Below are 144179 nucleotides of genomic sequence, written 5' to 3'. Positions count from 1 at the left end.
GGACCGGTTAGTTGCGAGTGACCGATCTCGTGCCACAGAATAGGCGAACGACATCTTCTTCCATATAAGGCTTCGAATGGTGCCATTTGTATGCTGGCATGATAGCTGTTGTTGTACGAAAATTCGACTAACGGTAGGTATTTGTTCCAACTACCACCGAAGTCTATGACACACGCACGGAGCATGTCTTCAAGAGTACGGATCGTTCTTTCAGTCTGTCCCTCGGTTTGAGGATGGAATGCGGTACTCAGGTTAAGCGATGTACCAAGAGCTGCTTGAAACGTTTCCCACAATCGTGAACTAAACCAAGCATCACGATCTGAAATGATGTCACGAGGCGTACCATGATTACAAATGATCTCGTCGGTGTAGATTCGGGCTAGTCGTTCTACCTTGTAGTCTTCCCGTATTGGCAAAAAGTGGGCTGATTTGGTCAGACGATTAACTATAACCCAAATGCTGTCGTGACCTGATGGCGTGGGCGGAAGTTTGGTTATGAAATCCATAGCTATACTCTCCCACTTCCATATAGGGATTGGAGGTTGTTCGAGTAAGCCAGAAGGTCGTTGATGTTCAGCCTTAATTCTCGCACAAGTCAGGCAACTTCCAACATAGAGGGCGATATCCCGCTTCATACCCGACCACCAGTACTTGTAACGAAGGTCCTGGTACATTTTATCGGCACCGGGATGAATAGAGTATCGGGATTTGTGGGCTTCGTTCATTATAATCTTTCGCAAATCGGTTCGCTTAGGAATCCAAATTCGGTCCAGATAATAGAAAATCCCATTTGCTTTGCTTACAAGCTGAGCTCCATCGTGATAGATTCTCTCTTTCTTCAAGGTGCGCTCGTTAAAACAAGCATGCTGGGCTTCGCGGATGAGGGTTTTGAGATCATGTTGGGCTTGGGTATTGCGAATACTGAGCAAATAACTTCGTCTGCTGAGCGCGTCGGCGACAACATTTGCCTTGCCTGGGTGATAACGAATCTCACAATCGTAATCGTTAAGAAGTTCTACCCATCGGCGTTGACACATGTTAAATTCTTTCTGATTAAAGATGTGTTGTAAACTCCTGTGATCGGTGAAGATCGTACACTTGGTACCATACAGGTAGTGTCGCCAAATCTTCAATGCAAAAACAACTGCGCCTAGCTCGAGATCATGGGTTGTATAGTTCTTCTCGTGGATTTTGAGCTGACGAGATGCGTAAGCTATAACCTTGTCCCGTTGCATGAGAACACAGCCAAGACCAAGGTTGGAAGCATCACAATAGACAATGAAATCGTTGTTTCCGTCGGGCAACGTGAGGACAGGAGCATTGCAGAGCATATGCTTGAGGGTTTGAAAAGCAGACTCTTGTTCAGTTCCCCAAACAAAAGGCTTGTCTTTATGGGTAAGGGCGGTAAGCGGCACATCGATCTTAGAGAACCCTTCGATGAATCGTCGATAATAGCCCGCTAGTCCGAGAAAAGAACGAACTTCAGACGGGTTTTTAGGCGTAATCCAGCTCTTAACTGCTTCAATCTTCGCGGGATCGACGTGAATACCTTGACTATTAACGATGTGACCCAGAAACTGAACCTCCTCCAGCCAAAATTCGCACTTGGAGAACTTGGCATAGAGTTGATTCCCATGGAGTAGCTCGAGAACCAAACGTAGATGTTGCGCGTGTTCGGCTTTCGATTTGGAATAGATCAGGACATCGTCGATGAACACGATGACGAAACGGTCTAGAAATGGCTTACACACGCGATTCATCAGATCCATGAAAACCGCGGGTGCGTTGGTTAAACCAAAAGGCATAACAACGAATTCATAATGGCCGTATCGAGTTCGAAAAGCGGTTTTGGGGATGTCTTCCTCTTGAATACGCAATTGATGATAGCCTGAACGTAGATCGATCTTCGAGAAACATTTGGCACCTTGCAGCTGATCAAATAAGTCATTGATTCGAGGCAAAGGGTATCGGTTCTTGATGGTTAACTTATTCAATTCCCGATAGTCGATGCACATCCTGAATGACCCATCCTTCTTTTTAACGAAAAGGACTGGTGCGCCCCAAGGAGAGGTGCTCGGGCGAATAAAGCCTTTTTCAAGCAATTCCTGAAGTTGGTTTGAGAGTTCCCTCATTTCGGATGGAGCGAGTCGATAAGGAGCTTTGGCAACAGGGTTAGCTCCAGGAATAAGGTCGATACGAAAGTCGATATCACGACTTGGCGGTAGTCCGGGAAGATCATCAGGGAACATCTGAGGAAATTCACGAACCACTGAAACGTCTTTGACTTCAACCTTCTTTTTCTTTTCCTTCTCCGCTACTACAATGTTGGCCAAGAAAGCTCTGTATTCCTTGCGGAGATACTTGCTAGCTTGGATACATGACATGAGCTTGAGACCCTTCGAAGCAGTTTCACCGTACACACATAATAAATCACCATTCGCGAGCGAGAATCGAATCATTTTATCAAAGCAAACAACTTCAGCATGGTTTTTGCGAAGAAAGTCCATGCCTACTATGATGTCGAAACTTTCGAGTTGCATCGGAATGAGGTCGATTGGGAAGACATGATTGTTGAGCTCGAGAGTACAATCGCGGAGTACAGAATTAACGGCGACAGTTCTTCCAGTAGCGACTTCGACTTCGAATGACGAGGGGAGATAAGAGCGCTTACGACTAAGGAGCTTCTCGAATTCAAACGACACAAAGCAGTTATCGGCTCCAGTATCAAACAACATGATGCATAAATACCATTCACAAGGAACGTACCATTAACCACGTTGTTGTCGGCCTGAGCCTGACGGGCGTTGATGTTGAAGGTTCTGGCACGGGCTGCTTGTTGTTGCTGCTGAGGCTGTTGCTGCTGCTGCTGGGGCTCTTGTTTCACAACCCTGTTTGGGCACATGTTGGCAAAATGGTTAGGATCACCACATGCAAAGCAGACTCGAGCATTGACCGCGGGTGCTTGAGCTGCGGGTTGACCTTGAGGGGCTGGGAGTAGAGCTTGATGAGCGGCGGCAGGAGCTGCAGTGTTACGGGGACCATAGCGACAGTTCGCAATGAAATTGTCACACCCCGATTTCCACGTGTCTCACCGGTGGGCCCGGTGGGGGATTACCGTGACGTAGTTGGCAACAATATAGTCAAACAACACAATTATATGAATACACAGCGGAAGCAAAAGGTAAATATATTACAATCCGAATATAAGTAATATCCAGTATTACAACGGAGAGTAAAAAGATCCACAGGCGGATCGATAATAAAACAGAAACAATAGTTCAACAGACTTTGACATCTAGAGCTTGCGAGACTTGAGTAATGATGTCTGGAGTAGCCAGCCTATTACGTCTAGCACCTGCACTTAACCTTTTTGGAAAATACGTCAGTTTACACTGGTAAATACAACTCAACTGACTCGTTTTGAAAAGAGTTTGTAAATTGATTTTTGAATGCACTTCGGCACAAAATATCTTTATAACTTGGGACAATTATTTGTATATAATCTTGTATACAGATTTACTTATTTGTCGTCCATTAGTACCGATTAGAAGAGCCGGTTTAAGTTATCTGACACGCCACCGGTATAATGCCCACAAGGTAGATTCCTTTAGTGGATTACCAGTTTTTACATAATGCATCTGTCAGGTGTACGCCTACACCCCGTGCTTAGGTCGTGGCCATTTCGTAAAATGATGCCAAGGATATCCGGGACATGGTCATTTAACCCCAAGGGCCATACATCAAATAATACAGAACAAAGCGGGTTATGTATAAATACATTAATCACAATCCGATTTAAATGACTACATACCCGACCAAGCGGTACTTTTATAGTACCGTATCCCAAGCCCGTATAGGGTAAATAAGTTAAGAGTATTTACCTGAGCAAAGTATCAATCAAATACAGCAAATGCAAGTACTTTTACTGGGCTCCTAATCTGGAACGAAGGTTTATAATAACCTATTAAAATCCTAACGGGTCTTTAATTTAGCCTTAGCTTAGACCGGTCAGTTTCAAAGGATAACTATGGTTTAATCGCGTGAAAGGCAAAAACCGGGAATGGAATGTGCTTTGGACCCAACAAGTTTTAAGATTTGTTTTATATGGGTAATATGACCACACTCTGGATTTTGAGGTCAAAACAATAAGGTTTGACCCGTTTCGGCTAGTTTATGTAAACTAGTTACATAAGCCGAACCGTGCGCGCAAAAGGCGTAACGGTTAATCTAAAGGAGTACTACACAAGTTTCCTAAGTCAATATGCCTTAAAGAGGTTGTGGTATCAGTAGGATACCTTTCATAATGCCCGTAACGAGTTTAGATTCATTTTATGCCCCGTAGGGGTATTTCGGTCTTTTTAAAGATTATAAAAGAGGTTTCTGAGTTCTACATGAAATCTGAGTTTCCCGAACATTTTATAAAGTTCAAATTACTCTATTTAATGTTTAAAATCAGTAGCAATTGGAATCGGGTCAAAAGACCTTGTAGAACTCAAGTTATGGCCGAAAAGGGTATATTCGGTAATTACCGAACCGATGCCATAACCGCAGGTTATGAGCAGGTTAAAAATAATTAAAAATCTTTAAAAATCCCAAAATATTATTTTACATCAGTGTGTAAAAGGTTTGGTGTCGAAATCTGGGTTTAGATAGGCGTTATGCTAATTGCGCTATTTAATTACTAAAGTTTCCGTAATTTGCGCTATTTAGCATAACTCCTATTCTGGACCTCGGATTGACGTGAAATTTTAGGGACATGTTTAGAAATCAGTAACCAAGGTTATGGTCCTTTCACATGTCCGAAATTCTCGTTTTAAATTAAAAAGGGCGTTACGGTCAACTTTTAAGCATTTAACGGAAATGTGTAAAAGACTCGGACAAACAGCGAACCGGTTACAGAGGGTTATACCATCATGTAACCTGGTCCTAAGAGAGTCCTAAGGCATATCTAAATCATACTTTAACGGGTCAGAACTGAAGTCAAAGCAAAAGTCAAAGTTTTGCGACTTTCGGCTCCGAACCGGGTCAAAACAGTAAATGGTCGGATCAAACAAGTTTAGACTAGTTAATATACTTATTATCATGTTTTATGAGTGTTAAAACAGGTTACACACCATCTACATTACTGATTATGCGTGAAATTGCAAAATGGCATTTCTGTTGACTTTTTCTAAGCACATTTGACTCGACATTTGGACTAGTTAGATTGGGAATCAGAGGGTGCCCTTTTAGGGGTTTAAAGCCCACATGATTACCAACATATAACTATCTTTGATTCGACAAACCACTGGACCATTTGTGATTTATCATAAAGTCAATCGTTAATTACGACGGATTGACTTTTAAGCTAAACTAAGCAAAAACTAAGCCACAAAAGGGTAGGCATACTTACAGAAGCTTGGTGCACGATTAGAGATGTTAGAAGAATGCTTTAGAGCTCCAGAGATGAACTAGAATGCAGGTTTGAGGTTTGTTTCAATTGTGTGCAATGTATTTCCTTTTATAGTGAAGTTTCATGCACAAGATCATTACAACTCACCCTACAATGGTTCATGGATGATCAGCAGGTGTCCCTGGGTGCTAGGGGGCATGTAGAGGGCGCCCATGCTTCAATTAATGCATCAATGATCGTTCACAAGCTCAAACATTGAATCTGTCCAAGTTTACTGCATCTGGGGTCCTTACGCGGCCCGCATTAGAGATCATGCAACATGGACGCGGGCCGCCTGAATCCCCATGTCAGTAAACGGATCTTCATAAGGCGCGCGGCCCGCATTGGATTGCTGGTTTCACCCACGCGGCCCGCCTGAAGTCTGATTTCCAAGATTTTCAAATCTTTTGTAATCATTAACCTGACCTTTCGGTTTCAAAGGGGTAATTTTGCGATTTGGCCCTCGATTATTTACAATTAAGGGCCTCGTGACTTTTACCCGCATTGTTAAGTCCCCGGTTAGTTTAACTACTATCCGAAAAGCCTTAACTTTTATTGTTGACGCTTTTAACCCCTCGCATACGAATTTGATCATAACTTTCTCGTTTTAAAACGGAACTTCGCGAAATTTATATCGTATATTCTAGTGAGCGTATTTTACTGTTACAAAGCCTCGGGTTCGTCAAAGGGTCATTCAGAGGTATAAATTAAACATGTTGACACAATTAACCCCTGTAGCTTGTAATCTCTCACTTTCTCCCGCGTTTCGCTCCGTACGATCCATGATTTATTCGTTTGAAGGTACGAGCATCATTTAGGGTTACTATACAGTATATTTACCCCTCGTTGACATTTTTAACCTTCGAACTTACATACTTTCAAGGTTTGTGAACCTTAGTCCTTTATTTAATATTTAATGCCACGTGTAAACTCATGACACGTGTCAACACATTATTGGACACAAAATTTCGAGGTGTTACAGAAATGACCATAGAGGTTGCAGTGAGCGCAGAAACGACAGGCAATTCCCACCGGATGATGATATGAGCATGTCGGGCAGAGCGGGTGGGGTCCTGTGTAAGAACTCTTTGTTGGCGGTGCATTGGTCACAGGAGCTGGTCAGTGATGAGACTGCTGCTAAGCCGGTACGGCTTGCAGAGGGGCAGCAATTGTTGTGACAGCACAGTTCTTGTTGCTGGAGCTGCTGTTGTTGTGCTTCTTCTTGCGGCGTGATGACTTGGAGGGTTGAGTAGTGGGGTCGGTGGTTGGTGCAGTTGTAGCTTGATGCAGAGACTTGGATGGCTTATCCCAGAAACCAGACTTTACTCGCTTGTCATTGATCTCGGCGGCAAGCAAGTAGGTCTCCTTGATTGATGATGTCTTGGCGACGTGAACAAAGTCGGCAACACAATCAGGTAGAGCTCGAATGTACTTCTTGATGGCCATGTCTGGCGTCTTGACTTGATCGGGACAGATAATGCTAAGCTGCTTGAAGCGAGCAGTTAAAGCAGCGTTGTCTCCGTCCTTCTGCTTAATGTTCCAAAACTCGTCCTCCAGCTTTTGGCGTTCATGGGGAGGGCAGAATTCGTCCATCATGATGGCCTTCAGCTCTTCCCAAGTCAGCTCATAAGCTGCATCATTCCCGCGTTTGTTTCGTTCGGCCGTCCACCAGTCTAGAGCTCGGGACTGGAAAACGCCGGTTGCATTTAGAGTACGGAGATTTTCAGGACAGCCGCTTTGGCGCAGAGTGACTTCAACTGAATCAAACCATTGAAACATGGCGGTAGGGCCATCTTCTCCGGTAAACTCTTTTGGTCCGCATGCCTTAAACTGTTTGAAGCTGAAAACGGTCTTGTTGGCATCTTTAGGAGCATCGGTTCGCGACTCTTCAGACGATTTGCTGACGTTTTCATACACCTCTCCCACAGCTTTTGCCACTTGCTTGGCGATGATAGCAGCGAGACGCTTGTCTCTCTTTTCTTGGCGAGTTAGAGGGGTTCGGTGTCCAGATGACGACATGGTCTGCAACAGACATCGTCATAGGTCTCAAGCACATCAAAATCGAATCTCACCTCACACGTCCACTACTTACTAAAGCTTAGGAACACGTCAAAACACGTATCACGTAAACACTTAGGCTCATAACCACAGATTCACGTAATCATAGAAGCACAGAAGCACATAGAGCACAGAATCACAGAAGCACATAAACACATAGGCATTTAACCACAGAGGCAGTCAGAATACAGAAACCTTTCTTTCAAAGCTCGCGTGTCGTTCGTATATATTGGTCGCGTATAGTATATCGAGTAGCATCGTATAGTCGTATAGCGTGTCGAACAGTATAGTATAATCGTAACACAATATTATCTAAAATTGCAGCGACTTGTTAGCGTCTTGAGATAGAAGAGCAATACGAGTCGTGTGTGTTGTTCGGAGTGATAGCAAAAATCGAGCGAGCATCAAAACTAAACACATAAATAAGCATATACACACATAAAATCGACGAATTATCAGAGTCAGCAGTTGCGGGCTCAGAATCGAAACACATAAAATCGAGAAATAGATTGTCTGCGGCTAATAGACGTCGACTTCCCAAAGCGATTCAACTATTCGCAGTAGACTTGTCGTCACTTTTCGACTTTCGGGATCGCGTTTCTGCCTCAATTCTTGGGCATTCAACACGCATTCCCTAGGTCTTACTCATGAGTTCAGGTCGTTGGAGTCCGTCGAGGCTTTGGTGAGAAAAATAAAGTCCGGAACAAGTTGTCAAGGTTAGGGTTTCACCCTTAGCTTAGCAACTTCTTCCTTGTTTTTGTAAAATATGAGGAGATTATTCATCAAAATATGGATTTCACTCCTGATTTGGTATAATTCTCCTCGTTTGTTATTGAAAATAATGAGGAAATCATTGATAAATTGATAGAATTAGCATTGACCAAGCAATTTAGCCGAGAGTTTGCGGCTTTCACACCTATTCCTGACTAAATTGCTTGACCCTATTGGAAAATTAGAGTGCAATGATGGTGTAGAATAAGCGAGAGGTAGCACATAAACTTGGTCTGTTGGTTCCTAACTATAGTCTAGGTCTCTAAGACAGCGACCCGGACTAGGTCGTGTCTAGCCTAATTCCCTATAGTTATGGCTCTGATACCAATCTGTCACACCCCAACCGATGGCGGAATCATCGGGGCATGGCACTGAGCGAAACAGATTGTCCAGAAGTTTCCACAACAACTATCATTACTATTTAGTTTAAATAATATGTCCCATACTGTATCCCAAATAATAAACCAAGTTATTACAGATAAACATCTAGTCAAATATACTGTTCTGACAACTCAGATTTAAATTAATAATGTAAATATTGTTCAAATGCTTCTAGAGACTCGATCTGCAAGATCTACAAACAACTATGCTCTAGACGCTTATTCCTAACTCGCCTTCCTAGCAGATAAGCATCCTAATTTCCTGTCACATACGTTAAAATAAAGTCAATACATAAAATGTAAAGGTGATCATACAAGTTTGATAATAGCATATAGAGTTCGAAATAATTTATGCATAACTAGCACGTACACAGAGGAAAACGAAGCATGTTAATTATCGACATGGATCTATCGATACCAATGACTGCGGGTTGACTGTCCGAGACAGTTCACAATACATGATTACCACCGTAATCCATGCAAGTAATTGTCCTTAATAACCCCGTGTGAACGAGTGCTGAGTCCAAACTATAGTACTACGTCGTTAAGGCAGGTAGACAACATTCCACGTGTAAACATAACAATAAGCATTCATTTAGTCACGTAATACATGCATATCGGTTAGCGTATAAAGTAATTGAGTAGTGTGTTCGATTGTGATTTAGATAAGTAACGTATGTAACACCCAAAAGTGCTAAATCAAAAAGGGTTCGAGTATACTCACAGCGATTGATTGGTGGATTGAAGGGAGCGCTTGAGAGTAGGGTTAGCCTGAATAGTTCGATAGCATAACGACGAGCAATGCGTAAAATGGAAACAAGTGATGATTAGTCGAACAGCCTGGTCGATCGAACGGTAGGTTCGATCGAACGGGTTGTTCGTTCGGTTAGACAGTCCGTTCGGACAGTCTGTTCGATCGGTCGGTAGGCTCGATCGGCTGGACTGTTCGAGTGGATTGTTTCTTCCTTTGAGTAGGATGTGTTTGTGTATGATGGTTTGACCTTTTGAAGTTTTCGTTGTAGTATTTGAGAACATTGAAGTGTTCTTACCTTTCAGGTCGATCGATCAAACGGGTCGTTCGATCGGCCGGCTCAACCGATCAGTTAGACACTTCAGTAGTAGTCCTCAGTAGGATGTCACCTGATCGAACAACATGTTCGATCGGGTGGCACTCCCATACGTCGAACGAGTTGCAAAATCGATTAAGGGTTGAAGCATAGTATCTCATGAAACGATGAGTAATGTTATCGAACAGCTCGTTCGATCGAACATCACCTCGTTCAACACTATACTTCATGAAATTGTCAAAGTGTGGGGCCACTTGTTAGCCGATCGGTTGGCCTGGTCGATCTGCTGACATGTCCGATCGGTTGGGCTGTTCGTTCGAACAGCCTGTTCGATCGGTCAGCATCCTGACCTGGTCGGCCTGTTCCTCTAACACTTGGCTGTTCTGATTGTTTGACGTTATATCGAGGTATTTTGACAACGAGTTGAACCATGACACTTTCGTTCTTACTTGTTTCCTCTGCTCGGACAGGAATCACCCAAGTCCGGCCGGTGAACGGTTCGGAACGGTAGTTTAACGTTTAACCCGAAATCGGTGAACCTCGTAGATAGAATCCTAATCTTGAACCACACAACCATTAGAATGATTAATGAGTTGGCTCAAGCTCCGTTTCTATCGGTTTGAAGGCATTGAGTGTAAAAGAGTTGAAAGAAAGTTGGGAATCATTCTTTCAATCCTTCACATCTTGTATATGTTTAGATCGGTGATAGATCTTAGTTTGTTTATGTGGAAATTGGCTAGATCCAAGTGATTCTTGATGGATTGAGGCCAAAACATGATGTTCTTGAAGAACACCATGATGTCATCATCCTAGAATGCTTAGATCTTGATGATTTCACGGTTAGAAATCAAGATTTGAAAGATAGAAAGGTGTAGGAGCATGTATTGATCAAGAAAGTACAAGATTTAGGATGAAACTTACCGAAATCGGAAGAAATCTGAGAAAAGAATGGGAGCACGAGCTGGTCGGTCAGAGGGTTTCCAAAAGTGGAAAGAATGATAATGACAGGCCTATTTATAGGCTTCTAAAAGAGGAAAAGGCTAGCCGATCGGCCAGGCTTCCCGATCGGACATCCTGCTCGATCGAACAGCCTGTTTGATCGGCTGGGCTGTTCGATCGGCTAAGAGCCTGATCGATCCACAGCCTGTTTTGAGCGTTCGGTGCGACGATTTCTGATATTTCGATTTCGATTGAAGACGATACGAATACGATAGAGTTTCCTATTCAAATTACTTTTAATCCCAACCACTATATCTACATACAAGCATCTATATTCCATATTCGATTTCGATTTCGATTGAGTTCGATTGAGTTTCGAGTTTCGATTCGATTGATTACCACACATAACATAAAGTAAACACGCACAAGTAACACATAAGGCACACACACACGTATAATAATACCAATTTCGCATAATTCGAGTTTCGCGTCGATTAAACATTCGATTACTTCGATTCTTTTGATTGACAACACTTACTCCACATAATACAAAACATAAAAGAGACTATTTACAGTCAAAGAAGTCAAACTTGACTTGGACTTTGACTTTGACATTCGAAAACACGGGGTGTTACACAGCCAATCAAGTACCAAGAGGCACTGAAAGACTACAACTGGGTAGAAGCCATGCAAGAGGAGCTCCAACAGTTTAGAAGACAACAAGTATGGGAGCTTGTTCCATTGCCAGAGGGTGTAAGTCCTATTGGCACAAAATGGGTCTTCAAAAATAAAACTGATGAAAGGGGTATTGTTGTCAAGAATAAAGCCAGGCTTGTGGTTCAAGGTTTCAGACAAGAAAAGGGCATTGACTATGATGAAACTTTTGCCCCTGTTGCAAGACTTGAAGCAATCAGACTATTTCTGGCCTTTGCTGTCAACCACAACATCAAGGTGTACCAAATGGATATTAAATGTGCATTCCTCTATGGTATGATTCAAGAAGAGGTATATGTTTGTCAACCTCCAGGTTTTGAGGATCCATTTAATCCAGATCATGTCTACAAGCTAAATAAAGCTTTGTATGGCCTGAAACAAGCACCAAGAGACTGGTATGAAACTCTGTCCACCTTTCTACTTTCCATTGGGTTCACAAGAGGAAGAATAGATAAAACATTGTTTTTAAAATGGAGAGGAAAGGATTTGATGATTGTCCAAATTTATGTAGATGACATCATTTTTGGAAGTACATGTAATAAAATGTGTGAAGAGTTCAGGCAACTCATGACAGCTGAGTTTGAAATGAGTGCATGGGTGAACTCCAGTGCTTTCTTGGTCTCCAAGTAAGGCAGCTGCAAAATGGCACTTTCATCCATCAAGGCAAATATGCCAAAGAACTTTTAAATAAATTTGACATGGATGACTGTAAGCCATGCAGAACACCCATTGCAACCAATAAATTAGTCATGTCTGATGAAAAGGATGATTTGGTTGATCAGACCTTATATAGAAGCATGATTGGGTCTTTATTGTACCTAACTGCATCTAGGCCAGATATCATGTTTACAACATGTGTCTGTGCAAGATCCCAATCAGCCCCTAGAAAGTCAAACCTTATTGCTGTAAAAAGGATATTCAGATACCTAAAAGGTGCTCCCACACTTGGTATCTGGTATCCAGCTGATGGTAAAATTGAGCTTTCAGGTTTCTCAGATAATGACTTTGCTGGATGTGACAAGACAAGGAAGTCCACTTCAGGAGGGTGCCAATTCCTAGGCAATTGCTTAGTGTCTTGGCAAAGCAAAAAGCAAGCAGCTGTTTCCACATGCACTGCTGAGGCAGAATATATAGCTGCTGCAATCTGTATAGCCCAACTGCTCTGGCTTCAAAATCAGTTGCTGGATTTTGGTATCACTGCCTTGAAAACACCACTCATGTTGGACAGCCAGGCAGCAGAAAATATCATCAAAAATCCAGTTTCTTATTCAACCACCAAACACATCGACATCAGATATCACTTTGTGAGGGATTGCTATGAAAAAGGTTTGATTTCTCTGCATCATGTTCCAACTAAGGATCAGCTGGCAGATGTGCTGACCAAAGCATTAGACACATCCACCTTTGAAAGCTTGATCTCTAGGATTGGCATGCTAAACATGGAATAACAGGCAAAATCTTGTTTTTCTATGAATAAAAGCATTAAAATGTTTTCAGAAAATCAAAAATCCATCCTTAAAAATAGCTAAAAATGAATTTTTCATTAACTCCTTAAAAGTCTGCCATAACCACTGATGAGTTCAAAAGTCTGTTCTACTTCAAAAGTCTGTCCACTGCTGAAAGTCATCCCATGTTCCCATATTCCTTTGATAAGCATTGTTGTTCAAAATCAGTGTTGTATCCACTGGTATGCTATCCACTGATAGTAAAAATCATCCACTGTCTTCATTACTATTGCAACCACTGCCTTCATCAGTAGTTTTCACAAAAGTACTATCCTTCGCTTCATCAGGGGATGGCACGTCGACAGTACATAGTGGTCAGACCTTTTATAACCGCTGCCACGTCAGCATTCACTTTTTCTCCATAAAACCCCCTTTCTAAAACCCAAACAGGGTTTTACTGTCAAATTGAATTCTTAAAAATTCTCTTCTCAAAGCAGTTTTCTTCACATTTCATCAAATTCCTTCACAAATTTCTTCGATTGTCTTCTCCAAAAATGACTAAATCGAAGTCTTCCGCAAAATCCACCACAAAATCATCTTCCAAAGACGCCTCTCAAAAGGCCAAAACCACATAAATTCCACACAAACCTTCTCATAATCTTCTGGGTCTTCTCACAAAACACGGCACCACTGATGCTTTCGACTCCATCCTTGATATGATGACTGCTTCAAAGTACAAAACTTTGTTGACAGCAGATGCACCAATTTATTTGACGACCCAAAGAGAGTTTTGGAAAAATGCAACCCTTGACAAACAAGGTGAGACTGTCACTGCCATTAACTCTTCTTTAAAGGGTAAACCTGTCAAAATTACACCACAATCCATCTCGGAAGTCTTTCAACTCAATGATCAGGAAGGTAAAAATTCTTTTCCAAAAAATGAGTTAAAAATTGACTTCATTGAAAGAGGGTATGCAGATATAATGATGAAAAGGGTACCTTACAAAAAGGTTACTTCCCTCCTGCAACAAGATTTTTATTCCATACCCTGTTAATGTGCGTTTCAAACAAAACAACTTCTTTTAATGAAATACCATTAAAAATTCAAAATCTGGGATATGCTATTCTTCAAAATGAAGATTTCAATTATTCTCAGGAAATTTTTAATGATTTGGTTAAAAATATTGAAAAGAAGTCATTCTTACTGTTTCCAATATTTCTAAGTTACTACTTTGAAAAGAAATTTAGTAAGGATGATATTTCTGAAATAAACCAAGGTGAATCTTTTCAAATGCACAGCTTAACTGCTGAAACTTTTACAAGAATGTCAACACCTTGAAAAACACAAGCCGAGGTGTCTGAGCAGAATTTAGCAGCAAACACTGCTCCTCAGGTATCTGCTGCTGAGCCCACTGCTCAAGGTGATCAAAGCAGCAGACCAACTGCTTTGAAACCCACACCTACAATTCCCAAAAAGCCAAAACAAAAGAAAATTCAAAAACCCCCCAAACCTACCCAAAAAGGCAACTCTGGAGGATGAGATACCAGAGCAATTGCCTGTGACAACACAAAAGTCACAAGAAACCACTGCTGCTACTTCCTCACAGCAGTTGGTAGACATATCTCAACCCATGGCTGAAACTCCTCCTACTTCTTCTCAAACAGAACAGGTTGTACACATAGGGACACCACAATATGATGCTCTGGAATCACTTGCTTCCATCATCCACAGCCCAATGCCCGGGGCAAATTCTCTTTCTACACCCAACCTCACATCCACAATTCCACCAAATACAAAGATTCTGTTGGATGCAATTGATTTGAACCAGGCACAAACCAGTCCTTCTCAATCACCTGTCCATGAGATTATGCCTCAACAATAGACTGGGCCTGCTGCATCAATCCTTGCTAACCCACCAACACAACCTGAGGAGGTTACACCCCTTGAGTTACAAGTAACTCTTGGTGGTATTCCAAGTGAAGCAGCCACTACAAGTGTTGAACTGGTTTACATTTGGACAGTGGTTACATCAATAAGACTTCCTTGGAGGCAATTCCATCTATAGCACCTCTGCTAACCACTGGTGAGTTTGTTTTAACCACTGGTACTATCAAAAGGTTATCAAGTGCTGAAGGAAGAAGTCCCAGTACCAAGAAAAAGGGGCATCAGTAGATAATGCTTGGAGTACACTCCCTGTATCAACCATTGATACAATCACTGTTAGTGGGAAATCAGATGATCCCATTCAGTTGGGTGATGGTTTAAAGTACCAGGAATTGACGGCAAGAGTTGAAAAACTAGATACTTCTGTTGCAGAAATCAAAGAAATGCTGCATCAGTTGTTGAAAGAACCAAAGCCTGTAATCCCCTGCTGTTCCATCTCAAGCACCTGCTCCATCACAAGCATCTGCTGCAAATGAGATATGGAACTTATTTCAACCTTTTCTCCAACAACAACAACAAATGGCTGATCAGCAACATGCTATACATGTACAAGAGCTGAGAAACATGATGGAGTCCAGGTTTGGAAACACTCAAGCTGATATCAAGGCTATCAAGGCCCACATATTGGAAACCTCTGGCACTGCTCCTCCCACAGTCCTCTTCATCGATCAACTGCCCTTAGATAATGCCAAAAAGGGGGAGAAAATTCAGGAGTGGAAAAAGAAGGGTATAGATGATGGGTTGTATGTTGAACCTGAAAAGGATGCTATGACCAGAAACATTCCCTTGCCAGATGGTAGTAAAAAGGTTGATGTTACCCAAAATGCACTTGATGAAGCTGTAGCAAGTGTAAAAAGGGACAGATCGGCAAAGGATATGTCAAGGTGGAATGAGGAGAAAAGAGCTTACATGGAGCTGAATGCGCAGGGTTGTTCTGGGCTAAAGGATGTTCAAAATCCTGTGCCAAAAAGAAATCCTACTAGAAAAGTAAGGGAACCCAAGTCCACACCATCCAGACTCACAAAGCATACTCCAAAACCACCGTCCAAAAGCCCCCAACATCAAACCTCCACTCAAACAGCTGTTGTAACTCCTGCTGTATCAACATCTGCTGGTACTTCAGTTGTTTCAACATCTGCTATCACTTCAACACACACCACTACCACTGCCTTACCACCACCACCACCACCATCACCACCAAAGACAACATCACCACCATCTCCTCCTGCCAAAAAGCAGAAGACATCAGATGTTACAACATCTGTGACAACAGTGGTTGAAACACCAGTTGTTTCAACAACTGTTAGTCAATCACAAAACACTGCCACTCAAATCATCACCAATGATCCACCCAAAACATCGTTAGTCTCTCCTCAACCAAAAAGGAGAAGGCTAATCTTGAAAGATGATGACATCTCACCACCACCAACATCCTCAAAACCTCTATCACTTGTCACAATTCCAAAACCCATTCCTCTCTCTTCAGCTCAAATCCAAAAGCCATTACCTCCTGCTGGTATTCAATTTCTTCTGGAACTCATAGCAGTTAGAGAAGAAATCAAATCTTTCTATTATGAGGATGACCCTGCTAAAAGGAGTTTGCCATCAGTTAAAGGATATCCTAGGCCTAACAATATTGATGAATATTTGGAAATCAAGGCTAAGCAAGCAGAGGATATCTCAAAAAGAAATACACAAGGGAAATCTGATAGAGAAATTCAGCAGAACTATCAATACTTGCTTACACAAGTCAGATCCCTAGAGCAATTTGCAAAAAATGTGTGTCAACAAATCTCAGAGAGAGCAGATGAAACTCTGAGAAAATACTACATTGAAAGCATCATGGCTACCAAGAAGTACAAGGGGGAGAAACATATGTACAAAGACTGGACCATTCCTGAGCTTGAAAGTGAGGCAGCCAGGATTCAAGATATGATCAAGAATAAGGTCAAGCATACTCCTCCTGAAAAATTCAAAAAGAATATTGCTGACAAAGCTTTAGAGTTGAATAGAATGAAAGAGGAGCTGGTAGCAGCTGACTATGGGTCAAAGAATTCTGTGGCAAAGTGGAGAGAAGACAGGGTCAGGACCACCTACAAAAGGTTGGAGGAACTTAGAAAGAAAGATCCAAAAGTTCCACAGAAACCTGACTATTCCAAAGTAGAGGTCTCAACAAGACCACCAAAGCTGCAAGTCAAAAGAACCACTGCTCCAGCTGGTGCTGCCATCTACAAAAGAAGGAATCAAAACCAGTTGGGCGCTGAAACAATCCAAGAATTAATGGCTGGTGATGACCTTGTAAAAGAGGGCATTAAGATAATGATTAAAGAAGATTCTGGATTGGAACAATCTGCAAGTACTGCTCAGACAGTCATAAATAGGCCTGCATCACCAAACACCTCATCCAATAAAAATCTCCCAAGAAACTCACCAGGCTCAAAAGTACTAAAGTGGAAAACTGATAAACAGACCCACGTACTGACAGTGTTCAAGTCTAGTGGAGAACTGAAGAAATTAACAAGGGAACAAGCTCTTGGCCTGAGTCTTGAAGATTTGCAGGATCTCCTTGATCTTCCACTTAGCAGGGATGTTGATGACACAGATGCCTTAACTTTTGAGTTACAACTCAAAGGGCAAATAAGGGAACTGTTGATGAGGCAATAAAGATCTACCAATAATGAAGAGTTTTGGCATTATCTGTTCCAGGGGGAGATTGTTGGGATTGAACCCTACCAAAGGAATAGATAATTAAAGCCAAAACTGGATCAGAGCAGTTGGATCCAGAATAAGCAGTTGTTATGCATACAAGTCTCTTCCCTTGAAAGTGGTTTCAACATCTGCTGACCTCCTATCTACTGATCATACAAACTGCTGACCTACAACTGCTGATCAAGTCAAAGACTGATGAAGAACTAAAGCCCTGCTGCCCAATCTACTGCCTTGAGTCAAGCACTGTTGATCATGACAAGTACTGCTGGGTTCACAGCAGTAGAAGGATGCAGCAGTAGTTTTGTTTACTTTATGTAATGAATTGTAATATCAGTAGTTAGCACAACAGAGGTTGTATAGATCAGAGGTTAGAGTTTGTTAGGAGGTTAGATGTCACTTTCATGGTGACGTCAGCTTAGATGCTTCAGTGGTTTGTTCGTGCCTATAAATAGAACAGTGCTCTGTACTGTTCTATTAGCTCTTTCATTATCTTCTTCCTGCACGAACAAATACTGTGAGCTCAGGCTTGGGGGGGGGGAGTTTGTTGCATACTTGCAAAATTGTAATCCTTGTTTGAAAATAAATTCAATCATTCGGTTCAATGTTAAACTTGTATGTTAAAAGCATTTCTCCTGTTTGATTGTGAAAAGTTTGCTTCCATCTAAACTCCGCTGCACAACTCATTCATCTTCATCTTTATTCAAACGTAAAACACAGTCAAAACCAAACTCAGATCCTAACAGTATAGTAGCAAAGTTACTAAAACTCTTTTGAATTGGTGCAAAGACAAATTAGGTGTCGTCTGAGTTGGACTTAATAGAATGAAGAAATGACTTAATGTGATAAGTCATAAAATCTGTATTTGTTTTTTACATTATTTCATAAAGCATGACTCAGGCTGCTTTAAAGGCTGCTTCGGGTAAAGTGATCAAACATGAGAAAGCGTACCTTGACAACCAGCACGTGTTTATCTCATTTGCTTTTGATACTTTTGGTTTTCTGACGTCAGAGGCTGTGGACCTACTTAATCGAGTTCAAAGGGTCATGCATAGTAATGTTATGATCCCGGGATCTATGAACGTAGTTTTTATTAAGGCTTAGTTTTGCTATTAAAAAAGGGGTAGCGGCGCAGCTTGTTGGCCGTCTACCAACTATCTCGATGTAAATTCATAAACAAGTTTATGTGAAATAATTAAGCTCAAAAGTCAAAACTAAAAAAAATTGAAATCTTTGATTTTTATTTTTATATATTATATTAAGATATATACGTCTTATCACCTATTTTCAAAGGCTATCAATTTATTTAAGTTGCAAATTTCTAATATAAAAAAAAATATTTTATTAGATATAATATTATTATAAAGTTCAGTTATTAAGTTTGACCTTTGTTCCTTCTATTGAACTTCTTTTCTTCTGTTTTCATTTTTATCTTGACCTTTGTTACTTTTATTGAATTTCTTTTCTTCTTTTGTTTTTATTTTTATGTTTGTAATTTACCAATTTTACATAGAGCATTACTATCATATGTTATTCTTAAATATTTTTATAGCAAGTTCATAAAACTTACAATTAAATATATTTATTATTATACAAGTTTCACTCTTTTCTCTTTAACTAAGTTTTGTTTTATTGGGTTTTCTTCGTAAGGTTTTAATGAGGCAACGTATCTGTTCAAAATTATTAATGGGAAACAATACGTGCTACACTCTTTTCCCATTAGCTGAGATTTTTTCCCATTATATTTTCCTGACAAAGTTTTTTTAACGAGGCAACATTTCCAAGCGTATGAAGTTGATAACCAAAGGGGGATGTTATAAATATATTGATATTATGATTATTAACGCTTAAACTAGATTAGGCTTATTCTGCAAGTTTCTTTACCATATATGTGCTCCATTGTATGAACACACTTATCAATGAAATTTCAAAGGTGTTAATACTCTCCCACCCCTTTCTTCAACCTCTTATATATATATATATATATATATATATATATATATATATATATATATATATATATATATATAGGGGAAGATTCTATGCAGAACACTAAATATTGCGAGAACACGCAGAACAAAATGAATCACTCATTTTTCAATACTAAAAACCTAAAAAGTAAATGAAAATGATATAAATGTTATTGTTTCTCACACTAGAATTTAAAACAAAAAAATGAAAAATCTTCAGTTTTTAAATAACCTACACACATGTAGGTTATGTTTAGGCTAAATTACCTACATGTATGTAGACTATGTGTAAGGAAAAATATATGATTTTAATGTATATATAATACACATATGAATGTAAAAAACATAAAATTTAAGAAATATGAACCTTAAATCACAAAATTTAGTGATTTAGAGTTATTCTTTTTGTTCTCGCAATAATTAGTGTTCTGTAATGATCGTTATCCTATATATATATATATATAGGGAGAAGATCATGCGAGAACCACCTCTTATCGCGAGAACCAATGTGAACACACCAAAAATAGCTAAAAATCACACAAATTTTTTTTAATATATTTATATAAAAATCGCTACTTTTCGAAGCCAAAAAAAAAATTTTGGCCACTAAAAGTAGCGATTTGAGCATAAAAAATATTAAAAAAAAATTAGATTTTTTTTTTATTTTTTTAGATTTTTTTAGGTTTTTTGGGGGTTTAGTTTTTAGCATTTTAGCTTGGGGGGGGGGGGGGTTAGGTTTTGGGGGGTGGGGGAGGGGGGTTTAGTTTTTTTTTTTTTTGGGGGGGGGGGGGGGTAAGGCTTTTTTTAGGTTTTAGTTTTTAGCATTTAGCTTGGGGGGGTAAGGTTGTTTTAGCTATTTTAGGTTGTGTTCACATTGGTTCTCGCGGTTCTCACAATAAGGGTGGTTCTCGCATGAGCCCCTCCCTATATATATATATATGGGGCTGCTAGAATGAAAACCACCCCGAGTTGTAAGAACCGCGAGAACCACACCATCCGGGTCGCCGTTTACCATGATTTTTTTTTACAACTACATGTGTATATTATAAACACATCCGTAAAAAAAAAATTTTAACCCCCCCCCCCCACGAGAGGGTAGTTTTTTACACCACAAGTTTGGTGTTTTTATTTTTATTTTTCTTTTTTTTTTCACCAAACTTGTGGTGTAAAAAACTACCCCCTCGGGGGGGGGGGGCGTTTAAATTTTTTTTTACAGATGTGTTTATAATATACACATCTAGTTGTAAAAAAAATAATGGTAAACGGCGACCCGGATGGTGTGGTTCTCGCGGTTCTTACAACTCGGGGTGGTTTTCATTCTAGCGGCTCCCTATATATGTATATATATATATATATATATATAGGGAGAAGATCATGCGAGAACCACCTCTTATTGTGAGAACCGCGAGAACCAATGTGAACACACCAAAAATGCCTAAAAATAGCTAAAAATCACACAATTTTTTTTTAATATTTTTTATATAAAAATCGCTACTTTTCGAAAAAAAAAAATTATTATTTTTTAAAAAAAAAATTTTTTTTGGCCACTAAAAGTAGCGATTTGAGCATAAAAAATATTAAAAAAAAATTTTTTAGATTTTTTTTAGATTTTTTTAGATTTGTTTTAGATTTTTTTAGGTTTTTTGGGGGTTTAGTTTTTAGTACTTTAGCTTGGGGGGGGGTTAGGTTTTTGGGGGGTGGGGGAGGGGGGGTTTAGGTTTTTTTTTTTTTTTTTTTTGGGGGGGGGGGGGGGTTTAGGTTTTTTTTAGGTTTTTTTGGGGGTTTTAGTTTTTAGCATTTAGCTTTGTGGGGGGGGGGGGCGGGGGGGTTTAGGTTTTTTTTTGGGGGGGGGGGGTTAGGTTTTTTTTTAGGTTTTTTTAGCTATTTTAGGTTGTGTTCACATTGGTTCTCAAGGTTCTCACAATAAGGGTGGTTCTCACATGAGCCCCTCCCTATATATATATATATATATATAGAGAGAGAGAGAGAGAGATGTTAACGTACATCACGTGCGACAGGTAATTACGCACGTTCATTTTAAAATCACGCACGTTATAACTCAAAAATCCAAAATCACGCATGTTGAAACACAATAATCACGCATATTGAAAACATTAATCATGCATGTTATAGAACAAATCACGCACGTTGTTGTACGTGAAGTACGTTAAGCCATAATGTATGATATACTTTTTCTATATATATATATATATGTATACAGGGTGAGGTTTGGCTACAAAGTCATTTTTTCTTACAAAGTGTACAAAGTCATAAAACACCACAATTTCAGCCATAAAACACACTCAAAACCCACAAATAACAAAGTGAAGACCACTAAAACACAATATCCAAACCCTAAGAGCATTCACATCCTGGGAATCAAAATCTGTGTGTGAGGTTTTTAAAATATAAAGAGTATAAAAAGTGGTTGTGAGTGGAGGAGAGAGAAAATGTTACTGTTTATCTGTATATTTGGGGGGACACTATTCACTCACTATAATTTTTTAATATATATTGAAAGTGGATGTGAGTGAAGGAGAGAAAAAAAATGTAATGATAAAGATATAAAAATACTATTTAATTGAAAAGTAGAGAGAAAAAGTATTTGTTTTTAGTGAAAATATATCGATATAGGAGTTGTTTTTTTAGTGGAATGTATGTATATTTTTAGGGAGCTGGATGTGAATGCTCTAACATTCTATAAAAACTTCAAATACACCATTGTATAACTATGAATATAAAACACAACATGATAATCAACATAAAACACACTAATGTTAGTCATTCGACAATCAAAGCCTTATCATCCAAAACACAACACAAAACCCACATATATGACGTTTTAGTAATCTTTACTTTGTTATTTGTGGATTTTGAGTGTGTTTTATGATTGACATTATGATGTTTTATAACTTTTTTACACTTTGTAGAAAAATAGACTTTGTAGCCAACTCCCACCCTATATATATGAGGCGTAAAAAAAGTATGTATCTTCATATAAAATTTATACCAGCGCGTAAAAAAATTTGCATTAGTCAAAACTACTGGCTCGACAATTTTTTTAAACTTTTTTTTACAGATGTGTTTATAATATTTTCATATACATTTGTGCAAAAAAATTTTGGCTTAACTCGCGCGAGAAGAAAAGGTTCTCATGGTTCTCACAATTCGTGGTAGTTCTCATTTGAACCGAACCCTATATATATATATATATATATATATATATATATATATATAGCCCTATATATATAGGGTAAGGTTCATGCGAGAACCATATTTATTGCGAGAACCGCGAGAACCAATGTGAACACAACCTAAAATAGCTAAAAAAAAAACCTAAAAAAACCTACCCCAAAAAAAACCTAAACTCCCCCCCCCCCTAAAAAAAGAAAAAAAAAAAACCTAAAAAAAATAACAAAAAAACACACAAATTTTTTTTTAATTTTTTTTGCTACTAAAAGTAGCGATTTTTTTATAAAAATTATTTTAAAAAAAAAAATCTTTTTTTGTGTGTTTTTTAGCTATTTTTAGGTATTTTGGTTGTTTTCACATTGGTTCTCGCGGTTCTCGTAATAAAGGGTGGTTCTTAACGGATTCTTCTCCTACATATATGTATATATATATATATATAGAGAGAGAGAGAGAGAGATAACATGAAAATGATGTGAGAATAAGATTTTAGGAGTGTGAAATTAATAGAAGCCAGCATCAATCTCTTTTGTTGTTTTCTTCTACTTCTATTATTTGGTATCAAGCTAGTTTCAGATTATTTACCAAATTATAAAATCTTATTCGATGATGATTATGAAAATTAATAAAAACATCATTCTCTATCATTTATTTATTATTAAACACATAAAGCACACAATAGTGTGTCCTATACATATCTCCTTTATCTAGAAAAATAAAAATAAAAACAAAACACTTTACCCTGATAGCCCCAATGAGTAAAAATATAACACACCCTTAAATTGGTTTTAATCCAAAATTTATGACGAAATGTCATTAGATGATTAAAATATCCTAGATAACTTATAATTCGATACACATTTTTTGAGTTAAACCATAGTACTTTGTAAAGTATGATGATATATAATTTAATATTAATTTTACAATTTATTACTTAAAAGTATAGTTATATTACTTGTAAGATAGGTTCTCATACATCAACACAATTATTATATTACTTACTAGGTTAGAATCCCGTGTAATACATGGGTTGAATAAATGTAATTTTATATACCAAATAATAAAAAAATATCTTTAAAACCTTGTTTATTACACGGGTTGAATAAATGTAATTATATATACCAAATAATAAAACAATATATCTTTAAAAATCTCGTTTATTATATGTGTTGAATAAATGTAGTTTTATATATTAAATAATAAAAAATTATATCTTCACGAACCCCGTGTATTGTATGGGTTGAGTAGATTTAATTTTATATATTAAATAATGAAAAAGTTACATTTTTAAGAACCTCATGTATAGTATGGGTTGATCACATGTAATTTAATACACAAATCAATAAAAAAAATTATATCTTGTTATATCTTTATAAATCATGTGTATTATAAAACTTTTAGACTAAACTGATAAAATAGCTCAAACCATAAGGACTAAAATGACATTTAATTTTTTACATTATATTATTTTATTATATTTAGAGTACGTTTATATAATATAGATATAGATGTTGTCAAATTAACAATTAAATAATTAACTGATAACTAATTAGTTCATATTGACTCTTGGTTTGGCTAAGTCTTTGTACATTGACACTTCAAAACTACAAGTTAATCATTAGTCTTTCGTAATAAAGTTCATAACGGGTACCTTGCCTCTTATTCAGCATTTCTACCTAATTCTTTTTTCAATATATGTTTATAATTAATTAGAAAGATTAAACTAAATTATAATTATCTGTAAAATATTAAACTAAATAATATTTAGTAGGTGGGTTATCTATAATTAATTATAAGATATTAAACTAAATAATAATTATCCATAAGAGACATTGTCTAATATGATGACAAGTGTCCTCAAAATGGTTTCTTTTATTATATAGTATAGATAAGATAGGTTCTCGTTCATCAACACACAATTAAGGGTCATCATCACTCAAATAGGTTTTCTAATTTTCGAATCACACCAACATTCCAACCGAGTGCCAAATTTAATTCGAATCGATTCGACCAATATACTCAAGTTCCAACCATATACAACGATGATACAGGTACATTTATTTTTTAGTTAATCAATCAATACATATTTATTTACCTAATTTTCTCATAATTCAGTTTATCCAAATCAACCAGGATTCAAATCGATAAATATTGAAACTTTTAAAAAATCAGAAATTAAATCGCACGATGTAAAAATCCCAAAAATTGATTCCTTAGAAACCGATGTACACAACATAAAGTTATCGTGCACTATGGTTTTATTCCATTGCCAATTGATATATTGTTGTGGATTCTATTATTCTCCATTTGCTAAACCCTTAATGATTGAGTAATACTAATACCTACCCACCCCCACCAAATATAACCAATCCTACAAAAAACCCAGTATCCCTTCATTCTCTGTTCATCTCCACCTCCTTCACTTCATTCATTCATTGCAATTTTAATTTTCATTTTCATTTTCAGTTCATAAAAACAAATCTGTAAAATGTTCTTCAGATTGTTCTTCCTTTTCCCTACCAAATACAAGCTTCCAGATGGAGAGTGGGAGAAAGAGAGATAATCAGTAACCCATAATCTTCGTCTTCTTATAGCCTAATTTTCGAATCCAAGGAAAACCGTCGTTGAATTCATCTGATCCTGTACAGGTAACTTAATTTAACTTTGTTTCTTCTGTATATACCATACTGATTTCAAAACAAATCATTGAATGTTTATATTGGTTTCTCTCTTTTTTTTTTTTTATATCAGAGATGTCTTGATAACAATCTTTTATTGTCACAATATTCATCAACAGACTCTCCCTTGACAATAGTAACAATCTTTTATTGTCACAATATTTATCTACCGTGATTAGATAACAATTTTATATTGTCACACATAATATGCACCAACAGACTCCCCCTTGACAATAACATAAAAAGTTGCTTTGAAGTTCTTCTGATTCAGTGAAGTAATTTAATCTAATTTTGATTTTCTGTCAACAGGATATTTATTTTGAAACGAGTAAGTGTATGTTTCAGCTTGTTCAATCTCAAAAATGTCAACTACCGTAATCAGCGATGCGATGGTGATGCCATCAACTGAATCACAACCAGCGGCAACAAAATCTATAACAGAGATAGCCGAAGTAGTATCCGTTAAGTGCGAATGTTGCGGATTGACAGAGGAGTGCACGCCAGAGTACATAGAACGGATACGAGAACGTTATCAACAGAAATGGATCTGTGGATTATGTGGCGAGGCGGTTAAGGATGAGATCGTTAGGAGCAAACGGTTGATAACAACCGAAGAAGCGATGACTCGCCACGTGTCGTTCTGTAGATCGCCGATCTCGTCAGGTCCGCCGCCTGATCCAACCGCTCATCTTATTGCCGCCATGAGACAGATTCTCCGGCGGAGTTTGGATTCTCCGGTGAGGTCGGTGCCGTGTAGTCCGACTACGACGAAGATTTCTGATGGAATTACAATGCTTACGAGATCGGAGAGTTGTTTTTCTAATCTTACACTTGTTGTTGATTCGAGTTCGTGTCGTGAATCAGAATCAGTAGAAGAAGATGTTGTTGATGATGAAGATGAAGATGAAAATGGTGAACGATCAAATGAGATTGATGAAATGCATTCAACGTGAATGAAAATATCTTTTTTATGTTAGGATGACGATACTCCAGTGGTCCGTCAGTGATCCAAATTTGTCGCTCAAAAAATAAATCGGTACTATGGTTTACTAAATGACGTATTAATATTATCACAGTTAAGTTAAATGGATGTTCATGGTGGTTATGACTATTTAATGAGTTAAAATGACACAGGATATCAGTGACATAATATAGAATGACAATGTGACATGAATACATGATGGTTATAATAAAATCACCTTTTGTTATATATATTGTTTTATCTTGTATGTAATATATGTATTTCACTCATAGTGTTACCGTTAGACCATCCGTGGCGAGGGTTAACTCATCCACGCCCCAGCCACGTGTGTGGCGTCCCGGTGTGGAGAATCGGAACATGATGGTGCAGAAGGAGGACACGGGGCGGGGCTCAATTGAGCTTGAAGGTGTGAGAACCTCCTTGAGTTTTTTTTTTTAAATACAGCTAATCATAGTTAGTCATCTTAATCCCAATACCTGATTCAACATAAAATCCTAATAAAGCCGAAAACATCCCTTAAAGCCCCATGGTAGTAGAAAAGAAGTGTGTCACGTGTTGCCTAGGTGCTCCACATGACAACAAATTTTCCACCTAAAGCCTTTTAAGAGAGTGTTTGTAATTGAGTTTGAAAATGACGTATTGACTTGTTAGTTTTTTCAATACTTTATTTCAAAAAGTCTGGATTTGGAGCTTTTCCAAGTGACTTATTGGCTCCAATAAGTTAATATGTCATTTCCAAACTTAATTCCAAATCCCTCCACAACACATAGACTTATGGTTTAGAACGAGCCTATACCATATGGACTTATGGATGTTATAACAAGAGGGGTTGGATGTTCATCTTTGAACATGAGTGAAGTGAACAGTTACATATATATATTATTGAGTGAATTGTAAGTTTTGTCCTTTATCTATATATTTAATTTCAAACGGTGTCCTTTACCTTTAAAATTGATGAGTTTTATATTTTATGTTTCAGATTGTTGCACGGTTTGTCCTTTAGCCGTAACTCAGTTTGTTTTTAACGTTAAATAAGATTATGTACAGGTCACATGAGGGTACTTTTGTAATTTACCTATTTTTAATTAAAAAATAGAGTTAACTGCCATTTTCGTCCCTGTGGTTTGGTCACTTTGGCCATTTCAGTCCGTTTTTCAAAAATGCGCCATTTTCCTCCCCGACGTTCTGGAAAGGTGTCATTTCAGTCCAAAAAATCATAACCCAGTTAAGTCGGTTTGTAAATAAGGATTGATTGTGTAAATTTGTTAATAAAAGGACCATTTAAGTAAAATGTATAAATATTTATATAATTATAAAATCTATATTATACAAAATATACACACATTCAGTAACCTGTAACCACACCATCACCGCCACACTCTCTCTTTCTACTCTCTCTCTCTCTCTCTAAACCACCACCACCACTATCACCTTCACCTCCACCGCCGCCGCCACACCAGACCCCACCCACATCCCCTTCCAACACCACCACCATCCACCAAAACCAAACCTGTTCTATCTCTACACTCTCCACCACCTGCATCACCAGTTCCCACCACCGCCACCACAGCCACTGCCACCACCACCACTCCGATCTGCCACCAACATCTCATACCATCATCTCCACCTCGTTCACCACTAACACACCACCACCACCACCACACCTGCCGCCTCCCTTTCTCTCCCTACTCTATATAAAAACACCACCACCACTAGCCCTGGCCGCCATCAACATCTCAGGCTACCGTCACCGCCTCGTTCACCACTGTCACCATCCAATCCATAACCACCGTCCCACCACATTACCCTTTGTCTCTCTACTCTCTCTCTCTCTCTCTAACTCCAGTAACAACAACATCTCAGACAACCATCACCAATTCACCACCCTCATTTACCACAGTCAACATCCCATCCATAACCACCATCGCCATCACCAAAACAGCCAAACAAACCTAACACCTAAAACATTTCATTTCACACAGACATTTCATCAAACACCTTACCTGCATACTCACCACCGCCGCCGGAACCGGAGCTCCGGTGGTCACCACCGCCGCCGCCAGAACCACCACCATCAACGTCATCATCGTCATCATCTGTTATCATCATCATCGATCATCATCGACCTTCATCATCATCATCGCGATCTTCATCATCATCATCAGACCTTCATCACCACTGCTGCCGCCTGCAACTCACCGGAAAAACGGCACCCCCACCGTCGCCGGTTCTCTCTCCCGCCTCCCTCTCTCTCTTTCTCGTCGTTATCTCTCTCTCTCTCTCTCTCCGACTTTCTCTCTCTCTCTCGTCTGATCTGTGAGATGTGGAGGGGTGTGTGGTTAGTTGGTTCGTGGGGGTGTGAGGTGTCGGGAAGATGGCCGGATTTACTCCGGTCACCGGAGTAGAGAGGTAAAGGTGATGGTGGTGGTGATTGCAGAGCATAGAGAGAGAGAGTAGAGAGAGAGTGTGTGTGTGAACTGAGAGTGTGTGTGTATATATATATATATATATATATTTTATAATTATATTAATATTTATACATTTTACTTAAATGGTCCTTTATGTTACAAATTTACACAATCAGTCCTTATTTACAAACCGACTTAACTGGGTTATGATTTTTGGACTGAAATGGCACCTTTCCAAAACGTCGGGGAGGAAAATGGTGCATTTTTGAAAAATGGGCTGAAATGGCCAAAGTGACCAAACCACAGGGACGAAAATGACAGTTAACTCTAAAAAATATGTAAATGAAAAAAACAAAAGGTTAAAAAATATATAAACCAAAAACTCTCTCTCTCTCTCTCTCTTCTCACTCCTTCTACGCCAATTGTCACCGGAGCTTTCATCAACCATCGCCACCGCATCATTCTCACCGGAGCTTTCAGGGACAACTGGAAATTGAAGTGGTGTTCTCTCTTTCCTCTCACTCTCTAGCCAAAACCCACCTCTATCTTCACAATCATTCAATACCGACTCTTAATTAGACGAATTCCATTCACCTCTCTGTTTACCTCTCAAATTTCTTTGATTCTCATGTGCAGATTCAACAGATCCTTTGGGTGGGAGATTGTAGAAGGTGGAACCATGGCGTCGGACTGTTACCGAGTGAAAACGTCGGTGGTTCCTCAAAGCTTCGGCGAGAATGATGCGGTGGCGATGGTTAATGAAAGCTCCGGTGAGAATTGGGGTAGGAAGAGTGAGAAGAGAGAGCGAGGGTGTTGAGAGAGACAATGTTTTTGGTTTATATATTTTTTAACTTTTTGTTTTTTTCATTTACATATTTTTTTAATTAAATAGGTAAAATTACAAAAGTATGCTCATGTGACCTGCACATGATCTCATTTAACGTTAAAAGCAAATTGAGTTGGGGCTAAATGACAAACCGTGCAACAATCTGAAACATAAAGTATAAAACTCATTAATTTTAAAGGTAAATGACACCACCTGAAATTAGGTATATATATAAAGGACAAAACTTGTAATTCACTCTATATTATTTAGCGGGGTAACTTTGTAGAATAGTAACCAAGTTTTAAAAGTATTCCAATTAGGTCACTCAAGTTCGAAAAGTGTTCTAATCAAGTCACCCAACATTCATTTTTCATTAAAATTAAGGGTTTTTTTTATCGATTTTATAGATAACCTTGGTGATGTGGATTTTTGTTTTTTTTCCCTTTTATTTGATGCTAATGTCGAGTGATGACGTGGATTTTAACTTGTTTTTTTTTATTTTTAATGTTATTAAAGTGTTTTTGGGACAAAAACGATACGATTTACCTAATTGGGACAAAACATGGAAAAAAGAACATGACTCGCTTTGAATGTTAAGTTATCTAATCAGGACAAAAACAATACGAGTGATCTAATTAGAACACTTTTAAAATTTATTTACTATTCTGTGACATTTTCCCTATTTAGCTTTAGATGAAAACTATTAAACTTTTAAAGATGTTACTAATGATTGATTAGTGATTAAGGAAGCTGCTGATTGATTAACAATTTAAATCAAGTAAAATTAACAAATTAAACCGTTGTTAAATAGGAAAAAAAACTCGAAAATGTGAACATGCACCTAAGATGTGAAACCCCTCAAAATTAACTATTCATGTCAAAATTTCTTTCAACGATAATGTATCTTGGGAATGAAAAGTTGTACTCATCCTCACACAAGCAAAATACATGATAAGAGAAATATTGTGAACGAAATTTGGTGTCTAAGTAAAAGTAGAAAAAATAAATAGTTTGCAAGTATTTCACTAAAATGATATATGTAGTTTTGATGCAAGTAAATTAAAACACATGGTTCTAAGTTTTCACATCTAAATTAGATATATGATAACCCCATATTTGTCATCGATCTCCTCGTGAGACGCGTGGTCTATTAATCTGAATATCAACAAATATATGAGTCCCTTTTGTAATAATATCGTAATATCAAAAGCACCCCCCCTCACTTTGATGGGAGTTAAGAGTTAACAATTTGGAATACGTCCAAAGACATAATAGGGACTTAAAGTTGGAAAATGGTTGTGTATATAGATGGATATATATTTGTTTGTATATATGTACAAGAAAACCAAATCACATGGCACCACCTACAAAAACAGATTGACATTATATTATATTAATAATTAATTGATACATATGATTAAAATTATTTTTGTTTTTATATAGCAATATGCTCTATAATTATTTTGAAACGATTGGAAAATATGCAAGTAGGTAGGGTGGTGCACAATTAGGGTCCAAAATTTACTAGATTAGCTAAACCACCTCCCAAATAATTGAGGTTTATATTCTAGATACATGTCTTAATATCCTCCATGTGACATGTTGGTGGGTCAACAATCAACCCTCAATTTTCACACTAGATATTTATCATTTTTTATGTTGGTATAACCAAATCATAATAAAAATTTCTGTTATTATTAATTTCTAATTGCTCGATTTAGTTAATTTTATTTTTGGTTATCCAATAATATACAAAATGATTCAGTTTGATTATGATTAACCGATAGAACATTTGGTTTCATTTATTAGGTTTTCCCTACTTAGGCCACACGGGATGGTCCGTTATACCACCCCACAACGCGTTGAACTATAACGCTACACCACCGTCGATCTTACCACCACGCGTGGTAAATAAAACGCGTTGAACCGAGCACGCATTGAAGTGTTGAAAATTTCGACCGTTTGTTTAATTTTTGACCGTTTTAAAACGGTAACAAGCATTTAAAAAAAAATTAACCATTTTATCTATTTATATATCTCCATTTTAACCATTTTACACACACCAATCTACATATTTTAAACCAATTTAAACCCATTTCACACAATTTTTGTATCTTTCTCAAATGGAATTCCCAACGGATTCGACGTTTCCGATGTCTAGCGATACCGATACCGAGTCGTCTTCCGACAACGAGACGCTAAAATATTTTGTGTCGGTGTATAACGAGCTTGATGTCGAGTCGTCCCGCCCAAAGAAGAAGATGGTCGACCGTGATCGTATACGTGCCAACGAAGTTTTGATGAACGATTATTTTGTGGACAATCCGCTCTACAATGCTGAAACGTTTAGAGATCGGTTTCGTTTAACCAAAGAATTATTTTTAAAGATTGTTGGAGACATCGAAGCAAGCGAGGAATGGTTTCAAGAAGGTTACGATGCGAGGGGCAAACCAAGCTTCACGCCGATACAAAAATGCACGTCCGCCATTCGCCAACTAGCGACAGGTAACCCTCCCGATCAATATGATGAATATCTAGCTATGTCGGAAAGAACTTCACGTGAATGTTTGCAATTTTTTTGCAACGCGGTCATTAAGTTGTATGCTAACGAGTTTTTACGTAAACCGACGAGCCACGACATCTCACGTATTTACGTCGCACACGAGGCTAGATGGCATTTTCCCGGGATGCTCGGTAGCATTGATTGTACAGATATCGAGTGGAGAAATTGTCCAAGAGAGTTGCGAGGGGCGTATGTTAGGGGAGATATCAAAAGACCAACCATCATACTAGAAGCGGTGGCGTCGAATGATTTATGGATTTGGCATTCGTATTTCGGTGTTACAGGTTCAAACAACGACATCAATGTGTTGCATACGTCGCCGTTGTTCCAAAGCGTAACGGATGGTACCGCACCTTCCTCTCCTTTCTATGTTAACGGTTGACATTACAGACGAGGTTTTTTTCTTGTGGATGGTATCTACCCACCCGTCTTGGTCTGTTTTTGTGAAAGCTCCCTCATTTCCTGTCGAGCATAAAGAAAAGGTGTTCAAAAAATTGCAAGAATCGGCAAGAAAAGATGTTGAGAGGGCATTTGGTGTTTTAAAGGGTAGATGGGGTATACTACACCGACCGGTTCGTGCTACGAGCAAGAAATCAATACATAGCATAGTGTATGCATGTATCATATTGCACAATATGATGATCAAAGAAGACGGACGTGCAATATCCCCGGATTGGGTGCTGGATCCTCCTACACAAGTTCAAGTTCCACAAGATATCCATTTACAATTGCGTAACGAAGAAACTCACTTTCGGTTGAGATACGATTTAATCGAACTAGTAGGTTCTCTAGGTTTGGAGTTTCCGGATTCGGACGAGGAGCAGGTTTTTTTTTTTAAATTGTATGTTTCTAGTATGTTAAATTGAAGTAGTATGTTTTAAATTTAATGAAATTTTTAATTTTAGTGTTTTATTGTTAATTTCTAATTTAAAATAAAAAATTTTAAAAAACTAGTGAAATTTATAATTTTGTTTTAAAATAAAATTAAAAATTTCTAATTTTAAAATGAAAATTAAAAAAAATGAGAGTGATAGAATTCCATCACTAGTGATACCACCCCCTACATTTCTATCACTAGTGATAGAAATTTGGTTGATGACATGGCATGATTTTATTGGACAGTGAGAGTGATAGAATCTATCACTAGTGAACCACCCCTCCTCCCCTTACGTCATGTTAAATAAAACATTTCAACAAACTTGATAAATGTGGGCATGGATGTTGGAACTTAAAATAAACTAGGGGTGTTCAAGATCGGATTATCCGGTTTTCGGATATCCAAAAACCGGATATCCGAAAATTTCGGATAGTGAATATTGATATCCGAATCCATATCCGAAAATCCGAAATTTCGGATATTCGGAAATCGGATGTCCGAAATTTCGGATACGGATTCGGATATCCGAATTTATAAAAAAAAATCAAAAAATCCGTTTCGTGTATAGATTAAAACTAAACTTATATTCGATTTTATAAATTTCCAACATTTAAAACTAAAAACAATCATAAATTCACACGAATACAATTATTTACTACTTTTTTACTAACTTTTACAATACTTCAAACAAAATATAATGCTCATATACTATATATATTTATAAAAAAAAAAATTAGTTCTCGGATATCAGATAATCGGATTATCCGAAATTTTTGAAATTCATATCCGAATCCGAAAATTCGGATTATCCGATTTTCGGATATCCGAATTTTCGAATATCCGAAATTTTGGATATTTCGGATACGGATTTTCGGATATTTCGGATTTGGTTTCGGATCCGGATTTTTTTGAACACCCCTAAAATAAACCACCTCGCCTTTATATCCTACACAGTTTTCTCCGGCTTCTTTTTAATTTTGTTGAAAATCAAGTCATTTTTAGCTTTTCATAAGAGCCATAATTTTGCCAATAATAACTTACAATATATATTTAACTTACATGAACTTTTATATAGTTATTTGATGTTGTTGTGCTTTTTGTAGACGTTTTTGCAATAGTAGTTTCTTAATTAAATTATATGACCAAGTCTTTTTCCCAAGTCTAGTATGGATTGAATGCTTATCAATCATTTATGTATATAACTAACAATTAGGATTTTAATTGAGATGAACTCACAACTTTAAAACTAATTATTTCTAGACAGAGCGTATGAAAAGTAAAAGAGGGTGTCATTAGTTTACCCGTTTAGACCAAGTGTAGTGGGAGGTGAAGATAATGCCCCACTCTATCATTCGTCATGTAGTGGTCCAGTTAGCATTGACGCATTATGAGACATTTGTTTAAAATAAGTGTAGTGGTATAATACCCCAACCAATGATTACTCAATTATTATTATTTTTGTTTTTTCTTTTCAAATAAAACTAATAAAATTTCATTAAATAAAAAATTACATTGCTAAAAAAAACGTAAAATGCAAAAATTAAAACATAAAATCTAAAGTCTGTATTTCTCCGCTAACACGGTTATCATTCCTGGAAAGCTTCTTGGAACTGATGACATGTGTGGTTTATATCGGTCCATTTGCTTAATATCGAATCCTTGTCCTGATACTCACCTTTACTCCTCGCTTTAAAAAAAGTTTCACGAATTTTACTCCAAAAAATGGGTGAAGTTTGATAGTTTTCTAAAAAATAAAACAAATATATTGAAGAGAAGAGGGTAAAGTTTATAAAAAAAGAGTGGAAAATGGGGTTTTTATAGGTAAAAAAGTTGATTTAAAATAAATAAAAATTTTAAAAAAAAATTGTTACCGTTGAAAACAACGGTTATATATCGATTCTCGTGCGAAAATTGGCGTTTTAAATAAAACGCTTGGACCTTTCTTTTGAAAAAAAGGCCTCTGGGGGCGGTCTCCATGGCGTTGTGGGGCGTTTTTTGAGGGGAAAACGCCAAAAACCCGCCCACTACGGATGATCTTAGAAATTGGCTTTACCAAACTAGAGTTATTTATTCGGCTCACTTAATCTAATTTTCTGTGTTGGCTTATTTTTCATCAGCTTATTCATTTTTTTTCATCTAATACATGTTAGAGGAACCCTTAAAGGTGAGAGCGGTGCTCCCCTCAACTCCCTTCATCGGAGTTAATTAAATTCGTCAATGTCAACTCTCCTCTCCAACTCCCCTCAAGCACTTAATCATAGGGGGTGATTTCACCCAAAGCATGTTTTAAAAAAAACGAAAACGTATGATTGGTTGAAAGAGAGTGGGGCCCACCATTACCCTCTCTCCCTCATCTTCCCGCATGCGTTAACAATTTACCGAAATCTGAGATCACCTCAAGCACTTGGAGTGTTGGCGGCACATTCCCCTTGCGGCAAAAATTGTCTCCGCTCACTTCCCCATGCACCCCGGACACCCTAAATGATTTTATAAAAATCAGTGAGAATATATCAAAAGAAACATTTGGAAAAAAAATTATGGATTCGTCAATACATATTTGGTATGTTGAGTCAATGAGTTGGCAAGATATATCTCATCCCGTTAGACCCTCCGTAGTGGGGCGTTTTTAAAAAAGAATTCAAAAAAAGGCCTAAAAACGCCCAATAACCATTACATAGGGCGTTTAAAAAAAATTCAAAAAAAGCCCCCTTGGCGTGGTTTTAAAAACGTCTTGCCCCCTTCTCCTAGTCCAATCATCTTTCATCTCCCTTTTTGTTATCCAATAAGATTTTTAGGTGTTTTTTCTTTATTTTATTTAATGCCCCAATAATGCCCAATAATGCATCATCCCCACTACACCCATTTTAGAAAACGCTCAATAATGCCCCTTTACAGACTGGACCGCCACATGGCGTAAAATGCCCTAGGGTGGGGGCATTATCTTCCCCTTCCACTACACATGGTCTTATACAAATATCTCCAAGTTAACTACTATTACCGACTTAACTACAATTGAATTCGCAAGTGTCAATTTCAATCCGTTTTAATATTGAAACAGGTTATTGATATGAATTTTGGTGATAATGAGTCAAGCCACTGAGTAAAAAAAAAAGTTTAATTTTAAATGAAACATATCGAATCGAACTTTAATTACAAACTTTATTTTCTAATATAACAATCATGTGTTAATTAACATTAATTACTATATTAGACATAATTAACAACAATCGGTATAAAGTTAAGTGATTGGAAGTAAAGAAATCATAATAGACAAAAACTTAAAAGAAAAAATTAAAAAAAAAAACAAAGAAAGAAAAAGAGAAAAAAAAAAACTACAAAAGACAAAGAAAGAAAGACTATATTCATAAGACCATTTATCATTTGTTATATATAAATTTCTTTCCTTGCACCAATATTGACATCTACGACAAATCTTTTATACCGAAATCAACGATTCAAACAATCTGGTTACGACACAAACCATAACCGAAAGAAACCATAGAATTTGGGTTTTAGGAATTGGCTTTACCAAATCGTTAGTTATTTATTCGATTCAGTTAATCCAATTTTATCGGTTGATTTGTTTACGATCCGCTTGTTCAGTTTCTTTCTCACCTACTACATGTTTTTTTTAAACGGCAATGAACGACATGCATTCAATCTAATCTTTTGATGAATAATTTTAAAGAAACTTTATTACAGGCTAATCACTTCCAATAAGTATACAAGCTCAATCATATTTGCTTATTTGGTATGCTGAGTTGGCTGGCAAGATGTGATCGAATGATTCCAAACCACAAAGTAATAAAAGTTTAATTCTAAAGAAACATATCAAATCCAACAAAAAACACACATATATGAGGTGATTCCTTAGATAAATAAAAAAATAAATAATAAAAGAAACACATTATGATAATTCATTGATAATTAACTTTTATTCCCGGCCTGAGTTTTAAGTTGCAATGTCGATTTTTTAAAAGTTTCTAAAGCATTCTTTAAGGCTTCAAGATCATGTAGAAAAATTCCGAATTATATTAGATGGTTCAACCTAGATCTTTTCATGGATAATTCTATTTGTGAAATACCATGGACACATGTATAGATTATAGAATAATCTTGATATAGAAGAATCTAAATTATACTTGAAAGTTAGGCTAGCATATATAAATAGGGTTGTCCATTTAAGCAAACAATCTTCAAACACCCAAGTTCACCTTGGGTGAAGCATCATTGTAGAGATCTTTTTAGTTAACAATAAACTTTCTTTGATTACGTAGTCTTGCATTTCGCCATGGTCGCTTCAAATTGCTGCCAAGTCGAGTTAAACGGTTGATCTGAGAACATACCTAAAACCATTGGGTATGGGGAGGATAGTCTCCAAAGGGACTATCCTCCACATAAGCGCCGCGTAAGCATGGGGGGAGGACCATCCCTTGGAGACTATCCAAGGGTGTGGTGGATGCTCCTCCCCCATTTTTTATTATTTATTTTTTGCCATATTAATTAAAACAAAGTAAATAAAAATAGTTACATTTAAATAAAAACTTAAAGTTACATTTAAAATAAAAATCCTAAAGCTATATTAAAAAAAAATCTAAAGTAACATTAAAAAAAACTAAAGTAACATTAAAAAAACCTAAACTTAAATTAAAGAAAAGCCAAAAGTTACAAATAAATAAAAAAAAACTACGCGTTGTTTTCTTCGAGACTCCAAATGTGATCGATCAAGTCCGATTGAAGATTGACATGTGTGAAATCGTTATGTAACGAGAACCTGTTCAAATCTTATTGTTCTCCGCTAACCGGAACATTATTCTCCTCCACCGCGTTCTCGTCATACTAACAAATTGCATGTCCTTCGTCTTCGAGGATCATGTTATGCAACAGAATACAAGCATAAATACAGTATCGCAACGTTTTGGGTGTAAAAGCGCGTGCTGGGTTTTCAATAATATGTCATCTTTGTTGGAGAACCCCAAAACACCGTTCAATATCTTTTCTAGCCGTTTCTTGAAACTTGGCAAATTTCTTTCTTTTTTCATCCGCAGGATGCCTAACCGTTTTAACTATTGTAGAGTTTTGTGGGTATATTCCATCGGCAAGATAATACTCGCGTCTGTACTCCACGCCCGAAACTGTAAAACTCGTATCAGGACCGATCCCTTTTATAACATCGTCAAAAACCTCCGAATTTTGTAGAACGTTGATGTCATTATTGGAACCAAGAATACCAAAGAAAGCATGCCAAATCCATAGGTCTTGAGACGCAACAGCTTCTAGAATTATTGTTGGATGTCCCTGATCGCCTCGCGTATACATTCCTCGCCAAGCGGTAGGACAATTCCGCCATGGCCAATGCATGCAATCAATGCTCCCGAGCATGCCTGGAAAACCGTGCCTTGCTTGGTGGTGTTGATACAAATTTTGAACGTCAGTGTGATTCGGTTTTAGCAAATATTTTTGGCTGTAGAGCTTCACCACAAATTTTCAAAACTTGTATAAACATTCTCTAGCAGTTCTTTCGGACATCTTTAAGTATTCGTCCCAAGAATCGGCTGTCGTCCCATAAGCAAGTTGACGAATCGCCGCAGTACATGTCTGTAAAGTGGTGAAGCCCATTTTGCCTCTAGCATCGGGTCGCATGGTAAAAAACGGGTGATAAGCGGCTAAATCGTCGGCGATACATAAGAAAAGTCGACGACTCATTCTGAAACGGCGTCTAAAAATAGCCTCCGAGTACAGCGGCTCGTCGGCAAAGTAATCAACGATTAATCTTTGGTTAGCACCTACAAGATAACAAAATATATATACAACTTATAATTAAAAAAATAAGACTAAAAACATAAACTTAAAAAATTAAGAATAAATATATAAGAATATAAATATAAGAATAAAGATATCACTAACTTTCTCGGTCTCGCTCGATGTGTGGGTTCTTGTTTCGTGGTTGTGACGAAACCTCCTCCTCCTCTTCTTCCAAAATTATTTGTGTCGCCTCTACAACCTTGTTTATAAAATATTTTACGGCTTCCATGGTGTCCGTCGAACCCGATGAAGAAGAAGATGACATGGTGTATTTTTTAGAGAATATTATGTGGGTATTTTGTATAAAAATGTGGGAGTTGTTTGGAGAAAGTGGGTGAATTTTGGTATAAAAGTGGATAGATACGTGGGTATTTATAAAGGTTTTAAATTAAATTGAATTTTTTTTTTAAATTAGCCGTTATATCAACGGATATATTGAATGGACCCCACCAAGCTTGCCTCGTCTCTACCGTCTGATTTCCGACGCATGTGCCGCGTCGGGCCCCTAGGGGGCGGTGTGCGACGTTCCTACGGGGGGGGACGGCCCTGTGCCAAACCCCATACCCATTGGTCTAAGAGCCACATGAAAAAAAAAATCAAAAGAATTACATGAAAAAAAAAATCAAAAGAATTACTTGGCAGCAAGGTCTATTAAATTCGTTTTATTATTACATTAAGGGGCTATCTGGCAACCTCTGCATCAATATTGAGCTATTAAGAGGTCTAATTGGGTAAGAGACTCTAAACCACTAAAAAGAACCGACTTGGCTCGGCTTCAGTGCCGGACTTAGGTGATGGGTTGGGTGGGTGGGCGCACCCCTTGATTTCTTTTAATGTATTTTATAGGTAAAAATCTGGATCACGTCCCTTGAAAGTTTGATTAAACCCCTCGTTCACACCCTTAGAAATAATTTTCTTGGTCCGCCATTGCTCAGCTTGATTAGTTGGTGGTGATGGGTCAACGAGGTGGTGTGTGAGTGGTTGGCTAAGGTTATGAACACATGTGAATGGATAAAGGGGGTTAAGTTTCCATTTAGCATCATTTTAAAACTTAATGGGGAGGATGCTTACTAAATGATTCAGATATATTCTGTCAGTGAGATAAACACACTAAATACTAACTGATTCAGATGTAGCCTCTTAATGGAATTATTAAAAAGCTACCAAACAACCACTTACTTTTGTTACATGTTACACACCCAAACCCAACCCCAGGAACCCCATATTTTATATATATACAAAAGGAAGATGGAGGAATAGTGTCAGGCAGCTGTCTGGCACTTACTTCCCCATTGGTCCTGTTAATTTAGGATTTTATTCACAGTTTAAAATTACGATTGCGTCCCAAGTTCAAAATTACGATTTTGCCCCGAGTTCAAAATAAAATTATGGTTTTGCCCCCACCCCAAATTTACGATTGTGTCCTCAGTTCAAAATTACGATTTTGCCCCTGTTTAAAATAAAAATATGGTTTTCCCCCAGTTCAAAAGTATGATTTTACCCTCAGGTCAAAACTACGATTTTGCCCCCATTTCAAAAATAAGATCTTGCCTTCTGTTCAAAATTGAGAGCTTGCCATAGTTTTAGTTTTTTTTTTTTCAAAACTATGGTAGTGTTTTATTTTACTTGGTTGACTCAGTGTAGTTTTTATTCGTGCCAAACTGCTACCTAACACTCGCTCATTGGTCCTGACAAATTACTGCTTTGCCTTCAGCTCAAAATGACAGGCTTGCCATTGTTTTAGATTTTTTAAGCAAAAATATGGTGGTGTTTTGATTTAATTGGTTGGCTTGATGTATTTAATAGTGTAAGCCAGCTGTCTGGCACTTACTTCCCCATTGGTCCTGTTAATTTACGATTTTATTCCCAGTTTAAAATACGATTGCGTCCCAAGTTCAAAATTACGATTTTGCCCCAAGTTCAAAATAAAATTATGGTTTTGCCCCCACCTCAAATTTACGATTGTGTCCTCAGTTCAAAATTACAATTTTGCCCCTGTTTAAAATAAAAATATGGTTTTCCCCCGGTTCAAAAGTATGATTTTACCCTCAGGTCAAAACTATGATTTTTCCCCCATTTCAAAAATAAGATTTTGCCTTCAGTTCAAAATTGCGAGCTTGCCATCGTTTTATTTTTTTTTTCAAAACTATGGTAGTGTTTTATTTTACTTGGTTGACTCAGTGTAGTTTTTATTCGTGCCAAACTGCTACCTAACACTCGCTCATTGGTCCTGACAAAATACTGCTTTGCCTTCAGCTCAAAATGACAGGCTTGCCATCGTTTTAGATTTTTTAAGCAAAACTATGGTGGTGTTTTGATTTAATTGGTTGACTTGATGTATTTTTTATTGAGATCGTATAATAAGTAGTATGTACAAGTAACCAAAATACAAACGAACATGTTATAAAACTAAAAAATATTCGGCTGAGCGCCCCACAACACGGGCAGGACATAACACTTGTTTTAGATACATATGAAAGATGCTGGTTTAAATATATGTATATATATATAGGGAGCCGCTAGAATGAAAACCACCCCGAGTTGTAAGAACCGCGAGAACCACACCATCCGGGTCGCCGTTTACCATGATTTTTTTTACAACTAGATGTGTATATTATAAACACATCCGTAAAAAAAAAAAAAAAAATTTAAACGCCCCCCCCCCCCGAGGGGGTAGTTTTTTACACCACAAGTTTGGTGAAAAAAAAAAGAAAACAAAAAAAAATAAAAACACCAAACTTGTGGTGTAAAAAACTACCCCCTCGGGGGGGGGGGGGGGGGGGCGTTTAAATTTTTTTTTTTTACGGATGTGTTTATAATCTACACATCTAGTTGTAAAAAAAATCATGGTAAACGGCGACCCGGATGGTGTGGTTCTCGCGGTTCTTACAACTCGGGGTGGTTTTCATTCTAGCAGCCCCATATATATATATATATATATATATATATATATATATATATATAGAGAGAGAGAGAGAGAGTAAGATTAACATACAAAAAGCCTTATCATACATCATGTAGGAGACAATGATAACCGTTGGATCAGTGGTATAATCACGCATGGGACCACATAATCACGCATGGGACTATAATCACGCACGTTCTATGATAATAACGCATGTTATATTTTTTGTCATGTATGTTAATGTAGGTTAAGCCTTGAAGTACATTATACTTTCTCTCTCTCTCTCTCTCTCTCTCTCTCTCTATATATATATATATATATATATATATATCTTAATTGTACTTTATAATTAAATTTAAATGTTATATCTTACAAACAACCATTTTTTTTAAATATAAAATTATAAACCCTACTTGAAATATCATAATTTTTTTGTTAGTTTAAGAGCATTCTTAATGAATTCGTTATCCACATCTATATATTTACACTAAAAACAATTATTTTTTTTCTCTCTTTTTCAATTAATAATATTTTTTATATCTTTATCATTACCTTTTCTCTCTCCTCTACTCACAACCATCACTAAAAATATATAAGATTTTCTCTCTCCATATTTTTTTCTCATATATTTATAGAGGAATAGTAACTTTCTCATATATTTTATCTCTCATCCACTCACAACCACTCAAAAACACTAACAACAATTCCTTATAATATAACTAAACCCACTCATATATTTTTAGGGTCATCATTGTGAATACTCTAAGAATAGTGATGTGCAAATCATTTTGAAAACTTAGCTAAGCTTTTATACTCATGTAGTTACGTATGAGTAATTGTTGGTAACTTAGTTAAACTTTAGAGTAAAGTGCAATTCACGTTTCTGTGGTTTGGTGACGGGATCAACATAAAACCCTCATACTTATTTTTCGTTACATGAGTCCTTGAGGTTTAAATATCTAACATTATGGGTCCCTCCATCAAACACCATTGGAATATTTTGTCTAATAAGTAACAGTAGGGGCACTTTTGTCATTTCACCCTTTTTAAAACCATAAACCCCCTAATATATTTATTACCTAACAATTTCAGTCCCCTTGGTTGTCACACCCCAACCGATGGCGGAAACATCGGAGTGAGACGAAAACGAGATTGCAAGAGACTTCATAACACTATTTGTGACAATATTTAAATCAACCGTTTTCATTTCATAAAGTAAATTGTCAAACATTACAAGGAAATTCAAATAACAACAAGTTCAATGAAATACATAACAACATAAACAAAATTGATACAATATATTAAACCTAAAGCTACTTCATTTCATAGCATCGTCATCCTCAACCTGTAACATGTTTACAATAAAGTTCAATGCAAAAGCAAAGACGAGTATACAAGTTTGATACATACATAGCATAAAAAGATAAGTTTAAACGATTCTTCATGGCAAGCTAATGATACACAATAAACATTAAAATCGGCATGTGTCTAACAAATCAAACCAATGATGAAACACAATAAGCTCATGACATAACCTCAAGTCTACGGGTTGTGCGTTAATCCTATAGCGCTATATATGTCAAGGATAGGCTCGATCGAAGCTAATGATAAGTCTAACACAAGACGAATAACCCCAAGTTCAATGTATCAAGTAACCAAGTAAGCAAGCATGTAATAGGAACGTTTGTGCATTTACGAATAAAGTTCATGTGTAAGTTTAATAAGTAACATATTACACCCCAAAAAGTGGTAAGCATAAAGAGGGGGTTCGAGTATACTCACGGTTTGCAAGCTTTCCACTTGTTAATCCCGCGAGAGTTGTTGGTAGTTTAGTATTGAGCATCTTGTCCTTCTACACGAAGAAACATAGGTGGATGAGTATGGAGGTTTTAACGGAGGATTATAGATTTGGAGATTTAAGTTTACATGAAAATAACATATGCAAAAGTAATCATCTAATTACATAATACTTGTTTGACACTATGAAACCCCAAGGGTTAGAATGCTTTCATGGGTAAAATATCCATTAAAATCATAACAAGTTATTAAGTCTTAGATGATATAATCTAGTACTTTGACAAATGACCACTAGCTCATCATTAGAGGTTCGATTATTTGGATAATATATAAGTATTATATAATGTTCATATTGTCATATAGGTCAAGCATGAGGTAGGAGGATGAATCCCCCATTTAGTAACCTCTTTGTTTATCATAGAAGTCATGTAGGAGGTAGGAAGAACAAGTCTTCCATTTTGGTAACTCTTGGTGTTCACCACTACACTTGATGTTAAGAAATTTCAAAGAGGGTCATGAACTTACAAGTATGAAATGAATAAGAACAACTAATCTATGGAAAATATCAAGTAATGTGTGGATTTTTAGTTAGGATAACCCAAACTTGTCCTAAAATTACACAAAACATCAAGCTTCAAGCTTGAACACTACTTGTGGGTAAAACCTTAACCAAAACAGAAAGTTTATGAGGTTTTAACCTCTGATTTTACATGCCTCAACCTTGTTTTTAAGCCTCAATTGATTATGAGCATAAGGACATAGGAATAAGATGAGATAACTCAAGTTTAACTAAGTTTAGCAAAGTTTAAATCAAAAACAGAAAGTTCAGTCCACTTTGGAGCCTTTTTGGTGACATTCCAGACCTTGGTTTTCCATGGAAAACACGTGGAAACGCTCCTAAGGTTGTTCCAAGCAAGTGGGAAAAAGAATCAAGGAAAAATGTTAATAAATGAGGAAGTTATGCTCACTTTTGTGAGTTGTAGTGAATCTGTCTTTGCTCCTGAATTCAGCTGAGTTTTGAGAGGTTTTTGAGTTTGTTTAAGGGTTGTAAAAGTGGAAAAATGGCTGAGATTAGAGTAATATTTATAAAGAAGGATTAGGGTTTAAATTGGTTGTAATTAATATAGGTACTTAGGACATTGGCATAAAAAAAACAAAGCAAAACACCCCAACATGGGTTGCGGCCGTAAGGCTGTGAACAGCCTTAAAATCCCTTTTCTTTTGTTGTTGCAACTAGTTAATGCCACCGCCCGCGTTGCGGGGCGATGGCCGAATAATTATCAATTAATTAAAAAAACACTATTATAGTTTTGTTAGGAAAAAAAACTAAAACGATGACAAGACCGTAGTTCAGAGCTCAGGGCAAAACTGTAGCTTGTAAGGATTAATGAGCGACTTTTAGTAAGCTCCTTGACATGGAAAAAAATTAAATCCAGTCAAGTAATATAAAAAACACTTTTATAATTTTGCTAAAAAAACTTAAACGATAGCAATACTGTAATTTGAACTGAGGGCAAAGTTGTATTTGTTGACTTAGGTAAAATCGTAATTTGGCAAAAGTTAAAGTGATGGCAATACTATAAATTTGAACCGGAGACAAAAGCGTAATATAACTTTGCACTAAGAACAAAATCGTAATTTTAAGCTGGGGGACAAAACTATATTTTTAATTTGAACTCGGGCGAATTCAAAATTTTGAACTGATGGCAAAATCGTAATTTTGAATAGGGGGCAAAAGCATAGTTTTATTTTGAGCCGGGCAAAAACATAATTTTAAACTTAAGGCGAAATAATAATTTTTGAAAGGGGCGAAAATACGAAATCGTCATTTTTAGTTTGGGCGAAAGCAAAAATTTATTTTGAACTGGGGCCAAAATTGTAGTTGTAATCTGGGGAAAAAATCATAATTTTGAACCGAGGGTAAAATCGTAATTTTGAGCGAGGGACAAAAACGTAATTTTATTTTGAAGTGGGGGCGAAAACATAATTTTATTTTAAATTAAGGACGAAATCGTAATTTTAAACGAATATAAAACAATAAAACTGGTGGTCCAATAGGGGAGTGCCACACAGCTGTGTGGCACTATTCCCCTACTTGGTTTTTGTATATGTAGTAAATTTATGTAAGGTGTTCTTTAAATTATATTATAACTAGGTTATAACCCCGTGTATTACACGGGTTGAATAAATAAATTTTATATACTAAATAATAAAACAGTATATCTTTAAAAACTTTCTTTATTGCACGGGTTGAATAAATATAATTTTATATATTAAATAATAAAAATTTATATTGAATAAATCTAATTTTATACATCAAATAATAAAAAGTTATATTATAAAAAACCTCATGTATTACATGGGTCGAGTAAATGTAATTTTGTAGAGTGAAAATAAAAATATTTAATATATTTACACAAAGTTTGTTTTCGTGACAAAAATAGTTTATTCTGTTGTTGCAAAATTTGTTAACGAAGTCTCAATAAATTTAACCCTTTATTTAAAACTATGTAAATGTATAAATGATAAATAATATTAGTTAATTTTATTTTAAGTTTCGTAAAACCTGTTTGATACCAAAGTAAACAAAATGTTCAAATATATAGTTAAGATCAAATTTGATAATTAAGTTTGAATTTTAAGTAAATAGATAAATATAAAAGTAATAATTAATTCAAATAAATAATAGAGTAAATTACGATCTTGGCACCCGTGGTTATATCACTTTTACCTTTTTAGCCCAAAAAATAATTTTTTAACATCTAAACCCCTAACGTCTTTTTTTTTTTCTAACCTTTTTGGCCCCTAACGTCTTTTTTCTAACCCTCTTGGCCCCTAACATTTAATGGATGGGGTTAGTGTTATGGGCCAAAAGGTTTAAAAAAGAAGACATTGGGGGCTCAGATGTTAAAAATAACATTTAATGGATGAGGTTAGTGTTAGAGGTCAAAAAGGTTAGAAAAGAATACGTTGGGGGCTCAGATGTTAAAAAATTCTTTTTTAAGCAAAAAGGGTAAAAGTGATATAACCACAGGGGCCAAAATCGTAATTTACGTTAAATAATATTATAAATGATAAGAAGATTAAACTAAATAATAATTATCAATAAGATATTAAACTAAATAATATTTAGTAGAATGATTATCTATAATTAATTAGAAGATATTAAATTAAAATAATAATTATCTATAAGAGATGCCCTCATATGATGGCAAGTGTCTCAAAAATGGTTTCTTTTATTATATAGTATAGATACATTAATTTTTCACATATCTAACCTCTTATCAAATATAGCATAAAACTAGGTTAGAACCCTGTGTATTATACGAGTTGAATAAATGTAATTTTATATATTAAATAATAAAAAGTTATATTTTTATGAACCCCGTATATTGTACGGGTTAAATAAATGTAATTTTATATATCAAATAATAAAAAAGTTATATCCTAAAAAACATGTGTATTACACAGATTAAATAAGTGTAATTTTGTATAGTAAATACTAAAAACGTCGTATCTTTAAAAAAACTCGTGTATAATCGGGTTGAATAAATCTACCGAATAATAAAAAATTACACCCTTAAAAACTCTGCATATTACACATGTTGAATAGATCTAAAAAAGAGATATATCTTTAAAAATCACGTGTATTACACAGATTAAATAAATATAATTTTGTATATTAAATACTAAAAATGGCGTATCTTTAAAAAACCCGCGTATAGTTGGGTTGAAAAATCTACCAAATAATAAAAAAAAATAATATTCTTAAAAAACCCCGTGTATTAAACGTGTTGAATAAATCTAATTTTACATAGCAAACGATAAAAAAAAATTATATCTTTAAAAACTTCGTGTATTACACGGGTTATATAAATATAACTTTGTATGGTAAATAATAAACAAATTATATTTTTAAAAACCCCGCGTTTTACACGAGTTAAATAAATATAATTTTGTATACCAAATAATAAAAAAAAGTTATATTTTTAATAAATTAGGATAACATTTAATATTAATTTATTATTTATAAATTTAATATTAAATAAGTAGGAAAAAGAGGTATTTGTTTTAAAAATATATTAAATTAACAATTTAGTTTTGAGGATAATATTTTATTAAAGTATGATAAGATTTAATATTAATTTATTATTTATTTAGTTAATACAAGGTAAGTATAGATTTGAGGATATCTTCAATGAATGGCACGTGTCCAAAAATTGGTTTATTTTATTATAGTAGATAGATAAGGGTGTACCTGTTGGCACACCCATTTGCCTATCTACACATCTTAAAAGGTGTTTTTTGTCCTTATATGCACACCCTGCAGTGTCGAACTGTGGCCAAAATGCGGCATTTTGGTCCGGTTAACTAGAAAAAGACTGGCGGGTTTCTTACGGGTCTGTTGACCGGACCAAAACGTCGAGTTTTGGCCGCGTTTTGGTCCTGTCAACCAGACAAAAGACTGACACCCGGTCTGGTTGCAGGACCAAAACGCGGCCAAAGCTTGGCGTTTTGGTCCGGTCAACAGACCCGTCAGACACCCGTCAGTCTTTATCTGGTTAACCGGACCAAAACGCCACGTTTTAGCTACAGTTCGACACTGCAGGATGTGCATATAAGGACAAAAACCACCTTTTTGGAGTGACTATCTAAACACTTGTAGATAGTTTGGGCCTAAAATAAACAAAGCCAAATCTACCCCAAGACAGCCATATTATCCCTTTTTTTTCATCTTGTGTTTGATTACAAAATGCCCTAAAGGAATAATTAGCATCATTCAAGTGTAATAAGAAACTAAAATATAAATTCTTGGATCAAAGGTGAATCATATAAATTTTGTTGACACTACACGTAGATATAGTTTCATTTTTTTTTTTTTTGGCACTTCACGTTGATATAAGTTTCATTATTACTTTATTATTATTATTATTACTATATTACTAGGATTATTATTGTTAATATTTTATTATCAGAATTTAACTACGTATTTAATAGTTAACAAGCACGTATAAGTTGTATAAGTTATGAGTACTAGTATGTTGAGTATCGGTTGTGTGCATGTATTCGAGATTGGTAGCGTATAACCCGAGTGTCGCAACACGTATAATATAAAAATAGTATTCTATTGTGATCAAAGTATCAAACGAAAGCACGTATCAATGTATAAACATGTATAAACGATGTATAAAAGATTCATTTTATTACGATCAAAGTCTCGGATTTACAATGACTTAAAACGAAATACGATTACAAAGGAAACGAGTTTCCGAAAATAGAAATACGATACAATCTTTCTAAAAAAACGGAAAGCTGCGAAAAGCGAGGCGTTACATTGGTTTACACTTGCACAACACTCTTCCTTCCCATTACCAATCATTAACCACCGGCTTTTCACACCATCGCACCACCGCACCTAACACCACTACACTACACCACACCACACCACACCACACCACACCACACCACACCACACCACACCACACCACACCACACCACACTGAACCCCACCACCGGAACACCACACACTCTTCCACCCATACCAAACCCCACCACTTCACGAAGATTATGTTGTTGTTGGTTTTAATGCAACCGGGTAAGTGGGTGTTGTTGTTGATGTCAATATAACTGTTGATTTATCTACTATTGATGGCGATTTAATGAATCATGTTTATTTTAACCATGGATTGGTAGAATCGATGGTGTATCAGATATTGTGACAGTTATGTTTGATGATATTTCTGTTTGTAAACAAGTATATTTTGTAGGTTTGTTTTGTTTGATTCAAATGAGTCAAAATGATTTGGTTTCATGCATGGTTTGTTTGGTTCATGGTTAGTATGCATGTAATAGTAGCTGATGATGGTTCCAATGGTTTGGTTTCTTCATGTATAGGTTGGAATTCATGGTTAGGTTTCGTTTGTTAGTATATGGTTCAAATTGTTCATATGGGTCAAAATTAGTTCAAATGGTTAGGTTTCATGCATGTAAAGGTTGCCGATTCATGTTGCGAATGGTTAGTCGATTATTTTGGGTTTGGAGGGAATGAGTTTGTTAAGATGGATATAGATTTTGGAGGAAAAAGGACAAGTTTGGGGTTGTTAAACAGTTGGAATAATATTGAAAGCACATGGACGCATATTACAAAAATAAAAGGGTAGTTTCGTCTTTTCACAACATTTTTAAATGTTATCTAACGTTCAATAGACGGAAGGAACACATTTTTAAGTATGAGGGTAATACCAAAATAATACAAATTGTACTTTACTCTAAAATTTGCAACCTAAAACTACATCTGTAATTGACTACTTATTAATGTACAGAATGGGTAAGCAAAAGCTTTCGGATATTTACCATCAACTAGACAATGCCCAAAAGACTAAGAAAACCTCGCCCCAACCAAGTTCCTCAAGATATTCAGTGAACACTAGTGAAGGAATATTTATTCGTAAAGCATCCTATGAAAACCCACTTACTCCCAAGAAGAGAGATTGGATTATTAGAAAAAGCCAAGGGAAAGTAGGAACGTCCAAATCAAAAGAAGTGGTAGTTAATAAGGAAATAGGTAAAAACCCTCCGTGGGAAGACGAATTAGATGAAAAATGGTCAGACCTTTATATGCTAGCCACTACTGCCGCAAATCTTAATCCTTAATTAAGATAAGTGGCCAAACAAAAAGCAACCATGATAAATAAATAAGTACGAGGAAATAAAATAAATGCAGGGTATAATTATCATAGTATGTTTTTGGAATTTCAGTTGTAATAGATCCATAAGGCTGTTGTGTTTATTATTTTAAATAAAGATTGGTTGTAAAATATATCAAAGTGTTTATATTAAATAATAGTTCGTAATTGATATACATCCAGATGGAACACGCCGTAAATGAACCAGTTAATGAAGCTAACCAGTCGGAACATAATAACGAGGATCACTTCCTAAATCGGCAAGACATAGAAAATATCGTTGCTCAGGGAATAGTTAATGCTATCCCAGCTATCGTCGCTGCAGTAAAAAGTCCTGTTGAGCCTTCGCAAGCTCACCCTAGTAAACGTACGCACGACGATACTGCCAGTAATAGTATCAATGGAGGCGGTAATAATAATGACAGAATTCAAACCCCAGTACATAAAAGGTTGAAAGCTGCAACACCTGGTTGCACTTACAAAAAATTCCTTGCCTGTAAACCTGTGGAATTTGCAGGCAACGAAGGGGCGACTGCGGCACTGCGTTGGTTAGAGAAAACCGAGGCAGTAATCAAAATAAGTAAGTGTGCTGAGGAAGACAAGGTCATGTACGCTTCTCACTTTTTCAAGGAAGAGGCATTAGAATGGTGGAACACTGTATTACAAGCTAAGGGTAATGACATGGTTTATGCCATGAGTTGGGAAGAATTCAAGCAACTGATAGAAAGAAAATTTTGTCCTGAATATGAAAAAGAACAAATGACAAACAAATTCCTAAGCCATCGAATGGTGGATGTGGACTGTCGAGGGTATACTTCAAAATTCCTTGAGTATGCCAGGATTGTACCTACTCTGGCTTCGCCAGAACCGGTACTTATTTCTCGCTATATTTGGGGTTTGATTAGCGAGATTCGTGACATTGTCAAAGCTGCTAGGCCTCGCACGATTGACGATGCAATAGAATTAGCCAACACCTTAACTGACGGCTTGGTACGTACTCGAGAAGAAAATAGAAAGAAGGATTTGGCCCAGAAAATTACCCAAGGATTTCGTGTAGGTAATAGTAGTAATTTCAAGAGAAGGGGAACAGGGCAACTTTCTGTTCCGCCATATTGCAAAAATTGTAAGAAGAAGCATTTTGGAAGATGTAGGGAAACCTGCAACTTTTGCAAAGCTGTAGGACATCGTGAAGAAAATTGCAGAAAGAAAACCACAGTCTGCTACAACTGCGGAGAAACTGGGCATTATAAGTCAGATTGCCCTAAATTAGTCAAACCAGCAGACAACAAGGCTAAACCAGCTGAAGGAACTACCAAGAAGAATGCTAGAGCCTTTCAATTGACTACTCAGGAAGCTGAACTAATTCCTGATGTCATAGCTGGTACGTTTTTAGTTCACGACGTTTATGCAAAAGTATTATTTGACTCTGGTGCAAACCAAAGTTTTATAAATACTTCATTCTGCCAAGCCCTTAATTTACCTTTAACCAACCTTAGGCAGAGTTTTACAGTCGAAACGGCAGATGGGAATTCTGTTAAAATAAATAAGGTTTTGCAAGAAGGGAAAATAGAACTTTTAGGCCATAAATTTTCTGCAAACTTGTTACCCATGAACTTAGCCGGATTCGATGTCGTGTTAGGAATGGATTGGTTAGTAGCCAACCATGCTCGAATTCTCTGTGATAAGAATTCTATAGAAATCCATACACCCACAGGAGAATTAGTAATAATTACCGGAGATAAACCACAAAAGCCACTGAAATTTATTTCAGTAATGAAGTTGGCCAGTTATTCAAGAAAACAAGGAATAATATATATGGTTTCAGTAGTTGTTAATACCAAAAGTAAGAAACTAGAAGACATTCCGATAGTATCGGAATATTCAGATGTCTTTCCCGAAGACCTACCAGGATTACCACCCGATAGAGAGGTAGAATTTAGAATTCATCTAATTCCAGGAACTATACCGATAGCCAAGGCACCCTATCGGTTAGCACCTACTGAAATGTTAGAATTAAAGAAACAGTTAGATGAATTACTAAGTAAAGGGTTTATACGACCAAGTTCCTCTCCATGGGGAGCCCCGGTATTGTTTGTAAAGAAGAAAGACGGATCGATGAGAATGTGTATCGACTATAGGGAATTAAACAAAGTTACAATTAAGAACCGATACCCATTACCTAGGATTGATGATCTTTTTGATCAATTGCAAGGAGCTAGATATTTTTCTAAGATAGACTTACGCTCCGGATATCATCAATTGAAGGTACAACAAGAAGACATACCTAAAACTGCTTTCAGAACTAGGTATGGACATTACGAGTTTACAGTCATGCCCTTCGGATTAACGAATGCTCCAGCAGCATTTATGGACATGATGAATAGAATCTGTAAACCGTATTTGGATAAATTTGTAATCGTTTTCATCGACGATATACTTATTTACTCCAAGAGTCAGAAGGAACATTGTGAGCATTTGCATGCACTCTTAACTTTGTTAAGAAAGGAAAAGCTTTATGCCAAATTCTCAAAGTGTGAATTCTGGCTTCAAGAAGTACAATTCTTAGGACACATGGTGAATCACGAAGGTATTCACGTAGATCCCTCCAAGATTGAAGCTATCACCAAATGGAAGGCCCCGCAATCAGCTACAGAAGTTAGAAGTTTCCTAGGATTAGCTGGATACTATAGACGCTTTATTAAGGATTTTTCTAAGATAGCAGTTCCATTAACTAAGCTAACCTGTAAAGCCGTAAAATTTGAATGGGGACCCAGACAAGAGGAAGCTTTTAGGATTTTAAAGCAAAAGTTAACAAATGCCCCAATCTTAGCATTACCAGATAGAACAGAAGATTTTGAAGTCTACTGTGATGCTTCTATGCTAGGATTAGGATGTGTGTTAATGCAAGGCAAAAAGGTAATTGCGTATGCCTCAAGACAATTGAAAAAGCACGAAGAAAACTACACGACTCGTGACTTAGAATTAGGAGCGGTAATCTTTGCCCTTAAGATGTGGAGACACTATCTGTATGGAAGTAAGTTTACTGTCTATACGACTGTGATATTCAATATCACGAGGGAAAGGCAAATGTAGTTGCAGCTGCCTTAAGTCGTAAGTACCATGACAAACAAAAGCGAGTTCGTGCCCTTAGATTAAATCTACAGTTAGATTTAATGGAACAATTAAAGAGTGTTCAAACCACAGCAATCAAAGATGATGCTGAAGGAATGAAAGGGCGAACAAAAGAATTGGAACAAGGAAGTGATGGAATTTGGAGATTCCACAAGAAAAGAATTTGGGTACCTAAACAAGGAGATTTAAGGAATAAGATTTTAGAGGAAGCCCATAAATCTAGGTATACCATGCACCCTGGAAATAATAAGATGTACCAAGATTTAAGAAATAATTTCTGGTGGATAGGTATGAAAAAGGATATAGCTAGTTATGTATCTAAGTGTCTTACTTGTTCACAAGTTAAGGCAGAACACCAGAAACCTTCAGGGTTACTTCAACAGTTAGAGATGCCTGTTTGGAAATGAGAACTAATAACCATGGATTTCGTTACTAAGTTACCCAAAACCAGAAAAGGTAATGATGCGATTTGGGTAATTGCGGACCGATTAACCAAGTCAGCTCATTTTCTACCCATGAAAGAAACTTTCACCATGGAAAGATTAGCAAAACTATATGTTGATGAAATAGTATCCCTACATGGAGTTCCACTCTCTATTGTATCGGATAGGGATAGTCGTTTTACCTCACACTTCTGGACAAGTTTCCAAGAAGCCATGGGTACTCGATTGAATTTAAGTACGGCTTATCATCCCCAAACAGACGGACAAAGTGAAAGAACCATTCAAACCTTGGAAGACATGCTTAGAACATGTGTAATAGATTTTGGTGGAAACTGGGATGATTATTTACCTTTAATTGAATTCTCCTATAACAATAGTTATCATGCAAGCATTGAAGCTGCCTCGTTCGAAGCATTGTATGGACGCAAGTGTAGAACTCCAGTTTGTTGGGCAGAGATAGGAGAAAGTCAATTATCAGGACCTGAGATTGTACAAGAGACCACCGACAAGATAACACAAATCAAAGAAAGCCTAAAGACAGCTCGAGATCGCCAGAAGAGTTATGCAGACAATCGACGCAAGCCACTAGAATTTCAAGTCGGAGACAAGGTACTTTTGAAAGTTTCTCCTTGGAAAGGAATAGTACGATTTGGAAAGAAAGGAAAGCTGAGCCCAAGGTACGTTGGACCATTTCCAGTAATCCAACGAATAGGACCAGTTGCTTACCGTTTACGACTACCAGAAGAGTTAGCTGGGGTACATGATGTATTTCATGTATCCAACCTCCAGAAATGTCTATCTGACGAATCTCTGGTAGTACCTCTCCAAGATGTGCAAGTATATGAAAAACTAAAATTCGTGGAAAAACCACTACAGATAGAGGACAGAAAGATCAAATTTCTTAAACACAAGCGACTGGTGCTGGTCAAGGTCAGATGGGATTCAAAGAAAGGACCAGAATATACTTGGGAGCTGGAATCAGAGATTAAACGCAAATATCCACACTTATTTCAATAAATCTCGAGGACGAGATTTTAATTAAGGTGGGGAGGATGTAAGGACCTTCAAAAATGTCCCTAACTTATCCATACATGAAAACCCGGACCCCTAAAACCCTAACCAATATGAAAAACCAAGAAAAACAAGAATCTTGGATTTTAGGCGGGCCGCGTAAAGGATAACCTAACTTTACGCGGGCCGCGTTAACTTGAAGATTATCCGAAAACACATTTGGGCCACGTATTAACCATCTGGCAAGCCTAGCCCATGACCCAGCAAACCTACATCTAGACTAGGCGGCCACGCGGGCCGCGTAAAGATTGCTTATGGCTTTACGCGGGCCGCGTAAAACCCATTTTCAGGCTATAAATAGCCTGTGCATGGGACTTTCATTCCGTGCTCACAATTTCGATCTCAGACGAAATTCTACTGTCCAAAACTTTAATTTTATATAGTGAGGTGCTGCCACAATACCGGGTAATAACTCGATCGCTGCTACGATTAAATATCCGATCGATTGAAACTATCCAATGAATGTTTAAATGATGCCCGCATTAGGGTTATACTTTGTTATTCGTCGTGATTCCGACAGGATATTTGGGTATTGCCCAAATTCGGCCTATGCTCTATTATTCGTTGTGAATCCGCTGGATATTTAAGTATCGCACTTTGTTATTCATTGTGAGGGTTGTATCTCGTGAGTTATCGTAAATGTTGTATTAGTTACTAACTTGGTTCGTGTGCATTATTGTTTAAACTAGGTTATTCGGCTTATCAGTAGGCTAAATACTGCCCGTCTAAACTTGCAATGTGAGTCATTCTCTTTTTATCAAATTTGTTTACAAAATCATGTATATTTTCAAAGTTATAATTACAGGGATTAAGTTTATGTAATCACCAAATTACAGCCGGTATGTGGGGTGCACATTACTGCTGTTTTATCACTTTAGGTGGGCGAGCCTAAAATTTGTGATACTCGTCACTATTGGGTGACAGGACCCAATAGTGGTATGACCATAGTCACAGATCCGGTCGAGTGACAAATACTATGGGTAATTGGTTGATAGAAACCTTGTAATCTCCCTTAATACTGTAAATTATAACCACGTGTCATTTCATTTAAAATGAATGATTCACTCAGTATTTCCCCGCTGACAAAATATTTTTACAACATGTTTCAGGTGACTTACTTTGAATCAAGTACAAGTGCTCAGGAGCACTCCCAAGCTTAAAGTAGTGGCTCGAATAAATAAACATGTTTTGTAAAATAAAGGAATTATGAAATTCCTCCACTGTATATTACGGGGTTTATCCCGAATTATAAATAAATAAAACTCGGGCATTTTCAAGTTTTAAAACGATCCTGATAAGACTTCCGCTGTAAATATAAATACCACGGGTTTTCTGTCCCGCGGCTCCTGGACCGGGTCAAACCGGGCACGGGGGCCGTGACATGGGTATATTGTAACAACTCTCCTAAAATCCTTAAAACACCCTTATATGTCCTAAAATACACCCCGTATATGAAAAACGGCCCCGAAATACCTTTATTTTTATTAAAAATCGAATAAAACAAAATTTTAATGCCTATGGCGGCCCGCGACGGACACACCACTAGGGTGTCGCGGGGCGCGACGGCTATTACTTGTCGGAAAATCCATTGTGCGACGTGTCCGGGTTCGTGGCAAGTCTACTACCTGACTCGGCAAGCCTAAACCCTACCTACAGGTGGCTCGCGACTCGCGACGGGCAGACCTTAGGGCGCCGCGGGGTGCGACGGGGTCAATGATCAGGCCTATAAATGGAGACCTCAGGCTCAGTTCACAAATCGCTCATTTCTCGCAATTCTCTCTCAATTCTCTAAATAATAGAAGTAATACTCGGGCATTATACCCACTAATTAGCGAAGCTCTGCCTCGTTGTAAGTATTATAACCCCCGGTTACGTATTAGTTACTCTGCCCGATTGATCTAGAGCTCCGTAATGCATGTCGAGGCTCTGTCTAACTCAGTCGTTGGAGTTCTGTCTCGGGGGGAGGGTATAGCTAATGTAAATTGCGTTATTATACTAACTTGTGTGTATTGTTTAATTTAATAGATTATAACCAGGAAGTCACCAGGAAATACCTAAAATAGCAAAGTGAGTAATTCCTCTTTTTGTAAACTGTTTTTACAAAATCTCAATTATTTTAAATTATAATTAACAGTGATTGAGTATTTGTGATTCTACAATTACTGTCGGTATGTTGGGATTTTGTATACATTACTTGTTAATACACTGTGAGTAGTAGCATGACCACAAGTCAGGATTGACAGTACCGTGTGTGATAATTAAAGTAGATGTAAACAAATGTAATTGCGGATGCCCTTGCGGATGCCCTCAATGCTCTAAAATGATAAAACTTGTTTTGATTAAACTGGGATTCACTCGCCAGTATTTCTTGCTGATAAAACTTTTTAAACGCGTTTCAGGTAACAAAATGTGAAAGCCAAATAGAAGCCAGCTGGAGAGCACTAAAGGCTTGGAAAAGTGGCTATAAAAGTTACCTAAACAAGAAAGAAGTTTTATTTCAAATAAATTAGGGTTTATCCCTATAAACATGTTGTAATGGAAATTTAGGTTTTTCCCATGTATTTATTATTATAAAATTGTGGTGTTTTACTCTGATAAACTATTTCCTAACTACGGTCCTGATGTAATTTACGCTGCCAAATTAATAAACACCGATACCACCAGCCCTGCGTGCCGCGGCCGCCTGCCTCCCGGGGCAGGGGTCGGGGGTTGCGACATATATTGCAAATATCGAATGGATTAGCGCAAGTGCTATGTAACGCGACCGATGCACAACAATCAAAAAGGGCTTATTATAGCTTTAAAAAATAGAAAACACATGAAACGCAGAGTAACTCGAATTTATGCCATTGAATGGAAATATATTATATTTAATGACACTCGGTATGGTATGTAAAAAAACATATTATAGTTGCACTGACTCATTTCCCAAGATAAGTTTTCGTCTAAAAAGAGATCAACTCGAATTTATACTGATACCTACATAAAAATCCGCAAGTCAAAAGTTATTTTTTTTTTCAAGCAAAAGAACAAAAGGGGCAAAGTCGAAACTCAAAGAGGTTAACGACAAATTAGTTCTTTAAAGAAAAATTGGCAAACAAAAATCATTAAAAAAGTTACATCTAAACGTAGATCAACTCGAATTTATACCGACACATACATAAAAATCCGTACCTAAAAACTTTTTTTTCAAGTAAAGGAACGAAAAAGGGTAAAGTCGAAACTTTTGAAATTCAAGAAGATTAACGACAAATTAGTTCTTTAAAAGAGAAAGTAGCAAACGAAAGTCACTAAAGAAAATAACATGTTAAAAACACATATTACATATGGTGCATGGGTAAAGCTAGAAGATTAGAAACATGAGGGATTAAACGTTGACCTTTGTAAAGCCAAGGGAATAAAATTGCAATGTGGCGAAACTTTGGGAAAAACGTAAAACTAAGAGAAAAAGAGTTAAAAATGTAAACTTTGAAAGTATAGGGGGTGCCAGTAAAATGAAATAGGGGCTAAAAATACTATTTTGCAAAGTTGAGGGTTAGATTTATTATATTATATAGAGTAAGAGCTAAAAATATTATTTCTCAATGTTGGGGTGGCCTTGTATTTTATTGAAAAGTAAAAGGGGTGGCCTTGTATTTAATGAAAAGGGAAGGGTCGGTGGCGTCTTTGTGCTTTAAGATTATGTAGAATTACAATATTTATCTTTCTATGTACACATCATAACAATAGCGTATGATGTATCGTAATCGATTTTATTTGTTGGTTAATAGTAGTGATGTGTAACATCATACGTCAATTCGTTCATTTGTTAGTATATCGTTCAAATCGTTCATATGTCAAAATTAGTTTAAATGGTTAGGTTTCATACATGTAAAGGTTGCCAATTCATGTTGCGAATGATTAGTCGATTCATTTTGGGTTTGAAGGGAATGAATTTGTTAAGATGGATATAGATTTTGGAGGGAAAAGGACAATTTTAGGGTTGTTAAACAGTTGGAATAATACTGAAAGCACATGGACGCATATTACAAAAATAAAAGGGTAGTTTTGTCTTTTTACAACATTTTTAAATGCTATCTAACGTTCAATAGGCGGAAGGAACACATTTTTAAGTATGAAGGTTGCGCCACAATACCACAAGAATGCAAATTGTAATTTCCTCTAAAATTTGCATGTAAACGTAGCTAAGTTTTCTTTCTATGAAATGTAATAATGTAATTGTAATCTAACACTACATCTGTAAACTAATATTAATTCACACTATCATTAGTTCGAATTTTATTTTCTAATATTTCGAATTTTATTTTCTAATATATCATTCACATGTGAATTAACATTAAGTCATTAATTACAATATTTATCTTTCTATGTACACATCATAACAATAGCGTTTGATGTATCGTAATCGATATTATTTGTTGGTTAATAGTAGTGATGTGTAACATCATACGTCAATTCACTTTGAAAATTTAGCTAAGTTTTTATATTCATGTATTATTGAACTTAATTAAAATTCACATAAGTTTTCTAAATCAAATTTAATTGTAACATAAGAGTTTCACATTTAAATTTTTAATTCAAATTGTATTTTCTAATATAACAATCACATGTGAATTAACATCAACTAGTATTAAGCCCCTCATGTTGCGGCGGGTAAAACTGTGCGAGGTGGCACCATCAGTGAACATCAATACCGGAAAAGCTCGTAAAACAAAATAAATTAAAAACGAAAAAACTAACCGAACGAAAAGTAGATGTAAAAACGCTGAACCACGTCCGCCCTTTGCGTCGTGTTAATGCGTAAAACAGGAAAAACAAATGTAAAAACGTTGAATCACACCAACACGTTGCAGCGTGTCAACTCACAAAATTTAGACCGAAACGTAAAATGAAAAATTTGTAAAAAATGAAAAGTATAGGGGACCAGATTTGAAAGTAGAAAAGCGTTGAGATTAAATTGTAAAAAATAAAAAATTATAGAGGGTTAAAAGAAAAAAAAAGTAGAAAAAATAAAAAAATCACAAAACATGATATACAACCATGAATGCATGTCTAAGCATTATGTACAACACTATTATGCAAAATAAAAAACCCACTAAACACAATATACACAAACAAATTATATATAAATAGACTAGTTGACTATTTGAGTCTATTTGAGTTTGTGAATTTGGCCACCATATTTTTTGGTTCTTTCATACTTTGCCACAAATATTTTTTTGGGTATCTAAAGTCATACGGTGTGGAGCTTAGAGAATGCATGGGAAAGTCCGGTCCTGGGTGGGAACACTACCTCCTCGGTTTTGGAGAAGGTTTTTTTTTCACCGGTGAGTCGGGAGTCAACACCGATAGCAGGCAAGTGGGGAGGAGTTCTTTTTTTTTTCAAGGTTTATGTGTGTGTTTTGTTTTTATGTGGAGGGCCGGCCCAACAGGCTTCTAAACCTAGGTATGGGCTTGGGCCTTCAAAATTTAGGGCCTCCGGTTTTTAAGAATGTTTTAATGTATAGTATGTGGATTAGGCCCAAATAATAGAAAAAATAAACCAGTTTCTGAAGAAAGGCCCAAAGATTTATAAAAAGGCCCAATTTTGAAAGAATCTAATAGTGCTGCATCATAGGGTGTATGCCATTATAGTTCATCGATATTCAACAGCATGCTGATGCGACGTTCCAAAATCCACGCCCAATAATGAATCGTTCATCCTAAAATCCCTAAATCGGGGCCGCCAACATCGTTCGTACCCAATGGCGTCGTTAGGGATTGGTTGAGCTATGAGAATTTATGGCCGAATTATTCTTAACAACTAGGAACTCTTGGCAATTGATGTGTTTGTAACATGAATCATGAGCAATGAAGAAGAGAAAAAGTACCTGATGAAACAGTGGTTAACCAAGAGAGGTTAATTCACTGGTCTCGTCAAGTAGGGTTAATCCCTTCTTTCCGAGGATCGGTGGCTGGATCATCCATTGATCTGTCTCCTGCACAAGGGAAACACACCGTGACTCGTAACAAGGAGGATGGGGTGGGTGGTGCTCCTTGTTACCACTCTCCGGCGTGAGAATCAGTAATTTGCTTAAGAGCAAAGTGTGTGATAGTAGTAGTAGTAGTGAGAGAGTTGATAAGCGATACCTCAAACCTGGTCCAGGATGGGTATTTATAGCCGAGGAGTGAAGGAGGGTAATTGAGTAGCTAGGCTGACAACGCGCAGCCCCTATGCAGGTGTGTCAGGCTTGTCGGTTGTGGAGGTGATGCCACGTCCTGCTGCGGTGTCAGTCAGTCGCTTACGTGTGGGCTGACAGGCAACTGTCATTGGCGCCACTTGCTCTGTGGTGTCAGTCCCACTTGCTTCGTGGGCAGGATGCAGTGTCGGGCCGCATCGCTGCTCGCGGTAACTGTGGTTGTTTCCGCGTCCTTGCTTCAGTCAAGATATGTATGGGATGCGGTGCTATGCCGCATCGCCGCGTGCGGTAACTATTGTTACCTAGATCCCTTATCGTGACGAAAATGGTCATAGGATGCGGTGCTAGGCTGCATCGCCATGTGTAACACCCATTTTCATACACAAGGTAAGTCTTCTCATCGCTTGACTGATTGGATTCGACCGTCGCGTTCGTGCGTGCCCGCACGGACGCAGATAAGTTCTTGCCGGTGGGGATTTTTGATAAGGGTAATGGTCACTCGCGACCATGTTGGTGCGAGATCTGGGACCATACCCCTTCAAGTCCCTGCAGTCTAGTGTTGTTTCCTCTTGCAAGTTGCATGTGGGAGGAATACTGGACTATGAGGTCGAGTTGGTACTGTGGAAGTTGGAGCGGAGAAGATTCTAGGCCAGACCGGTGGCTCCTGCTTCAAGTAAATCAAGTTGGGGATCTGGTAGAGTCGTGTGACGTCTATTTCGTACCGGTGAGTATTTTCCGTCTGATGCGGAATTCTCAGCCGAGAATTTTGATCCGGTAGCGTGGTCTACCTTTTTCTGATGTCATCAGGTTTGATTGCCACCTGTTGGTGTGCCGAACCAACCTTTGAGACGGTGACTGAAGATGCCAGTGTCCGCAACTCTAGGTGTAACCTTTGCGGTTGCGGATGCAATGCTTTAGGTGCCATGCTGGCGCTTTATGTTTATCAACTGGACATGTAATGATGATCCCTACTTTGTGGGGTGTTCGTTTTCTTCCAGTTTAGCTCTCAAGTAACCGCACGTCCTTTGCGGTTACCTCGTTCCCTTGTATCGTTGGCCATGTTTGGTCGAACAATGTGGGGGAGTTTGCGTCATTGCTGGCCGTGTTTGGTCGAACAATGTGAATCGTTCAGTTGAACTATGGGCAAATAGACATGGTTATAGGCATGTTAGTGCCCACCATTTTTTATTCTATGTGGCCCATAGATGGGCAAACAGAATCATAAGCAGATTTGTTACCGTTGTTGCTTGGCTTTAGCAACCGTCTCAATTTCTCTTAAAGTTATTATCTTTAAGTTTATTTACAAAAATTCGTTATTTTGTTTTTAATACTATTCCTTAAGTAATTATTTATTTACATGTTATATGGTTTATAAAAGGTGTGCATTCTATTTAAATAATATTATATAACTACATATTAAAAATTTTACACTTCAAAAGTAATATAACTTTTTATTGGTATATACTTTACGTTGTTAAATGGTAACATATAAGTAACTATAACTAAAGGATAAATGTGCATGTTATTAAAGTTGTCTTGATTTAACTTTTTTTATATAACGTAATGTTGTTTAGTTTTTTTCTTTATTTTAGTAATATAAATAACTAGTCTTAGGCCTCCGCGTTGCAGTGATTGGCGTAAGATTGTGCCACCAACGTTGCAAGAGGCGTAAAACAATGCTAAGTACCAACCGAACAACGACCAAAACCGGGAAAAACGTAAATAAAAACACGAATTTCTAACACCAAGTGATTCATGTGACGTAAAACGTAGACAGAGTTGAAGTTATACCAACACGTATTAGAAAATTAGGGGTATAAGAAAACGTGAGAGACCAAATGTGACCACCAAATACCGTGCTAAGTATCAACCGAACGACAAACAAATTAGAGAAAAATGTAAAACAAAACTAACATAAAATAATACCACTTAACTTATGTGGCATAATTATAAAAAATCAAAATTTTATAGCAAAAATAGAAATTCATTTTACTATGAAAAAAAAAAACTAATACAAAAAACAAAAAACACTATTCATTCATTCAAATGTTATAAATTAGTATATACTAGATGCGTGTCCCGCCGCGATGCGACGGGGGCTTTAGCATATGTTGTCAAACTTTTGGCCATTTTATTTACAAACTTAGATTGCGATATGTACAATTGTTGATTGTTTACATTTGATGACCAAAATTAACAACCAACTATTTAACCTACTAACGACATATAACTTTTTTCGTTAACATCGTTTGCCCTAGAAAAGCGCGCTATAAGCACGTCTACTTTAACTTCTTTTTGGCGAATGCTAATAAGCACGTCTACTTTAACTTCTTTTTGGCAGATGCTACTAACCAGTTCACTCAGCTCATTGAGTTGGTTTTTAATTATACAGTCAGCTCATTGAGTTGGTTTTTAATTATACGATCCGACTCTCTAATCTCTTGAAGGAGATCAGCAAGCCTTTGCAACAAATCCGAGTGCAACAGGAAAAAAACTGTTGATAGTAAACCATACTTGAGGGCCATGAAAAAAAATAGACTTCCACACCTCAACCGTGTTCAGTAAAAGTACACATATCAACCACATGTGTAAGTTTTCTGTTAAAGTTAGTTAACTTTTTGTGATATTTCAGTTGTGGGCTCTTCTTTTGAAAATATAAATCATGTACCCAACAAAATAAACAAGTCAAAAGGTATTCATCTTCACATTATGATTTGTGGTCTCCAAATGGGTCCACATCATTTTCTGCAGCATCCTTAATGCAAGGGTTCTTCATACAAGGATGAGGCATTACCCGACAACGTAATGGCACATCAGATTGGGAAACGTAACCCTGCTTGTTTATGTGAGGTTCTAGTGCTGCTTGATTATAAATTTCACTTGCTACTAGTAAATCATCTTCCAGTTCCAAAAGTGTTGTTACAATGGAACATGGTTCGGATATCTCTCAAAAAGTACAGTTAACAAATGAGATTTCCAACCTACCTAAAAAAGTTGGAACATGACACCTATAATTTCTAAAGCTAACTTTCCCACTTCTAGCAATAAAAAGCAAACGGTGTAGACTTCAATATAGTAATTGTAATAGAGCTTGCATACAAGCTATTTCAAAAATAAAAAGCTATTCAAGTATTAGAAAAAAAACAAATAAAAGTAGCATACCTGATACATCCACCTTCAGTTGTAGCAACAACCATTGTAGAAAAAGGCTGCAACAAAGATGTTACCATACATGACTAAAACAGGGGTGTAGGTATATAGAGATGTATGGGTTCGGCTGCAACCCGTACCAAAAAAAAAATAGTGTTATATATACATGTATTTTGACATCGAACCCGTAGAAAAAGTCGATATTTAGTGATAGACAATCGATCGTTCTTCCCTCGAAAATTTCTGAACCCGTAGGAAGAAAATCCTGGCTACGCCAGTGGACTAAACCATAACCCTACCATGAAAACCAAAAAAAAAATTATACCTTCCCTACAATACAAAAAACATTGAATTTGATGAAACAACAATTGCAAATATATAACCTAAGATATCCCAGTCACTCCTTTCCTCTACACCAAAACTTATACCATCCTATCTTTTGTATACAAAGAGTAGTAATTCTATATGTGCGTTGCCTCGAACATGGTTTTGGATACAAACACAATAAACCGGGCTGGCCCGTTAAGTTTCTATCAAAATATTAGAAGTACGCTTAAAGTACAATCCTACATCATTTACACATGACCATTTGTTGTATAAAAAGTATCAGTTCCCCATTGTCTTGATAAATAAGTACATAAATAAAAAACATATGCAGTTGCAACAAACAACAGCCTAAATAAAATATAGATTCATAATCTATTAACAAACAACATCCCAAATCAAGACTCGTACTAAGCAGATCTAACTGAAAATAAAGCACACATACCTGAACCGGGTCACCAGAATCTTGCTAAAATCTCGACGGAACCCTAGCAACGCCGATCTGTTGAACCATATCCACCGCCATCAGTCATTTAAGCACACATGCGTTCTCAGATTGTCGTCTGATGTGACAATTCAACCATCCTAAGCCATCGACCTACTCTCCCTTAAAACCCTCTATCGTGACTCTCGTTAATCGTCTACGGAACCTTCATCACTTACTAAGTATCGTTGATGCCGGAGATATGGCAGCGGTGGCGGTGGCGGTAATGGTGGCGCCGACAGAGGTGTGAGGCGGAGGGATGGCTCTCTCTCATGTGCATAAGTGTGGGTGAGGTGAGACGTACAGGTTTAAACCCTCTCTTCTGGAATATAAAGCTTCTTTTGGAAGCTTACAACTCAAACACCACAAAGTTTGAGCCAGCACGCTTGACAAACCTAGTATTATGATCACTACCAACATTATTAAATACATCATATTCTCGAAGATATTTTCCCCAAAGAATCAATACCTAGTTACCTATCGACTCTGTAAGATCAGATTACTATGTTATTATACATCAATGATTCAGCAACAGCTTTAATAAAACCTAATGCAAAATACACAACGATCCAATGCAAAAAATAAAATTCATAATAATAGGAACCGATTTTCGATTCTCTAGTGACCTAGCGTTACATAATCGAAGTAATTTGCTGAGTAACAAACTGAAATTAGGAGGAAACTGAAACGCACAACCTCAGCAAACTTAATGATGATTCAATCTTACGAACAAATCATACAGCAAATCGGCAAAACTGAAGAACTCTGAACCCACCGAATCAGAGCCGACCTTAACATTTAAACTCTAGTTATACGGTCGATACCAACATTATTACACAAATCATACTCCTGGACATATTTTAATCCCTACAGACTCTTCGAAATCAGTTAAGTATGTTATCATACAACAACGAATTCAGCAATAACCTTAATCAAACCTAATGCAGAATACACAACGAATTCAGCAATAACTTTACACCATTATCATTGTTGTATACAGAGCAAAATGTTATCAAGACGAACCGTAAGGGAAAGTACATGAACTATAATCTTAAACAAAATGAACTTACCGGATCTTTGTCGGAACCGTAGCCTTGTCCAGAATCTGTTTCTGTCGGAACCCTAGCCGATCAATTTTTTTCTGGCAACCATATTAGTCTATCCGATCATCGCCATATACTAAACCGAACCCACCTGCAAGAATAGAAAAACATAGATAAAAACCCTAATTTTGAAATAACATCCGTCATAAAGAAGATCTGGATTGAAGGGTAACTGGCCTTGAGGGGAAGGAGCGCCGACTGCCGTTTTAAGGTTCGGCGTAGTAACTCATGATGATGATGGTGGTGACTGGTGCCTGGTGGTGAACTTTGTTTGACGGAATTGTGTGTGGGAATGGTGTAGTGACTCACGATGATGATAGAGAACCCTAGGTTCGCCGGAATCAGGGTTGTGTCCCCTGTTATCTTCACCACCGCGGCGATGTTGCTGCCGCGACGCCGCCTAGAACCACCGTTGCGGGGCTCCATCTACTTTATGGTCTCTCCCTCTTCAAGTCTCTCTTCCCTGTTGCAGGTAGAAAAGGATGTGTGTGGATAACAATAAAAGGTTAGAAAAGGTAGTACAACATTTTAAGCAGAATGTACCAACTTCATTGCACCGAATTGTTGTAAATTAGAGTGTATATAAATAGATAATGTTTTGTATAAATTCTGAATGTACTTTTACAATGCTCTTAATTTATCTACAGTGTATATAAATAGATAATGTTTTGTATAAATTCTGAATGTACTTTTACAATGCTCTTAATTTATCTACGATATGATAAACGTGTTACTCAGATGGGTCAAATATAGTTGGTTTTTACTTTTCCATGAAGTAGGAAACTGATACTGTCTAAACAATATCGGTATCGGTATTCGGTTTTATGTTTTCTCAATGTGGCAGTACATAATTCGCTGAAAACAAAGTTGTATTCGCAAAAGAGTATTTTTTTTAGCTATTGTAAGCTATAGCGAATGTCGGTACTGTACCGAATTGAGCTTATGCCGACCGAAATTCCGCCGCAAAGCACTACATAGTTTGTGAACGGTAATTGGTTTTTAATACTTTTATTTTATGTTTCACTTTCACACCTTATATTTTGAATAATCTATGCCTTCAACCCATATAATTTTCTTTTAATTAGTTTTTCTCTAACAACTTCGTACTATAACAATTAAAAAAGTCTAAATACATAGATGTGTTTAACTTTTTTGACATTCCGTTATAAACTTTGTTGAAACCAAAGTTTTATTCAAAGTACACTATTTTTGAGGCACTGTAAGCTAGCGAGTGTTAGTACCGTGCCGGTTTCGTGATGAACTGTAACACCCCAAAGACATAAACCCGTGTATTATAAAGTTCAAAGAATAGATAAACAAGAGTTTACCAACTAGGAATTTAACCTAGTTAAATTCAAAGTCTTGAATTAATGCATGTTATGGTTAAAATAATTAAAACTAGAGAAAATCGTAGTTAAAGGGACTAAACTTGTCAAAACTCAAAGTTATGTTACTAATAGTAACAAAATAAACCAAACCTCCCAAATTGGGAGTCTGGTCGATCAAGAAACAAGCAGGGGGGTGACATCCCCATTTCCAAACCCTAACTCAAGCAAAATCCCTTCAATTGAAGCCCCAAATCAGTTCCAAATCGAGCTCTAATCACATATTAGTAAACACCTCGTTGTAAGGATCAAAAGGTATGTGAAATTCAGTAATTTTGTTACATCACAAATTCTAGGTTAATTGTGAAACATGAGAAAATCAGCTTGATTGTTGATGCATGGCTGAAATTAGAAGGAGTATGAGGTTTAGGATCAAACCCTAGATGATTTCTTGACATAACCTTGTATGATACTTGTAGGGTTACATAATCACCATTGTAGGCGATTAGAGAACTTTAAGAAGCTTGTTTAATGCTGAAATTATAACTCTTGTTTTGCATAATCTGAAAATTTGGAAATAAGTTCTGAAAAGATGATGTCAAGATGCATGCAAAAAAAATTACTATTATAGTGAAATTAGATGTTGAATCGCAAGTCACGAACTTGTTTTTGAATGTAGAAAAATCTGACCCACTAGGTGTTTGTTGAAATGCCTAAGTGAGGATTAAATGTGAAATTTGGATAAAAACGCAGATTTGATAATGGTCCATAATTGATGTGAAAATGGTCATGAAAATGATTCTAAACATGTTAAAAACTGAATTTTCTAGGCAAAGAGTCCGGTTCCTCTAGCGGGCAAGCCGGAGGGGATTCACGAGGAAAAGGCGCGCTCTAAAGGTATGAAATTTATCGTTTCATTACATTATATATATTATTAGCTTTATGCGTTGCTTAAAAGGAAAGAAAGCATGATGACCAAGAATTTCCATTATGTCATGAATTTGGCTATTGCCTTAAACAAGTTATAAACATGAAATTGAGCATCCGTAAGGTGTTTAATCTCAGCACCTAAACGGGTCAAACAAGTTTTGGTAATAAACACGAAGCATGACTTTATTATATTGTGCGAATATTACATGAGGTGTAGGCCGTGTAGCGAACACCATAGACAAATTTAAAAGCCTTGTTCTTATTATAGGAGTTAAGGTTTGAATTGGATGCATGATAATAGAACAAACAATTAACTAGAAGTCTTGTATTTTAGCGTGTAAGTTAGTTCCCGTAAACAAGCTCGATTAAGAAATAGTTGAGTAATGTTATAAACAAAACACAAGTATGAAGTATTAGCCCAGCCGCTTAGCGATTTATGCGAAATTATGCTGTTTCGACTCATAATGAATCAGCAAGAAAACTGCATTTTAAACAAGGGAGTGTTGTGCAGGGTCTACCGTAAATTACGGTAGTACCGTAATTTACGGTGGCCTGCAATTCTTTTACGGTGGATTCCTACTGAGTTACGGTAGGCCCTAAATGTCCAGAAGCCACCGTAATTTACGGTGACACCGTAAATTACGGTGGAGCCCTGTTTGATAAAATTTGTTTTGATCATTTTCTCGAACCAGTGTTCGGACCTGATTCGAATACGTAAATTTCCAAGAGTGATAGTACTAATGCTTGTTTAAAATGTTAGTTCTCAGGTACCCAAGTAAAGGATGAAGATCAAGCAAGCGAGTCGAACCGAACACACACATTTTTAGAACGCTTCCGCATCCGAACTTTTGTTTTAAAAACTATGTAAACTAATGGTAGTTACCGTCTTGAATGTGGTTTGTAACAACAATACATGTATGTTGTGTTTAGTTTTGGGTTTAAATGATGAAAGTTTTTGTTAAGTCGTCATTTTGGCGTTAAATGCATGGTTTTTAGGTTGTTAAATCGGGTAATATAAACTGGGTCTTACAAGTTGGTAATCAGAGCTTAAGGTTGCCAATAAGTGTTCGGTTCAAGCTTGATCAACATCCGGTAAGAGTAATTGCTTAAGTAAAATTTAAGGAGTATAGAAATAATTCACGAACAAATATGCATGGAAAAGAGTGTGTAAACACACTCAAACACAAGAAAAGCATGAAACAAGAATAATAGAATCAAGAGTGTGTAAGCACACTCAAACACAAGAAAAGCATGAAACAAGAATAATAGAATCAAGAGTGTGTAAGCACACTCAAACACAAGAAAGGCATGAAACAAGAATGATTGAGTCAAGTTACGAACTTGATCAAATCAAAACAAGTAAAACATGTATTACAAATGAAATGTTTAACAATGTATGTAAACATTTCAGTATCAAAGATGGCAAGCGGAGGTGATGGTGATGCGGTGCCAAGAGTCACCGAACAAATGAGAATAGTGATTGCCGAAGAGGTTGGAAAGGCGATCGAAAACAGTTTGTCGAACTTCATTGATAAAATCCAAAATACGGTTTTATCAGTGGTAGAAGAGAGAATCAAGAAGCTAGAAGATAATTCAAATCTAGCAAAGGAAAAATCTGGGGAACGAAAACCTTGTTCATACAAGGAATTCATAGCTTGTAAACCACCTATATATAATGGGGAGGTTGATCCAATCGTGTGTCAGCGATGGATAGGCGATATCGAGGGAGTATTCGAGAGAACCCATTGTGATGAGAACGACTACGTAGCTTATGGTACGGGTCAGTTAAGAGGTCAAGCGAAAGACTGGTGGGATAATAAAAAGAAGGAGATTGGAAACGAAGCGGCCAAGGCCATGACGTGGGAGGAGTTTAAGACGCCGTTTCTTAAACACCATAGCCCCAAAGCGGTTATAAACAAGATCAAGGAAGAGTTCATGCAACTCAGACACAAGGGTGAATCCATAGACAAGATCACGGGGATGTTTATGGACAAAATGAAGTTCTGTGACGATCTGATAACGAACGAAGAGCAAAAAGTTTATTACTACCATAATATGCTAAGCGCAGAATATAGGGAGTTCATAACCCCTTCAAAGTATGAGACCCTTACCGAGATTGTCAATGCCGCTCGGGAAAGGGAGATTGAGTTGAAAAAGAGTATAGAGCGGGGTGAACGAAGGGCACAGGACATAAATCCAAGCCCTACCAAGAAAGCAAGAACGAGTGAAACGACGAAGAAATCAGATGCAAAGGGCGGTACACCAAGTTGCAAAATCTGCGGCAAGAATCATAAGGGTGAATGTCGCTTCAAAGACAAGCCTTGTCCTATATGTCGAAAAACGGGACATATGGCTATATCATGCCCGGAAAAAGTGACCGTTTGTTACAACTGTTACCGAACGGGTCACAAAAGATCGGAGTGCCCAGAATTGGCAGGAAAGAAAGAAGGGCAAGACTCAAAAGGTGAAGCCACAAAAGCCAAAGCAAGATCCTTTCAATTGACCGCTGCTGAAGCAAAGGTCGAACCTGACGTGGTCTCAGGTACATTCACTATAAATTCAATTCCCGCACGTGTGTTATTTGATACTGGTGCGAATAAATCCTTTGTTTCATATGGGTTTATTCGACACCCTTCATTTGTTCTAACAAAATTACCTATGCCTTTAGAGGTAGAGATAGGTAATAATAAAAGCTTTATTGTCTGTGATGTATGTGAAAACTGCACGATGAATATTGATGACGAGGAATACACAATAGACTTGATCCCGATGTCGATGGGAGAATTTCAAGTGGTAGTGGGGATGGATTGGCTATCCCGTTACCACGCAAAGGTGGTTTGTTTCCGAAAGGAAATAAAGCTAACGTCTCCTAGCGGAAAACAAGTTACGATATATGGAGAAAAAGGAGGTAAACCAGCGATATGCACAATGCTAGAAGCTCATAAGCTCATGAAACATGGATGCAAGGCCTTTATGGTATATGCAAGCGAAACGGAAAAAGAACTCCTCAAAATTGGGGATGTACCAGTCGTGCGAGATTATGAAGACGTGTTCCCGGAAGAACTACCGGGGATACCGCCAGAACGGGAGGTAGAGTTCGGAATCGAATTGATTCCGGGCGCAAAACCCGTGGCCAAGGCGCCATACCGGCTTGCACCGTCGGAGTTACAAGAATTGATGTCTCAAATTCAGGAATTTCTTGACAAGGGGTTTATCCGACCGAGTGTGTCTCCGTGGGGCGCACCAGTCTTATTCGTGAAGAAGAAGGACGGCAGTATGCGCATGTGTATCGATTACCGAGAGTTAAACAAACTCACGGTGAAGAATCGATACCCGCTCCCAAGAATTGATGATTTATTTGACCAACTACAAGGAGCAAGTTGGTTTTCCAAAATTGATCTCCGATCCGGTTATCACCAATTGAAAGTCAAGGAGGAGGACGTACCCAAGACGGCTTTCCGTACGAGGTACGGGCATTATGAATTCCTCGTAATGCCTTTCGGATTGACCAATGCGCCCGCGGCTTTCATGGACCTCATGAACCGGGTTTGCAAACCCATGCTAGATAAGTCGGTAATTGTATTTATCGACGACATTTTGGTATATTCAAGGAGTGAAGCCGAGCACGTGTGTCATTTGTGGGAAATATTAGACACACTCAGACGAGAGAAGCTGTATGCAAAATTCACGAAGTGTGCTTTCTGGTTACGGGAAGTACAGTTTCTTGGGCATCTCATTAGTGCTGATGGAGTACTAGTAGATCCGTCAAAGATAGAAGCTGTGTCGAAATGGAGCCCTCCAAGAAATCCCTCGGAAATCCGAAGCTTTTTAGGGCTTGCGGGATATTATCGGAGATTCATACAGGATTTCTCCAAAATTACCATTGACCAAATTAACTCGTAAGGAGGAAAAGTTCGTGTGGGGCATTAAGCAAGAGGAAGCTTTCCAAACACTCAAGGAAAAGTTGACCCACGCTCCGGTACTGACCTTACCGGAAGGGACTGAAGACATGGTGGTTTACTCGGACGCTTCTCAATTGGGGCTCGGGTGTGTATTAATGCAACGAGGCAAGGTCATCGCCTATGCCTCTAGGCAATTGAAGATACATGAAAATAAATATCCGGTTCACGACTTAGAATTAGCGGCGGTGGTGTTTGCCTTAAAGATATGGAGACATTACTTGTACGGAGTAAAGTTTACAATCTTTACCGACCATAAAAGTTTGAAATATTTCTTCGACCAGAAGGAATTAAACATGCGGCAAAGACGGTGGTTGGAAACCGTCAAAGACTTCGATTGCGAAATACATTACCACCCCGGTAAGGCCAATGTAGTGGCCGATGCGCTGAGCCGCAAAACAGATTATACCCCGATACGGGTACGATCAATGCAACTGGTTGTGACTTCAAGTTTACTAGAACGAATTCGAGAAGCACAGGATGAAGCTGTAAAGGCGGAGAACTGGAAAAAGGAAAGAATTATCGGTCAAGTTAAAGACCTTGAAGTGGGCAGTCACGGCCTAAAAACTCGTTTTAATAGAATCTGGGTTCCTAACACATGTGGGGTTAAGAAGCTTCTACTTGATGAAGCTCATAAATCCCGTTATTCTATTCACCCGGGAGCGACCAAAATGTATCATGACTTAAAGCAAAACTATTGGTGGCCCGGAATGAAGCGGGACACTGTGAAATACGTGGAAAAGTGTTTGACATGCCTACAAGTCAAGGCGGAACACCAAAAGCCGTATGGTAAACTCCAACCGTTAGAAATTCCGGTTTGGAAATGGGAGCAAATCACGATGGACCTATTGACCAAACTGCCTAAAACAAGTCGTGGTTTTGATGCTATTTGGGTAGTCGTGGATAGGTTAACTAAAAGCGCTCACTTTATTCCCATTCGTGAGACTTATACATCTGAGAAAATGTCGGAGGTTTACACCAATGAAATCATAGCAAGGCATGGGGTACTGATATCCATTGTGTCAGACAGAGATACCCGGTTTACTTCGAAATTCTGGCGTGAATTCCAAGAACAGATGGGAACTAAATTGTTCCTTAGCACTGCTTATCATCCACAAACGGATGGGCAGAGCGAAAGAACAATACAAACATTGGGTGATATGCTGCGAGCTTGCATTATTGATTTTGGGGGTAGTTGGGATGTCCATTTACCCTTGGTCGAATTCGCATATAACAATAGCTATCACGCGAGCATTAAAATGGCCCCGTATGAGCTATTATATGGCAGAAAGTGTCGGACTCCGGTATGTTGGGGAGAAGTGGGTCCGCGGGGGCTAGCACCTGCCGATATAATCCGAACTACAAATGCGAAAATCAACATAGTTCGGGCACACTTGAAAGCGGCTCAAGACCGGCAAAAGGCATATGCGGATAAAAGGAATAGGCCGATTAAATTTCAGGTTGGCGATATGGTCATGCTAAAAGTCTCCCCATGGAAGGGTATTATTAGATTCAGAAAAAGAGGAAAGTTAAGCCCAAGATTTATTGGGCCATTTAGAATCGTTGAACGGGTTGGTAAAGTGGCTTATCGACTTAAATTACCCGAAGAGTTGAGTGGAATTCATAGCACATTCCACGTATCACATCTTCGAAAATGTTTGGCCGACGAAACTGCTCATATCCACTACGACGATATCGAAGTGGATAACAGCCTCAACTATGCAGTAAAACCAATTGCGATTTTAGATCGTAAGGAGAAAAGTTTGAGGAACAAAATGATAACCCAAGTCAAGGTCAAATGGGAGCACAGAAAAGGGTCAGGCACTACTTGGGAATCCGAAGAGGAAATGCGACGTCTCTACCCTACATTATTTGGTACGTAATTCGGTTTCGGGGACGAAACCCTTTTAAGGGGGGTGGACTTGTAACACCCCAAAGACATAAACCCGTGTATTATAAAGTTCAAAGAGTAGATAAACAAGAGTTTACCAACTAGGAATTTAACCTAGTTAAATTCAAAGTCTTGAATTAATGCATGTTATGGTTAAAATAATTAAAACTAGAGAAAATCATAGTTAAAGGGACTAAACTTGTCAAAACTCAAAGTTATGTTACTAATAGTAACAAAATAAACCAAACCTCCCAAATTGGGAGTCTGGTCGATCAAGAAACAAGCAGGGGGCGACATCCCCATTTCCAAACCCTAACTCAAGCAAAATCCCTTCAATTGAAGCCCCAAATCAGTTCCAAATCGAGCTCTAATCACATATTAGTAAACACCTCGTTGTAAGGATCAAAAGGTATGTGAAATTCAGTAATTTTGTTACATCACAAATTCTAGGTTAATTGTGAAACATGAGAAATTCAGCTTGATTGTTGATGCATGGCTGAAATTAGAAGGAGTATGAGGTTTAGGATCAAACCCTAGATGATTTCTTGACATAACCTTGTATGATACTTGTAGGGTTACATAATCACCATTGTAGGCAATTAGAGAACTTTAAGAAGCTTGTTTAATGCTGAAATTATAACTCTTGTTTTGCATAATCTGAAAATTTGGAAATAAGTTCTGAAAAGATGATGTCAAGATGCATGCAAAAAAAATTACTATTATAGTGAAATTAGATGTTGAATCGCAAGTCACGAACTTGTTTTTGAATGTAGAAAAATCTGACCCACTAGGTGTTTGTTGAAATGCCTAAGTGAGGATTAAATGTGAAATTTGGATAAAAACGCAGATTTGATAATGGTCCATAATTGATGTGAAAATGGTCATGAAAATGATTCTAAACATGTTAAAAACTGAATTTTCTAGGCAAAGAGTCCGGTTCCTCTAGCGGGCAAGCCGGAGGGGATTCACGAGTAAAAGGCGCGCTCTAAAGGTATGAAATTTATCGTTTCATTACATTATATATATTATTAGCTTTATGCGTTGCTTAAAAGGAAAGAAAGCATGATGACCAAGAATTTCCATTATGTCATGAATTTGGCTATTGCCTTAAACAAGTTATAAACATGAAATTGAGCATCCGTAAGGTGTTTAATCTCAGCACCTAAACGGGTCAAACAAGTTTTGGTAATAAACACGAAGCATGACTTTATTATATTGTGCGAATATTACATGAGGTGTAGGCCGTGTAGCGAACACCATAGACAAATTTAAAAGCCTTGTTCTTATTATAGGAGTTAAGGTTTGAATTGGATGCATGATAATAGAACAAACAATTAACTAGAAGTCTTGTAATTTAGCGTGTAAGTTAGTTCCCGTAAACAAGCTCGATTAAGAAATAGTTGAGTAATGTTATAAACAAAACACAAGTATGAAGTATTAGCCCAGCCGCTTAGCGATTTATGCGAAATTATGCTGTTTCGACTCATAATGAATCAGCAAGAAAACTGCATTTTAAACAAGGGAGTGTTGTGCAGGGTCTACCGTAAATTACGGTAGTACCGTAATTTACGGTGGCCTGCAATTCTTTTACGGTGGATTCCTACTGAGTTACGGTAGGCCCTAAATGTCCAGAAGCCACCGTAATTTACGGTGACACCGTAAATTACGGTGGAGCCCTGTTTGATAAAATTTGTTTTGATCATTTTCTCGAACCAGTGTTCGGACCTGATTCGAATACGTAAATTTCCAAGAGTGATAGTACTAATGCTTGTTTAAAATGTTAGTTCTCAGGTACCCAAGTAAAGGATGAAGATCAAGCAAGCGAGTCGAACCGAACACACACATTTTTAGAACGCTTCCGCATCCGAACTTTTGTTTTAAAAACTATGTAAACTAATGGTAGTTACCGTCTTGAATGTGGTTTGTAACAACAATACATGTATGTTGTGTTTAGTTTTGGGTTTAAATGATGAAAGTTTTTGTTAAGTCGTCATTTTGGCGTTAAATGCATGGTTTTTAGGTTGTTAAATCGGGTAATATAAACTGGGTCTTACATGAACCTAACCGGTACCGACATCGGTACTAGTATTATCGGAACTAATTCCGGTGTTTTATAATTTTCAATCGATGTAAAACACGTGTTGATATCCTTTTGAGCATACTAAGACTTTATTCGTTATTGTGGTTTTCGATCAATATAAAACACGTGTCGATCCTTTTTAGGTATATCACGACTTTGTTTTGTTTTTTTCTCTTTCAGTTGTTATACCGAATGTCGGTATCGTGCTAGTACCTTAACAAACCGAACCAATACCAACCGATCCCGTCACATCCGGTGGGAAATCCCACTGGTTAGAAATTAAACTATAAATTACAATATAATTTTGCTTGTTTCAAAGTAGTGATGTATAACTTCGCATATGTCAATTCACTTTGAAATTGAGCTGACTTTATATTCACGTATGATTGCAACTTGGTTAAAATTCACATGTGAACTTGGCTAATAATATCAAATGTAATTGTATTTGTAAACTAGTATTAATTCACATTTAAACTTATATCTTAACAATCATTAATTGAAATTTTATTTTCTAATATAACATTCACATGTGAATTAACATCAATGCCCTATGGTTGTTATTGATGTTGTTGTATGTGAATTAACATCAATTAAAATATTTTTTTTTTCGCTCTATGTACACATCATAACAATAATGTTGATAGGTTGAATGTAATTTTAATTTGCTATAAACCATATACCACATATTACATATATAATAACACTAAATATTATAGGATTAAAAAAGTTCAAAAAAAAAAAACAAGGTCTTGTTGTGTACTTCCTCTCATTCTCATTTCCCATGAACCTGAATGTTTTGTTGGGTTTAAAAGTATGTATATGATGTTATTAGATATGTGGTTCCAATATTTACGCTTCATAATCATATACCATACATTCCACACCTACATGGCTACATATCCACGACATTTGTACAAACTTAAACCATCCAATTTTAATCATAGTCGCACCATATATGAAACACATGTATGGATGAAATTATTATGTAATTAGCCATCACTATATGCTCCAAACGAGTGAAAGTGAAGTGCTTTTATTTAATCATTTCAAAGTATTGCAGGTTACAAGCAGTTAAATGCAAATACCAAGCCACCACCGATGCGATGCTTGAAACAACTTGTACCGAAGATGACACTAATCAACTAGCCGAAGTTGATCCCTTGTGCAAGTGGTAGTTCGCTCCCGTAGTTTATTGTACTGATAATCAACATGCAAATATAATTTAATGATATATGTATGCAATCATAGGTGTCAAATTCGATCCATTTATTAATTCATGTTATATTTTATATATAACATGTAAACCAAAATTATAGATTTTAAAATAAAAACATGTTTGCTCAAAATATGCATACCTGTTCAAAAACTTAGATTTTTGTTGAAATAATATCGTGTCTTGTTATTATTTTTGTGACCAACTTACTATTTGTAAGATAAATAAAGATTTGTATACTCATTTTGTCACATAAGGAATCAAGAATATAGTGAAACATACCAAGTTGACCGTCTCATATACTGTTTCCAAGAGTCGCTTCCTGCTTCACGACCACCCCCGGTACCCTTTTCACCACCAAAAGCACCACCGATTTCAGCACCATTAGTTGGTATATTTACATTAACAATACCACAGTCACTTCCTTTTGGCCTACCATTAAAAAAAAACATAAGTTTAGATACAAAAATTTAGTTGCTGCGTTGTTAAGACACGATTAGACCTGTTTGACTGAAAAATACACCCTTTGACTTTTTTATTTTTTAAAATAATTAAAATTACAATGTTAGAATCTATCATTTATTCATCTTTGTACATAAAACATAAAACTGTTTTATAAACATGAGGTAGAAAGTAGTTAAACGAGTCATAATCATGTTTGAAACTCATGTTGTGCGCGCCGTCAGAAACCTGTTAAACCTGTTAAGACACGATTTGCCAGCCTTAGCTGCGTATCAAATGTCACTCACCCGATCCATTTAAAGATAACCTCAGGCGAGCGTGTGAATACAGAACTAGACAATCCTTGAGGCACCGAGTTGTTTATTTCAACAGCTTCTTCAAAAGTCTGTACAACAAGACATGAAGAACTTCTTATATTAAATGCATCTATAGATATACATACAAATGACGGTGTAAGTATATTCATGAAATACTGTACAAGAATTTGCTTCAAAAGTCAAAACTCACCTTGAATTTCAAGACATATAGGACAGGACCAAAGAGTTCTTCTTTCACAACATCAGCACTCGGTGAAATTTCAACTATTGTAGGCTGTACAAAGTTTCCTTCAGATTCTATAACTGAACCACCTGTGAGGATTTTCCCTCCCTGCAAAATGCCAATTAACGAAGCAAACTATCAAGAAAAACACAGACTTAAAAAAAAAAAAAAAAAAAAAAAAATTCTAGTGTAAAATATTGGATTTTTTTGTAGTGTAATTTAGTCCATTAAATATGATTACACAGCCTATTACCATAAAAAATGATCCAGATCTTTACATAAAGCCATGGGCGACTTCTAACGGGTTCAACCCGTTGCCAAATAAGATTTAATTTTACCTGCTAGTATAAAAATACCCCGAAATGACCCTTTTTCACATATATTGATTGGAATTGTTCCTCTCTTACCACACAGAACCAAGTGAAAGCGAAACACGAAATCTGATTTCGTTATGCAAATTATCTTTGAGCAAACTTAAATAATCATACCTGCGATTTAATAACTTTTATTCCATTCTCAAAGTTCTCCCTTGATGCTCGAGTGTGCAAAGGTCCAAGCAATGTACCTTTCTCTAACGGGTCCCCGATTTTGACTTGTTTATATGCTTCCAGCAGTTGATCAACAACAGAGTCGTAAACTTTTTCATGAACAAGCTGAAATTTAAAAAAAAAAAACAAACACATAATTAGGATTAAAACGCCATTAATTTAAAAAAAATTATGTTGATAATAAAGCTTACCAGTCTACGACATGTTGTGCAGCGTTGGCCAGCTGTACCAACAGCAGCAAACAAGACAGAACGAACAGCGAGTTTAATGTCGGCATCATCCATGACTATGAGAGCATTGTTACCACTTAACTCAAGCAGGCATTTACCAAACCGTTGACTCACAGTCTGTTGAACGGAGAGACCTACCTGCACGTGCCATGTGTTAAACAATAGTAATTTTGAGAAATAAACACCAACTTTCACACAGTCACACATATATACTCTTAAATAGCAAAGTCGGTGGGACCCCACGGGCTTTGCTATCCCCTCCATTTTGCAAATTAGCACTTTTAGCCCCTGCTCCATTTTACAAGTTTTACAAACTAACCCCTTCAGTTTCTAATGTTCCAACTTTACCCTTGTAGTTACAAACTTAATTTTTCTTCAATAACTTTCGTTGGCTGATTTCTTTTTTCAAAAACTAATTTGTCACTATGTCTAAAAACTTTGTAAAATATCATTTTGACCCCTTGAGTTTCTAAAGTTTCGAGTTTATTCCTTTACTTTAAAAATACTATTTTTTACGTCCGTATTTTTATGTATGTGTGGGTATAATTCAAGTTGTTCTACGTTTCGACGCAAACTTTTTTTTGGAAACGAATCAGGTTAATATAATACGTTTTCGTACTTATTTTATATACGTTTCTGGTCAGCCTACATCTTGACGTAGATTTTGCTCCAAACCGAGTGGGGTCAAATATAACACATTTTCATTCAACGGTGTAAATTAAAGTTACTCTATGTTTCGACCCCGCCGCAACACGTAAAATTAATATTATATTATATTATATATTACACCTCCCAACTTTGGTTCTTTCACTTTGCAAAACACTCATGTTTACCCAATGTGTTTTCGTTTGTCATTTTGTGGTTTTTTTTTCTTTTTCAAAAGATTTAATTTAATAAACCTTTTTTATTACACATGTCAGTTTTTCCTTTATACACGTTTTATTCTTTTTTTTGTACTTTTCCTATGTATGAGTTGGGTCACATACATTGTGATTGTACGGTATAAATTCGATTTACTTTACGTTTTGATCCAACCCCAATGCTTATATATGTTGCATTGAGTTAAAAAGAATACGTTGTTGAAACACACGTTTTTCATATGGTTAACACAACACATAACGCTTGGACTAATCCATTCGATGTTTGCAATGGGCGTTCGGCGCATCACCTGCGGGTCATATTACTAGTATTGTCTGATAGACATTCAAAACACATAAGAATTGTTATTTATACATTACATAAAACACATGATTCTGGACTTTTTTAACAAAAGTATTATATAAAGAATAGGTGAATAAGGTACCTTTGAACTCCCGGTGAAGGAAACCAAAGGTATGCGCGTATCTTTTGCTATCGCTTGACCGATTTCCGCACCCCCACAAAACGAGGTGAAAATAGCAGCTGGTAAATTGTTCTTTTCTAGCACTTCTCCAACTAATTTGGTCATAGCAATTGTTATTAAAGGTGTAGTTGGAGCACCTTTCCTGCAATCAAAAATGTTCTTTTTAAGGACATAGAAGATACAATTAGATGATAATAATGTCATTTTTTGTCATAATTATTATTTTGCCTCAATTTGTTTCTAAAAGAAAGTTTATGGTAAAGACTTACCAAACAACACAATTTCCGCAGACTAAAGCAATGCATGCATTCCATCCTACACAACACCAATTGAATAAATGATAAGATAAAAGGGAAAATTCAGTTGTGTCAAAACTGTATGTTTTGTTATTTACTTATGTCAACAAGTAAGAAGGTTAAATCAAAATGTCTTGTTATAAACTTATGAGTTAACTTTCATTTTGCTCCCTGTGATTTGGTCATTTTAACGGTTTTGCCCCAATAGTTTAAAAATAGTCATTTTCCTCCCTGCTTTTTGTAACTTATCGTCATTTTGCTCCCCACCTCTAACTCCATCCAAAAAATCCATTAACTAGAAGGGTATTTTGGTAATTTTATAGATAAAAGCAAGGGCATGTAAGTCTTTTCACCTAAATAAACCTATAACTTGTTTATTTACATGTATATAAGTAATTCTTTTCTGATCCCTCATCTTTCCAACCACTCTTTCTACCGGCCACCACCATCCACAACCATGCACCACCACCTGCAACTACCACCTGCCAACCACGACTACCGCGACTTTTAACTAAACGTTTTAATTGAGTTAGAGACGGGGAGTAAACTACCGAAATACCCCTACTTTTAATTGAATGTTTTAACTGAGTTAGAGCCAGGGAGCAAACTGACGACAAACTCGAAAGATCAAGGAGAAAAATGGCTATTTTTAAACTATTGGAGCAAAACCGTTAAAATGAACAAACCATAGGGAGCAAAACGAAAGTTAACTCTAAACTTATATTTAGCTTGAAATTTATTCATCGATATTAGTAAGTGCTATAATGCTCACCAAGAACAGCACAAGGAAAATTGAAGGCTGTAATGACACCAACTACTCCAAGAGGATTCCACATCTGCATATGGTTGACAATATACAAGTTTAATTAATGCATAAGCATCTGTTGCATTAAAATGATTAGACGTACCTCGAGCATCATATGATTTGGACCTGTCAAAACCAACCAGAATTATCAAACAGGAAAATTTACTATATAAGAATTGAACTAAAAATCTTAACAAATCGATTTAAGAGGTTGCATTAAAATACGCTTTGTCTAATTTTCACTCCATTTGACCGATTCAACTCGCTCCATATCTAACTAAGTATTTAAATTTCACCCATTGGAATAAGATATTAAATTGACCCGCTTTTAGGAAATTGCCACCTTTACCATCGAATAAAAATGAAGGATGATTTTTTTTTGTTTCTGAAAATTTGCAAGGAATAAAGGAACTAGAAAAAGTCTCACGTTCAGATGGTATGACTGATCCATTTAATTGCCGGCTTAACCCAACAGCAAAGTCACACATATCAATAACTTCCTGCCATTTAAAAAAATAACAAACGCTTCATAATTAGCTTTTGTAAGTCAAAATTTGAGAACAGATCACAAAGTGACCCAAAGAAGCTATACAAAGTGGAACATGCATTGGTTCATGGAAATATCTCACATAGGCAGGTTCCTAGAAGGGTAACACACCCTGTTGCATCCTATTGTTTGCATGCCAAAATTTTATCATTCATACATTCTTGGTTTTAAAATGTGCGCATCGGGAGCGCATAATGCGCGATGCGCTGATGATATCGCATCAACTGCGATTTCATGATGCGACTGATGTGTGATGTGGTCTGATGCGACGCATTATGCAGTTGACCGATATTTCAACAAATAAGACCACCGATTGCAATGGGTCTGAGTTTTCCAAATCTGATTGAACAAATCTGACCATTGATAGAGCAATGAGTTTGAGTATTTGAACAAACTAGACCATCGACTGAACAAGATGATGAGAATGTCTTATGTTTTAGTGTTTATAAGTTGACAATTTAAATTAAAAATTACTATCTATAAATAATTTTTTAGTATCTGTTTAATAACTAAGCCTCGCATACGTGATGCGCGCGCATCGCACATCGGCTTTTGGGATCAAAACGCATCGGAGTGCCACACCCTTTTTAAAACCAAGTTCATAATAAACTATTAGTTTTTCATATATATACAGATTGCTTCATATGCATTTAAAAATTATCCTTGGAACAATTTCATAGATGCAAAGAACTGATGTACATCACTCATTTGGTCATTTAATAAAATGTGATGACTTATTGGCCTCCAAAACTGGTTGATGTTGAATCAATAAGACTGTAAGATGAACACATATAGATAATCTAAGCTAATGCAAGTTAAAACAATGCTAAAATACATACTTGAACTTCTCCTATTCCTTCTGGAAGAATCTTTCCCATCTCAAGCGATAAAAGCCGACCAAGGTACTCAAGCTTGGCTCTCAATGCATCACCAATCTGTCTAACAATCTCACCTCGCTTTGGTGCAGGAAGCTGAGAAAAAACAAATAAAATAACAATTACACAGCTTCTATAAAGAGATTATGGATCATTCTTATCATACCCATTCTAAAACAATAACAGTAAACTAAATTTTGTCAACGTTAGAATCACAACTTGTAATATTAGGCAATGTCAAAGAAAGACATCAACAAGAAACTGTACTCATGAGAACTTTCACTTACTTGCATCCAAATCTTCGAGGCTTCAAAACAAGCCTTCATGCCCTCCTCATAATCTTGAGGCGAAGCTTCTACCACTTCAGCAATGGGCTGGATTAACAAGATAGCAAACAATTACTTCTCCAAACTTGTCAATCAAACACAAACCTTGAACTGATAACACCAATACAACACTAAGAAATAAGAATCTTGGTAGTACATTTCCGGTTACAATTCAAATAAACCGAAGCTGACTGAAGCAATCAAGTGATCTACAACTACAGTTCATATTGCAAAAAAAAAAAAAAAAAAAAAAGTTACCAAAATAAGAATCTATTCTAGTGTAAAATTAGCAAACCCTAGATATTTGCAGATCACTGTACTCTTTTCAGTTTAAACGGAAAATAAGCTCTATATTAGACCTAGTGATGCAATTAACAAATTAGCATAGAAAAATCTGTTAAATCTCACCAGAAATTAAGAATCCTAATTTTAGTTATTAAATTCAATCGGATCATCCAAAAGTTAGAATAAATTGAAGAAAAAAAGGTAACCTAAAGATTGATATAGAATAGAAACTGGACTACCTTGTTGTTAGCAGGATTAACAGAGGATACAACGGAACCACTTCCTTTCCAGACGCCGTTTACAAAACATCCGGAGTTTCGAGGCTGGATACCGATTTCCGTCAAGAACTCGTACTCTTTAGCGAAACTCATATCTGCACAAAACAACAGTAGGTACACATATACATCAAATCAGGAAATGAACAAAATGAAAGAAGTAAATTGTTGATTAATTGGAGAGTGTGTTGCGAGAGTGTCGATTGCCTTACCTATAAGGTTGTTGGAGATGAGATGATTTGGGGGAGAAACAGCAATGGTGAAATGAGTAGGCTGTTTGTTAGTTTGTTGAGTATTAATTAATTGGAGAGGAAGGAGAGACGTGTTGTGTTAGCGGAGAAGGGTGTGATACGACAAAAGGGAGAGATGATTTGGCACGGAAGCCTTGGATGGATTGGGATGAATACGGTTTTTGAGCTGGACGCCATGTCACATTTGATGATAGTCACCACTCACTAGAGACTGAGGGAAGGCTATTAAGCGGATTTTATTTCACCGTACTTTCTAGATTGTCTGGGTAAAGTGCAAATTTTTACCCTATAGTTTGATCTAGATTGCCTGATAAAATCGTACTTTTCCGTTTATGTCGGATGAAAGCCTGAGGTGGGTAATCTGTCACACCCTGCCATAGAGTGCTAGTCAATTGTTAGGTTGACTGTTACTTTTAAGGGTATGAAAGTCATTTCACCGATGAATCTTATGGGCCACACCTTAGGAGCATTTTTATATTCTCCCCTTCACATTCACATTCACATTCTGACACGCTCAAATTACTCACACACTCATCTTCTTCCTCTAACTATGTTCACACACACCACCGTCGGATCAATGGAGTTCAATGTGCAAATGGAGAATGAATCGATCATAGGTACGGTTACCCAACCTCGATTTCACTTTCTTAGTACTGAAATCATGTCGTTTACACACTTGATTAAGCTCTCTTTCCCTTTCCTTGTACAATGTAGCCGGATTGCAGGGGTCGGAAACCCAGAACCACTACACGGTGGTGCGGGTCACGGTTGTTTTGAGGTGGTTGAATGATTTCGCGTTCAACCTTTGTGTCGTTTTCTCGTCGTCACCACCTGATCACCACTACCATCCCCAGTCTACCCTCACCACCACCATCACATAACCGCCTTCACCAACACTAGAGTGGTTCTACTCTTTTGATTATGGTTAAGTATTGGGTACTAAGGTTTGATATGTATAATTTTTGCAACATTAGATTTGGTACTATGTGGTCACGACACGATCGGTTTGACATAGGTTTGTTCATGTTGCAGGTGGAGACACAATCGGTTTGACATATTAAAGTCAATTTTTTTTGAAATTATGTTAAATTTGTTGACTAATTAAAGTCAAACCGGGTGTTTTTAATTTCCATTTTGGAGGGAGTTAAATATAATGATAGTGTAGAAACCACGTGATGGCATAATGAAATAGTAAAGGGGTAAGATTGTCTTTTCACATGGGTTTTAGACAACTAATAATAGTGTTGTGGCAGGGTGTGATGGATTACCCTCCTCAGGGTCTCATCTGGAAAAAATGGAAGATAGGGTTTCATCATGCCAAACCACAAGGTGACAAATTGCACTTCAATCATACATTAATTTAGATGAATAAAACATATATATTGTAATTTTAGTCCATGTGATTTGATCATGTTTTTTTTTTGTTTGGTTCAAAATTAATATTTTTATATCATCCGTATCTTTGGATCTTTGAGGTTTACAAATGTTGGTCATTTTCGCCCAACCCCCTAATCCCATTTAACAGTGTTAGTTAAGTCACAGGTATTTTGTTCACTTGACGTTTTTTTCAATTTTCATCCACCCATTTAACAATTCAAGTCCAGTGGTATTATTGTCTTTTTCACACAAACTTAACAGAGGAATGGAATGTCAATAGAGTGGTGGACTAGAAATGTTAGAATTTACAAACTATTGGATCGTAAATGTAATTTTTAAACTACTAGACTGAAAGTGTTAAAATCAACAAACCAAAAGGACGAAAAGTGAGGTTTACTCTTTTTTTTTATAAATCTATCATATCTAATAAATGAAGAACTTGGGTTGCCAAGTGGCACCCTTGACAATCTATTATTTTGGAGGGAAAGTTTTCTACCACATTGATATTTATTATTTAAATAATCTAATTCTTTAATTTCTTTAAATATGTAAACATGTAAACAAAATAATAGATATAAATTACGTAAATGTTCCCATATCTATACTATATAATAAAAGAAACCAATGAAGGGACACTTGTCATTATTCTAGACCATCCTTAATTATAGATAATAATTATTTAATTTGAATTATTAAATATTAATTAAATTAATATAAATCTTATCAATTTAAATTATTAGCATAAATTTAATTTAAAATCGTAAAGTTTTTAGGCCCATTTGAATAAGCTCAACATAAATCTATTTTATTAATTTAGAAATTATTACTGTTTATTTATTTTAGCATTATTTTTTAGGTTTTTCTATATTTCGTGTATTTGATCTGATTTCTTTATGAATTAGGTTATTTTTATATTTTATATTTCGTGTATTTGATTTCTTTATGGTTTTATTAGGTTATATCTTTTTTTAAAGTTATATACCAAATAATAAAAAGTTATATTTTTAAAAAACCTTGTGTATTCACGGGTGGAAGAAATGTAATTTTATATACTAAATAATAGAAAAGTTATATCTTTATTGTTAACTATGAGAAATTATATTAAACAACTTATTAATCAAACCAAAAATTTAAAAAAAGTATTAACCTAATCTAAAAATATACATGGTTTTTAAAAATATAACTTTGAGTAAACTGCCAAAATGGTACCTGAGATTTGGTCATTTTTGCCACTTTAGTCCAAAACTTAAACCTTGTGAATCTGGGTTCCTGTGGTTTCAATTTTGTTGTCATTTTCATCCAAAATCAAAAGCTGGTCAGATTTTTCAGTTAACATTCAGCTTTTTAGTCTTTTTTCTCCCTTTTAATGAAGGTCAAAATGGTCAAAATTTTTTAATGTGTTATAATAAAACGTTAAAAGACCCGTATACGGGATATCTTCTATAATTTTTTTTATTATTTGCTTTATAAAATTAAATTTACCTAATCTAAAAATACACATGGTTTTTAAAGATATAATTTTTTTATCATTTGCTATATAAAATTAGATTTATTCAACCCGTACAATACACGGAGTTTTTATTAAAATATAACTTTTTTATTATTTAGTATATAAAATTACATTTCTTCCACCCGTGAATACACAAGGTTTTTTAAAAAATAACTTTTTATTATTGTTATATACAATTACATTTATTCAAACCACACAATACACGAGATTCTTAAAGATATAACTTTTTTATAAATTTATTGTTTTTTAGTTAGTATATAAAATTAAATTTATTATAGATATAACTTTTTATTATTAGATATATAAAATTAGATTTATTCAATTCGTACAATACACGGGGTTTTTTAAGGGTATATATTTTTTATTATTTAGTACAGAAAATTATATTTATTCAAACCGTGTAATGCGCATATTTTTAAAGATGTAATTTTTTTATTATTTGGTATATAAAATTACATTTATTCAACCCGTGTTATAAATGAGGTTTTTTAAATATGTATTATTTTATTATTTGGTAAACAATTGTACATTTATTATGTAATACACGTGGTTTTAAAGATATAACCTTTTTATTTGGTATATATAATTACATTTATTCAACCCGTACAATATGGTTTTCTTATAAATATAACTTTTTATTATTTAATATATAAAATTATATTTATTCAACCCGTATGGGTTTTTAAAGATATATTGTTTTATTATTTAGTATATAAAATTTATTTATTCAACCCCGTGTGATACACGGGGTTATAACCTAATATTCTATTATTCTCAATTAACTTTCCCTTATGCTTCTTAATAGGAGAGTTCGGTAGTTTCATGAACAACAATTTGTTATTCAAATTTTGTTTTTCTACTTGGTTCAAATTAAGAATACTCCTATTTGATGTTTGTTTTAGGGGTGATTGAGATTCCTTGTGCATCTTTTACTTCCCAAACACCCCTCTCTTACGTGCTCTTTTAGTTTGTAATGTTAAAGTGTCTGTTTTGGTTATTATTATTTGTGGAAATAAAAAGTGTTGTTCAACAAACAAGGCATCAAAGCTTACGAGACTTCTTAAGATGCTAAGGAGCTATAGCCAGCCGATTTCGTGTAGTACCTGCACTTAATCTTTTTGGGAAAATACGTCAGTTTACACTGGTAAATATATTCAACCGAAATTTTTGTAAAATGTTTATTAAAAATTGATTTGAATGCACAAGGCACAAACTCTTTTATAACTTGGGAGAATTATTTAATATCATAATCTTGTGAACGAATTACATGCTCCTTCTTTGCGTTCAGTAGCCCGGATCTAGTCCGAGTTAAAGATCAATAGACACACCACTTTGCGTAAAACCGAGGTGGGTAAACCAACGGTTACGTCTTTTATTAATATAGACATAATGCCGGGTGTACGCCTACACCCGGATGTCGAGGTCGTGGCCATTTCGTAAAATGATGCCTAGGATATCCGGGACATGGTCATTAACCCCCCAAAGGCTTTTAAGTAACAAGACTGTTTAAACGAGCCGATCAAATTATTCAATTAACCACCAAACGATGGAAGATTTGATGCTCGATCAAGCGGTATTTTATATATACCGTAACCCAAGCCCGTATAATGGAAAATAAGTTAAAAGTATTTACCTTTGCAAGTATAGTCCTTAATTGATTAAATCACAGATATCTTTTACTGGGCTCCTATTCTGGAAAGAAGGTTTTAAAATAACCTATTAGAATCCTAACGGGTCTTATATTAGCCGTAGCCTAGACCAGTCAGTTTCAAGGGATAGATACGGTTTAATCGCGTGAAAGGCGAAAACCGGGAATGGAATGTGATTCTGACCCAACAAGTTTGAAGGCTTGTTTTATATGGGTTTAATATTCACACTCTGGATTTTGGGGTCAAAACAATATGGTTTGACCCGTATCGGCTAATTTATGTAAACTAGTTACCTAAGCCGAACCGTGCGCGCGAAAGGCGCAACGGGTAACCGTAAGAGTCCTATACTTGTTTCCTAAGTCAATATGCCTTAAAGAGGTTGTGGTATCAGTAGGATACCTTCCGTGATGCCCGTAACGAGTTTAAGTTTATTATACGCCCCGTAGGGGTTTTCCGGTCATTTTTAGGACTTTTAAAGAGCTTTCTGAGTTCTACAGGAAATCTGAGTTTCCCGTGCAGTTTATAAAGTCTAAAATACTTTATTTATTATTTAAAATCAGTAGCAACTGGAATCGGGTCAAAAGACCTTGTAGAACTCAAGTTTTGGCCGAAAAGGGTATATTCGGTATTTACCGAACCGTAGCCATAACCGCAGGTTAAAATTAATTAAAAATCTTTAAAAATCCCAAAATATTATTTTACAACTGTGAGTAAAGGGGGAACCCTTTTAGAGGTTTATTACCCACATAAATACCAACACATAACTACTTTTGATTCGACAATTCACTGGACCATTCGTGATTTATCGCAAAGTCAATCGTTAGTTACGACGGATTGACTTTTAGGCTAAACTAAGCAAAAACAAAGCCATAGAAGGTTTGGCATACTTACAGAGACTTGTGCACGACTTAGGAATGTTAGAAGAAAGCTTGTGAGCTTCAGGAATGATCAGAAGATGTGTTTTGAGGTGTAGTGAACTTATGCATAATGTAGGCCTATTTATAGTGAAAGAATGGCCTTTAGATCATTACAACTCAGGCTACAAGTGAGTATGGATGTTCAGCAGGTGGCCCTTGATGCTAGGAGGCAAGTAGGGGGCACCCATGCTTCACTTATTGCACTTTTGATCGTTCACAACTTCAAACAACAAGTCTGTCCAAAGTTTCTGCATCTGGGTGGTTCACGCGGCCCGCATGGAAGATCAGGCATCCTTGTACGCGGGTCGCCTGAGTTCTCATAACAGAACGCGTAATGGCAGAAGGCTCGCGGCCCGCATCAACTTACTCATGACCTTTACGCGGCCCGCGTTAGGTCTAAATTTCTGGATTTTTGAATCTTTTATAATCATTGCCTAAATCTTTGTAATTAAAAACGAAATCTTTGGTAATTAATAACCTGACCTTTCGGGTTTGAAGTGGTAACTTTGCGATTTGGCCCTCGATTATTTACTACTAAGGGCCTCGTGTTATTTACCCGCATTGTTAAGTCCCCGGTTAGTTTGTTAATTATTCGGAAAGCTTTAACTTTTATTGTTGACACTTTTAACCCTTCTCGTACGAATTTGATCATAACTTTCTCGTTTTAAGACGGAACTTCGCGGAATTTATATAGTACATTCTAGTGAGCGTATTTTACTGTTACAAAGCCTCGGGTACGTCAAAGGGTCACTCAGAGGTATAATTAAACATGTTGACACAGTTAACCCCTGCAGCTTGTAATCTCTCACTTTCTTCCGCGTTTCGCTTCCGTACGATCCATGATTTATTCGTTTGAAGGTACGAGTATCGTTTAGGGTTACTATACAGTATACTTACCCTTGTTTGACATTTATAACCCTCGAATTTACATACTTTCAAGGTTTGTCAACTTTAGTCCTTTATTTAATATTAAATGCCACGTGTAACTCAAGACACGTGTCAATACATTATTGGACACAAAGTTTCGAGGTGTTACATCCAATCATGCTCAAACTCTTCCATTATAAATATACACCTTCTCCAAGCATTTCTACGCTTTCAACACTCACAAATCACTCCAAATTCACTCTCAATTCAGCTGTAAATCTGCATTTTCGGACAGATTCATACTCTTGCACAAAAGTGAGTATAACTTGCTCATTTCTTAACGAAATCACTCGATTCTTCTTCCTACTTGCTTGGATAATCATGGGGTTTGATTCCTTGACTTCTCCTTGGAGAAATCAGACCTGGAATTGCTCCGAAATTGTCCACAAACTTTCTGTTTTGTTTCAAGTTCTTCAAAAGTTTGTTTAAACTCATCCAACTTGTGTCTAACACATCTCAAGCCTATGTCCTAATGCTTACAACCTCTCTTATGGTTGGTAAAGCTTAAAAACAAGGTTGAGACACTATAAATCAGAGGTTAAAACCTCAAATACTTTCTGTTTTATTAGGGTATTTCACCCACAAGTCATGTTCAAGCTTGGTTCTTGATGAGAAGTGATTATGGAACAACTTGGGTTGTTCCAACATAAAATCCTCACATGATTTGATGATTTCTCTTTAGTTAGATTGTTTGTATTATTGTACTAAACCTAGTTCGTGACCCTCCTTGGTTGTCTTTACATCAAGTGAAGTGGTGAACATTCAAGGGGTCCCTAAATGGGAGCATGTTCTTCCTACCCCATACATGACATTCATGAATGACTCGAGGTACCTAAACGAAGATCCTAATCTTCTACCTCCTACTTGAAATATTGAACTTAATAATATGTAATACTTAAATATATATACACACACATTCGAACCTTTAATATTAAACTTGTGTTTATATGTTAAAGTAGTAGAATGACATCTAAGACTTAACACTCCAAGTATGATTCTAATGGGTTTACTACCCATGAAATACAATATAACCCTAGTGGTTACGTAGTGTCATATAAGAGTATAAGTCAAGGATGATTATTTTGATATCCTACTTTATGCTATGTTAAACTCCAAATTATAATCTTCCGTTATACGCCAAACTCACACACCTACGTTTCCTCGTGTAGAAGGACAAGGTGCTCCAAACTAATTCATCCACCAAACTTGCTCTCGGAACTTCAAGTCAAGACTTGTAAACCGTGAGTATACTCGAACCCATTTTACTTTTAAACACTTTGGGTGCAACATGTATTCTATATTAAACGCACGTGACACTTGAAACTTATTTGAAACATGCTCTATCCTTTTAAACATGAAACATGAAACTTGTGATACTTGAGACTATTTTGTGCTATGTGAACGTTTAATCCTTGTGTGTAGTTCCGCCTTAACAATGGTAGCGCTATAGGGGTAATGCACCTCCCCGTTAGTCTTTGGGGTATTGTTAGGAGGAGACATATTAACCTCCCGTGAAACTTTGGGTTAGGTACTTTAACGCATTGGAAACTTGGGCTATCACTTGGACTGCGTAAACTAGCATGGTTGAAACTATTTTAATATGTTAATGTTGGATATGAGTTTTTATTCTATTATGCTATGTAGACAAACTTGTATACTCGCTCTTTGCTTTTGCATTGAAACTCTATTTTAATACATGTTGCAGGTTGATTATTGAAGTATGGATGATTGATGAAACAAGTTTAGGGTGGACTAGATACACACCTAAATTTATCTATCTTTTGTTGTTATGATTTTTGTTGAAACAATGTTGTTATCTCCTTTTGAATTTGTATGACATTTAGTATTGCAATGAAATTTGAATTAAATTAAATATTGTCACATAGTGTTATGACGTCTCTAGCAATCTATACACACTTCGTCTCATCCCGATGTTTCCGCCATTGGTTGGGGTGTGACAAGAGATGATAATTTGTCCTCTAAAGTCATACTTACTGGCTTCTTATCAGCATCATGAAGATCATGATTTGACCATCCAAGTCCTCTCTGACCAATATACTGTCATCACTACCTGTCCATTTAACAAATACTGAATTAAAAAAAATTATTTATGAGTTTAAATTGGCAAAAAAAAAAATAAACTCTGATGTGGCTTATGAATGTTATTATTTTATATTTGACCAAAATCCCAAAAATATGACATTGAAAAACAAATGAGGCTTATGAATTCCGGTAACGATTTAGACAAACTCTCTTCAACATCAAAAAACCTGACCAAACAAAAGCAATCGTCATATTGCACAGGGTACCAGTGCCCCGGTGTAAGAGTGTAATCAATCGAAACAACGTCGTGTACTTTTCTCACCATCCTACACGTAGAGGATTACATAGATTAGTGAATCATTTTGTTTGTTTATCAAGTTATAGTTTATAAATAAAAACTTAATTAATCATAAATATGGAGGCAAGAATCCATCACCTTAATTGAAGTTGCTTGCTAATCCCACATTTTTTCTTAATGTCTTCAGCAAGTTTGTAAGCCTACAAAAATACATAACTTAGCATAAAAACAATCATCAAGGTCTATATCAGATGCATTATTATAACACATATATAACAACCTAATAGTAAATTTAACAACCTAATTTGGTATTTAGACACACGTGCCTCCGGTCACATGCGGAACAATGATCTGGTATATAGATTCCATTGGCATTAGCACCTGCACCTGCCTCGATGTAAGCCAACTCTGTAATTCCGATAGCTATTCCAAAGATCGAACTCCGAAACCCTAGATACGTATGTAAAAGCACTAATGAGTGGCTTATTGGTTCATACTAACTTTTATTATAGTAGCAACCCAATGACTATTGGTGCAAGATGTATGTAATTCAATCAACGCTATAATAAATTCTTCCTAATTCAGCCTATAATATAAGGCAAATTGGCCTGTAATAATCTCACCTACACCTTTTTGGCCAATAATAATCCCACCTCAGAATATTCCCCACACCAGTCCCACCTTTCAGATATTTTTCCCACACTGGTCCTCCGTTAAAAATCCCTAACTCAGTTAGCAAAATGGCTGATGTGGCAGCTGACTTATGGATGATGTGTCAAAAATGATTATGTGGCAGTTGACTTATGGATGATGATTAGTCTTCGGTTACCGTCGTTCACAAATTCGAATCATCATCACAACAGAAATTTCCGGATTACGCAACATCAAATATCATCATCGTCATCTTCATCTAGTTCAACACATTCAACCTCTCCGACCCCTCGTCACCGTACAAACCTGCAACTTCGTTCACCCACGTTCGTCTTCCTCACCGAACCCGCACACCGTTTCGAGTTTACAACGCCGCATCACCACTTACCTCAACATCGTCGTCAATCATTTCCGTTCATCAACTCCGACCATCTTCCTCTTCTCCGGTGACCGTCATTCCGCATAACCCGACATCCTTCATCTTCATCGTTTCATCTCTTCCGTCTGCCGACCTTCCCACCGGTTCCGACAATCTCGACACCGCATCCACCAATGCCACCATACTCAACTTGCACTCCGTCCACCGTACCTCCTCCATCTCGACACCATCACCACCTCCGGAACCTGCTCATCGCACCACCGTTATCATCACCGTGAAATCAACATCTCCGGTCATACACCTCCGATCCCCGTACATGTTTCATCCTCTCCATACTGTGTGGCTGTGATCATTAGGGTTTGGTCCGTTTGTTTCGAAGAAGAAGAACTAATATTGAACTTGATTTGAGTTTTCTTTTAATAATAATCTAACTTTAGGACCAGGGGAATACTAACAGCTGCCACATAATCATTTTTGACACATCATCCATAAGTCAGCTGCCACATCAGCCATTTTGCTAACTGAGTTAGGGATTTTAACGGAGGACCAGTGTGGGAAAAATATCTGAAAGGTGGGACTGGTGTGGGGAATATTCTGAGGTGAGATTATTATTGGCCAAAAAGGTGTAGGTGAGATTATTACAGGCCAATTTGCCTAATATTAATGGGATCTGTCAAATAAAATAACAAATCCGGTGATAATAATTAAGCAAACCAAAATAGTTATAAAACATGATGAATAAGCCTTTTTATCAGCGCTGTCATATTTCTAACATAATGATTCAAGTCCACTACTTTTTTTCTACTCTTTTCATCTTCATTCATTTCCTTACAACACAAAAGCTTAATGTAGAAGAGTTTAGAGTGATTCTACAGCTCGATGAATCACTCGACTATTTTGTAATAGAAATAACAATATTAATAATAACTCATACAATTATAGAAAAAGCATTACGAAACCATTTCTACGTACACAAAAAGAGAAAAAACTGTGAAATTTTGACATTAGAGCTAAAACTTCACTAACCTGAAAAAGGTATAATAGTCTTTGTCAATGAGTTTTTGCTTAGTTCATTCATAGCTTGTTTGTTCTTCACTTGCATCGCATACATCTCGAGCAGCACTTCTACATTAAAAATGTTTAGATCTCACTGTGTTGAAAATAGAAGTGATTTCTTTTAAACTTTAGAAGATATGAAATAAAAACGGATGGGCAATATGCAAGGTAACACTAAAAATAGCATTTGAGGAAAAGAAGTACAACCATTTCTATAACTTCATGGCTAAAACAAAAGATCTCTGTTCACTTATCATGGGTCAATTTGTCTTTTGCTTTAACTCAATCAGGCCAAACATGCCAAAAATATTAGCTGTAAGAGGAGCAGGTGAAATGAGTTGAGAGTTTTAGCAAATTCATGCTATCTAAAGCTAATGATACATTCAGATACATTCAATGTTTCATAGTTTTAGCCAAAAAATTATAGAAACTCATGAATACTTCATGATGCAAAAAAGTCCAACCAATGATCAAGTCTTATTTTAGGAATAAATTATTTCCTTTGAAGTGGGTCACTAAAAAAGAGCTGTAGTTTTAGGTGACATCCATATCTAAACAACACGTTGCGAGTCTTTAACCTCGTGCTTTGATGTAGGCAGATGAAGGTATCTTTGTATCTGTAGGAAGCTGTATGCATGTACCATGTAATTGTGAAATTAGCGACGCCTAAAATGCAAAAATAGGTTAGAAATGTCATAAATTATAAACCAACTTGAGGAATCTTGGTATATTTTCCCTCACCCTCAAATTGCGAGCCATGGTACAAACATTTTAAGCGGACGTGAAATTTATTGTTTTTTTGTTGCTTTCCAACCTTGTTACAACTTATAGAGTAAGTCCGCTCAGCTGCACATAGGTTAGGTTATCTTCTTTGGAGCCCGACACACAACCTCTAACGCCCTGGTCGAAGTATTCATGTAATTCCAAATAATTATGAATTTAGATGTCAAAATGCATAATAGAACATGAAGTAAATATAAAACTGTATAGGGAATGACAACTTCAATATATTAATTTGGACATTGTAGCCTAACGTGCCAACACATGAAAGATGAACACTAATATGAAGAAATTAACTAACGAAAATAAAAAAGGAATATTAAGAAATTAAATAGTTAAAAGTAGATTCAAACTTAATGAAAATTGCCTCATAATACAAAAGAAGACATACTAGAAAGAAGACATTTCTTTTGGCCCTAGGGTTGTAATTCAATACATCTGATAAGTCAGCTAAATTATACATGTTACAAAATAGAAAAGAAGACATACCATTCCTTTTGGCCCTAGGGTTGTTTTGACTAAGTCAGTTATTGCCATGGCTCCAACAAAGGATGCCTGCATCGTGAAAGATAATTTGCATCCAATAAGTCAGTAATTATTTTTTTACAATAAATAAAAGACATGCTAGTTACTACCAGTGTTTTCGATACCGAACGAAACTGAGAACCGAACGCATAATCGGTTCAGTTGTCTCTTTGAAGCGCCTTAATATGAGCCAGCTAGCTAGAAGCCGAACTGAATTTCATTTTTTTCTACATCAGAAATCTCATTTTCTGATTTATTACTTTTTATTATGTTTATTTGAGGCTTTAGATTTTACTAATATTACAAAATCCACACAAAAAAATAAATTTAATATTACTTCATATTGACAACCCTGCTGCTAAGGTTCTTATTGGTAAGCCATTACAGAGAGCTCACTATCATCATCTTCTCCATATAAGTTAAAAGAAACAAAATCCTATCCCACCCAAAATGGACTAATATTAGCCATTATTTACCCTATAATCAGGTTCAAGTGGCAATTGAGCAAAATAAAGGTTCGTAAAGAATCATGAAGCTCGAGTTGTTACCTTAAATGAATGAATGATGGATGCAGAGATTGAAACTGACAGTTGTCGGTTGAAAATCCGGTGAGAAATCTTCAATGTGGAAGAGAAGATATACACCACATGGCCGATTTCAACGGCTGATTTCAGTCTGCTCACAAGCATTAAATTGACCATTCATGAATAAGCGATTAATGATCCAATTAAAATTAATTGGTGAGTAATAAATTAAAACTTCAAGAGACAAAATAACAAATGCAATACAAATCCACACAAAACCGAAAGTTCCCTAAATCAGCGAAGATCAGTGTAAAGAACAGTAAACATACCGAATGGCTATCGTGAGTGGCTTGACTCTAGCACCAGCGCCTGAATCTTCCTCAACAACAGCATATGGATAGAAAGCATATGGGATCCAAAGTTCTATATCAACCATGAATTTCATCTAAATGATAATAACTTACTGTTCACAAAAACAAAACAAAATCAAACATTCAGCTTCAAAAAGTATAGATTAAAATTATATTTCACTTTCAATAAACAGATCTATGGTTTAGTTCATAAATATTGTAACATATAAATCACGAAATCAACCTAAAGCATATCAAGTTAAGGATAATCAAATCAAGAAAATGATGGAAGAATCCCCGATTCACTATAAAACGAATCAGTATTAATCTAATTAAGATTAAGAAAACACGTTCAAATGAAACCCTAATTAAGATAATTTACGGTTTACAATAACAAAATCACAATTCAGCCTCCAAAAACAAAAAATCTAACACCAAAATTGAAAGAAGTGATCGCGATTAGGGCTTGCGACAATTACATGAAGAAGAAAAAGAAAATCTTTGAATATGATTACCAACATCGGTTAGATTCTTCATTGAAAATAATCCATGGATCCAAGTTTGATTTGAAGAGAATGTAGAGTGAAGCCAGAGAGAAACGGCTGAAAGAATGATTTAGGGTTTGAGTGGAGAATGATTTCAATTGATTGAGATAATTGATTAGTTTCCAAAATTCAGGCGGTTTCAAAAACAAAAATAGCGTAGGAAGGAAGAAATACATTGCCGCTCAAAGGAAAAAAAGAGGAGAGGATGAGATGCCACGTGGCATCAACCAGCCTAAGCAAATGCCATGTGGCATAAGCTTGTTTTGCTTTATTAGAAGTAGTAAATATATGAGTATCTTATTTCTTAAGGAAAAAAAAAGCAAAATGTAGGGAATTAAGTAGAGGTGGTAATATAAACGGATGAAAAGAAGGATTATAAATGATTTGCAGCAATAATAACTGAAAATATAAATGTTTATTTACAACGAACTTTTATTTAATCAGTTGGATTGACTATTAATATAAATAGGTTTTTACTAGGCCTCGCGTTGCGGCAGGAAACCATGTATAAAATAAATTAGATCATAATGTTCGGCCAAACGAAACCGGGATTGCCAATGATCTCTAGATCAAGTGGTGGAGGGCTTGCATTTCTCTTGAGAGATGCAGGTCCAACTCCCACTTGGTGCAGAGTGAGACATTGGTGGTCAATGATAGGAGACCCAGGGAAACCTGGGTTGGATCCTTGAGCCAAACGGGTTTTACCTGTAACTTCACCGTCATGCATATGGGCGGGTGAGTTACCGGGTTTTCCCTGAAATTGGTGGTGGACTCGGGTTACTCTCGGAGTACTCCGTTTGTCCAGTGGGCGTCCCGAGAGTGCTCGGAATTGATTCTGTTGGCCGTTCAAAAAAAAAAAAAAAAAAAACACGAAACCGGGATTTTTAGCCAAAGTCAGGTAGCACATTTAACGGTTTAACACGAAAAAAACGTTCTTAAACTTTAAAACAATATCAGCTATCAAATGTAGATATACAATATTTCACAAAAGGAACACATGCACCATATTTAATGTCAAGAGTCAATCATTCTGCCTAACACCCGGTTCGTTGCATACAATAATGGTATTTTTTTTTAAACAAAATTAGACAGTATCTATGATAAAAATATTATACCTGCCTACACTACTTTTAATCTAAACGACAAATTGTAATTAAATTTACCTAAACGGCAATTTGTAATTAAATTGATGACATAACAAGTTGTACGTTAACGTTATTCATATGTTTATGGAGCGGGATGCATATCATTGTCATAAGTCATAACACCACACTTGAGAAATTTTAAATCAAGGTCACAATTAGGCTTATAAATGATGGTTGATTCACATATCAAGAATATGACTCACATCCTCTTTTCAACAATATTAAAAACTAGAAAAGTAACCCGCCGCGATGCGGCGGGGGCTAGATTTATATTTATGTTAAGCTAGTTGTCATTGAGTTACATCCATTAGGTTAGATACATAAGCTGGAACCAAGAGTTTATACATTTGTTATGGTTGCTACTTAGGTTACTAACACTAAGTGTGTTAGTTACATAAGTTGCACACAATATATTTTCGTTGACAATGTGACTTGCTGCACTGTGGATTACAGCTGCGTTTTTTTCCTTATTGACATCCAAACTGTGGTTGAATTTAAATGCAATTAATGTGAAGTACTATATGAAAGCAAATAATTACACGTGTTTATGTAGGGAGTAGTAGGTATATATGCGCAAATCTAAAAGATATGTATTATATAGGAATTGTTAATGCATACTGTAGACAAAAATAAATTCTTCTTATCTTTTATTTACAATTGTGTGGACTATGTTCGATTGCAAAGTAAATTTTGTGCATGTGTGTGCTAGCAAAGACTATTAATCACAGCAAGAAAGCCTGTGCTATCATCATTGTTGCCATCTGAACTTACATCTAGTTTTATATTAGGAGAAAAGATTAACCGGTCGGGCAAGCTTTTTACAAGTAAGTTATTTAAACTATAAAACATGAAAATAACTAAGCCTTATTAACATGGATTTTTTTAAACTGGTTTCAACCTGAACTGAAAATAATTTAGCTCCCTGCCGCAACGCGGGGAACCTTACATCTACTCTCATATTTAAGAGAAGATATTAACCGGCCAGGCAAGCTTTTTACAAGCAAGTTATTTAAACTACACAACATGAAAATAACTAAGTCTTATTAACATCGGGTTTTTATTAAAACTGGTTTCAACCCGAACTGAACCGACGGTTTGTATACCGGTTAGCATTCTCGATCTTTGAAAGTGGTTTAAAAAAACAGTTTAAACAGGAGAAAAACTTTTTTTTTGACCAAAATCAGTGATAAAAGATTTATGAGCATGAGATTTTATGGTATAAACGTACTTAATTTATATACCTGTTGCACTTTTCTTGTATACTTGTACTTTTAAAGTTTTAAAAATATGTAGAAAACACGCAATAAAATAAAATATTCGGTTAAAACATTCGAGCATTTTGATGCTCAACTTTACATTTAGGCTTTGCACTATCTTATGAGGTTGCAAAAAGGGTACACATGTGGTTTACTAAATGTAGTTCGACGCTCAGCATTTGGATGGTAAGCTGCCGAGTTAGTTCACTCAATGCATATTTTAGAATATTTCGAGGTTTTTCGAATGGTCATTGCCCATTATTAGTCAGTTACGTATTTACATGGTTTGACCATATATGTGCAGGGGCACTTTGGTCATTTATAATATGTTGCTGTTAGAAGTTTGTAGTATTATATGCATACATGTGTATTTATGAAAGTATAAATACATAATAGACTAATACTTAACCAATCCTACAAAAATACTTTATCATCCTCATCTTTTTGGCACCTTTTTTTAACACTGACATGCTCACTATAGGCATCCCTCAAACTATGAGATGCCATCCAATGAACTCTCAAAGTTCATATCAGTTAAAACTATCTAAAATCAAGAATCCCACAAACCCTAACATCAAATAAAGGAGGACCCTATTAAAAATTAAAAAATGAACTCAAAATCTGGTATAATACAGTTCAAATCAATTATATCTACCTAAAATCAAGAATACACACGAAACCTAATAATAATTTTTTTATTAAGTACATGTTAAACTGAAGAACAAAATAATTAAGATAAGTCTAGAGGACTTACTTTCAGCAGGTCCATGAAATTGCAGATTGTACTTTTGCATCCCATCATTGATCATCTCCACTATGTAATCACTAAAGCACATAACAAAAACAAAGCCTAACCATTAAACATGCCCGAATAAATTTGGATTCCGATCAATTCAATGTATTAAATCTGAAATTTACTGCAAGTATTACATTGAGTTAACAATTGCAGGTGTTTATTGTCGAATTTGGTTTACTCCTAACTGAAATCGTTGATTTTGCGGCATTCAATTAGTATTAACAAAGCCTAGAAATCCCCATGAAAATTATAAGATCAACTGAAGTATTACAACTCACAATAACAATAAAAATGTATAACGAACCTGGACCGGCGTCGTCGCCATCGCTGGAAAACCACTGAAAATCGATTGTTCAATTGCTGATTCGATGGTTGGATTTAGGTAATTGCTTGAGAGTGATTAAGTGCTTGTTTGAGACTTATGTCTTGAGAAAGAGAGTAAATGTGAAGCTGTAGGGTTTTGGTAGGGGGAGTGGGACACGCGGATTCCAAACACCAAATGTACACATAATATTACACAAGATACAACACATATAGCCTAATATCAAATTTATGCATAGAATACAACCACCATATGCATAATTATGTTATAAATTAGAGTATTATATAATAAGTTGGGTGATGGGTGATGTTAATTTGTTTTATTAAACTTTCTTGTCATTGGTATTTTCATAAAGATGATGTATAACCAACGATTTTTATATTACTTTAGTCTAGAAAGCATATCTAATATTTCGATTTACCAATTGTATTATTTGAAGCAATGAGAATATATTCCCAAATCTCACTAAATAAGCACAAAACATAGAATGCGGTAGTAATTTTAGTATTATCAATGGATTTTAGGGTACTAGATTAACTTGTCAATCGAGATCATAACGTCGGTGTTTAATCGAGTTAGGTGACACGGGAGTGCGGACTCGTTTAACACAAATTTACAGATTCAATTCGGCATCCAGGCTTGTTTTATTTGTTCTAATTACTCATTATAGAGTATAGACTACATATACAACAGAATGTGCATTAATCACAGTGAAACTCCTTGTTTTAAGAAGTAATGTTCACTGAGAAGAATGTAACGATGATTGGAAAATAGAGAATCCAAACAAAGAACATTGATTGGTTTTAGAATAACACCCCTACATTATCTCGATCTAAGGGGGAGCGGGGCACATTCGGTGACCCCGTGCGGAAACCATGCTTGCCGATTGGGGCAGTGCCGCCATCAAGGCGGTGAGCTATTTCGGGGAACGAAATCGGTAGGGAGTCACGGATGAAAGGAAGGAGAGAGGGAAATGATGGACCAATGAAAATTTTTCTTTTTTTTTTGAATAAAAAAACAATTCCCCTAAGAGGGGTACACCCCGTACGTTTTTGAACAAGAGGGAAGTTACAAAGGGGAAATGACATGACAACATATGATTGGGTTAAAAAAAGTTTTCCCTCACCTAATTAGGGGGGTGCCCCCTTCACCCTAACAATTGTATTATCAGAATCAATAAGAATGAATTCCAAAGTCTTATTAAATAAGGAGAAAATGTATTAACCACAGTCAAGGTTCCTACTTTTATTTAGAGAAAAATGCTCGGATAGTCCCTGTGGTTTCGCCTTTTTTCACCTATAGTCCCCAACTTTCTAAAACTACCTGAATAGTCCCCAAGTTTTCATTTTTTGTTCCCGGATAGTCCCTGGGTCTAACTTCAGTTACTTTTCTCTGTTAAAATGATGTGAAATGACAAAAATACCCTTTCCTTAAAAGGCCAAACCATAGGGACTATCCGGGCATCTTCTTCATTTTTTATTTATAAAACCTCATCACCACACTTCATCTTCAACTTCCACCCACCATCACTCTCCTTCACCCTCCACCATCACCGCCACAAGGACCTCCGACGCCCCGACATCAGGATCCGTTTTTCACACATCCTTTCAAGTTCTAATCATATCAACAAACATTGATTAATATCTCAATGCAAACGTGTGCAGGTGAGGGGTTTAGGTGTAATGTGGATAGCAGAAATTTGGCAAGACCACCGACCAGGAAACATCCAATGTTTGACCCAATTATCTCCTCAAACCTCACCTACAAAACCCACTTCAACGATCATAAATTTCTCATCTTTTAAGGTTGCACACAACATGTTTGTTGAATTGTCTAAGAGAGTTGGTTTGGTGCATTTTGATCAAATTCTGTGTCCCTTTTCATCATTGTACATTATAAAGATTCCACATTTCAAAAATATTGTTACAATTGTATGCTATGGAGGATTCATGGTTCAATTTTTAGTGGCCATTTAATGCTGCTGATGATCACTTCAGTTCATTAACAGGAGTTGGATACTATGATCCTGTTATGGAAGTTATGGAACCATCTCCAAGGCCCACTAAACAGGTCAAGGTTCACACCAGTGATCAGTTGGTGAATCAGAATCTAGTTCATGGAAGTGATTGCGCTAGTCAAGGGTCTCTTGCGAAGGCGAACGATAGAGCTTTTGTGTCGCCAAAGGGTACAGATGCCCGGATAGTCCCTATGGTTTGGCCTTTTAAGGAAAGGGTATTTTTGTCATTTCACATCATTTTAACAGAGAAAAGTAACTGAAGTTAGACCCAGGGACTATCCGGGAACAAAAAATGAAAACTTGGGGACTATTCAGGTAGTTTTAGAAAGTTGGGGACTATAGGTGAAAAAAGGCGAAACCACAGGGACTATCCGAGCATTTTTCTCTTTTATTTATGTAATGTTCACCAAGAAAGAAGCATGTAATGTAACCTTGATTGAAAAATAGAGAATCCACACAAACAATGTTGGCTGATTTTAGAATTAAACCATCCGAGGCTTCCTTGCCAAATCATCTCTCTATTTTGTCGTATCACTCTCTTCTCCACTAACACGTCTCTCCTTCCTCTCCAATTAATTAATTAATAATAATAAATTAATAATTAATAACAAAAAGACTTATATTAATGTCACATGATATTTAATGAAATCTTTTACTAGGATAAATAATAAAAGGAGTTATAAAGTGGATAGAAAGAAATAAATTTTAAAACCTTGTATTGATTACGTAACCTATTATTTCAATTTGATCCGAAAAGTAAAAACTCATTGACTCATGGAGGGGCAGAGTGAAAATTGAAACATAGGCGGGTGTATATATATTATAACATTGTGTGCGTGAAATCCTCAGACAAACCCTAAATCGGAGGGATGGAAGGCAAAGGTACGTGTTGATACGATGGAGGAATTTGATATATCTGTATACGTGTTTTGTTTTACTTGTAGACTATTGATTTGAATTGAATTGAATTGAATTGGTGTTTTTGCGAATGTATACTATATGCACAAAACACGTACGACGATCTGTGAATAAGTAATCAAGATATTTGCGATCTTATTATGTTGTTAATTAATAGGTAGAAAAACTCGAGTGACAAGGAGGGGCCCTTCTGAGGTTCTGGCTGAGGGTCCAGGCTCTGCATTTGGTAACCACTCGTTTATTATTATTTTAACACTTGATGGTTTTTTTATTTTATTTAACTCTTATTATGCTTATGATTAATAGGTACCAAAGCATGTGGATTTACCACCACTATGTCCAGGTGATTATTATGACATTGATGAAGGTAACAACACTCTATTGTTTGAGCTATGAAACTTAAGCTTGAGTTCCATATTCTTGGAAAGCAATGTGATATTACTTTTCGAGGGAGTTGAATTAATTAAGATTTTTTTTTCTTCTGTCAACAGTGAGAAAAAGGTACCCTGGTATTGGAATCCAGCTACTTGATATCGCCCTAATACTGGACGAAGATCACTGCCTAGTTGAAAAAGTATCCGGAGATTCTATTGAGACTGCTTTGCGTCGGATGCATAAGGTAGTTGGTTTTTCATCTTTTATTTTGTAAAATAAATGACTCTTATTATATGGTTATAATATTCTTTTGGTTATTACCAACAATTTATAGGTTTCAAGGTTGAAGTGATTTGAGGATCCTGCGGGTTGTTGGAAAAACTTTTTAGTGTGTTTCAAATGTTTCGGACTTGCACTTGGGTTTTGGTAAAACTTGTTAATATGGTCATGTTCTTGGTTAATCTCACAAAATTCAGTATGCTAAAAAGCCAACTGTTATTTGAACCGGTTTAGTAATTCAAATCCATGTTTTATTTTGCTTCCTTTACATTTGTACTTTCATCTCCAGTTAATTAGACCCACTTCACTTTATGCTAAGAAAAACATATCACGTTTCCTTTCCTATATTCCAATGGAGAAACCTTGAGTCACCAACATGTCTAGGACTTACTATTCATTTTTGTAACTTTTTTTAACGCTTAGGATATCGCTAACCCGGTTAGTAGTTAGTATTGGTTAGTTCTAGAAAACTCTTGTAATGTTTTTTTTTTGTTTATTTAAACAACTGATCGAATGAAAAGAGTGATCGAATGAAAAGAGGCAGAGAGTTTTAGATTTCAAAAACTTTTGTGTCGATTTTAATGATACCTCAATAAATGGTGAGTACTGACAGAAATCATACCTCTATGGGAAAGTACTCTAGAACCGTTTCAGCACATGTTTAGTCAAGGGTTGAGTAAAGATGAAAAAAAGAAAAAGAAAAAAATGAGGCGTTACAACTCAGGCTAGCTATAGAATAAATCACCAAATGTTATGGAAAACAAAATCCCTTGTGTTATTAGTATTACAAAACCAAATGGGCTGATACATAGTTATTAAAGGCGTTAGGCGCACTCAAGGCGCATAGGCCTCGCCTGGGGCCTAGGCGCAAGGCGCAAAAAAAGCGCGGGCCTGAGCAAAAGAAAAGCGTACCCACAAAAAACACTTAAAATATTTTTATATAATAGAAAATTAATACTATTCTTCAAATAAAATAAACTAAAGCTATTATATAACATTTAATATAGTCTATTTAGTACCAAAAGTTATAAAATGCTAGTTTATTAGTGTAGAAAAGTAGTTTCGTTAGATAAAAGTAGAAATCTAGCTAGAATCTTGCCAGAATTTAGAGAATTTGGCCGAAAACTCTCAAGAATCTAGGAATTTCGCCAGAATTTGCGCATGAACCATCACCTGGAGAATTAAAGCGCAATTGTCTTGAATTAAGGCACAGTTGCCTCGCCTAGCTAGGAAATTGGGCCTAGGCGCAAGAGGCGATGACTTTTAACAACTATGGGCTGATAAAAGGTTTATTATGTGATTATAATTTTTGATACACAACTAACAAACAGTACCTGTTCCATCAACGATGAGCAGCTAAAAGGTGGTCTGTCCAGAGGGAGGGTGGTGGCGGCAGGATGAAGATGAAGTGGTGGCGGCAGGATGTGGTGGTAGTGGCGGCAAGATGAGGCGGTGGTTAGGGTTATAAGGTTAGGAAATTGGGGAAGATGAAGAGTGTAGCTAAAAGGTGGTATGGCCAAAGGTATTGTCGTAATACATTTTAAATTTACTATAGGAATAAGTGTTGTGTATTCACTATTTTTAGTCTATTATGGCGTGTACAAATTAGATTGATTCTATTAATATATGTTTTCTTGTATAGATTAGATTGATTCTATTAATATATGCTTTCTTGTATAGATTAATAAAGAAAATAATTCAACTAAAATAAACTACTATGCAATTCCATTATTCTAAAGAAATACTATTAGGGTCTGTTTGGTATGGCGTAATGGAATAGACGAGGGAATGGAATGGTAGAGGGAATGGAATGGACGATGTAATGGAATGAATCATTACCATTCCATGTCTTGTTTGGTATCCATGTGAGAATAAAATGAATTATTAATTTGGGTTGTTTGTTAGGAAAGAATAGATGTAGGAATAAAATCGGTGGTGAGTGATGGTAGTCGATGGTGGTGGGTGGGTGGTGATAGGTGGCAGTTGTAGCGGTGGTCGGAGGTGGTGATAATGGTGGGTGGTGGCTGGGGCAGGGGTAGGTTGTTGGAGCGGAGGTAGGTAGCGGCGGCGACAATGGTGGTGGGTGACGCCGGCGGTGGTGGTTGGTGGTGGAGGTGGTGGCGGGTGAAGGCGGATGTGAGGGGATGGTGGCTGTGGCGGGGGTGGTGGGTGGTGGTGGGTGACGGCGGAGGCGGATGTGTCGGCGGTGGGTGACAGCAGGGGCGGATGTGGGTGGTGGCGGGTGACAGCTGGGGCGGAGGTGGGTGACGGCTGGGGTGGAGGGGGGTGGTGGTGGTGGCGGGGAAAGTGAGTGACGACGACGGTGGATGGCGGCGACAGTAGTAACGATGGTGGTTGTGTCGGTAGTGGTGTCGCCCGTTGGTGGCGGCGAAGGTGGTGGCGTGTGACAGTAGAGGTAACTGACGACGGTGGGTTATTAAAGACGACGACAACAACAATAATAATAATAATAATAATAATAAATTTCTTTCCATTCCTTGAAGGAATGAAAAAAAAAACACCACCTTACAGAGGAATGAAAAATGTTATATTTGGAAGGTTTGCATTACTTGTGGAATGCTCCATTCCATTAGCACATGATAACCAAATATGTTTCTTTTCATTCCATTAAAATGATCCATTCCATTCCGCCTTCTATTCCTTCATACCAAACACTACCTTAAAGTGTCTTGCCAAGTCTATTGACTTCATTTTCTTTTTATTTTTTCTTAAAACATAATATATTCTATTCATAATTTTACACCATTTTGCACTGTGTGATTCGTACCCTTGACCTCTTGAGAGGGCAGGTTTTTCAGTTAAATTGCCATTCAAACACTTGGTGAAGTGGTAAACTATTTTTTAAAAAAAAAGGAAAAAAGATGTGATTGGTTGAGATTGGAATGAACCCCACCCCATACCCCCTCTCTCTCTCTCCTTCTTCCCTTTGCCGCATCGGTGTTGGCTCACCGATTTCCCCACAATTTCGTCAAAGTTGGATGTGGCAAATGGGTTGGCAATGGTTTGCCACCCATTGCCGATCGGTGAAACCATTTTGCCGCTCCCCACTCCTTACCCCCTTATCAGGCAAATCCATCCAAATGGGCAAAAGTAGAAAAAATGGCACAAAATCGCCATTCATAACTGCGATGTGCAGAGATGTCAAATCCATCGCCATTTGTACCACCATTGGTACTTTTTTTCTTCATAATCGCCATTAGCAATGGCAATTAAAAAAACAACCAATTATTGGCCCCTCACATCCCTTATTTTTTTTCTTAGCAATTAAGGCAACACTATTTTTGAAAACATTTTGACAGGATCAGTGTTTGTAAAAACACTTTCAAAAATAACACCACTTGTGCATAAAAACTCCAAATACAGTCATAGTTTCTTACCAAGTCGTTGACTTTTTTTTAACAATTATCTACTCTATTCATAGATTTACATCTTTTTTTATCACGTGGCTCGTATTGTGACTCGTATCCTCGATTTCCTAGAAGGGCACCATTTTACACACCTGGATACTGCTAAACCAATGCTCCTTTGTTCGCTGGGTTTTAATGGTGGAATGTTTCAACCATTTGAAGCAGCACTTGATATTTTATATGCATATAAAAAAATGCCCTTAGAGAAACAAAGTCATAGTTTCCTACCCATAAAAAATGCTACTATGCATTCACATAAAAAATGCCCTTAGAGAAACAAAGTCATAGTTTCCTACCCACCTGTTCACTTTAATCCTGGAATCTTTCAACCATGACTTTATCTATTCTGAAAAGTTGGGTTTTGAAAAATCTCAGATAATATCATCATTCAAGAGATCTAGATCACCAATGGAGGACCAGTCCACACATACATTCTTCTTTATTATTGCTTTGATCTTACTACTATCAGATTGCACAGCACTAGATACCATATCTGCATATCAAGAAATCAGAGATGGCAATACTCTTGTTTCTGAAGGTGGAATGTTTGAATTGGGCTTTTTTAGTCCCGGTAAGTCCAAGAATCGGTACGTCGGGATATGGTACAAGAAGATATCATACGGTACTGTCGTATGGGTTGCTAACAGAGAGACACCAATTGCAGGTAATTCAGGCATGCTGAAACTTAGCACACTCGGAAACCTGGTGATTCAGAGTGGCGGAAACACCATGGTCTGGTCATCGAATTCAACGGTATCTATGTGGAGTAATAATACGGTGGTGGTGCAGCTTCTAGATACTGGAAATCTTGTTGTGTGGAATAAAAATAAAATAATCTGGCAAAGTTTTGACTATCCTGGTGACACGATTCTTCCAGGAATGAAATTGGGTACGGATTTGGTAACGGGGCTGCAGAGGCGCATGATGTCTTGGAAGAGCCCGGATGATCCGTCAATAGGTGAGTATATGAATATACACGACATAAATGGATATCCACAAAATTTAAGGATGAAAGGTGAAATTGTAAAGGGAAGACTTGGACCGTGGAATGGTCTTGGCTATAGCGGTTTTCCTATTGAAAAGGAAAATCAGATTTACTTAACCGAGTTTGTTATGAACGAAAAGGAAATCTATCATAAATATGAACTTAAAAGTTCAGTTTTTCAACGGGTGGTTTTGACATGGGATGGGAAGACACTGATTTTACAATGGATTGAGCGGATCAAAGACTGGATTGTGTATGCAAACGCTGATGTAGATACTTGTGATCGGTATTCACTCTGTGGTCCGTATGGAATCTGTATCATTAACAAGCATCCACCGTGTTCTTGCATGGATGGTTTTGAACCAAGAAATCCGGACGAATGGGAAGCGTCTGATTGGGCAAGTGGGTGTATACGCAAAAAGCCTCTATATTGTAGGAATGGGAATGAGAGTGATGATGGAAACGGGGACGGTTTTTGGAAAATTTCAGGCGTGAAGGTATAACATGAGCATGACGCTCAGAGAATGTGAGACGGCATGCAAAGCGAACTGCACTTGTACAGGTTACGCCAATTTAGATATCAGAAACGGTGGAAGTGGATGTTTGCTATGGCTTGATGAGCTTCTCGACACTAGAGAGTATGATGCAGATCAAGATGTTTACATAAGAGTGGCAGCCTCTGAGTTAAAAGGTACACTTTGCATATTTTTAGCTTATATGTATGCTTTAGTTCTAACTTCTAAACTATAGTTATTTCTTAATGAAGGTCTGGTGGATTCTCTGTTCGATCTCAACAAAAAGAAAAGAATACGTATACTGGAACTTTTAATTTTAACTTCATTAGCTGTGACACTACTCTTTGGAGCGGCTTATGCCTGTCGAAAGCTAAAGAAACGACCTCACAAGAAAAGACGAGGTATGACAAACGAGAAAGTGATTTTATAGGATGTGATATGTAAAAAAAGCATGTAACAATATCATTTTGTAGGAAAGTGGTATGGGCAGGATGAAAAGGATACAAGTCTGCAAATGGAACAACTTGATGATTTACAATGTCTTAGCTTATATGACATAGCAAGGGCAACAGATAACTTCAGTGACTCCAATAAGATTGGGGAAGGCGGGTTTGGTCCCGTTTACAAGGTAGCTTATTCGTGTTTTTAAACGGAACACATTGCTTATCCCTATCATGGATCAAAAGTGTAAAATTTACAAAATTATAAGTTATCATATACTCATAATCATTTAGGGTGTGTTGGAAGATGGAAGAGAAATAGCTGTGAAGCGGCTCTCAGAAACGTCCCAACAAGGGCTTGATGAGTTCAAGAATGAAGTCATTTGTATAGCAAAACTTCAGCATCGAAATCTTGTGAAACTTCTTGGATATTGTGTTCATCAAAATGAACTGATTTTGATTTATGAATACATGACTAACAAAAGCTTGGACTGGTTTCTCTTTGGTTGAGTCACTCTTTCACTCAGTTACTATCTATTAGACTTTAATATAATATTACATGACACAGTAGTCACCTTTTGGCAGATGAAACACGAAGTTTGATGCTTAACTGGCCTCAACGATTTAATATAATACATGGGATAGCTCGAGGTATTCTTTATCTACATCAAGATTCCCGTCTCCAAATTATCCATAGAGATTTGAAGGCAGGTAATATTTTGCTGGACGGTGACATGAATCCAAAAATATCTGACTTCGGCCTTGCTAGAATGTTTGTAGGACATGATACCACTGCCAAGACAAAGAAAGTGGTGGGAACATAGTAAGAATCATCCTTAACAATAACTGTTTTTCTCCTTGAAAGAACAAGGATCAGATCGAACGTAAATATATCGTGTTTAACTTGTTTGTAGTGGTTACATTTCTCCGGAGTATGCAGTGCACGGGCGTTTTTCTATAAAATCTGATGTGTTTAGTTTCGGTGTTCTGGTGTTGGAGATAATTTGTGGGAAGAAAAACAAAGAATTCAATCAAGGAGACCACAATGATAACCTTCTTGGACATGTAAGTTAAGTTGCAAGTTCAAATCTCGATATCTTGACCAGAATTAGTGATCATTTTGAATATGTGTTTTGGTATGATGTAGGCATGGAGACTCTTTAAAAGAGGAAGGTCGATTGAATTAATGAGTGTATCTTTACAGGCCTCACATGTCGTCTCTGAAGTACTAAGATGTATACATGTTGCACTGTTGTGTGTGCAGCATCATGCAGAAGATAGACCCACGATGTTGTCAGTGGTTTTGATGCTGGTTAGTGAGGGACCATTGCCGGAACCTAAACAACCCGCTTTTTTCACTGAAGAGAGTTGCCATAAACTTGAAGCACTTACATCAGTTTGTGAAGGCACGATAACACTATTGTATCCTCGATAGCAAGCACGTGTTTATGTAAAGATGTTCAAATACCTGTTATTTGTTCATCATGTTCTCCTTTTGACAGTTTGTGGATAACTAATCACCCTTTAGTTAATATCTAATAATTTTTAGCCCTTGAGTTGACTTTGAGATCTATACTATCTAATAAATAACGATACTGGATTACCACGTGTCCTCTTTAACTATCAAGTATTTTGAAGGGAAATGATTTTTTGGTTATCACCCGTCTTGTTGGGGTATGATTCCTCTAGGGTGAGGGTATTGACACACCCCTTTTTTGTGTGCACACCCCCCCCCCCCCCCGAGGTGGCATATAGGGCAATAAGGGGCGTATACAGTGTGAAAGCAATTAATGTGCCAGAAAAGTGTTTTGATAAGCCTCTCATTGCCCTATGAGAGGCATATAAGGTTGTGGTAGTTGGAGCATTAAACCCTATACGCCTCTCATTGAGCAATGAGAGGCTTATCGGCACGACTTTTGATGATTTTAAGGTATAATTACTGACATGAAAGGAGTTCAGTCTGAAAAAGCGTGAAAGTGACCCATATGACCCTTACCGGCGTATACGACCCTTATCGAGCAAAAATGTTTGTTTACCCAAGCATACGGGATTTATGGCTTCAAAATTTTTTCAAACTCGCAAAATTCCGATTGCACTCCTGAAGATTCTTAACTAAAAAATTTGGTTGAGACCGTGAAGCAGAAAGATGTCGTTTTGGGGCATTGGTAATATTTTTGGCGAAGATTCGAACCAGTCGTACGTCTCCGAAAGCGTTTGGTTATCCGGCGTTGATCAAGGTGAGGAAGAGGTTGTGTCCGTGCCTCGTTGTGATGACGGGGGTGTGCGACCCACGTTACCTGACTTGAACCAGGTGTTTATAGATGAGGGGGAACCATCTTACAATATTGCCCAAAGTTATCCGCGACACGAATACGGGACTTACCATTCGTATACGGAAAATAAACACAAGTTAGAGTATGAGGAAGGTGCTAAGGAGTATGAGAAAAATGATAAAGAAGTCGAAGAAGGTGCTAACGACTTTGAGAAAAATGATAACGAAGTCGAGGAATGTGCTAAGGACTTTGAGGAAAATGATAACGAAATCGAGGAAGGTGTAATGTACTTTGAGGAGGATGTTGACGACGACAAACTTGCTAACGAGGAAGGTGTTCATGACGACGAGCGTGCTAACGAGGAACCTGCTAACGAGGAAGGTGCTAATGACGAGAAAAAAACAAAAAAGGTATGACATAACCGTCAATTACGTGTTATTCGTGTTACATAATGTTGATATAATTTTTAGAGTGGATAAAATGATTTTGTATACGTGTTATTCGTATGTATATAATTTTTATTAGGTAGGAGAAATCTAGAAAATGTTTGACCCATCCCGACCTTAACCCGAACCCGACCCGAAATTGTGTCATACATATTAACCCGATTTCGTTATCATTTTGGTGAAATATTATATATGTTCTGGTGAAATATTTTGTTAAAAATAGATTACTTAGGCTTGTAAATGAACCGAACGAACACGAACGAGGCATGTATACTGATTATTTCACAGAAAATGTATGACACGAAATTTCATACAAACCCTAAAATGTGTCATACATATTAACCCGAACCCGATGTTGAACCCGAGTTTTTTTATTGTTTTTTTGACAAATTAATATATTAATTTCATTTATGTGGATTTCTAATGAACCTTTTTATTTTGAGGTATTTGGGTCACTTGAAGAATTGAAGAATTGGGTATACAAAAGAGAAGTTGCGAAAGGTTACGTCATTGTCACCCAACGAACGAGGAAAAAGGCGAAGGTGCGTCAGCAAGGACAGTGAAGATATGGTTGCAATGCGATCGTGGCGGCGAAGACAAAAGTAAAGCATCCGTTCGGCGTTCCGGTAGCAAAAAGGTCGGTTGTCCTTTTAGTCTGATAGGGAAACTAGACTCAAGTAGTGGTAGTTGGAGCCTTGTGGAGAAGAAAAACATTCACAACCATGAGCCTGCTGAATTTCTCGAGGGCCACGCGTTTGCTAGAAGGCTGACCCCGGACGAAGAATCACTGGTGGAGACACTTTATATGCAAGACATGGAGCCTACAAATATACATTTAACCATAAGAAATCAGTACCCACATTGCGTGTGCATTCTACAAGATGTACAAAACGTGATTAAAAAGATTAAACGAAAAATGTACGGCGATCGAACTCCAATGCAGATATTGGAGAGCATGTTGCAAGAAGAAAGGTACGTTTATTTCACCAGAGTGAATCCCTCCACAAACGTTGTCGAGGAGGTTTTTTTGTTCATCCGGACTCGTACAACATGTGGCGTGCATTCCCACATGTGTTGATGATTGATGCTACCTACAAGACGAATGAGTATAAGCTTCCGTTTATTCAAGTTGTGGGTGTGACATCGACACACAAGTCTTTTTGTGTGGCTCATGCGTTTGTCTCTAAAGAAAAAAAAGATAACTTCTTATGGGTCCTGGAGAAGCTCAAAGAATTGTTGGTAGATTGCATGGAGCCACGTGTAATTGTAACAGATAGGGATCAAGCTTTGATGAATGCTTGCGATAAAGTATTCCTAAAAGCTTCCAAATTGCTATGTAGGTGGCACATCTCACAGAATATTCTAAAACACTGTCGGGCAAAATTTACGGATGAAGACTGGAAAATATTCAAGCTTTCTTGGTCTCGACTGTGTAATTCTCCCATTCCGACGATATACAATTATAACTTTCAGCGGCTTTTCACGCGACTGGTTAACGACGGATGATCAGGTACATATTATATTAGTTTACATACATTCATGCATACATATATACATACAAAAATTACAAATCATTGTATTCAATTTTTTTTTCAGATGTTCTGGATTATTTGTATGATGTGTGGCTGAAAGATTATAAAGAAAAGTTCGTTTCAGCTTGGACTAACACAGTCCCCAATTTTGGTCAACATACAACCAACAGAGTTGGAAGCCAGCATTCTAAGTTTAAGAGATACATTAAAAGGCCAAACAACTCGCTCCATAGACTTGTGTGTCATGTTGGCAAAGTTGTAGAGTCACAAAAGATACAAATAAAACTTAGTTTTCAGGAGAGCAGGTCCGTGCAAATGGGGGACCACATATTTCCATTTTTTGACAACCTACGCGGTAATGTTTCCCAAAAAGCCTTAGAGTTATTGGTTGTCGAATGGAAGAAGCTAAATGCGTTGAGGGCAGGAGGGGGGACTTGTGGCCACCAGCTTTCTACGGGTTGTGGGTTTCCATGTGCTTGTCAGATGGAGTGGTGGGAAAATACAGGTAACATAACAACTATAACATATGCTTCGATCCATAGAATATAATCATCATTATACTTCATGTTTTAACAATGATTCTTGAAAAACAGGTTGCAAAATTCCACTTGCCGCGACAGATAAATTCTGGACAAAACTTGATTTTTCGACAGAAGAACTTAATCAAGACGATTGTAATATTCAGGCGGAAATGGATAACCTCACACAGCAACTACATACGCAGCCACCTCTAGTGGTAAAAAGTATGTTGTCGAAGATGAAAGCGGTGTTGAATCCAAGTATGACTGACCATCAACTGCCTGAGGTACAACAAGATACTAGGGGCCGCCCAACTACGAAAGTAAAACAACAAAAGAATAAAGATAAACAACCTAAATCACAGAGGAACGACTATACTCAAAAGCCAAATGTGCGACGTCGTCGTTCAAAGAAAACCAAAGAAGAAAAAAATACACTTCCAATTATAGATAAAGACTTTCCACGGTTGGCCGGGCACAGGTACATACGTATATACATACATATATTTAGAATTCTTTTTCAATTTTTTATTTTTTAATATTTTTTAGTTTTTTATTTTTTTGCCAATTATAGGTACAAAAACGTGATCGAGCGTTTTAAGGATTGGCTTCCATCTAGCTATCGGAGATACATAACGCATATCGAAGATGCCCAGCCGAACGGTAACTGTGGGTTTCGATCCATAGCTATGGGTTTGGGGTATGACCAGAAAGAGTGGAAGTGGGTCCGCCAAGAGCTACTCGACGAGATGTTTATTAACAGAATGCGTTGGGGGCATATACTCGAATCATTGGACAAGGGATGTTACGATAATGTGTATCGATCGATAAATTGGTTAAATGTTGAACCTGCACCTATAGCATGCTGGATGTGGTTGCCCTACACAGGGTTGTTGGTGGTTCAAAAATTTGGGGTGATTGTTCAACATTTAAGCAACGGTGTTTGTCAAACTTACTTCCCGATGTTCGATGGACCGCAGGTTTACCCGAACCATTCCATTTTAACGATTGCTTATGTCGAAGATAGCCATTTCATCATGGTTAAGTTAGCGGATGATAGCCCGATGCCAGTACCAAATGGACTTTGGAATATATACCGAAGTATGGAAGCTATGGAATGGGAGACAATGTACATGTCTCATATTGCACAGGGTAGGGCGTTACTACGTAGAGGTGTAGCATCCGTGAAACATAGTGTATGCAACGAACTTATTAATGTTTCTCTTTATTATAATTTAAATATATTGTAATATCCGTCAAATATAGTGTACGCAACAATTTTTTTATAAAATTTTTTTAATTAAAGTGCTTCATTTAAAAGAAAAGAGTACAAAATAAAAGAAAACTATTGTTTTAAAGGGATTTAAAATTGTTGACTCAAACTAAAAATGAAATCTGTTTTTTTTTAATAAAAGGAATTAATTTTAATATAAATAAATGAATAATAAAAAAATTAGAATTACACAAATAAAAACGGGAGGGGTCCTTCTGTATCGGACCGGCCTCCCCCAGGTTTCGAACTTGCACCCTTCGCATAGAACACACAAGCATTAACCAGTTTATCCTCCTGTACAGGAGCTGATAAATTGGTTATAGTATATCCTTTATACACTTCATACGCTTTTAACCCAACAACTCCTATAAGTTGCTCATTGAACCATACGGCCCTTATTGAACACAAACACTTTCCCAACTTCAATAAAGGGGTAAACTAGATCTAAAATTTGAAAACTCACACACTAAAACACCAAGAACACACACACACGCTCTGGACCACACGATTTTCACAAGACAAACTCTGGACCACACGTGAAGGTTAGTTTGTATTCCAAATTTTATTGCTTAATCTTCAACCTTTTTTTTACTTTTTCTCCGTTATTTCCGCTGTTTGTGGTGGTGTTGGGTTTGACGGTGGTGTTGGGTTTGATGGTGGTGGGGGATTAACTGTGGTGGGGAATGACGAAGTGTAACATCCCATAATTTATAAAATAGAATGCTTTAACACTTAAAAGTATTATGTATTTAGTTATGGTAATTGTATTAAAAATCTAAAGAAAGTTTATAAAAATTATGGAATGGGTTATAAGGGTTCATAAACCAAACTTGAGGGTTGTTTGTGTAACATATAATAACATATGAAATAAAAGTAATTAGTAAAATCAAAACCAGAATGTTCTGGGCTGTGTGGGTCGCGACCAGGAAGGAGGAACAAAGGGGAAAACCCTAACCACTTCAATTAACCTCAAAATTCAGCAAGTTTATGAAGGATTAGAGTCAATAATTGAATGCTAGTGCCTAAACACTCTCTAATCCAAGTGTTTTGAGCATAAGGTAAGATCAAATCTCATAATTTGATGCTTGTCGATGAACTAGGGTTTATACCAAATCGTGATTCAGTATGAAATTAGATTGTATGTGAGTTGGTATCATCATGTAGAAGGTGAATTGTGCTTAAATTTGATTTACTAAAGATTTTGGGAAAAACCCACTTGTTTTAGTATGATAGTGAGTAGGTAATTGAATTAGTTGAGTGAATCTTTAAGTAAAATTGTATGAATGATAGAATACTAGTAAATTATATTGTGTAGAATGAATATTTGAACATGAGTGGTTGATTATGTGAAAGATGATATATTCTAGTGAATTTGTGCATAAGGTACATGTACATAAGGCTTGAGAAGTTGTACGCACACTAGGTGTTTGATTAAATGCCTCAATGACAATCTAAGTAGTCTTGAATAAATCATGAGCGAATGGTTTTGTATGTTGAAAGATAATGCATTGTTAATTGTTATATAAGTGGCGTTGATACTTGAAAGTATGATTACGATTGTAAGGATTATGATCTAAATAAGAACGAATTCATGTAGGATCGAAAGAAGAAGGAGCTAGTTCCGGATCACAAACCAAGGCACAAGATCGAGGTAAGTTCGTTACTTACATGTTTATTTATGAGTTTAATCAATCGCCTTCTTTAAAGATTTGATATACAAATTAAAGTGTTTGTTTCAAATAATAATGTGAAAGTAGTAATCCGTATCGGTCCATAGTGATTGGGTCGGTTCGGGTTCGAATGAGAAGGAATTTAATGGAAGTTCTATCCTTGATCCGTGCTAAACGGAGTATTGGAAGCAAATGAGAAAGAGTTGTGTTAATTGACTAGAATGAAATGGTATGGATTAAGATCAATTGGTAACTTATCATGTAAATCCGAGAATGTGTATTGTGATAGGATGAAAACGTTATGTGTACCATACTAATTTATTTTGTTGAATGGTTGTAGGTAAAGCACCCGTATGATTGTCTTTGCGCCGCTCGGATACGAACACACCTTGATCACCCGTGATGCGCTTCCGCAACCTTTGTAGTAACCTTGTTAGTTTAAGGCTTTTGTCAAAGTTAGTAGTGTTGAAGTTTTATGTTTTAAATAGATGTTTGTGAATACTTAAGTAACTTAAACTTGATGTTTGAAACGGTAGTCTAAATGTTATGGTCTTTCGTATGGTTTCCTAAAGATGTCGTTATTAGAGTATTTGGATATATTAAAAACAGGGAAGTTGTTCAAATTGCGAACGGGTCATGCCCAAATTTTAAATTTTGATGATTAATTTATGAGTCGTTTTGTAACCTTCAAGTATGAATTTTTAGGGTGTTACAAGTTGGTATCAGAGCCTAGGTTTGAGGGATTCGAACACATTGTAGTGCCCGAACTCAAACCGAAAGCTCGCAAGGATGGGTGTGTTCGCTCCGAGACGCAAATAGAGGTAAAACTTTTAAGAAAGCTTTATAGTAATTAATGTTACAAGTTATAAAGTGTTAGAAAGAAGTTTTGGAATGTAGTAATAGTGACAAATGGTGCATTAGAATACTTGGGGGTTAGTAGAATTGAAACCGTGTGCGAAAACGGTTCGGAAGGGTCAAAAACATGAGTTTTGGGGTGAATTTCGCTGGGCGCTACCGTAGCTTACGGTGGCCACCGTAAGCTACGGTAGGTACTGGGCAAAAATAACACTGCCGTAAGACAGGAGAGAAGCACCGTAAAGCATAACACAGCACCGTAAGCTACGGTGCTCACCGTAGCTTACGGTGACCATCAAAGTTGCTGAATTATTTTTATGTTGTTTGTTTGAGTACGGGGTTTGTTTTAATTAGTTCCTAAGGCCCCGTAATCCTTTGCTAAGGTCATTATGCATCAAGAATGTTGAAAGAAAATATCTAATAAGAAAGAAGGCATGATTTAATGTGGAATGGTCTAGCAATACAACATTATCATCAAGAATGATAATGTGCAAAGTATGGATAGTAAACAGAATGAAATATGTGATAGAATGAATATGTATGTGTCAAGAAGGATGTATAAAAAGAGAATTTTAATATATAGAATGAATGTTTTATGTAGATGACGGACACAAGTAATGTAGATGATGCTGAAATAGCCCGTCAAGAGGCAATCAATAATAAAATGATGGAAGCGGCAGAAAAAGTAATGAATGCCAACCTTCCCAAGCTAGCTCAAGAAGTTGAGAGCCGAGTTTTAGGGATTGTTGACGAGATGATGGCTAGCAAGATTGAGGAGCTAAAGGAAATGATTGAAGGATCCAGAACTAAAGGTAAGGAACGAAGGTGTACCTATAAGGATTTTATGGCGTTTAATCCCTTTTCATATAAAGGGGAGGTGGATCCGATAAAGTGCCAAAGATGGATAGCAAACGTTGAAGCTGTATTTGTGCGTAGTCGATGTGAGAAAGAAGATCAAGTAATGTTTGCTACGGGGCAACTTCAGCAACAAGCCAAGGATTGGTGGGATACTAAATGTAAAGAGATAGGGGAAGAAAGACTCCAAACCTTAACATGGCAAGAATTCAAAGAATTGTTCTTAAAACATCATTGCCCGCAATCGGCAATTGATAGAATACAAGATGAGTTCTTGCATCTTCGTCAACAGAATGAGTCTATTGATGAGATTACCAATATATTTTACGATAAGTTGAAGTTCTGTGATGATTTCGTCAAATCTGAAAGGATGAAGATCAATCGGTACTATGGAATGTTGAAGGCCGAGTATAGGGAGTTCATTACTCCTTCAAAGTGTGAAACTTTGGGTGAACTCATCAATTTAGCCCGGGATAGGGAAATAGAACTGAAGCGACAAGTGGAAAGAGGAGAGAAAAGAGTTGCTGAAAAGCCGTCAACTACGAGTCCATCCAAGAAGCCTAAGCAACACGACACTAGAAGTAAAGGAGGATCGAAAAGTGGTATTTCCCCATGCAAAACTTGTGGAAAGCTTCACACCGGAGAATGTTTAATGGGAAAGAAGGGGTGTTACAACTGTGGACAGGAGGGACATCCTTACTTTAAGTGCCCTAGTCCCGTGAGGACGTGTTTCAATTGTTTCACTCCCGGTCATGTAAAAGCTGACTGTCCAAAGCTTAAACAACAAGGGCAGAAGGATGAAAAGAAGAATGAAAATCAGAAGGCTCGGGGAAGAATGTTTCAGATTACTACCGAGGAAGCCAAGGCCTCACCGAATGTCGTGTCAGGTATTTTCTTAATCAACCAAATACCCGTGAATGTGTTATTCGATTCTGGTGCTAGCAAATCTTTCGTGTCAGACGAACTTATGTGTTATCCCTCTTTTAGAAAGGAACGAATGTCTGTACCCTTAGAAGTAGAAGTAGCGGATAGTAAAAGTTATTTGTTATGTGAAATTTGTAAGAATTGTAAGATAACCATAGAAAACGAAGAATTTGAAATAGATCTCATTCCTATGAGTTTGGGGGAATTCAAGGTGGTAGTAGGGATGGATTGGTTATCCCGCTATCACGCGGAAATTCGATGTGAAGCGAAAGTTATTCATGTATTCTCACCTAGTGGGGCTCGAATAAGCATTTGTGGGGAAAGAAAGTTAGAAACAAAACTGTGCACGATTGTCGAGGCGGTGAAGCACGCAAGGAATGAGGGTAAGGTTTACTTGGTTTATGTAGTGGATACAAGACAGAAGGTGCCTGAAATTGGAGAAGTAGAAGTGGTGAATGAATATGTGGATGTGTTTCCGGATGGATTACCGGGATTGCCACCTGAGCGAGAGGTGGAATTCAGAATCGAATTAAACCCGGGTGCCAAGCCAGTGGCTAAAGCTCCTTATAGATTAGCTCCCACTGAGATGCGAGAGCTAATGACACAGATACAGGAATTACTCGATAAGGGTTTCGTACGCCCGAGTGTGTCACCTTGGGGAGCCCTGGTACTCTTTGTGAAAAAGAAAGACGGCACGATGCGCATGTGTATAGATTATCGAGATTTGAACAAGTTGACTGTGAAAAATAAATACCCTTTACCTCGAATAGATGATCTTTTTGACCAACTACAAGGAGCAAGTTGGTTTTCAAAGATCGATTTGCGTTCGGGGTATCACCAACTTCGGGTACGGGAAGAAGATGTTGCGAAAACTGCGTTCAGGACCCGATACGGGCATTACGAGTTTTTAGTAATGCCATTCGGACTGACTAACGCCCCGGCCGCTTTCATGGATTTGATGAATAGAGTATGTCGGCCCATGCTGGATAAGTCTGTTATAGTATTTATAGATGATATCCTTGTGTACTCTCGCAGTAGAGCCGAACATGCAAATCATTTGCGTGAAGTGTTAGAGATTCTTCGGAAAGAGAAGTTATACGCTAAGTTTTCCAAATGTGCCTTCTGGCTTAGAGAGGTGCAATTTCTTGGCCACGTCATTAATAAAGATGGTGTCTTGGTAGACCCAACTAAAGTAGAGGCTGTTGTGAACTGGGTTCCTCCTAAGAACCCGAGTGAAGTGAGAAGTTTTCTGGGATTGGCTGGGTATTACCGAAGGTTTATACAGGATTTTTCCAAAATAGCGTTACCTTTAACCAGACTAACCAAGAAGAATGAGAAGTTTGTGTGGGAAGTTGAGCAAGAGAAGGCATTCCAAACCTTGAAGGATAAGCTGTCTGACGCCCCAATTCTAACCTTACCCGAAGGTTCAGAAGATTTGGTAGTATATACTGATGCTTCACATCAGGGCTTGGGGGCTGTTTTAATGCAACGGGGTAAAGTGATAGCATATGCTTCAAGGCAGCTTAAACCACATGAAAGTAACTATCCAACACACGATTTAGAATTGGCTGCAGTAGTATTTGCGTTGAAATTGTGGCGACATTATTTGTACGGAATTAAATGTACCATATATTCGGATCACAAAAGTCTCAAGTATTTCTTCGAACAAAAAGAATTGAATATGAGACAACGAAGGTGGTTAGAATTAATTAAGGATTATGATTGTGAAATCCTTTATCATCCCGGGAAAGCCAATGTTGTAGCAGATGCGTTAAGCCGGAAGGAATACCCATCACCCATACAAGTTAAGTCAATGAAAATGACTGTCACCCCTAAACTTTTGGAGATGATCAAAGAGGCTCAAATAAAATCCTTAAATGGTGACCCGAAGAAGGAAAGAATGAAAGGCCTGATTGGGGAATTAAAGATGAATGCTGATGGCACCATGACCAGGTATGACCGAATCTGGGTACCTTGGTTATCCGAGGTGAAATCATTATTGCTAGAGGAGGCTCACAAATCTCGTTATACGGTACACCCTGGAGCTACAAAAATGTATCAAGATTTAAAGAAAGGGTATTGGTGGCCTGGAATGAAACGCGACATTGTTAAGTACGTGGCTAAGTGCTTGACGTGTTCCCAAGTGAAGGCGGAGCACCAAAAACCATATGGTAAATTGCAATCTTTAGAGATACCAGTTTGGAAGTGGGAAGACATAACTATGGATCTTGTTACAAAGCTTCCCAGAACGAAACGAGGTCATGACGCGATTTGGGTCATAGTCGATCGACTCACAAAGAGTGCTCACTTTTTACCCATACGAGAAACTATTTCATCCGAGAAGTTGGCAGAAATTTACATGAATGAAATAATTGCTCGTCACGGAGTACCCGTGTCTATTGTGTCGGATCGTGACACAAGATTCACGTCTCGATTTTGGCGAAAATTTCACGAAGATGTGGGCACGAACTTGCGATTAAGTACCGCCTACCATCCGCAGACGGATGGACAGTCGGAAAGAACTATACAAACGTTACTAGATATGTTGAGGGCTTGTGTCATAGACCTTGGGGGTAATTGGGACAACCATTTACCGTTAGTAGAGTTCGCGTACAACAACAGTTATCAAAGTAGTATCAAAATGGCGCCATACGAAATGTTGTACGGTAGAAAGTGTAGAACTCCTATATGCTGGGGAGAAATCGGGCAACGGGAACTCGCGCCTAAAGATGTTGTGGCAATAACGAATGAAAAGATTGATCAAGTACGGGATCGTTTGAAGGCGGCGCAAGACAGGCAAAAATCCTATGCCGATAAAAGAAAACGCCCTATCGAATTTCAAGAAGGTGATCGTGTGTTTTTAAAGGTCTCGCCGTGGAAGGGCATAATACGGTTCCGCAAACGGGGAAAATTGGGTCCTCGGTACATCGGACCGTTCAGAATAGTGTCTCGTGTTGGTAAAGTGGCATACCGGTTAGAATTACCTCCAGCTCTGGATGGAATCCATAACACGTTTCACGTGTCTCAACTAAGAAGGTGCCTCGCGGATGATACAGCGCATGTGTCACTTGATGACATTGAATTGGATGATAAAATGAATTATATTGAAAAGCCGGTAGCTATCAAAGATTCCAAAATAAAGCATTTACGAAACAAGGCCATTCGACAAGTGTTAGTGCAATGGCGGCATCGGAAAGGATCGGATCTAACTTGGGAATCTGAAGATGAAATGCGAAAGCACTACCCGTCTCTTTTTGGTACGTATTAAGGTTTCGGGGACGAAACCTCTTTTAAGGGGGGTAGATTTGTAACATCCCATAATTTATAAAATAGAATGCTTTAACACTTAAAAGTATTATGTATTTAGTTATGGTAATTGTATTAAAAATCTAAAGAAAGTTTATAAAAATTATGGAATGGGTTATAAGGGTTCATAAACCAAACTTGAGGGTTGTTTGTGTAACATATAATAACATACGAAATAAAAGTAATTAGTAAAATCAAAACCAGAATGTTCTGGGCTGTGTGGGTCGCGACCAGGAAGGAGGAACAAAGGGGAAAACCCTAACCACTTCAATTAACCTCAAAATTCAGCAAGTTTATGAAGGATTAGAGTCAATAATTGAATGCTAGTGCCTAAACACTCTCTAATCCAAGTGTTTTGAGCATAAGGTAAGATCAAATCTCATAATTTGATGCTTGTCGATGAACTAGGGTTTATACCAAATCGTGATTCAGTATGAAATTAGATTGTATGTGAGTTGGTATCATCATGTAGAAGGTGAATTGTGCTTAAATTTGATTTACTAAAGATTTTGGGAAAAACCCACTTGTTTTAGTATGATAGTGAGTAGGTAATTGAATTAGCTGAGTGAATCTTTAAGTAAAATTGTATGAATGATAGAATACTAGTAAATTATATTGTGTAGAATGAATATTTGAACATGAGTGGTTGATTATGTGAAAGATGATATATTCTAGTGAATTTGTGCATAAGGTACATGTACATAAGGCTTGAGAAGTTGTACGCACACTAGGTGTTTGATTAAATGCCTCAATGACAATCTAAGTAGTCTTGAATAAATCATGAGCGAATGGTTTTGTATGTTGAAAGATAATGCATTGTTAATTGTTATATAAGTGGCGTTGATACTTGAAAGTATGATTACGATTGTAAGGATTATGATCTAAATAAGAACGAATTCATGTAGGATCGAAAGAAGAAGGAGCTAGTTCCGGATCACAAACCAAGGCACAAGATCGAGGTAAGTTCGTTACTTACATGTTTATTTATGAGTTTAATCAATCGCCTTCTTTAAAGATTTGATATACAAATTAAAGTGTTTGTTTCAAATAATAATGTGAAAGTAGTAATCCGTATCGGTCCATAGTGATTGGGTCGGTTCGGGTTCGAATGAGAAGGAATTTAATGGAAGTTCTATCCTTGATCCGTGCTAAACGGAGTATTGGAAGCAAATGAGAAAGAGTTGTGTTAATTGACTAGAATGAAATGGTATGGATTAAGATCAATTGGTAACTTATCATGTAAATCCGAGAATGTGTATTGTGATAGGATGAAAACGTTATGTGTACCATACTAATTTATTTTGTTGAATGGTTGTAGGTAAAGCACCCGTATGATTGTCTTTGCGCCGCTCGGATACGAACACACCTTGATCACCCGTGATGCGCTTCCGCAACCTTTGTAGTAACCTTGTTAGTTTAAGGCTTTTGTCAAAGTTAGTAGTGTTGAAGTTTTATGTTTTAAATAGATGTTTGTGAATACTTAAGTAACTTAAACTTGATGTTTGAAACGGTAGTCTAAATGTTATGGTCTTTCGTATGGTTTCCTAAAGATGTCGTTATTAGAGTATTTGGATATATTAAAAACAGGGAAGTTGTTCAAATTGCGAACGGGTCATGCCCAAATTTTAAATTTTGATGATTAATTTATGAGTCGTTTTTGTAACCTTCAAGTATGAATTTTTAGGGTGTTACACGAAGGTGGGGGATTGACTTTGGTGGGGAATGACGAAGGTGGGGGATTGACTTTGGCGGGGAATGACAGCGGTGGTGATTGACAGTAGTGGTGGTGGTGGTGGTGGCTGTGGTGGTGGTGGTTCTGGTGGTGGTGGTGCTGGTGCTGGTTGTGGTGGTGGTGGTTGGGGTGGTGGGGATTGACGGCTGTGGTGGTGGTGATTGTTGTGGTGGTGGTTCGGCGGGTGTGGTGGTGGCTGTGGTGGTGGTGGTTGTTGTTGTGGTGGTTAGGCGGGTGTGGTGGTAGTGGTTGTGGTGGTAGTGGTTGTTGTGGTGGTGGTTAGGCGGGTGTGGTGGTAGTGGCTGTGGTGGTGGTGGTGGTGGTGGTGGTTAGGCGGGTGTGGTGGTGGCTGTGGTGGTAGTGGTGGTGGTGGTTAGGCGGGTGTGGTGGTGGCTGTGGTGGTAGTGGTGGTGGTGGTGGTTAGGCGGGTGTGGTTGTGGTTGTGGTGGTGGTGGTTGTTGTGGTGGTGGTTAGACGGGTGTGGTGGTAGTGGCTGTGGTGGTAGTGGTGGTGGTGGTGGTTAGGCGGGTGTGGTGGTGGCTGTGGTGGTAGTGGTGGTGGTGTTGGTGGTGGTTAGGCAGGTGTGGTGGTGGCTGTGGTGGTAGTGGTGGTGGTGGTGGTGATGGTTAGGCGGGTGTGGTGGTGTTGGTGGTAGCGTAACCCTACCCCACCCCCGGCCCGACACGTTTGCCGGGTCTAGACTTATATCATCGTTCTTTTTAAATGTGCATATGTTATTTTTATTATTATATTTATTATTTTTAACAATATATTTTCGGATGTCGGGTCTAATGCTATAATTGTATGTTTTATTAACAGGATATCGAAAGTCGGTGTTTTGACGGTGGTGGTAGCGTAATCCTTATGGAGAAGTACACTGCGTTCATATTTCAGATTCAAACGCTTAACTGCGTTCGTATTCCAGATTCCTACATCGGAACGTCCACCAACGACAATGCTTCTGCACCCACAGTCTGTGACGGTGGAAGTAGATATTTACCGGTGACTATGAGGGTGAACTGGAATATTCTTCCACCTCCACCAACGACAATGCTTATGCGTCAGCAACCTCGAGGGAGAACTCCTTCTGTATGGATTGGTTCTTCATGCTGTGGAACCGTTTACTGAGAATTCTCCTGCAACAACGAGGGAGCGCCAGATCAGGTCGGAGGTTCTTCATGTGGTAATGGGGAAGCGGAAAGCACGTTTACTGTGGAACGCGTCCTTAAACTTGATAGCAACAATATGGGGACCGAATAGAGATCTGAATAACCGATACAGTTTGCAAGAATTTAAGAATATGTAACAGTTAGCGATTTAAGGTTTAGGGTTTAGTCGTTATATTTTGTATTAAAATGACATGTTTTGTGTATTAATATAAAACAATGTTTCGTGTATACACAAAATTCATTTCATAAAATATCGTCATGTGTCAAAGACCGTACCCGACCCCCGGCCCGACCCGTTTGCCGGGACTAGATATAACATCGTTTTTTTAAATGTGCATATGTTTTATTATTATTATTATTATTATTATTATTATTTGTGTCTCATTGATCAATAAGCCTCCCCTGGTTGACACCTTATGAGTGTCTCGTTGACCAATAAGCCTCCCCTGATGGTTTCCGCTTTTAAAGTAGTTTTTGAATCAATGAGGGGCGTATAGGACAAGCGTATAGGAGTTGTTGTTAAAGCGTGTATAAAGGATATACAATAACCAATTTATCAGCTCCTGTACAGGAGGATAAACTAGTTAAGGCTTGTGTGTTCTGTGTTAAGTGTGCGAGTTCGAATCTGGTGGGAGGCCGGTCCGATACAGAAGGACCCCTCCCTTTTTTATTTGACAACTCCTATACGCCCCTTTTTGCCATATACACCCCTCATTGATTCAAAAACTACTTTAAAAGTGGAAACCACCAGGGGAGGCTTATTGGTCAATGAGACACTCATAAGGTGTCAACCAGGGGAGGCTTATTGATCAATGATCACCTTATAGGTGTTGTATATGTGTCTCATTGCCCTATACGGCTTATATGAAATTAATTTTTTTAACAATTTTATGTGGTAATTAAGGGTTTTTTATGTTATAAAACACCCTAATTAATATTTTTTTTTAAATTGTTGCATACACTATATTTCATGGATGTTACACCTTTGCCAAGTTAACAAATTCTTTTTCGTGAAGTTCTATTACTATCTACTAACTCCTTACCCTGTGTAATACGATACATCTACTAACACCTTTTCCAAGTTAACAATTTCTTTTTCGTGAAATTCTTTATTGTTGTTATTATTATTATTATTATTATTATTATTATTATTATTATTATTTATTATTTATTGTTGTTATTGTTATTATTGTTTATTATTATTATTTATTATTTATTGTTATTATTATTGTTTATTATTATTATTATTGTTATTATTGTTGTTGTTAAAAATATTATTATTATTATTATTATTATTGTTATTTATTATTATTATTATTATTATTGTTTATTATTATTATTATTATTATTATTATTATTGTTTATTATTATTATTTATTGTTGTTATTGTTATTATTGTTTATTATTATTACTAGCTTACAACCCCGTGTATTACACGGGTTGAGTAACGAAAAATGTAAATTATAAACTTGTATATAATCCTTATTAATGAAATGACTTATTTAGAAAATTAGTAAAAATAAAGAACAGTTATATTTTCGTTACTTGTACATGTGATTTGACAGCGGTTGTCGTAAAATATATCATTGTCAGCGATCGCCAACACCAGAAAAGCTCGTAAAAGCAAAATAAATAAAAACGGGAAAAAAATAACGCCGAGCGAAAAGTAGACGTAAAATCTTTGAATCACGCACGCTCGTTGCTGAAAAATTAAACCGAAACGTAAAACATAGAAAAACATAACTAAGTCCATCCAGGACCCGCGTGTTGGATGAACTCGTCAAACGCATAAAAATAGATGTGACGCGATGGATCAGTCAAACAGGAAAAAAATATGCAAAAAATGGTGAACCCCATATGCACGTTGCGATGCGTTAACTCACAAAATTTGAAATGAAATGAAAAAACTTGGCAAAGATGAAAAGTATGGTGAACCAAATTGAAAATAAAAAAAAAGTTGCTATTAAATTGCAAAAGATGAAAGAATTTGGGTTAAAAGTAAAAAAACAAAGGGTCTAAATTGTAAAATTGAAGTTATTTATTAATTTTAGATAAAGATAAGGATAAAAATAAGTTATATCTATATCTTGGTTATTAATTAATATTAATATTAAAAAAAAATTTATATATTATATATTAAACAAAAAATTTATGAGGTTGAAAAAGAGAATGACATGTGGCATTATTTGGATTCTTTTATTATAAGTTAGATTATAGTTTGTATCCAAATAATATATTTTATCTTAACAAATATATATGGTTAGGGTAAAATGAAAACTTCTATAAGTTGTGAGAACTTAGATAACTCAACCTTACAAAAGGTTTTTTTGATTTTTTTTATAGAGGGTGTGAATAAGCGGTTAGAGACTCAAAGAGTTAAACTTTTTTATTTTGGATTCAAGTGGTTAAAACCACTAAAACATAGGGACTCAAAAAGTAATTTACTATTAATTAAATTTGAAATTATATGTTTGATCTCTAACTATATTAAATAATATTATACTTAATATATTATTTGATACATTTATATTTGTTATAGATAATTATTATTTAAATTTGAATTTAGACGTTTATCTCTAACTATTTAATTAACATTATATTATATTTTGTGTATAAAATTAATATGTAATACTATTATTAAAAGGGAGGAGGCACTAGAGAGTGACACATGTACAAAAAGATTTTCGTTTATTAGTATAGGAAGATTATTGTTATTATTGTTATTATTATTGTTGTTGTTAAAATTATTATTATTGTTGTTTATTATTATTATTGTTGTTATTATTTATTATTATTATTATTGTTATTATTTATTATTATTGTTTATTATTATTATTTATTATTTATTGTTTATTATTGTTTATTATTATTATTTGTTATTTATTATTTATTATTTATTGTTGTTATTGTTATTATTATTGTTATTATTATTATTATTAGGGTAAATTACTTTTTGAGTCCCTGTGTTATAATGGTTTTAACCACTTGAGTCCAAGATCAAAAAGTTTAACGCCCTGAGTCCCTATAGTCACTTTTCTTAACTATTTGAATCCAAATTTTTAACACTGTTAGAATTTTTTGGTTAAGTATTATTAAATGACCAAAATACCCTTATAGTTAAAAATAAAAAAAAATAAACCAAACCTCTCATCTTCACCCTTCATCTCTCTCATCTTCCCCTGCATCCCCAAGCACACCACAACACCACCTCCGTCACCACCACAACCACAACCACCTCCGTCACCAACCACCACCACAACCACAAACCTCCAGCACAGTAACCACCTCACCGTCACACCAAAAACCAGACGACAAATAAACCAAAAATCTTAACAATCTCTTAATCCAAAAAACCCATCTTCAAATCCATTCAGTTATCTTGAAAATTCACACCCCAAAAAATCAAGATTTTATAAAAATTCGATTATTATTGATCAAGTTTATCAATTTCGTTTTCCAGTCAATGCATCAGAAGAAACCCGGTTTTCAGATCGGAGAAAATCGAAGCTTTTCTGATTCAAAATCCCCAAATTCCAGCTTCAACAACACCCACAACATCTACCGCCTCACATTCTTCAACAACACCATCGAAACCCAAGTCACCGACACACCATCCTACGTGAACACATGAATCTCCACAATCCAGCACACCATCGCCACCATCTCCATTCCCTCATCATGGGCCTCGACGTCGAGTGGCGTCCCAACCAAACCCCAAACCTCCAAAACCCCGTCGCCACCCTCCAATTATGCATCGAAAACCACTAAAGCGTTTGTGAGTTTTGAGATTGGGAGGGTTTTGATTTCTGGGAATCGTTACTGATGATTGGAGGTTGCAGTTTGTGGTAAGAAAGAAGATTAGGGTTCTTACTTATGTTTGATCTAGAATATTCTAGATGGTGGTGGTGATGATAGGTAAAGGTGGGTTATATTATTCAAGAAAAATGTAAAATCAGAAAGAAGATGAAAACCCCATGAAGATCCAATGGAGGGTTTGCAAGATTTGAAGTAAATTTATTTGGTTGAGTTGATGTCAGGGATGACGGGTGAATTGGAGGAAGTGGTCTTTAACTATAATTTGGTTGAGTTGATGTCAGGGATGAAAACCCATGAAGATCTGAATGTTTGATGATAATAATTTATTTTTTTTATTCTTTAACTAAAAGGGTATTTTGGTCATTTAACAATAATTAACCAAAAAATTCTAACAGTGTTAGAAATTTGGACTCGAATGGTTAAGAAAAGTGACTATAGGGACTCAGGGCGTTAAACTTTTTGATCTTGGACTCAAGTGGTTAAAACAACTATAACACAGGGACTCAAAAAGTAATTTACCCTTATTATTATTGTTATTATTATTGTTATTATTGTTGTTGTTAAAATTATTATTATTATTATTGTTTGTTATTATTATTATTGTTATTATTTATTATTATTATTATTGTTATTATTATTATTATTATTGTTTATTATTATTATTATTATTATTTATTATTTATTGTTGTTATTGTTATTATTATTGTTTATTATTGTTAAACCCAACAACTCCTATAAGTTGCTCATTGAACCATACGACCCTCATTGAACACAAACACTTTCCCAACTTCAATAAAGGGGTAAACTAGATCTAAAATTTGGAAACTCACACACTAAAACACCAAGAACACACACACACACGCTCTGGACCACACGATTTTCACAAGACAAACTCTGGACCACACGATGAAGGTTAGTTTGTATTCCAAATTTTATTGTTTAATCTTCAACCTTTTTTTACTTTTCTCCGTTATTTCCGCCGTTTGTGGTGGTGCTGGTTGTGGTGGTGGGGATTGACGGCTGTGGTGGTGGTGATTGTTGTGGTGGTGGTTCGGCGGGTGTGGTGGTGGCTGTGGTGGTAGTGGTGGTGGTGGTGGTTAGGCGGGTATGGTGGTGGCTGTGGTGGTAGTGGTGGTAGTGGTGGTGGTGTTGGTGGTGGCTATGGTGGTAGTGGTGGTGGTGGTGGTGGTTAGGCGGGTGTGGTGGTGGTGGTGGTAGGGTAACCCTACCCGACCCCCGGCCCGACACGTTTGCCGGGTCTAGACTTATATCATCGTTTTTTAAATGTGCATATGTTATTTTTATTATTATATTTATTATTTTTAAGAATATATTTTCGGATGTCGGGTTTAATGCTATAATTGTATGTTTTATTAACAGGATATCGAAAGTCGGTGTTTTGACGGTGGTGGTAGCATAATCCTTATGGAGAAGTACACTGCGTTCATATTTCAGATTCAAACGCTTAACTGCGTTCGTATTCAAGATTCACGAACAGTTTCTGGTCAACGGACTGATCGATAACGTTACTCTACTTGTCCTCCGATTTAAGCGGCGCGCTCCGATTTCGGTTGCTTCATAGGACTCACTTGAATCGTCTCGAAAGTGGATTTCGGTTGGTTCAGATCTCTTTGGGTATATTCAAAACCAACTAAAATACGTTGAATTACTAAATCAACAGAAATAACTGAAATCGAGAATCAACTTCTTCATCATATTTTTCATGCATTTCCAATTGCCACAGTTGTACGAAGAAACTGTTCGATTTCACGGTTTGTTTGAGAACCTGATTCAGATACACAACGGGTTCGTGTGAATCTAAGTAATAATATGTAATAGTTAGCGATTTAGTGTGTAGGGTTTAGGGTTTCGGTTATGTATTGTATTACATTTTGTATGAAAGTGTTGTGTTTTGTGTTATTTTATCAAAGAATGTTCACTTACATTTGCGTTATGGATTATAGAGAATTTGACGTTTTATAATAACACTTGATAAAACAAATGTAGAAGTTTTATAATACTAATTAAAAAAAATGTTGACGTTTTATAATACTAATTAAAGACATAATAATAATTGATAAATAAAAAATTTGACATTTTATAATACACAAAATTCATTTCATAAAATATCGTCAAGGGTCAAAGACCGTACCCGATCCCCGGCCCAATCCGTTTGCCGGGACGAAATGGACTTTGAAATACCACACCGACGTATAGAAGCTATGAATGGGTGACAATGTACATGTATCGTATTAATTAATTATTATTATTATTATTATTATTATTATCATTATTATTATTATTATTATTATTATTGCTAAGTTAACGGGATGATTGTCCGATGTCCGTACGAAATGGACTTTGAAATACCTCACCGACGTATAGAAGCTATGAATGGGTGGCAATGTACATGTATCGTATTACACAGGGTAGGGCGTTAGTAGATAGTAATAGAACTTTACGAAAAAGAATTTGTTAACTTGGCAAAGGTGTAACATCCATGAAATATAGTGTATGCAACAATTAAAAAAAATATTAATTAGGGTGTTTTATAACATAAAACCCCCTTAATTACCACATAAATTTGTTAAAAAAATTAATTTCATATGAGCCTTATAGGGCAATGAGACCCATTTACAACTCCTGTAAGGTTCTCATTGATCAACAAGCCTCCCCTGGTTGACACCTTATGAGTGTCTCATTGACCAAAAAGCCTCCCCTGGTGGTTTCCACTTTTACAAGGAATTAATTTTAATATAAATAAATCAATAATAAAAAATGTCAAATAAAAAAGGGAGGGGTCCTTCTGTATCGGACCGGCCTCCCCCGGGATTCGAACTCGCACAACTCACATAGAACACACAAGCCTTAACCAGTTTATCCTCCTGTACAGGAGCTGATGGTTCTAGTAAATCCTTTATACACTTCGTACGCTTTAACAACAACTCCTATACGCCCTTTTTGCCCTATACGCCCCTCATTGATTCAAAAACTACTTTTCAGGTTTAACCAAATAGAGAATAGATCTAAAACCCACACACTAAAACACCAAGAAACACACACTGTCTCTCTCGTATAGCTCGGCTTAGAACGTATCAACCTATACGGTCCATATTTTCATAAAAGGTTAGTGTATTATTTCATCTTTCCTTCGTTTATTTTTTATTTTTTTCTTAAATTATGGCCGGTGGTGTTGGGTTTGACGGTAGTGTTGGTGTTGGGTTTGACGGCGGTGTTGGGTTTGACGGTGGTGGGGGATTGACGGCGGTGGGGATTTGACGGTGGTGGTGGTGGTTGTGGTGGTGGTTATTGACGGCTGTGGTGGTGGTTAGGCGGTTGTGTTGGTGGTGGTTGTTGTGGTGGTTGTGGTGGTGGTGGTGGTGGTTGTGGTGGTGGTGGTTTGTCGATTATTTAGATGTTAATTTGTTAGAAATTTCTTACAAGTTTATAAAAATTGTAAAAAGTTTATAATATGACACGTATTATATATTAATTTTTACAGATATGTCGTCAGACGAGGAGGAGTTTGGTGCGATATACAGGTGCCTAGATTCGATGAGATGGCCGGGGGTGATTGTTCGGGTATTCCCTATATGGACTACCCGAACAATTCTAGGGAGTATAAACGTTTTAACAGGTTGCGACAAATGAAGGTGGGTCGGCAGAGGGCGTTGTCATGGGAGGCTTTACGGGAGGTCGGGGAGGAGGAGAGAGCCCGGGGTTTGATCAGGGAGAATTCCCCGTGGTATCGCATGTTTTTGGTGGCGGCTGCGCCATCTTATAGGACCATCATGGTGGAGTTTCTGTCCACATTCGTGTTTCGTCCACGGCCGGCTGACCGGCCCAATTCGGATATGGACGATCCGAACGTGGAAGCACCGCCTCCCGAGGTATCTTTCTGTTTGTTCGGGCAGCGACAAAATTGGTCGTTGCGTCAATTTGCTGTTGCCACCGGGTTCTATACCGATGATGAGTTGGTTTAGGACATCTATACCACCGCGATTTGGGCTATGCCTGATGATCAGTTGTTTGCTTGGCGGCCCACTCTATGTCCTAGACCCTTCGATAAGAAGGCCCGAGTTTTTGACATTCCTGACCCACTCGTTCGCTACATACACCGCTGCATTGCCACGTCGATCTCTGCGCGTGTCAAAAGCAACGAGTGGGTCACGAAGGTGGATTTGTTCTTTCTGTACTGCTTATATACGGGCATACCGTGCGCCCTCCATCGCTGTCTGGCGGAGTATTTCGCCTCGTACGGCAAACGGCAGAGGCGTAGCCGTTTGATTGGAGGGGCGTTTATCACGCGTATTGCCCAACATTGCGGTCTGTATTACCCATTCCTTGATGATATGCCGGCCCCAGCACCACACGAGCTCTTAGATCTTAGGACGTTGAGAGGGATGAAGATTGCGGTGAACTTTTCGGATATCGGGCATCGGTTTGTTGACGAACACTAACAGATTTATGAACCCTAACCGATAGTCCACCAGCCACTGCTCGAGGCTGGGGAGGTGGAGATGCCGCATATTGCTGACGTGCCTGCTATGGATGGAGACATGGAGCCTCAGGTTGACCAGGGGCATCCGCAGGAGCCGCCACAGATTCCACAACGCGTTTATCATGCAGTGCGGTTGCCTCAGTCCACCCAATGTCTCCTTGAGAGGCTAGTGGCGGGTCAGGATCGTATGATGGCCAGCTGGACACAGCAGTTTCAGCGGATGGACAGGCGGATGGACCGGATGGAGGATTTGATGGAGTGGGTGATGGCTAGTGAGGCCGAGAGACGTACCCAGGCGGGGTTGCCGGTTCGACCTACGCCACATCCACGAGTGTATCCGGGTTTCGACATGGATGCAGGTCCGTCCGGGACGCAGGCAGGTGGTGGGGATGATTCTGACGACAACGATAAGGAGATGGAGGATTAGTATTTGTATATGTTGGGTGAATTTTATTTTGTTAAACATTTGTGGACATGTATGAACAAATATTTATTTCTTTTTGCTTATTTTGGTATGTTAAAACATTTGTAACTTGATGAATGTTTGTTCGTTTTGTTATTTATGCTTAGTCGACTTATTTTAAAAAACAACATTTTAAAAAAAAACTTAGTATATATAATAACAATGAAAAATAACAAGACAAACAACACAATATTCGATTACATTTTTTTTAAAACTTAATATATATAAAAAACGGCATTTATAACTAATATTCGATTACATGTCTTGCATAAACTTACATATTAACAATGAAAAATAACAAGACAAACAACATAAAAAAAATCCAACTGATTATCAACCAACGTTCCCTCTTACGAACAACACTTGAATGAAATTCTTCAAATTCGCTTCTTGCAATTTATAAATTCGAACATCCTCTCTAAAAAAACTGACTTCGTTTTTCAGCACAGCCTTCGTATCCATCAGTTCTTTGATGACCGCACATGCCCGACGACACATGGGAGGATCGACCCACACAAAGAAGTTGCACTTAGAACGCTGACACGAAAGAAAAATCACTAATATACAAGGGTTAATGGAAAAAATATATATATTAAAAACATACCAGACTGTGACAAGTGTAAAATTGACGTCCGGGATTAGCTTCAGTCCAAGATGTTCTTAGTGCAGCCGTCCTACCACATTTGCAAAAAAACATTGTGAATTTGTGATTGTGAAGATGGTGTATATTTCTGTGGCAAGTAAGGATGACACAAATACCCGACATTTGCAACTAGCATATACAAGCTTTTTTAAAAAAAAAAACCAAACCAATATGTCGCTCATAGGCCCATACGCTCGTATGGTGGGTATGGATCCTGACAAATTTTCAGCCCACATGCCTCGTATAGCCCGATGAGACCCATATCCTCCTACCTTTTCTGAAAAGTTGACAGGACATTTATGACACCCCACTTGCATATGCCTCTCATCGACCCATACGGGTCTCATTGAAGTTCAGTTTCACCTTCCCTTTTATACTTTATCCGAGAACAAGTACAATATCCAAATCCAAAAGTTATTTTTTGGAGGAGTTCTGGACCACAGGATGACAATCCGGAAGAGGACCACAGGCGTCTCTCGTATAGTTTTCTCTCTCGTATCGGTGTATACGGTCGGAATATTCAAGGTTTGTTTACCCTTGTTTTTTTGTGGTTTTATTTTGGCGGTGTTGTGGTGGTGTTGGGGTTGTGGTTGTGCTGCTGGTGGTGGTGATGTTGGGGTTGTGGTGGTGGTGGGTCGGCTGTGTTGGTGGTGGTGGTGGTTCGGCTGGGGTGGTGGTGGTGGTGGGTCGGCTGTGTTGGTGGTGGTGTCGGCTGTGTTGTTGGTGATGGTGGTGGGTCGGCTGTGGTGGTGGTGGTGGTGGTGGTGATGGTGGTGGGTCGGCTGTGGTGGTGGTGGTGGTGTTTCGGCTGTGGTGGTGGTGGTGTGTCGGCTGTGGTGGTGTTTTGTTTTTTTTTTTACAATATATTTTCGAATGCCGAGTCTAATGCTAAATTGTATTTTTTATTAACAGGATATCGAAAGTTGGTGTTTTGACGGTGGTGGTAGCGTAATCCTTATGGAGAAACTACCTTCGTATTTCAGATTCATGCACTAGAACGCCGATCTAGGATTACGTGTTATCGGAGTAGCATGTTGTCTCGTCAGCTCCAAGGGACGCTAGCCAACACAGTTTGCCCCGTGACATGTCCTTCCAAGAGAGGAGTTCATTTAGTGTTCTCATTAGCCTTCGACCAACGGGAATGCGACTTCACTCACCATCCCGAGAAGGCGCGGAAGACTGGACGGTGGTTAATAAACGAAATGTCGACTCCACTGCTCCAACCTCCTGATCCCTTGTGCCATCTCAGTGTGGTAGATGTGAAGCAGAATCCCGTTGGAAGGTAGGGTTCGGTACGCAATTTCAAGACAGCCGGGCTGTCTTTGAATTGTGTATGCTAGCTGCACCCATCGTTTTCCTGTATAGGAATTAAAAAATATGTAACAATTATCGATCTATGGTTTAGGGTTTAGTCGTTACATTCTGTATCAAAGTTACATGTTTTGTGTATTAATATAAAACGATGTTTAATTACATTTTAAATTACGTTTCTTGTTGCGTTATGGTTAATAAACGACAATTGGAAAACAACTAAAGACTTTCAGAAGTTGACATTTTTTAACATACACATTGCGTTATAGAAACAATTAAACACATAATAATAATTGATAAATAAAAAAGTTGACATTTAATAAAACGTTATAATATACCCATTTAATAAAATTAAACACATAATAATAATTGATAAATAAAAAAGTTGACATTTAATAAAACGTTTAATAATACTTATAAAAAAATTGGCATTTTATAATATATACAACTCGTTTTATAAAAAAAATTGACATTTAATAATACTTATAAAAAATTGGCATTTAATAATATACATAATTCATTTCATAAAAATATGAAGTTTTTATAATACTAACACAATTTTTTATAACAACATTTTATAAAAAAAAAATAATTTTCTTAATATTTCATAACTCCCCATACAAATACCTTATCAAAATAAAGTTTCACACACCCCAATCATTGGTAATCATTCGCTGACATCCAATGATTGGCATTAATTAGATGGCAGGGGGTGTGTAAATACTTTTCAATCGTATTGGGCAATGAGGGGCGTATGGGTGGGGCCAGTTTCAGGCGTATTGGGCAATGAGGGTCATTTAGGGTTAGGGGGGTGTGTAGATACTTTTGGGGGGTGTGTGGATACCTCCACCGTTCCTCTATTGCAATACCACATTTCCCTGTTTTCTCCTTAATGTTTCTTTCCATCTTCAAGTAACCAGATTCTCCCCATTCTGCACCCCATGAGTTCTTCACTATCCAATAATCTTTTCCATTTTCAGTATGGTACCCGACAACTAGCACACCATGATCCAAAGTTGTTCCACATGAACCCGTGAAGATACCATGCATACATTAAAACCAACTCGAATATTATTCTAGTTCCTTATTCGTTTGTGCGTTTTGTAATGATCTAAAACATGTATATATTGTAATACCACCGGCTTCAATGGCAAAAACACTTTCGGTAGTAATGATTAACACTTAAAAGTATTGTTGATAACATTCATAGTTACATCAATCTATATACATGAAGGAAGTTTTTTTTTTTTTTTTTTCATTTTTGTATTGTACTAAGAGTGATTGCAAAGAGATGTGTACTCTTCAATTTTTATGTGAACATGTTATCATCCAGGTGAGTTTCCTGTATGCTTAACATCATGAACATCTTCTCGTCTTCATCAGGTTCTTATTTATGTAAGAAACTAGATCCTATTTTTTTAGATCAATATAAATAGGTTTCGGATTCTTTTTCCTACTACCATTATGAGAAGTTTTCCAGTTGTTAAAAATATATTGGTTCAGTTTCATTTATTTTAAATATCTGTGTGTTACTTACTTATGTTCACTTTGATGTTTTCATGTTTTGTTGCTGGATAAAATGGGCTGAATAAGTTGCTGGTGATGGGCCTGGATCAAAGCTTTGGGCTTAGCAGGAAATGGGCTTGGAGCTGTGTGGTTATAACAAGATTCCTATCAAGTTGGATCAAGTAGTTGTCCGGATCTATATATATGACATCAAAGTTCATTTATCAACTAGATCAGATATTTATCTTTTCACATCGTTCTCTCTCTTCAGTAGCGACAAGGGTTTCATTCTGTTGAATTGTGTTGATTCACAGGCTGTTGTGATCTCTAGAGTGTTTAGTTAAGATCATCGTGTTGATGATCTTATGATAGGGAGAGTGTCAAAAGTTCTCTGTTCTCACTTGTATTGTTCAGATTCTTTATTTGGGTTAATAAAACTTTTTTAGGTTTGGGTATTTCCTGAGTTTGAGAGTTGATATCATAAATTTCACATGGTATCAGAGCATTAATAGCTCTTGGGCATTTGTATTTGCTTCCGCTGATTCATCGGTCTGTTTGGTCAACATCAGGAACTAGGGTTTCGCATTTTGGGGGTTTTTTCATCTATTGTATTCTTGACAGATTTCTGGGTAGCAGTATTACTGTTGTTGTCAGATCTTGAAGTTTTTGTGAAGATCCCTTCTCTTAGGGTTTGTTCGTGTAACAAATCTTGTCCGATCGTTCTTTTAGTCTTGGTGAGCCTGGGTTTGCTCACTCAGAATCTGGTGATTGTTTGAAGATCTGCGGAGTCGTGGTGAACCTAGGGTTTGCCGGTTCATATCTGTCGTCTTCATAAAGAGAGATTAAAGGAAGCTGCTGTTTCGATTCGGGTTCAACCCTTGAAGGTTGTAAAATCCTTGTCGGAACTAGAGAAACCCTTGCTGGGGTTTGCTATCTTGGTGAGATTGTTTCTTGTTATTGCTTTCTTTATTTTTTTGTCTTGCATCTAGGCATCTTGTTACCGGACTAGTTGGGCCGGCTTGATTGATTGGGACACAGGACGGGCCATCTCCTGTTGCATTTCCTCTGTGCTTTGTTTGTGTTAGCTATTTTAGCTTGACTAATTTTTTGGTTCTTGCTGGGAGTTATTGTTTTCTGTTTGGCTGATATTGTTCTTGCTGTTTTAGTGAGTTAGCGTCAGTTTTGTTTGCTTGTAGTTGAAATAGGGCTCAGCGTCTGTGCAAAGACTTGGGTAGGCACCTTTTGAGTGACGATCCTACCATCTGGACACGGGCACAATTTTTGCTGGGTTTGAGTTTTTTTACTATCTGGTTCATACTTTAGATTGGTTGTTCTGTGTGAAATACTTGGTGTTTGTCTTGTATAGATTTCTTTGTGTGTCATGGCTGAGATTGAGGGTAATCCATTTGCAACATTGATTAGCAAACTTGAACCTAGTAATCCATTGTACTTACATCCTAGTGATACTACAAATTTAACTATAACGAGTATAAAGTTAAAGGGTACTGAAAACTATACTGTTTAGGCTAATTCTTTAACATTGGCTTTGAAAGTTAAAAATAAGTATGGGTTTATTGATGGTACTTGTGAGAAATCTTTAATAAATGAGGTTTTGGCTAATCAATGGGAAAGATGCAATTCTGTGGTGTTAACATGGATACTTAATTCTGTTTCAGAAGAGCTTTTCTTAGGACAAGTCTACTCCAAACTTGCTTCTGAAGTTTGGAAGGACTTGAAAGAAACTTATAATAAGATAGATGGGTCTGTAGTATTTGATTTATATCAAAAGATCAATTCATTTAGTCAAAATGGTCAATCTGTGTCTGAGTATTATAACAAATTGAATATTATGTGGAAGCAACTGGATCAAATCTTACAACTTCCTTCATGTACATGTCAAGCTGCAAATGAGTTTAATAATTTTAGTCATATGATTAAACTCATGCAGTTTCTTATGGGACTAGATGACACTTATCAGTCTGTTAGAACCACTTTGTTAACTAAAGAGATTTTGCCCACTGTTAAAGAAGCTTTTTCTGTAGTATCCAGAGAGGAGTCGCATAGAAATTCTAGTAATAACAGTTTTAAAAAGAATCAAACAGTGGGGTTTACATCTAAGTCAAATCAGGGGACTGTTTTTAATAAGAGAATGAATAAAAGTTCAAATCAAAGTTTGAAATGTTCACACTGTAACAAAGTGGGTCATACTATTGATAAGTGTTTTGAGTTGATTGGATATCCTTCTTGGATCAAACCTCCAAGAGGGAATCCAAGAAGGAAAACTAGTTCTAGTAACAATACTTTTTTAGAAGAGTCTGATATGCCTGCTACTTCTTTGACTTCTGATCAAGTGTCTAAGTTGTTGAGTTTGTTAAAGGAAAAAGTACCTGAAACAGCACAGAGTTGCAACGTTTCAGGTGAGTTTTTTTGTTCTAATGTGTTTATCAAACCCATTTACTCTTTTGGTAATAATATTGGAAAAGGTACAGGTTGGATAATTGATTCAGGGGCAAATAATCATATGGTTAAGTCTGAAAAAGACTTATCAGATTTTGTCGATGTGTCAAATTTGAAAATTCAAGTAAAACATCCAAATGGCACAAATGCTCTTGTAAATAAAATTGGGTCTTTAAAATTGGTTGATGGTGTTATTCTACATGATGTATTTGTTGTCCCTGAGTATTCTGTGAATTTAATATCTGTTCATAAGCTAACAAGAGATAATAAATTGTATGTTGGGTTTGATGAACATAAATGTTATATACAGGATTTGTTAACAAAGAAAGTCCTGGTGATTGGTAATCAACTAGAAGGACTGTATGTTTGTGGAAATACTGTTATGTCTAATGAGGTGTGTTTTAATAGTGCTACTCTATATAAACTATGGCATGCTAGGTTAGGGTATCCTGCTGATCAAGCTGTTAAAGTTTTCAAAGATTCTCTTAAAATCTCATTTGATACTGATCATGGTCCTTGTGATGTGTGTCATAAGGCTAAGCAACACAGGGATCCCTTTCCTTTAAGTGAACACAAAAGTACTCATATAGGGGAATTAGTTCACTTGGATGTGTGGGGACCTTATAGGGTTGCTAGCAGGGAAGGACATAAGTATTTCTGTGACAACCCGAACTTTCAAGGTCAGTATCTCTTGGTCACGTGATCCTGTTTCTTGTATTCCTCTTTCACTTTCCGTACGAAGATATATATTTATAAAAAAAATAATAATAACAATAAGAATTACACATGTGGTGATACTATTTAGTAAATGTTTAATGTGTTTGGGTATTTGCCTATAATTGGGCAATGCTCGTGACAATAATAGAATTGGGCAGCCGCCCCTTGGTCCACATAAAAATCTCGGTAATTAGTTGTTGGGCTTGAGCCCAGTATCATCAACCGGCCAATGAAGTCCACCGCCCCAAACTCTCATATATATGTTTACGTATTGTGTTAATTCATGGACTAAAACTCAAAACCAAAAATCAAACCCTACCCCCTCTCTCAATCTTGCAATCGGCTGTAGTTTTTTTCCCTCGTGAAGTTTACTTCGGATCCAGAAATACTAGTACCTTGCTCGTTTGGTTAGTGTAAGTCGCCTTATGTTCTGAATTAAATTCTTTGTTATGCATGATTAGTTGCACCAACTTATGATCTTGATTACTGACGTAGTAGTTAGTGAATAATATATTAGGTTATGTTGTGCATATAAGTGTTACTGATCATAGGTGTTAAGGGTGATGCCAACATGATAGTATTTGTGAATCTTGGTTATGCATGTGATGATATATATATATATATATAATTATCGGACACTGTATTTTGATAGCATGAGATGGATACATGTGAATTCTCGGCCACTATATTCTAAATTGCATGTGATTTAATTTATGTTTGTCGGCCAATCGCATGTAATATAATTTGTGTTCTTAATTGCATGAGGTTAATGAATTCATCTTGTACTATATTCGGTCCAATTGCATATAATATAGCAACAGTCTTGTCGGCCAGTGAAAGTAATGATAGTTGATTTGAATATCAAAATCCAAAGCATCAAGACCCATTAACTAGTTGGTCCAATCATGTGATGATTGTGTTGGACAGTATTCATTTGAAATTCAATTATTGTTATACTATTTTCTAATTTGTAAGAAGCAAAGATGACATCAAATAAATTAGTGGAAATTGTGTGGTTCTTTTGTGGGTCATGTTGATCCGATTCCTTATAATTATATGATAGCAATTCATTAGTGTGTAGGGGAAATTACAATATGGGCTGCGAACTAAGGATGGGCCAACTAACCCCTTAAGTATTTGCTGGATTGGGCCGATGAATTATAGTTAGTTTTGGGCGGTTAGATGTTAAATGAACCTGCTTGATTTTTTGGGTAGTACTTGAATGGCATGTTAACTGCTGGACCGATAACTTCAGTAAATATTGTTTTCGTTTTGTTCTATCTTGGTTATTAGGGGGCCGAAACTTAGAGCGAGTCATGAACATATCATGTATTGAGCGTGTTGTTAGGAAGTGTGGTTCGTAAACGTGACAATACAAACATCTAGTGAGTGGGGTTAAAATCCAAATATGTGATAATGTTCATGAAATTTGATTAAGTATGTGTGGTTATATGAAAAGTGATGTATATGCTACTTGAATACGTGATTAATGGTATGTGAATCTGACTAGACGTAAATACCTATGATAGGACATGATTGACCAACCCTGACCGTAAGCTATTTTAAGAGTTCAACCGAGCAATCAAAGGTGAGTTCACTGCTCTTTTCCAAGCATGCATCCCGGGAAGGGATATTGGGTAACGTTCCAGGGGGAATGCAGGTTATTGGGATGTTGGTTATTACTCAGATTCTATCATATAAAACCCCTTACATCTACCGACAGTTGCCGGGAAGGCAACGAGGTTATTAGTTGATAGCGCTATTAGGTTTGGCACCCTCACACCGTCTCAGGGAGGTCGGGCGTGAACTAATTTCCTTAAAGCATGACCAATGTTTTGATAGAGACATTGGGGTTGGGCAAACACATCTTGTAGCCATTTCGGTAATCGAGTTAATAACGACATCAAATCAAATCAATTTGTTAAACTGTTTTACACATGTGATTGGTAACTAAACTCGGTAACAAAACTTTGAACTCACCAGCGTAGTCTGACACC

At 36.9% G+C, this 144179-nt stretch overlaps 7 protein-coding genes and 6 long non-coding RNA genes across 21 annotated transcripts; 9 read left to right on the top strand and 4 right to left on the bottom strand.

Moving 5' to 3' along the window:
• The first annotated feature begins 24865 nt into the window (after positions 1-24865).
• On the top strand, positions 24866-26440 carry LOC110886477. The gene is made up of 2 exons (XM_022134286.2): positions 24866-25263; positions 25603-26440. Exon 2 carries the CDS (start codon positions 25656-25658, stop codon positions 26244-26246), a length of 591 nt encoding a protein of 196 aa, XP_021989978.1. The 5' UTR covers positions 24866-25263; positions 25603-25655; the 3' UTR covers positions 26247-26440.
• An 11996-nt stretch (positions 26441-38436) lies between these two features.
• LOC110883258 lies at positions 38437-39019 on the bottom strand. The gene is made up of 2 exons (XM_022131061.1): positions 38857-39019; positions 38437-38735 (listed from the first exon to the last, which is right to left on the bottom strand). Exons 1-2 carry the CDS (start codon positions 39017-39019, stop codon positions 38437-38439), a joined length of 462 nt encoding a protein of 153 aa, XP_021986753.1.
• A 23490-nt stretch (positions 39020-62509) lies between these two features.
• On the bottom strand, positions 62510-66119 carry LOC110886478. 4 transcript variants are annotated; one of them, XR_004869919.1, is made up of 5 exons: positions 65996-66119; positions 64887-65320; positions 64284-64412; positions 64130-64176; positions 62510-63461 (listed from the first exon to the last, which is right to left on the bottom strand). It is a non-coding gene; the product is annotated as an uncharacterized LOC110886478 (long non-coding RNA). The 4 variants fall into 4 exon arrangements; XR_002562833.2 differs by lacking the exon at positions 62510-63461 and having other exon boundaries at positions 63492-64176; XR_002562832.2 differs by lacking the exon at positions 62510-63461 and having other exon boundaries at positions 63492-64412.
• Positions 66120-67516: 1397 nt separating this feature from the next.
• On the top strand, positions 67517-69265 carry LOC110883419. Its single transcript, XR_002560457.2, has 3 exons — positions 67517-67668; positions 68184-68250; positions 69044-69265. It is a non-coding gene; the product is annotated as an uncharacterized LOC110883419 (long non-coding RNA).
• Positions 69266-74384: 5119 nt separating this feature from the next.
• LOC110883420 lies at positions 74385-76139 on the top strand. Its single transcript, XR_002560458.2, has 3 exons — positions 74385-74542; positions 75058-75124; positions 75918-76139. It is a non-coding gene; the product is annotated as an uncharacterized LOC110883420 (long non-coding RNA).
• Positions 76140-77180: 1041 nt separating this feature from the next.
• Positions 77181-84371, bottom strand: LOC110886479 (aldehyde dehydrogenase family 7 member B4). Of its 2 annotated transcripts, none has more exons than XM_022134288.2 (15): positions 84165-84371; positions 83922-84055; positions 83359-83445; positions 83036-83167; positions 82077-82149; positions 81753-81775; positions 81617-81680; positions 80818-80863; positions 80510-80690; positions 79168-79344; positions 78917-79081; positions 78396-78536; positions 78176-78273; positions 77709-77858; positions 77181-77410 (listed from the first exon to the last, which is right to left on the bottom strand). In XM_022134288.2, the coding sequence occupies exons 2-15, from the start codon at positions 84051-84053 to the stop codon at positions 77356-77358; spliced, it is 1524 nt and encodes a 507-aa protein (XP_021989980.1). In that variant the 5' UTR covers positions 84054-84055; positions 84165-84371; the 3' UTR covers positions 77181-77355. The 2 variants fall into 2 exon arrangements, with proteins under 2 accessions (XP_021989980.1, XP_021989979.1); XM_022134287.2 differs by having other exon boundaries at positions 84170-84371.
• A 7996-nt stretch (positions 84372-92367) lies between these two features.
• LOC110886481 lies at positions 92368-101444 on the bottom strand. Of its 5 annotated transcripts, none has more exons than XR_002562834.2 (11): positions 101241-101443; positions 100895-100965; positions 97174-97307; positions 96869-96995; positions 96285-96350; positions 95757-95915; positions 95594-95681; positions 94986-95084; positions 93230-93379; positions 93068-93129; positions 92368-92957 (listed from the first exon to the last, which is right to left on the bottom strand). It is a non-coding gene; the product is annotated as an uncharacterized LOC110886481 (long non-coding RNA). The 5 variants fall into 5 exon arrangements; XR_004869915.1 differs by having other exon boundaries at positions 92472-92659; positions 92954-92957; positions 94986-95681; positions 101241-101444; XR_004869914.1 differs by having other exon boundaries at positions 94986-95681; positions 101241-101444.
• Positions 101445-104043: 2599 nt separating this feature from the next.
• On the top strand, positions 104044-105110 carry LOC110886484. The gene is made up of 5 exons (XR_002562837.2): positions 104044-104157; positions 104351-104419; positions 104500-104560; positions 104685-104812; positions 104903-105110. It is a non-coding gene; the product is annotated as an uncharacterized LOC110886484 (long non-coding RNA).
• A 3439-nt stretch (positions 105111-108549) lies between these two features.
• Positions 108550-109764, top strand: LOC110886483 (G-type lectin S-receptor-like serine/threonine-protein kinase At4g27290). Its single transcript, XM_022134291.2, has one exon. The coding sequence runs from the start codon at positions 108684-108686 to the stop codon at positions 109761-109763; it is 1080 nt and encodes a 359-aa protein (XP_021989983.1). The 5' UTR covers positions 108550-108683; the 3' UTR covers position 109764.
• On the top strand, positions 109764-111766 carry LOC118483219 (G-type lectin S-receptor-like serine/threonine-protein kinase SD1-1). The gene is made up of 7 exons (XM_035978778.1): positions 109764-109951; positions 110027-110176; positions 110249-110403; positions 110510-110720; positions 110801-111038; positions 111130-111280; positions 111363-111766. Exons 1-7 carry the CDS (start codon positions 109765-109767, stop codon positions 111648-111650), a joined length of 1380 nt encoding a protein of 459 aa, XP_035834671.1. The 5' UTR covers position 109764; the 3' UTR covers positions 111651-111766.
• A 3015-nt stretch (positions 111767-114781) lies between these two features.
• Positions 114782-116234, top strand: LOC110883259. Its single transcript, XM_022131062.1, has 3 exons — positions 114782-114971; positions 115060-115465; positions 115559-116234. Exons 1-3 carry the CDS (start codon positions 114782-114784, stop codon positions 116232-116234), a joined length of 1272 nt encoding a protein of 423 aa, XP_021986754.1.
• Positions 116235-117240: 1006 nt separating this feature from the next.
• Positions 117241-118464, top strand: LOC110883422. Its single transcript, XR_002560459.2, has 3 exons — positions 117241-117315; positions 117855-117908; positions 118268-118464. It is a non-coding gene; the product is annotated as an uncharacterized LOC110883422 (long non-coding RNA).
• A 919-nt stretch (positions 118465-119383) lies between these two features.
• LOC110883423 lies at positions 119384-125381 on the top strand. Its single transcript, XM_035978403.1, has 3 exons — positions 119384-120524; positions 124773-124826; positions 125186-125381. Exons 1-3 carry the CDS (start codon positions 119384-119386, stop codon positions 125200-125202), a joined length of 1212 nt encoding a protein of 403 aa, XP_035834296.1. The 3' UTR covers positions 125203-125381.
• Positions 125382-144179: the final 18798 nt, after the last annotated feature.

This window comes from Helianthus annuus, chromosome 10 (genome assembly GCF_002127325.2).
Source record: "Helianthus annuus cultivar XRQ/B chromosome 10, HanXRQr2.0-SUNRISE, whole genome shotgun sequence".
Lineage (NCBI taxonomy): Eukaryota > Viridiplantae > Streptophyta > Magnoliopsida > Asterales > Asteraceae > Helianthus > Helianthus annuus.
Note: the sequence above shows the minus strand (reverse complement) of the source record. Positions and strands in the feature narration are given on the sequence as shown.

What these genes read in the sequence shown, in the direction of transcription:
- LOC110886477 (XM_022134286.2), top strand. Translation starts at nt 25,656, where the DNA reads ATGTCAACTACCGTAATCAGCGATGCGATGGTGATGCCATCAACTGAA.
- LOC110883258 (XM_022131061.1), bottom strand. Translation starts at nt 39,019, where the DNA reads ATGTCATCTTCTTCTTCATCGGGTTCGACGGACACCATGGAAGCCGTA. An exon ending in CATCGAGCGAGACCGAGAAA is followed by an intron (nt 38,736 to 38,856) that starts GTTAGTGATATC and finishes GTTATCTTGTAG; the next exon opens with GTGCTAACCAAAGATTAATC.
- LOC110886479 (XM_022134288.2), bottom strand. Translation starts at nt 84,053, where the DNA reads ATGAGTTTCGCTAAAGAGTACGAGTTCTTGACGGAAATCGGTATCCAG. An exon ending in GCACAACATGTCGTAGACTG is followed by an intron (nt 79,082 to 79,167) that starts GTAAGCTTTATT and finishes TTTAAATTTCAG; the next exon opens with CTTGTTCATGAAAAAGTTTA. An exon ending in TATATGAGACGGTCAACTTG is followed by an intron (nt 77,411 to 77,708) that starts GTATGTTTCACT and finishes GTTGATTATCAG; the next exon opens with TACAATAAACTACGGGAGCG.
- LOC110886483 (XM_022134291.2), top strand. Translation starts at nt 108,684, where the DNA reads ATGGAGGACCAGTCCACACATACATTCTTCTTTATTATTGCTTTGATC.
- LOC118483219 (XM_035978778.1), top strand. Translation starts at nt 109,765, where the DNA reads ATGAGCATGACGCTCAGAGAATGTGAGACGGCATGCAAAGCGAACTGC. An exon ending in GGTTTGGTCCCGTTTACAAG is followed by an intron (nt 110,404 to 110,509) that starts GTAGCTTATTCG and finishes ATAATCATTTAG; the next exon opens with GGTGTGTTGGAAGATGGAAG. An exon ending in CTTGGACTGGTTTCTCTTTG is followed by an intron (nt 110,721 to 110,800) that starts GTTGAGTCACTC and finishes ACCTTTTGGCAG; the next exon opens with ATGAAACACGAAGTTTGATG.
- LOC110883259 (XM_022131062.1), top strand. Translation starts at nt 114,782, where the DNA reads ATGGGGGACCACATATTTCCATTTTTTGACAACCTACGCGGTAATGTT. An exon ending in GGAGTGGTGGGAAAATACAG is followed by an intron (nt 114,972 to 115,059) that starts GTAACATAACAA and finishes CTTGAAAAACAG; the next exon opens with GTTGCAAAATTCCACTTGCC. An exon ending in CCACGGTTGGCCGGGCACAG is followed by an intron (nt 115,466 to 115,558) that starts GTACATACGTAT and finishes TGCCAATTATAG; the next exon opens with GTACAAAAACGTGATCGAGC.
- LOC110883423 (XM_035978403.1), top strand. Translation starts at nt 119,384, where the DNA reads ATGACGGACACAAGTAATGTAGATGATGCTGAAATAGCCCGTCAAGAG. An exon ending in CTCACCGAATGTCGTGTCAG is followed by an intron (nt 120,525 to 124,772) that starts GTATTTTCTTAA and finishes GAATTCATGTAG; the next exon opens with GATCGAAAGAAGAAGGAGCT.